Raw genomic sequence first — 119356 nt, forward strand, 5'->3', positions numbered from 1 at the left:
TAGGGATAAAATTAGCTCATGTTTTAAGTCGTTCAAATTCTGTAAAGCTGCTTTGCGACAATGTTTATTGTTAAAAGCGCTATACAAATAAACTTGACTTCGTGTGAGATACATTATAAATAACATAATGAATAATGGATGTGATCACCGAGCTTCGTTGTGACAGTCTGCTTGTTGATCTCGACATTTAGCGCTCTTTCTAACCAAGCCCATTGAAAACAGTTCTTTATCCCTGCACTTTTATCACTCTCCCTCGCTCGAGCCTCTTCTTTCTCACCTAGGACTCTTGCCATTATCGATATGCTAAAATATCCCGCCTGAATACGCGTCTTTACAAATGCGTATTGGGTGAACGGCGATTGCAAGATACGCGTGGAGAGCATGCGGACTTGTTTATACACTGCACGCGATGGGATTTCCCGAAAATTCTACCGCAAATAAGTTGAACATTGTCGCAAAAGTGAATGTTAATGACGACATGTCGAAACTAAGACTCGAGTGTGTTAACCCGGAGCCCACCAAGAATCAAGCCGTTTTAAGGTGACCACAGATCGTTAACCATACCCCCCCCAAAAAAAAAAAATCTCAACGGATTTACATCGATCTCAAAAACGATCATTTTGATCTGAAAAAGTTGGAAATCCGCCGATTGGCGGAAAATTCTCATCCCTGCTATAGAGGTTTTTCACCCACGTGACCAAGTCATGTGAGGCTGCGATTTTGGACGTCACGGCTCGAATCGGTTTGAATGCAAGGAAGGCGACAAACGAAAAACATAACAGAAAAAGGAGCGAGATGCAGAAAACACCTTCACTATCCAGCGACGTAGGGCATTTACAGGGCGAGCAGAGGGAGAGGTATTTGCAAAAATTGAGGTTAGCAGGCTTAGAGAACGACGTTTACCTGCTTCCACCAGGATTGTTCACTGACGTACGGAAGTACACGAAGCCCTCGTCTTTACCTGACTTCGGCCCACATGATCTGTATACCTATGTCGTTAAAAACCCATCGCCATACACAGGTATTGATCTGAAAGCGTATAAGAGTTTGGATGCCTACAAATATTTTGTGTCAGGCTGGGTAACATGCCTACATCAGCGGGTCGTCCCTGGAGCCGGTGGTCGCCATCTTATTACAGCTAAGGTTTGTTCACATTTTCATTTACTTTCGGTCCTCAGGATAAACAAAATGTTATTAAATGTCATTGAAATAACTTCTTAGTCTGTTGAGACATGGCCCGTTATAAATTTGCTGTTACCAGGCAATGACCAAGAACTGTATTATTAGGGTCGGTGTAGTTGTAGCAGTGTACTAGCAGCTAGCTGTTAGCACTAGCTAATGTCAACAACATAGTAGCTAGTATGTTACTGTAGCAATGTTTACGTTCAGTCATTTGGATGACTGTTAAAACCTTTCAGTCTCAAGTTTTTCCTTTACTGTATTTACTAGTTTACGGAGCTAGCTAGCTCAGTAAACTAGTAAATCCAGTAAAGGAAAAACTTGAGACTGAAAGGTTTTAACAGTCATCCAAATGACTGAACGTAAACATTGCTACAGTAACATACCAGCTACTATGTTGTTGACATTAGCTAGCTTGACCTTCAAAATGGCGGACACTGGGGCGTCACGTGACCCTGTGACGTCAGGTGATAAACCCCTATAGCTGTATTATAATATGATCTAGTTGCTAAAACTAAAGTCAAGCTTAGTTGAGGGAATGTGAGAGACAGCAACAGAGGATAAAGAGAGAAAAACAGGAACTGAGATGGTGTGTGTGAGAGATGTGAGATCTCAAGTACTAACAGAGAACAATACAGGAGGAGGCTGAGGAGGATCTCTCCTGCAGAGAGCATATTGTGCGTGAGACAAACAGAGAGCCGAGTAACAAGGTCAATGGTTTCTTTATTTCCCACTGAAGCAGCTCTCGAAAATATACACACCCTCTCAGACTTCAACACACACCACAGAACGATAGAAAGAAAACAGAACTGATAAACGAAAAGAGAATAAGTGGACTAGTCTTCCTCCTCTTCCTCCTCTTCATCACTGATGACATATTTCTTGGCTTTCTTGGTGGACGACTCGTCATCGTCCTCTGCCTTCCTCTTCCCCGAGTTCTCTCCTTCCTGAGACACACGCCAGGAGATGATTAGTGCAGGTGTATGTGTGAGAAAGAGAGGAGAGAATGTTGCACATAAAGTGGTGCTTGAAAGTTTGTGAACCCTTTAGAATTTTCTATATTTCTGCATAAATATGACCTAAAACATCGTCAGATTTTCACACAAGTCCTAAAAGTAGATAAAGAGAACCCAGTTAAACAAATGAGACAAAAATATTATACTTGGTCATTTATTTATTGAGGAAAATGATCCAATATTACATATCTGTGAGTGGCAAAAGTATGTGAACCTCTAGGATTAGCAGTTAATTTGAAGGTGAAATTAGAGTCAGGGGTTTTCAATCAATGGGATGACAATCAGGTGTGAGTGGGCACCCTGTTTTATTTAAAGAACAGGGATCTATCAAAGTCTGATCTTCACAACACGTGTTTGTGGAAGTATATCATGGCACAAACAAAGGAGATTTCTGAGGACCTCAGAAAAAGCGTTGTTGATGCTCATCAGGCTGGAAAAGGTTACAAAACCATCTCTAAAGAGTTTGGACTCCACCAATCCACAGTCAGACAGATTGTGTACAAATGGAGGAAATTCAAGACCATTGTTACCCTCCCCAGGAGTGGTCGACCAACAAAGATCACTCCAAGAGCAAGGCGTGGAATAGTCGGTGAGGTCACAAAGGACCCCAGGGTAACTTCTAAGCAACTGAAGGCCTCTCTCACATTGGCTAATGTTAATGTTCATGAGTCCACCATCAGAACACTTTACAACAATGGTGTGCATGGCAGGGTTGCAAGGAGAAAGCCACTGCTCTCCAAAAAGAACATTGCTGCTCGACTGCAGTTTGCTAAAGATCATGTGGACAAGCCAGAAGGCTACTGGAAAAATGTTTTGTGGACGGATGAGACCAAAATAGAACTTTTTGGTTTAAATGAGAAGCGTTATGTTTGGAGAAAGGAAAACACTGCATTCCAGCATAAGAACCTTATCCCATCTGTGAAACATGGTGGTGGTAGTATCATGGTTTGGGCCTGTTTTGCTGCATCTGGGCCAGGACGGCTTGCCATCATTGATGGAACAATGAATTCTGAATTATACCAGCAAATTCTAAAGGAAAAATGTCAGGACATCTGTCCATGAACTGAATCTCAAGAGAAGGTGGGTCATGCAGCAAGACAACGACCCTAAGCACACAAGTCGTTCTACCAAAGAATGGTTAAAGAAGAATAAAGTGAATGTTTTGGAATGGCCAAGTCAAAGTCCTGACCTTAATCCAATGGAAATGTTGTGGAAGGACCTGAAGCGAGCAGTTCATGTGAGGAAACCCACCAACATCCCAGAGTTGAAGCTGTTCTGTACGGAGGAACGGGCTAAAATTCCTCCAAGCCGGTGTGCAGGACTGATCAACAGTTACCGCAAACGTTTAGTTGCAGTTATTGCTGCACAAGGGGGTCACACCAGATACTGAAAGCAAAGGTTCACATACTTTTGCCACTCACAGATATGTAATATTGGATCATTTTCCTCAATAAATAAATGACCGAGTATAATATTTTTGTCTCATTTGTTTAACTGGGTTCTCTTTATCTACTTTTAGGACTTGTGTGAAAATCTGATGATGTTTTAGGTCATATTTATGCAGAAATATAGAAAATTCTAAAGGGTTCACAAACTTTTAAGCACCACTGTAGACTAAAACTGTCCAACACTACCACCTGCTGTACAGATTCATACAAACAACCATGGAAAAACAGAGCACTTTTAAGAAGAAGAAGAAGAACTTTATTCAATCACACACTTGTGAAATTCCTCTCTGCATTTAACCCATCTGAAGCAGTGAACACACACGCGTGAGCAATGAGCACACACACACACACACACACCCCCAGAGCAGTGGGCAGCCATGCTAACAGCGCCCGGGGAGCAGTTGGGAGTTCGGTGCCTCGCTCAAGGGCACGTCAGCCCAAGGCCGTCCCATATTAACCTAACCGCATGTCTTTGGACTGTGGGGGAAACCGGAGCACCCGGAGGAAACCCACGCAGACACGGGGAGAACATGCAAACTCCACACAGAAAGGCCCTCGCTGGCCGCTGGGCTCAAACCCAGAACCTTCTTGCTGTGAGGTGACCATGCTAACCACTACACCACCGTGCCGCCCACATGCGGCACCACTGTAGACAACGGTGGTCATTTAATGGTGGTTATTAACACAGATGGACACACATCTGGACACGGACACACACTCTGGCAGACGTTCGCTCTCTCACACACACGGGTTCGCACACACACACCCCTCACCTCATCACTGTCGAGTTTCTTGGCCTTCATGAGGCGCTGTGCTTTATCCTCATCAGAACCTTCATCACTGTCGGACGAGTAGATCCTCGCTCTCTCCTCTAAACACACACATTAAGAAGAGCTTGTTGTATTGTCCCACACCGTGTGTGTTAACACGTATTAAGCAGTACACTATTAAACCACACCACGCTAACGCTGTTACTGCATGATGTGTGTGCGCGCGTGCGTGAGAGAGAGAGAGACCTCGCAGTCCTCCTCCTTTGTATTTGCTCTTTATTGCAGCGAGGCTGATGGCTTCATCCCCCTCCTCCTCATCGTCATAACGATCAGGCTCCAGGTACCCGGCACTCAGACCTCGCTGGTGCTGCTTCTCTCTCATCCTTCTCTGCTGGGACTCGCGCCGGATCGACGCCCGCAGACGCTCCTCCTCTTTCTACACACACACACAAAACGCTGGAGAAATTTAATTACTGATTCTACAAACTTTAACAAAATATTTTAGCTCTGTTAGTTTTAATGACACTGAATACAAGCTGATACACATAAAAAAAAAAAATAAATAAATAATAATAATAATAATAATTTGTTGTTTATCAGCTGATGTTTCAAAATGGCTGTTCCTCTATCTCAAATGAATTGAATGAATTTATTTTTATTTCAAACATGTATAAAAAAATGTAACTATTTGTACATACAAAAGAAAGAAAACAAGAAATAAAAAAAAGAATAAATAAAATAACAAAGAGCTAAGACATTACGAAACACCGCACACTGTTCGAAAAAGGAGTGGGAAGAAGTACAATAATTTAATTTCCCACCCCTTTTTAACTACCCCGAAATCCAAACTACATTAATACACCTATAAAAATATATACCATATATACACTTCATGAATATCTATATAAATATATAATTACAAAAATTAATATCTACTACATACCTATCCCTGTAAATATAAATATATAAACTATCCCCATAAATAAATATATACCATATACTAAGTTAGTTCTAATATAACAATCAACCCTATTCTATTTATAGATTTATCCCTCATCATCCTCCGTTAACATACTTCCTCTTCCATGTACTTGTTTAAAAATATTTTTGTACCTTTTTTTAAACAGATTTATATTTTCACTTTGTTTTATTTCTGTCTCCAGTCTGTTCCATAAAGTCACCCCACAGCTCGATACGCACATGCTTTTCATATTTGTTCGAACCTTTGGTTTTTTAAAATGTAGGTCTCCCCTTAGATTATAGCCCCCCTCTCTCTCACTAAACACTCCTTGTGTATTTTTTGGCAATAGATTATTTCTCGCTTTGTACATTATTTGTGCTGTTCTGAATTTGACCAGATCACATACACTCCTCACCATCACTCACTAAAGTGTTTGTATAAGAGTAACGTCTCAGAGCGAGCGCTAATGTTCTCTGATGAAGGACGCAGAAATGACCAATCAGCTCACACTAAACTACTCCCTTTCTAATGCGTCCCCCTGTTGGCTCCGCCCCTTTCCGCTATGGACAGCAGAAGCGTCCACTCCATTTCTCTTTAGTGTCTTAACCAGGGCTTTGAACCAGAATTTTTTTCCTATTGGTTCGTTCCGAACAGAAACGGAATTTTAACGTTTCCGGTTTTGGGTTCCACCATTAAATAGACGTTCCCGAACCGGTTAGAACAAAAAAATTTTGTTCCCGGAACGGTTAATTACGTTCCCTGTCAGCTGTTTAACAAATGGCTATAAAATTATGTCTCTGTCTCATCCAGCTTAAGCCAAATGTAGGCTAATTCTATTACAACCTTCATTAAATAAGACAAGAAATAATTCAAAACAATTATTATTTCAAATGTTGGCGATTTGGATTCCCAGTACGTCTTCCCATCTACACAAACAGAAAAAGTGGCAAAAATGAAAGATAATTCGTTTAGTGTGTTACCAAAGGCTAGTCAGGCCCTATAGAGGGCTACCGCATGACGTCACCGCGCCGCGAGATTTTGTTAGGCGCCATATTGGAAGACCAAGTACACATCTATGCAAGTACATACATACATAAAACAAACTACACCTGAAATGTAGCCAGGGCCGGTTCTGCCCTAATCTGGACCCAGGTGCAACATCGCGCAACCCCCCCCCCAAAACAAAACACCAGTCTAAATCAGGACAACCATCACATAACTATAACTATAAACATTTTATATCAACTATTTTAACTAAATGGGCTATAATAAATAAGGCTGCAGGCAGCCACGGCGGGCTGCCTCAGAAAAGTAACCATTTGTCCTACCTTAAAACTCGTTTTGCATTTTCTGCCTCCTTTTTTGTATTTTCAACCCTCCGTTTATTTTCTTTCCTTTTCTGAAAACCCGATTTGTGTCCAGACATTTTGTTCTGCTACCAACGAACTAACTCGTCAGGTCTCGTCTCTCGAGCCCGCGATGATTCCCGTGGGAGGGGCAACAATTGATACATTTTTACAAACAGCCAATAGGGAGGTTGCATCGTTCAGGCTCTTCTTTGCTCAGACACTCAGTAATGGAGATGTGATAGTAGTCCACCTTCCCGCTCTCTCTGTTCAGTCAGCGAACGTCACACAGGAAGTGAACCCCAGCGGGTCATAGAAACTTGCGCAGGAGAAGAATGGCTTTTTTATTTGTAGGCTACGGAAACTTTGAGGAACGAAATAAAAACCGGTATTAACCGGTTACCATTATTTTTAATAAGCGTTTCTGTTCCGGAACATAAAAAATAATAAAGTTTCTGGTTTCGTTTCTGTTCCATGTGAAATAGAAAAAGTTCCCGGTTTTCATTTCTTGAACCGGTTCAAAGCCCTGGTCTTAACAGTGCAGTACATCTCACGAGCCTCACTCTGCGTGTGTGTGTGTGTGTCTCTAAAAAAGAGAGACCTTTATCATCTCATTCCTCTGTGACTCCGGATCTCGGCCAGCCATCGGTAAAATTCTGATCTTCTGTGTTTTGGAGCATCGATCAGCCAGAGAGAGAGTCATCTTCCTGTGGGTGGCGCTGTCTGTCGAGTGGGGTCTGCACACACACACACACACACACAGTACAGCTACCTGTATTAACCAGTTTGTTGAAATGTTTGTGTTGTAATTGAGTTCTGGACTCTGGTCAGAAGGTGTTGATTAGTTTTCTCCACCCCCCGTGAGGAGATGATGTTGATTTCAGGTTGACAGAAGCAGTGTCGGTTCTCTGTCGCTCCCTACCTGAAGGTGAGTTTGGTTTTGAACACAGCCTGGCCCTGCAGTCCCGTCCCCTGCCTGATGAACAGGTGATTGTGGTCTCCTTGTAGAGGAGCTTTATACACATCAAACACCTCATTACCCAGGTGCAGGGACATGCTACACACACACACACACACACACACACACACACACACACACACACACAGGAGGAGGCAATTAAAGACTGTTAACTTCAGCACCAACTCTAATCTACACTTATCACGTTATTAATGTCAAATATAAATAATATAAATAAACACAAACTGCAGTAATAAATCATCACTAAGACTCGGATGATGTAAATGGACCTCACTGGTGATGAGAAAAGTCCAGCGCGATGGCATCAACACGTACGCAGATGACACAAACCGTTACAGCGATGACATGAATAGTTACAGTACCGGTTACAGTAATGATGTGATCAGTTACAGTGATGAACGGTTGTAGTACCGGTTAGTGATGACGTGAACGGTTACAGTAGCAGATACAGTGACGACGTGGACGGTTCTAGTACTGGTTACAGTGAAAACGTGGACGGTTCTAGTACCCGTTACAGTGACGAGGTAATCAGTTACATTGATGACTTGAATGGTTACAGTACCGGTTACAGTGATGACGTGAGTGGTTCCAGTACCTGTTACAGAGACGACGTGAATGGTTACAGTACCGGTTACATAGACGACGTGAATGGTTACAGTACCGGTTACAGACATGACGTGAATGGTTACAGTACCGGTTACAGAAATGATGTGAATGGTTACAGAAACGACGTGAATGGTTACAGTACCAGTTACAGTGATGAAGCGGATGGTTACAGTGATGACGTGAGTGGTTCCAGTACCAGTAATGACGTGGACGGTTCCAGTACCAGTTAGGGATGATGTGACTGGTTACAGAGATGACGTGATCGGTTACAGTGATGACGTGGACAGTTACAGTACCGGTTAGTGATGCGATGAACAGTTCCAGTACCAGTTACAGAGACGACGTGAATGGTTACAGTACCGGTTACAGAGACGACGTGAATGGTTACAGTACCGGTTACAGTGATGAAGCGGATGGTTACAGTGATGACGTGAATAGTTACAGTACCGGTTACAGAGACGACGTGAATGGTTACAGTACCAGTTACAGAGACGACATGAATGGTTACAGTACCGGTTACAGAGACGACGTGAATGGTTACAGTACCAGTTACAGAGACGACATGAATGGTTACAGTACCGGTTACAACGACGACGTGAATGGTTACAGTACCGGTTACAGAGACGACGTGAATGGTTACAGTACCAGTTACAGAGACGACATGAATGGTTACAGTACCGGTTACAACAACGACGTGAATGGTTACAGTACCGGTTACAGAGACGACGTGAATGGTTACAGTACCGGTTACAGTGATGAAGCGGATGGTTACAGTGACGACGTGAATGGTTACAGTACCGGTTACAGACACGACGTGAATGGTTACAGTACCAGTTACAGAAACGACGTGAATGGTTACAGTACCGGTTACAGAGACGACGTGAATGGTTACAGTACCGGTTACAGTGATGAAGCGGATGGTTACAGTGACGACGTGAATGGTTACAGTACCGGTTACAGACACGACGTGAATGGTTACAGTACCAGTTACAGAAACGACGTGAATGGTTACAGTACCGGTTACAGAGACGACGTGAATGGTTACAGTACCGGTTACAGTGATGAAGCGGATGGTTACAGTGACGACGTGAATGGTTACAGTACCGGTTACAGAGACGACGTGAATGGTTACAGTACCAGTTACAGAGACGACGTGAATGGTTACAGTACCGGTTACAGAGACGACGTGAATGGTTACAGTACCGGTTACAGAGACGACGTGAATGGTTACAGTACCCGTTACAGAGACGACGTGAATGATTACAGTACCGGTTACAGAAATGACGTGAATGGTTACAGTACCGGTTACAGAGACGACGTGAATGGTTACAGTACCGGTTACAGAAATGACGTGAATGGTTACAGTACCGGTTACAGAGACGACGTGAATGGTTACAGTACCGGTTACAGAGACGACGTGAATGGTTACAGTACCGGTTACAGAGACGACGTGAATGGTTACAGTACCGGTTACAGAGACGGCGTGAATGGTTACAGTACCGGTTACAGAGACGGCGTGAATGGTTACAGTACCGGTTACAGAAATGATGTGAATGGTTACAGTGATGACGTGAATAGTTACAGTACCGGTTACAGAGACGACGTGAATGGTTACAGTACCAGTTACAGAGACGACGTGAATAGTTACAGTACCGGTTACAGAGACGACGTGAATGGTTACAGTACCGGTTACAGTGATGAAGCGGATGGTTACAGTGATGACGTGAATAGTTACAGTACCGGTTACAGAGACGACGTGAATGGTTACAGTACCAGTTACAGAGACGACGTGAATGGTTACAGTACCGGTTACAGAGACGACGTGAATGGTTACAGTACCGGTTACAGAGACGACGTGAATGGTTACAGTACCGGTTACAGAGACGACGTGAATGGTTACAGTACCGGTTACAGAGACGACGTGAATGGTTACAGTACCGGTTACAGTGATGAAGCGGATGGTTACAGTGACGACGTGAATGGTTACAGTACCGGTTACAGACACGACGTGAATGGTTACAGTACCAGTTACAGAGACGACGTGAATGGTTACAGTACCGGTTACAGAGACGACGTGAATGGTTACAGTACCGGTTACAGAAACGACGTGAATGGTTACAGTACCAGTTACAGTGATGAAGCGGATGGTTCCAGTACCAGTTAGGGATGATGTGACTGGTTACAGAGATGACGTGATCGGTTACAGTGATGACGTGGACAGTTACAGTACCGGTTAGTGATGCGATGAACGGTTCCAGTACCGGTTACAGGAACGACGTGAATGGTTACAGTACCGGTTACAGAAACGACGTGAATGGTTACAGTACCGGTTACAGACACGACGTGAATGGTTACAGTACCAGTTACAGAGACGACGTGAATGGTTACAGTACCGGTTACAGAGACGACGTGAATGGTTACAGTACCGGTTACAGAGACGACGTGAATGGTTACAGTACCAGTTACAGTGATGAAGCGGATGGTTCCAGTACCAGTTAGGGATGATGTGACTGGTTACAGAGATGACGTGATCGGTTACAGTGATGACGTGGACAGTTACAGTACCGGTTAGTGATGCGATGAACGGTTCCAGTACCGGTTACAGGAACGACGTGAATGGTTACAGTACCGGTTACAGAGACGACGTGAATGGTTACAGTACCGGTTACAGAGACGACGTGAATGGTTACAGTACCGGTTACAGAGACGACGTGAATGGTTACAGTACCGCTTACAGAGACGACGTGAATGGTTACAGTACCGGTTACAGAGACGACGTGAATGGTTACAGTACCGGTTACAGAGACGACGTGAATGGTTACAGTACCGGTTACAGAGACGACGTGAATGGTTACAGTACCGCTTACAGAGACGACGTGAATGGTTACAGTACCGGTTACAGAGACGACGTGAATGGTTACAGTACCGGTTACAGAGACGACGTGAATGGTTACAGTACCGGTTACAGAGACGACGTGAATGGTTACAGTACCGGTTACAGAGACGACGTGAATGGTTACAGTACCGGTTACAGAGACGACGTGAATGGTTACAGTACCGGTTACAGAGACGACGTGAATGGTTACAGTACCGGTTACAGAGACGACGTGAATGGTTACAGTACCGCTTACAGAGACGACGTGAATGGTTACAGTACCGCTTACAGAGACGACGTGAATGGTTACAGTACCGGTTACAGAGACGACGTGAATGGTTACAGTACCGGTTACAGAGACGACGTGAATGGTTACAGTACCGCTTACAGAGACGACGTGAATGGTTACAGTACCGGTTACAGTGATGACGCAATCGGTTACAGTCACGACGTAGACGGCTGCAGTACTGTTACAGCGACGATGTGGACGGTTACTCAGGATTTGTCGGGTTATTGGTATAAACAGAACCACTGCATGTGGATCACTGAACAGAACCCAAACCTCGTACCTGCCATCAGACCATTTAACGATACGTGCGTTACTTTCACGGATGTCGTTGCCCTCGTCGTCACGGCGACTGCGCCACCTGATAGTGTTCTCCACCTTCAGCTTCAGCCTGGTCCTGCCTTCTTCATCCAACATCTCCTCATCCTCAAACTCATCCTCATAATACTGAGGATCAAACGGCCTGGGGGGAGGGGAGAGAAACATTTATTTAAATGATATTTATCGATCCATTTTGATGCAAAGGGTTAATCTCTCTCTCTCTCTCTCTCACACACCTCGGCTCCACACTGAGGAAGTTGGGCAGTTTGACGAAATAAAGGTCGCTTCCCAAATCCGTACTGACTTTAGGGATCTCCACCTCTATCCGGGTCTCCGGAAGCGGCTCCTCCTCCTGCTGCTCTCCGTCCATACCCTCCTCGTTATCCTGCACCATCATCACCGCAATCATCATCACCACCACAAACGATGCTGTCATCACTTTCAGCTACAGTGTGTGAAGGTGCGTCTCACCAGTGGTTGCCCAGGTGTGGGTGGTTTCTCATTCTCGCTGTCTGATGAGATGTCATCTGCTTCACCGAACAGATCGTCTGCTGCACTTTTCTTACCTGAATGTACAAAGGCCATAAATTTTGGCACCTCAACACCATGTACATCAGCAGAGTGTTTTCCCCTCGTCCTTCTTTCAGGATGTTATAACTGCACATCAGCAACGACTATACTGATTGGTCTAAAGTTTGGGAAATAAATCTGTACCACTGAAAAAATCATCTTCACCAATCAGGAGCGATCACGTGTTTAACGAGGTGATGACGTGATCAGAGTGTGGACTTCTAGGTTACACGGTTGATCAAGGAAGCTAATAAACAGAGGTTTATATTCAAGTGCAGTGTTAGAAACGTGTCAGGAACGAGGATGAGAGTGTGACTGATGATAAAAAGGTTGCCATGACAACACAGAGGAGGGCTGCAGCATTAATATGGAATCAATTTTGTGACAAAATGTTCATACAATACTTTTGAAATATCAAACAAAAACGACAAATCCAAATACAAAAAAAAAAAAGTCAATTTTTTTAGACTGGCAAACAAATTATTTGTGTAATCGTGCAAAATATCAGTCTATTACTCTTCAGAAACCTTTTATTTTTGTTCCGCGTCTTTCTCAGTTTTGTTTGACGTAATTTATTTTGGTTGCGAGTCCAGCTTTCTCGTTTGCGCTCCCTGACTTTTTGCTCGCAGTTTTGGCACAAACTTCCCGTGTGGGCGGGCTGTCCAGGAATGCATTCCCATTGGGTAACTTGTGTTTGACTGACAGCTACGCTCAGCCATTCCCTACTCGGATTCTGGCGGACTGTTTGACGAGTGACCGATCCATTGACGGTAAACAAGGACCAAGTGGACTTCAGTGGTGACTATGATATTGAATTAATTCAACAAAGTGTAAATTCAATATCATAGTCGCCACTGAAGTCCACTTGGTCCTTGTTTACCGTCAATGGATCAGTCACTCGTCAAACAGTTCGCCAGAATCCGAGTAGGGAATGGCTGAGCGTAGCTGTCAGTCAAACACAAGTTAGCCAATGGGAATGCGTTCCTGGACAGCCCACCCACACGTGAAGTTTGTGCCAAAATTGCAGTCAGGGAGCGCAAACGGGAAAGCTGGAATCGCAACCAAAATAAATTGCGTCAAACAAAACTGAGAAAGACGCGGAACAAAAATAAAAGGTTTCTGAAGAGTAATAGACTGATATTTTGCACGATTACATGAATAATTTGTTTGCCAGTCTAAAAAAATTTACTTTTTTTTTTTTGTATTTTGATTTGTCGTTTTTGTTTGATATTTCAAAAGTATTGTATGAACATTGTGGCACAAAATTGATTCCATACATTAACAGTAGCAATAATAAGAAAAAAAGAACGTGTGTGTGTGTGTGTGTGTGTAAGTCCTCACCCCTTTGTGTCCCCACATCACTGTCCGAGTCAGAATCAGACGCTACTTTCTTCTTTTTCCGTCCCACAAAGTCGTCCTCACTGTCACTGCCTTTAGCCGAAGCTGAACAACAGACAGAAGGAAAAAAAGAAAGAAAAATGACAGATGAACACAAAGAAAGGACAGAAACAGCAGGAAAAAGAGAGAAAGAAAGAACAGACAGATAAAAGACAAACAATTGGAACATTTTCTACTGGATAATTTGTAAATATCAGAAAAATGACTCGCATTTAGATATTAAACAAAACACTAATTTTTTCTGCACTCACAGTTTACAAACATGAAATCTTGGCTCCACCCACCAGACTTATGTTCCCTCCCCTCATCATCGGAGTGATCTCGCTCCTCGTCCGAGTTACGCTGCTTCTCCTCGTCCTCGGATAGGTCAGATCGTGGGCTGCCGCCTTTCCCCTCACCCCCCCACTTCTCATCTCCCGAGTGACCGTCTCTCATCGAGCCCTCCCCGTCTGAGCGGTCTGACATTGGTGTGACGCTCCCTCTTCCAGAATGGTGACTTCCTGCTCCAGATGTGGGAGTCCCTGCTCCAGAGATGGGGCTCCCTGCTCCAGAGATGGGGCTTCCGACCCCAGAAATAGGGCTCCCTGCCCCAGAAGTGGGACTCCCTGCTCTGGAGGCGGGGCTTCCTGCATCAGACCTGTGACTGGACAATATTGAACACAGCACAGCTGTTAATACGCGGTCATGATCAAGTTCTAACTTGTATGTAATGTTCAGGATTCACACCTGTGAGCATCATCATCATCTTCCTCCTCATGATGCCCCTCTGAGCCACTGTGTTGCTCCGCCTCTGAGTGCTCACTAGCGTCTGATTGGTTGTCATTTCCCGAGTGTTCTGATTGGTTGTCGCTGCCTCGCTCATCTTCACTGTCATCTCCAAACAGCTCCTTGTTGCTTGGCTTTCCACCATCGTGACCATCATCATCATCATCATCTTCATCGTCATCCTGATCCCTGTCACTCCCGCTGCCAGAGACATTACTGACCGAGCGCGGCCTCTCCTGCTCCGAGTCGGACCCAGAACCCGAGCCAGAACCGGAATCTGTGAAAGAAAGACAGACACAGAGAGAGAGAGAGAGAGAGAGAGAGAGAGAGAGAGAATCAGCATGATGGCAGGGTGGTGAGATGGAGCGGAGTTACTGTTACCAACCTGGAGTTGATTATTTTCCTGTAACAGCACACCCTGAGTGTTTATCCCTCTGACACCACAGCAGTTTACCAACTATTACACCTTTTACTGATTAAAGAACACCACACCGGACTTTTTATCCATTTATAATTTAATTTAATGTTAAAAAAGTTAGATATAAGTTAGACTGTCACTTGCATGTGGAACATAAAAAAAAGCCGTAAAGGATCTAAATGTTAAAATCCTCTCACTAATCATCACAACTAACCCGCTGCATTAATCACTAAACCCACTACACCCAGGAAACCGGCCACAGCGCGGATAAACCCACTACACCCAGTAAACCGGCCACAGCGCGGATAAACCCACTACACCCAGTAAACCCAGTAAACCGGCCACAGCGCGGATAAACCCACTACACCCAGTAAACCCAGTAAACCGGCCACAGCGCGGATAAACCCACTACACCCAGTAAACCCAGTCACAGCGCGGATAAACCCACTACACCCAGTAAACCCAGTCACAGCGCGGATAAACCCACTACACCCAGTAAACCGGCCCCAGCGCGGATGACCGTCCCGAATGAAAGCCCCCCAGAGGGAATAAAGCGTCACCTCTCTGCTCGTTGTCGCTGTCTCCATCGCTGCCGAACAGCTCGTCCATGTCCGCCATCTTTTAGAAGCGTAAATAAAAAACACTGCTTCCGGGTTCACCTCACGCGCTTCACAACTAAAAGTCCTGTACCGTTTCCGGGTGACTCCACCAGCACCGACATTCTTTCAGAAAAACATCACGAATTATATTTAATAAAAATACTCTGCTGTTTATTTTAAATAAGTAATTACTAAATAAATTATTAATAATAGTAAAATTCGTTTTTAAATACTTTAAATAATAAAAGAGACGCCGTTAACGTTCTGCAGAAGGAACAGTTTACTGAAGTGAATTTAGAGGATAGGGGATGTGACATCTACACCACTACACAATTACTCACAAATACACACAATTATACAGCATTATACATAATTATACACAACTATACGCAATTATACACCATTATACATAACTATACACAATTATACGTAACTATACACAACTACACACAATTATACGTAACTATTCACATCCACACACAATTATACGTAACTATACACAACTACACACCATTATACATAACTATACACAATTATACACAACTATACACAATTATACACAACTATACACAATTATACATAACTATGCATAATTATACACAACTATATACAATTATACACAACTATGCATAATTATACCTAACTATACGCAACTATACACAACTACACACAATTATACATAACTATACACATCTACACACAATTATACGCAACTATACACAACTACACACAATTATACATAACTATTCACATCTACACACAATTATACATAACTATACACATCAACACACAATTATACATAACTATTCACATCTACACACAATTATACATAACTATACACAACTACACACAATTATACATAACTTTTCACATCTACACACAATTATACGTAACTATACACACCTACACACAATTATACGTAACTTTTCACAATACACACAATTATACATAACTATACACAACTACACACAATTATACGTAACTATTCACATCCACACACAATTATACATAACTATTCACATCTACACACAATTATACATAACTATTCACATCTACACACAATTATACATAACTATACACAACTACACACAATTATACGTAACTATTCACATCCACACACAATTATACATAACTATTCACATCTACACACAATTATACATAACTATTCACATCTACACACAATTATACGTAACTATACACAACTACACACAATTATACGTAACTATTTATATCTACACACAATTATACATAACTATACACATCTACACACAATTATATGTAACTACACACAATTATACGTAACTATACACATCCACACACAATTATACGTAACTATACACAACTACACACAATTATACATAACTATTCACATCTACACACAATTATACATAACTATACACAACTACACACAATTATACGTAACTATTTATATCCACACACAATTATACATAACTATTCACATCTACACACAATTATACATAACTATACACAACTACACACAATTATACGTAACTATTCACATCCACACACAATTATACATAACTATTCACATCTACACACAATTATACATAACTATACACATCAACACACAATTATACATAACTATTCACATCTACACACAATTATACATAACTATACACAACTACACACAATTATACATAACTTTTCACATCTACACACAATTATACGTAACTATACACACCTACACACAATTATACGTAACTTTTCACAATACACACAATTATATGGAACTATACACATCTACACACAATTATACGTAACTATACACATCTACACACAATTATACATAACTATTCACATCTACACACAATTATACATAACTATACACAACTACACACAATTATACGTAACTATTCACATCCACACACAATTATACATAACTATTCACATCTACACACAATTATACATAACTATTCACATCTACACACAATTATACGTAACTATACACAACTACACACAATTATACGTAACTATTTATATCTACACACAATTATACATAACTATACACATCTACACACAATTATATGTAACTACACACAATTATACGTAACTATACACATCCACACACAATTATACGTAACTATACACAACTACACACAATTATACATAACTATTCACATCTACACACAATTATACATAACTATACACAACTACACACAATTATACGTAACTATTTATATCCACACACAATTATACATAACTATACACATCTACACACAATTATATGTAACTACACACAATTATACATAACTATACACATCCACACACAATTATACGTAACTATACACAACTACACACAATTATACATAACTATTCACATCTACACACAATTATACATAACTATACACAACTACACAGAATTATACGTAACTATTCACATCCACACACAATTATACATAACTATTCACATCTACACACAATTATACATAACTATTCACATCTACACACAATTATACGTAACTATACACAACTACACACAATTATACGTAACTATTTATATCTACACACAATTATACATAACTATACACATCTACACACAATTATATGTAACTACACACAATTATACGTAACTATACACATCCACACACAATTATACGTAACTATACACAACTACACACAATTATACATAACTATTCACATCTACACACAATTATACATAACTATACACAATTATACATAACTATACACAACTACACACAATTATACATAACTATTCACATCCACACACAATTATACATAACTATTCACATCTACACACAATTATACATAACTATTCACATCTACACACAATTATACGTAACTATACACAACTACACACAATTATACGCAACTATACACAACTACACACAATTATACGTAACTATTCACATCTACACACAATTATACATAACTATACACATCTACACACAATTATACTTAACTATTCACATCTACACACAATTATACGTAACTATACACAACTACACACAATTATACGTAACTTTTCACATCTACACACAATTATACGTAACTATACACAACTACACACAATTATACATAACTTTTCACATCTACACACAATTATACGTAACTATACACATCTACACACAATTATACATAACTATACACATCTACACACAATTATATGTAACTACACACAATTATACATAACTATACACATCCACACACAATTATACGTAACTATTTATATCTACACACAATTATACATAACTATACACATCTACACACAATTATATGTAACTACACACAATTATACGTAACTATACACATCCACACACAATTATACGTAACTATACACAACTACACACAATTATACATAACTATTCACATCTACACACAATTATACATAACTATACACAATTATACATAACTATACACAACTACACACAATTATACGTAACTTTTCACATCTACACACAATTATACATAACTATACACAACTACACACAATTATACATAACTTTTCACATCTACACACAATTATACGTAACTATACACATCTACACACAATTATACATAACTATACACATCTACACACAATTATATGTAACTACACACAATTATACATAACTATACACATCCACACACAATTATACGTAACTATACACAACTACACACAATTATACGTAACTATTCACATCTACACACAATTATATGTAACTATTCACATCTACACACAATTATACATAACTATTCACATCTACACAATTATATGTAACTATAAACATCTACACACAATTATACGTAACTATTCACATCTACACACAATTATACGCAACTATTCACAACTATGCACAATTATACGTAACTATTCACATCTACACACAATTATACGCAACTATTCACATCTACATACAATTATACATAACTATTCACATCTACACACAATTATACGTAACTATTCACATCTACACACAATTATACGTAACTATATACACAACTACACACAATTATATGTAACTATTCACATCTACACACAATTATACGTAACTATACACAACTACACACAATTATACATAACTTTTCACATCTACACACAATTATACATAACTATACACATCTACACACAATTATACATAACTATACACATCTACACACAATTATATGTAACTACACACAATTATACGTAACTATACACATCCACACACAATTATACGTAACTATACACAACTACACACAATTATACATAACTATTCACATCTACACACAATTATATGTAACTATTCACATCTACACACAATTATACATAACTATTCACATCTACACAATTAAATGTAACTATAAACATCTACACACAATTATACGTAACTATTCACATCTACACACAATTATACGCAACTATTCACAACTACGCACAATTATACGTAACTATTCACATCTACACACAATTATATGCAACTATTCACATCTACACACAATTATACATAACTATTCACATCTACACACAATTATATGTAACTATTCACATCTACACACAATTATACGTAACTATATACACAACTACACACAATTATATGTAACTATTCACATCTACACACAATTATATGTAACTATTCACATCTACACACAATTACACATAACTATTCACATCTACATGCAATTATATGAAACTATACACATCTACACACAATTATATGTAACTATTCACATCTACACACAATTATACGTAACTATACACAACTACACACAATTATACGTCACTATTCACATCTACACACAATTATACATAACTATACACAATTATAACTAACTATACACAACTACACACAATTATACATAACTATTCACATCTATACACAATTATACGTAACTATACATAACTGTACACAATTATACACAACTACACACAATTATACATAACTATGCATAATTATACATAACTATACACAATTACACACAACTTTGCATAATTATACCTAACTATACGCAACTCAACTACACACAATTATACATAACTATACACATCTACACACAATTATACGTAACTATACACATCTACACACAATTATACACAACTATGCACAACTACACACAATTATATGTAACTATACACATCTACACACAATTATATGTAACTATACACATCTACACACAATTATACGTAACTATACACAACTACACACAATTATACCTAACTATACACAACTACACACAATTATACGCAACTATACACATCTACACACAATTATACGTAACTATTCATATCTACACACAATTATACGTAACTATACACATCTACACACAATTATACATAACTATACACAAATACACACAATTATACGTAACTATTCACATCTACACAATTAAACATAACTATACACATCTACACACAATTATACATAACTATACACAACTATACTACACACAATTATACATAACTATACCTATCTACACACATCTACACACATCTACACACAATTATACACAATTATCGTCATCGGCTATCCATCGCTAGTGATGATGACTGCTTCATTAGGATGCGCAGAAAGGCCACGAGGCCTGCACCAGAGCTGCTCTCCTAATGAAGCGCCTTGCACAGTAAGGTAAGACAAGTGATGTCATGTCCCCATCATGTTGTCTCTCTGGACCTCCAGACCTGATGCCAAGTGATACACAAAAATGCCACAGACCTGATGGTATGGATGTTGCCCAACAGTGACAAATGACTTGCCAAGTGATGTCATCTGTTGGCCATTTGAGTGGCGCTTCCGCAGGCCATCTGGTGGTGCACCATTGACCCTGTTGGGTTCATCTGCCACACTGCACTGAAATGCTCCCTGCTGCCAGCACCTTATTGGTGATGTACTATTTAACCCATAGCTGGAACCCAGGCAGGTGCTACAACTCTGGGTCAGAGCGGACCAGGGAGCAATGGTGATTAAGGGGTAACTCCACTTTCCCCAATACCCAAGTCCTCCCGGACCTGAGACTCACCACCAGTTGTACTTTAAAGTCATACCCAGGACTAGGAATGACAGTATAATGCAATATGAATAGAAATAAAGAATAGAATAGAATATGACAAATTACAACCCCGATTCCAAAAAAAGTTGGGACAAAGTACAAATTGTAAATAAAAACGGAATGCAATGATGTGGAAGTTTCAAAATTCCATATTTTATTCAGAATAGAACATAGATGACATATCAAATGTTTAAACTGAGAAAATGTATCATTTAAAGAGAAAAATGAGGTGATTTTAAATTTCATGACAACAACACATCTCAAAAAAGTTGGGACAAGGCCATGTTTACCACTGTGAGACATCCCCTTTTCTCTTTACAACAGTCTGTAAACGTCTGGGGACTGAGGAGACAAGTTGCTCAAGTTTAGGGATAGGAATGTTAACCCATTCTTGTCTAATGTAGGATTCTAGTTGCTCAACTGTCTTAGGTCTTTTTTGTTGTATCTTCCATTTTATGATGCGCCAAATGTTTTCTATGGGTGAAAGATCTGGACTGCAGGCTGGCCAGTTCAGTACCCGGACCCTTCTTCTACGCAGCCATGATGCTGTAATTGATGCAGTATGTGGTTTGGCATTGTCATGTTGGAAAATGCAAGGTCTTCCCTGAAAGAGACGTCGTCTGGATGGGAGCATATGTTGCTCTAGAACCTGGATATACCTTTCAGCATTGATGGTGTCTTTCCAGATGTGTAAGCTGCCCATGCCACACACACTAATGCAACCCCATACCATCAGAGATGCAGGCTTCTGAACTGAGCGCCGATAACAACTTGGGTCGTCCTTCTCCTCTTTAGTCCGAATGACACGGCGTCCCTGATTTCCATAAAGAACTTCAAATTTTGATTCGTCTGACCACAGAACAGTTTTCCACTTTTCCACAGTCCATTTTAAATGAGCCTTGGCCCAGAGAAGACGTCTGCGCTTCTGGATCATGTTTAGATACGGCTTCTTCTTTGAACTATAGAGTTTTAGCTGGCAACGGCGGATGGCACGGTGAATTGTGTTCACAGATAATGTTCTCTGGAAATATTCCTGAGCCCATTTTGTGATTTCCAATACAGAAGCATGCCTGTATGTGATGCAGTGCCGTCTAAGGGCCCGAAGATCACGGGCACCCAGTATGGTTTTCCGGCCTTGACCCTTAGACACAGAGATTCTTCCAGATTCTCTGAATCTTTTGATGATATTATGCACTGTAGATGATGATATGTTCAAACCCTTTGCAATTTTACACTGTCGAACTCCTTTCTGATATTGCTCCACTATTTGTCGGCGCAGAATTAGGGGGATTGGTGATCCTCTTCCCATCTTTACTTCTGAGAGCCGCTGCCACTTCAAGACGCTCTTTTTATACCCAGTCATGTTAATGACCTATTGCCAATTGACCTAATGAGTTGCAATTTGGTCCTCCAGCTGTTCCTTTCTTGTACCTTTAACTTTTCCAGCCTCTTATTGCCCCTGTCCCAACTTTTTTGAGATGTGTTGCTGTCATGAAATTTCAAAATGTCTCACTTTCGACATTTGATATGTTGTCTATGTTCTATTGTGAATGCAATATCAGTTTTTGAGATTTGTAAATTATTGCATTCCATTTTTATTTACAATTTGTACTTTGTCCCAACTTTTTTGGAATCGGGGTTGTAATATATATTAAGATATGGAGACGAAAGATCCGCTGTGGCGAACCCTAATCGGGAGCAGCCAAAATAGGAAGAAGTATATATTAAGATAGAGCATAGAGAAATAGAATTTATGTTCACAAAACAGAACATGACAAAAAATATTGTTTTTTTTTATACACAATTATACATAACTACACACAGCTATACACAATTACATACAACTATATACAATTATACACAATTACACACAACTACACACAATTATACACAACTATACACACAATTACACACAACTATACACAATTATACATAAGTATACACAATTACACAATTATATACAACTACACATAATTATATGTAACTATACACAACTATTGAGGTATTTCACTCACGTGACCAAGTCATGTGACGCTGCCATTTTGGACGGCACGGCTCGAATCAGTTTGAATGCGAGGAAGGCGACAAACGAAAAACATAAAAGAAAAAGGAGCGAGATGCAGAAAACACCTTCACTATCCAGCGACGTAGGGCATTTACAGGGCGAGCAGAGGGAGAGGTATTTGTAAAAATTGAGGTTAGCAGGCTTAGAGAACGACGTTTACCTGCTTCCACCAGGATTGTTCACTGATGTACGGAAGTACACGAAGCCCTCGTCTTTACCTGACTTCGGCCCACATGATCTGTATACCTATGTCGTTAAAAACCCATCGCCATACACAGGTATTGATCTGAAAGCGTATACGAGTTTGGATGCCTACAAATATTTTGTGTCAGGCTGGGTAACATGCCTACATCAGCGGGTCGTCCCTGGAGCCGGTGGTCGCCATCTGATTGCAGCTAAGGTTTGTTCACATTTTCATTTACTTTCGGTCCTCAGGATAAACAAAATGTTATTAAATGTCATTGAAATAACTTCTTAGTCGGTTGAGACATGGCCCGTTATAAATTTGCTGTTACCAGGCAATGACCAAGAACTGTATTATTAGGGTCGGTGTAGTTGTAGCAGTGTATTAGCAACTAGCTGTTAGCACTAGCTAATGTCAACAACATCGTAGCTGGTATGTTACTGTAGCAATGTTTACGTTCAGTCATTTGGATGACTGTTAAAACCTTTCAGTCTCAAGTTTTTCCTTTACTGGATTTACTAGTTTACTGAGCCATCGCGCGCTCTCCGGCCAAGCCGGGAGCCATCGCGCGCTCTCCGGCCAGGCCGGGAGCCATCGCGCGCTCTCCGGCCAGGCCGGGAGCCATCGCGCGCTCGCCGGCTAGGCCGGGAGCCATCGCGCGCTCGCCGGCCAGGCCGGGAGCCATCGCGCGCTCTCCGGCCAGGCCGGGAGCCATCGCGCGCTCTCCGGCCAGGCCGGGAGCCATCGCGCGCTCTCTGGCCAGGCTGGGAGCCATCGCGCGCTAGCTCAGTAAACTAGTAAATCCAGTAAAGGAAAAACTTGAGACTGAAAGGTTTTAACAGTCATCCAAATGACTGAATGTAAATATTGCTACAGTAACATACTAGCTACTGTTGTTGACATTAGCTAGCTTGCCGTCCAAAATGGTGGACACCGGGGCTTCACGTGACCCTGTGACGTCAGGTGAAATACCTCAATACACAATTACACACAACTATGGACCCTTTTCACGTGACGTCACGACAAACGCGGCCGCCATTTTGGACGTGTACTACCAGTAGTTTACCACAGCCAGCATTGAGGAACGGCAGCAAAGAAAGTGTTTATTTTCAGCAAGACTTCCATCATGCCACTATATTGTTGTGCACCTGGATGTAGTAACCATCAACAAACAAGGCAAGGGTTATCATTTTATCGGATCCCGACGGAGAAGATGGATAGCCGCCAGTAACAGATTGGCAGCCCTCGGCATACCAGCGCTTGTGTAGTGACCACTTTGTTGGAGGTAAGACGAATAAAATTAGCCAGAAAAGGCATTACATTGCTGTTAACATTCTGTGGCGGCGAGTGTGTAACCAAATAGGCTAAAATAACCCATTGTAACCTCTTTGTTCTTCTGTAGTAGCTATTAGCTAACGACATTAGCTAGCGTTGTGTTCCTTTGCTGTTGGTAGACTGTAGGACAGATCAGAGGCAGTGTCCTACAAACAGCGCTTAATTTGAGGGGGAGCAAGCCGGAGCGCGCTCCGGAACCTCGGGCGTTGGCTCCGGCAGCTATTTACACTGGATCCGGTGATCCGACACCTCTCTTGACTATGTAAAAAAAAAAATGATTGTCTTTAGGCTTGCCATCCTTCCACTTGCGAGTGGTAAATGATCTGCGCTGGGATCACACACACAGCGGCTCAGTCCCGAATCGTGGCTCGTGCACTTCACTCGCGCGCTGTGTGAGCTGCGCAGGGCCGGAGTGCGCACCCTCCAGAGGGCACTCGCTGTTCAGGGCGGAGTGATTTGGAGCGCAGGATGCCTGCAGAGCCGAGCGTATCCGTGTATTGGTGTTGCTGTGTGCAGACGAATCGTGTATTGGTGTTGCTGTGTGCAGACGAATCGTGTGTTGCTGTGTGCACACTAATCGCTTTTAAAACCGTTAATCTGATGATCCGCTGATACGGTCTAATGTAAACATGGGCTAAGTGCTCAAAACAAGAGGAACATGTATTTGTCTCTTAAATCCAGGCCGTTCCCTGTAATCTGTAACACTGGGTTGGAGAAAGTAATGGCAACTAGCGAGTGCACAAACCATAGAAGGGAAACTGTACACAGCGCCAGGGCAGTGTGATGGTATGTCTACTTTTAGATTGTGTTAGCTTATCAATGAACACACTCGTCACTCGACGAGTTTCACGTCTTTACGACGGATACTTAAATGTGTGTTAGGTATTATTGTTGCAGTCTAAGCAGTCATTGTAGCAGCTAGATGAGCGAGAACCGAAAGGGTCTGTGCCATAAACCATTATTTCTGTACGGCGTTGCTAATGTGTCGTTACTGTTGTTATTTCTCCCTCTGCTCGCCCTGTAAATGCCCTACGTCGCTGGATAGCGAAGGTGTTTTCTGCATCTCGCTCCTTTTTCTTTTATGTTCTCCGTTTGTCGCCTTCCTCGCATTCAAACCAATTCGAGCCGAAGTCTGCTACATGTCCAAAATGGTGGTCGCGTTTACGAAGGTCACGTGACTGAAAAGGGTCTATACACCATTATACATAACTGTACACAACTGGGGGCGTCGTGGCTCAGGTGGATAAGGCGCCATACCATAAATCCGGGGACCCGGGTTTGATTCCGGCCCGAGGTCATTTCCCGATCCCTCCCCGTCTCTCTCTCCTGCTCATTTCCTGTCTCTACACTGTCCTATCCAATAAAGGTGAAAAAAGCCCAAAAAAAATCTTTAAAAAAAAAAAACTGTACACAACTACACACACCTGCTGCTTGGCCACTTGCCCATCGCCAGAGGACTTGAATTTGAATCTGAAGTCATGACTTGCGCGTGACTTGCATTAGCGTGAGGGAGAGTTGAGCAGCTGTCAGCCTCACTCTCTCGTCTCAATCTAACTGGGTCCAGGGGCGAGATGGAATCAGGATGGCCAGAGCTGGGTCAGGATGCAGTGGCTGGCCAACAATGTTCTAGGCTATGTGTTGCACTGTGCCTTGATCGCGCTCCACAAACGCTTTGCTGGTTCCGCCTTCCTGCCCGTTGAACCACCAGGTGGTGTCTCCTCCGCACAGTCTGCTGAGTCCAGTCTTCGGCCGTAACCCTGAGAAGGAGAGAAGGAGACGCCTTACTACTCCATTGCATGGCAGTCAAGGATGGCACATGCCCACTGCCCTAATACAGATTCGACACTACATTCTGTAATACATTCTACAGCATGTTCTATAACACATTCTACACACATCTATACACAACTATACACAACTACACACAATTGCACACAACTACACACATGTATACACAGCTACACACAACTACACACAATTATACACAACTACACACAGCTACACACAATTATACATAACTACACACAACTATACACAACTACACACAGTTATACACAGCTACACACAACTACACAATTATACACAACTACACACAGCTACACACAATTATACACAACTACACACAGCTACACACAATTATACATAGCTACACACAACTATACACAACTACACACAGTTATACACAGCTACACACAACTACACAATTATACACAACTACACACAGCTACACACAATTATACACAACTACACACAGCTACACACAATTATACACAACTACACACAGCTACACACAATTATACACAACTACACACAGCTACACAATTATACACAACTACACACAGCTACACACAATTATACATAGCTACACACAACTATAAACAACTACACACAGTTATACACAGCTACACACAACTACACAGTTATACACAACTACACACAGCTACACACAACTACACAATTATACACAGCTACACACAACTAGACACAATTATACACAACTACACACAGCTACACACAATTGTACATAGCTACACACAACTATACACTACACACAGTTATACACAGCTACACAGAACTACACAATTATACACAACTACACACAGCTACACACAGCTACACAATTATACACAGCTACACACAACTACACAATTATACACAGCTACACACAACTAGACACAATTATATAAATTCATTAAATGATTAAACATCACTCATTATTTTTTTCTTTCTTTCTGTGATTCTAGGAAACGGAGAGAGCAGAGAGTTCACCTGACACCTGATTTAATATTTCAAACTATTTATTTCTGGGTTATTTTTTCAATGGCAGAAATTGATTGATTGATATATACTTTATTATCCCAAAGGGAAATTTGTCTTGGACTCATGCACTGCATACAATGCTCAACAATAAAAAAAACTTACAAGACAGACAACTCAATATAAATAACACATAACAAACAAACAGACAACCCCCCCCCAAAAAAAAAAATAAATAAAGATCGCGCCCTTCCCATAAACACCATGGCACCATTGCATAGTGACTACAGCCTCAGGCAGCATCAATCCAACAATCAAAATCTCACAAGACAGACAACTCAGCATAAATAACACATAACAGACTGACAGACTGACCCCCCCCCCCAGAATGCACACTTCCCATAAACACCATGGCACCATTCATTACACAGTGACCACAGCCTCAGGCCGCATCATTTAAAAGTTTGATGGAAGTAGGCACAAATGACTTTCTAAAGCGGTTCAGTTTACAGTGTGGAACTCTAAATCGTCTACCTGAGGGCAAAAGTTAATCTCATCTCATTATCTCTAGCCGCTTTATCCTGTTCTACAGGGTCGCAGGCGAGCTGGAGCCTATCCCAGCTGACTACGGGCGAAAGGCGGGGTACACCCTGGACAAGTCGCCAGGTCATCACAGGGCTGACACATAGACACAGACAACCATTCACACTCACATTCACACCTATGCTCAATTTAGAGTCACCAGTTAACCTAACCTGCATGTCTTTGGACTGTGGGGGAAACCGGAGCACCCGGAGGAAACCCACGCGGACACGGAGAGAACATGCAAACTCCGCACAGAAAGGCCCTCGCCGGCCACGGGGCTCGAACCCAGGACCTTCTTGCTGTGAGGCGACAGCGCTAACCACTACACCACTGTGCCGCCCGGCAAAAGTTCATACTCTGCATATAGAATATGTGATGGGTCAGTCAATATCCTCTGAGCTTGCCTAAGAACAGATTGCTCATATAAAGTTTGAAGGGACTGGTAATCCTTCCTACCCATAACCTTCATGGCAGTTTGAATCAGATGGTTGAGCTTGTTTTTCAGTTGCACAGTGAGGTTGCCAAACCATACTGATATCCCATATCTAACCAAACTCTCCAATACCGCCTGATAGAATACAAACATAATCCTCTGATCCACACCAAACACTCTGAGTCTACGTAAGTCTCTGCTGTATTCGACAACAGAGACTCTCAACATGTACCTTCCAACTAAAAGTATTATCCAGGTGAATTCCTAGGTACCACGGGCGATTGCTCTAAGACAATGAGGGAGGCTCAGCCTCCTCTAAAAATGACGAACATCGTGTAGGATGAATTGCGCTAGGCTTATGTTATAGCCGACCTTATAACATTGCTATTTCAGATCCAGAATCATAGAAATATATGTGCTCAACCCAAATACAGTGCGAAATCATTCCCTTATAACTTTCCCCAGTTCGCCTAATGTGTGCGTGAGTTTTTCCCCCTCGTGACAGCGCGATGCAGCCCAGCCTCAGTGGACTTCAATGGCATTTGGGAGCTCTGCGCTTTTCAATATCAAAATGCAAGACAATTATTGGACAAATACTGTGAAAACGCCCGCCCACGGACTCCGAGCCTCACAGTGGGAGGGACATGGCAAAGCTTTCCGCGAGGAGACTGGTGATTGGTGAAAGCGGCCGGATATTTTCTTTGATTGACAGCTCGTTTCAAATATAGACAGGCAGCGGTGAATCTCAGTTCAGTCCCATGCAGATTCGCAAGTGCTGTGGTGTATTGTAAGAGATCAGCTTACATTTCGATTTCATTCATTACATATGGTTTCTACCAGCTTTTTTAGTTTGTATATATTTTCATTGTAAATAAAGTGTAAATATAGTGTTGTCAAGTTTGCTATCTTAGTTCCAGAAATTTCGTTTATTTGAGTGACTGAACTTGAGCTTGAGGGGGCTAGTCAGCTAGCAAGAAAGCTGCGCACGGATGCCAAGCATTGCTGATTTAATTTTGGCGAAGCCATTTGCCAGTCTTCCTTTCAAGGAAAAAATTTAAATTAAAGAGCAGGGTAGACCAACGCCTCAAATTGACTTGGTGAAAAAGGTAGGGAATAATACTCGTTCCTTTCAGCTCTCCTGGTACGAGAAAGTGAATTGGCTAACAGCAAGTGACCCACATCAACAACAGTAAATAGGCTACTTTAGTAACATGTCATGGATGGAACAAAAATATAGAATCTATTTAAAATGTTTATACTGAGTATATTATATTGGAATATATGTTTTTCTGGATATGAATTAAACACAGCTACAATTTGGAAAACATTTTTAAACAAAAACACAGATGAGAACATTTCACACTACAGACCTGGATTAAAAGTGAAGGGTTATCAAAATTGTCAATAAAACATTTCTCAGTCAAAATAAGTAAAATATAGGGAAAGTGTCATTGAATGAAATGTGTGGCACCCAGCTCTATGTTTGGCTCCCCAAGGTCAGGGTTTGTGCCTATTCCAGAACACTCTGCTGTTACTGCTGAGGTTCCTGACAAAGAGCTGCTTTCAGTAATGATCAATTTTTAAACAACATGCCACAATTTTAAAATATAAAATGTTAAAATATACCCCCCCCCCCCCCCCAACACCGCCATCATGTATATTGGACAGTAGGCTAATGGGCCAAAAGAACCTGTTATTTCACAGTTTGTGACCCTGCCAACAATCAGCCAGATCAGAGGCAAGAGTATGGGCAAAATTTATGTGTTTTTTCTTTTTTCTTTTAAAATCTGGAAATATCGTAACCGACCAGCCTCCCCTGTTTGAAAGACGGTAGCCGCCACTGACTGGAAGTGTATACCAGAAGAAAGAAAGAAAGAAAGAAAGAAAGAAAGAAAGAAAGAAAGAAAGAAAGAAAGAAAGAAATGAAAAGAAAAGAAAACATATCCACACTTTATTTCTTTTTCCCGGACTGAAATATTTTATAAATGTAACAGTATTAAATTACAGAACATTCAGAGCATCAGTCAAGTGAAAGTCAAAATCAAACTTTATTGTCATTCAGACCGTACAACAAGCAGCGCACGGCTGAAAGACATCATGTTTCTCCACACTCCAATGTGCTGGTATGTACAGTAAACACTAAACATGTTACAGTAAATGCACGCAAGACAACAATAGGTAAACATACTAGAGAGCTAGACAGACTTGCATATTGCACTATAAACACAGACATAGACCTGTGACAGTGACAGTAGGGCCACAAACAAACATCACACAGAGAACATATAGCACAGAAAAAATGGATGAGAACCATAACACTGGTGGGTGATAATAAAGTGCATAGTGATGGCATTGAATTATTGCACAGGATAACAAGATATTGCACGGACGGGTGGGGTCTTTGATTATATTGATGGCTCTGTTGCTGCAGTGTGACTGGTACAGATCTTGTATGGGTGTTTGGGATGTTCTGGTGATCTTCTCTGCTGTCTTCACCACTCTTTGGAAGGCCTTCCAGTCGGAGACAGAGCAGATGTTGTACAGTGCCTTGCAAAAGTATTCATACCCCTTGAACTTTTTCACATTTTTCCACCTTACAACCACAAACTTAAAAAGTTTTTTTATTGAGATTTTATGTGATATCCCAACACAGAGTAGCACAGAATTGTGAAGTGAAACAAAAATGATAAATGGTCTTCAAAATTTTAAACAAATAAAGATCTGAAAAATGTGGTGTGCATTAGTATTCAGCCCCCTGTCCTCTGATACCTCTAAATACAATCCAGTGCAATCAATTGCCTTCAGAAGTCATCTAATTAGTTAATAGAGTCCTACTGTGTGTAATTTACTCTCAGCATAAATACACTTGCTCTGTGAAGGCCTCAGTGGTTTGGTAGAGAACACTGAAGAGCAAACAGCATCTGAAAAATCTGAAAAATGTGGTGTGCATTAGTATTCAGCCCCCTGTCCTCTGATACCTCTAAATACAATCCAGTGCAATCAATTGCCTTCAGAAGTCATCTAATTAGTTAATAGAGTCCTACTGTGTGTAATTTACTCTCAGCATAAATACACTTGCTCTGTGAAGGCCTCAGTGGTTTGGTAGAGAACACTGAAGAGCAAACAGCATCATGAAGACCAAAGAACTCACCAGATAGGTCAGGGATAAAGTTCTGGAGAAGTTTAAAGCAGGGTTAGGTTATAAAAAAATATCCCAAGCTCTGAACATCTCAAGAAGCACTGTTCAATCCATCATTCAAAAATGGAAAAAGTATGGCACAACTGCAAACCTACCAAGACATGGCCGTCCACCTAAACTGACAGAGCGAGCAAGGAGAGCACTGGTCAGAGAAACAGCCAAGAGGCCCATGATCACTCTGGAGGAGCTGAAGAAATCCACAGCTCAGGTGGGAGAATCTGTGCACAGGACAACTATAAGTCGTACACTCCACAAATCTGGCCTTTTTGGAAGAGTGGCAAGAAGAAAGCCATTGTTGAAAGACAGACATAAGAAGTCCCGTTTGCAGTTTGCCAGAAGCCATGTAGGGGACACAGCAAACATGTGGAAGAAGGTGCTTTGGTCAGATGAGACCAAAGTTGAACTTTTTGTTCTAAATGCAAAGCGCTATGTGTGGCGGAAAACTAACACTGCTCATCACCCTGCACACACCATCCCCACTGTGAAACATGGTGGTGGCAGCATCATGCTATGGGGATGCTTTTCTTCAGCAGGGACAGGGAAGCTGGTCAGAGTTGATGGGAAGATGGATGGAGCTAAATACAGGGCAATCCTGGAAGAAAACCTGTTGGAGGCTGCAAAAGAATTGAGACTGGGAAGGAGATTCACCTTCCAGCAAGACAATGACCCTAAACATACAGCCAGAGCTACAATGGAATGGTTTAGATCAAAGAATATTGATGTGTTAAAATGGCCCAGTCAAAGTCCAGACCTAAATCCCAGTGAGCATCTGTGGCAAGACTTGAAAATTGCTGTTCACAGACGCTTTCCATCCAATCCGGCTGAGCTTGAGCTATTTTGCAAAGAAGAATGGAAAAAAATGTTAGTGTCTAGGTATGCAAAGCTGATAGAGACATACCACAAAAGACTTGCAACTGTAATTGCAGCAAAAGGTGGTTCTACAAAGTATTGACGCAGGGGGGCTGAATACTAATGCACATCACCTCATCTCATCTCATTATCTCTAGCCGCTTTATCCTTCTACAGGATCGCAGGCAAGCTGGAGCCTATCAGCACATCACATTTTTCAGATTTTTATTTGTTTAAAATTTTGAAGACCATTTATCATTTTCGTTTCACTTCACGATTATGTGCTACTCTGTGTTGGTCTATCACATAAAATCTCAATAAAAAACTTTTAAGTTCGTGGTTGTAAGGTGGAAAAATGTGAAAAAGTTCAAGGGGTATGAATACTTTTGCAAGGCACTGTACCAGACTGAGAGGCTGCTGGTAAGGATACTCTCAATGGTGCCTCTGTAAAAAGTTGTGAGGACGGGGGGTGGAAGGTCTGCTCTCCTCATTCATCGCAGGAAGTGTAGGAGCTGCTGTGCCTTCTTGACAAGGGAGGTGGTGTTAGCAGTCCATGTCAGGTCGTCCGTGATGTGCACCCCCAGGAATTTGGTGCTTTTCACAGATCCCATGGTGCTGCCATGGATGGTGAGTGGGGTGAATGCTTCCTTCTGAAGTCAACTGTGATCTCTTTTGTTTTGTTGACGTTCAGTTGTAGATTGTTGTTATCACACCAGGCAATGAGTTGGTTTACCTCCTCTCTGTAGTCTGAGTCGTTGTCGTTGCTGATGAGGCCCACCACTGTTGTGTCATCTGCAAACTTGATGATGTGGTTCGAGTTGTACTTGGCACAGCAGTCATGGGTCATCAGGGTGAACAACAGAGGGCTCAGAACACAGCCCTGGGGGACTCCAGTGTTTATGATGAGGGGTGTTCAGAGGAGATTTTTCCGACTCGTACTGTCTGGGGTCTGTCTGTGAGGAAGTCCAGTAACCAATTGCACAGTGTGGTGTTGATACCAAGTGGGCCAAGTTTCCTTACCAGGTGTTGGGGAATGACTGTGTTGAATGCAGAGCTGAAGTCGATGAAGAGCATCTGCAGATAGCTGCCCATATGGAAAGGATGTAGTAAAATCATACATAACTTTTACACATTTTACATGAATTCTAAAAGATTTTACATGGCAGTGAAAACAGATATACATTTTTTGGTAAATATGTGTAACATGAAACATATAAAACTTTGAATTCTAAAAGATTTTACATGACAGTGAAAACATATACATTTTTTTGGTAAATATGTGTAACATGAAACATATAAAACTTTGCAAACTGCTAAATCTGTATATGACACCAGTCCCTCATAGGATATCTCACAAATGTCAGATAAAGTTCATCCTTACCAAATAAACATAGGGGAACAAATGAAATGACGCAGTTCTACTTAAACTGATTTCTATGAATTGGCCTATCACTGTCTCTCTGTGTGTGTGTGTGTGTGTGTGTGTGTGTGTGTGTGTGTGTGTGTGTGTGTGTGTGTGTAACTAGGAGTAAGTTAAGAGGAGAGAGCTTGCATAGGTGTATATATACCACCAGGGCCGTAACCAGGATTTTTCAAATACCGGGGTCAAACATTGCGATACATCTTATTTGCCAAAAAAAATGTCCTAATATGGTGACTTTTCATACATTTTGGAAACGAGTCAAAATCACAAGTCCAAGATGAACATGTAGGTGAACATGTTTATTTTAACAATTTCAAAACTGCACGATCACAAAAGTATTTTGTGTGTGTGCGCGTGAGTGAGTGAGTGAGTGAGTGAGTGTGTGTGAGAGTGAGTGAGTGAGAGTTTGAGTGAGTGATGGAGTGTGAGTGAGTGAGAGTGAGTGAGAGAGAGAGTGAGAGAGAGAGAGTGTGAGTGAGTGATGGAGTGTGAGTGAGAGTGAGTGAGAGAGAGAGTTTGAGTGAGTGATGGAGTGTGAGTGAGTGAGAGTGAGTGAGAGAGAGAGTTTGAGTGAGTGATGGAGTGTGAGTGAGTGAGAGTGAGTGAGAGAGAGAGTGTGAATGAGTGATGGAGTGTGAGTGAGTGAGAGTGAGTGAGAGAGAGAGTTTGAGTGAGTGATGGAGTGTGAGTGAGTGAGAGTGAGTGAGAGAGAGAGTGTGAGTGAGTGATGGAGTGTGAGTGAGTGAGAGTGAGTGAGAGAGAGAGTTTGAGTGAGTGATGGAGTGTGAGTGAGTGAGAGTGAGTGAGAGAGAGAGTGTGAGTGAGTGATGGAGTGTGAGTGAGTGATGGAGTGTGAGTGAGAGAGAGAGTGTGAGTGAGTGATGGAGTGTGAGTGAGTGAGAGAGAGAGTGTGAGTGAGTGATGGAGTGTGAGTGAGTGAGAGTGAGTGAGAGAGAGAGTTTGAGTGAGTGATGGAGTGTGAGTGAGTGAGAGTGAGTGAGTGATGGAGTGTGAGTGAGTGATGGAGTGTGAGTGAGTGAGAGAGAGAGTGTGAGTGAGTGATGGAGTGTGAGTGAGTGAGAGTGAGTGAGAGAGAGAGTGTGAGTGAGTGATGGAGTGTGAGTGAGTGAGAGTGAGTGAGAGAGAGAGTTTGAGTGAGTGATGGAGTGTGAGTGAGTGAGTGAGAGTGAGTGAGAGAGTGTGAGTGAGTGATGGAGTGTGAGTGAGAGAGAGAGTTTGAGTGAGTGATGGAGTGTGAGTGAGTGAGAGTGAGTGAGAGAGAGAGTTTGAGTGAGTGATGGAGTGTGAGTGAGTGAGAGTGAGTGAGAGAGAGAGTGTGAGTGAGTGATGGAGTGTGAGTGAGAGAGAGAGTGTGAGTGAGTGATGGAGTGTGAGTGAGTGAGAGAGAGAGTGTGAGTGAGTGATGGAGTGTGAGTGAGTGAGAGTGAGTGAGAGAGAGAGTTTGAGTGAGTGATGGAGTGTGAGTGAGTGAGAGTGAGTGAGAGAGAGAGTTTGAGTGAGTGATGGAGTGTGAGTGAGAGAGAGAGTTTGAGTGAGTGATGGAGTGTGAGTGAGTGAGAGTGAGTGAGAGAGAGAGTTTGAGTGAGTGATGGAGTGTGAGTGAGAGAGAGAGTTTGAGTGAGTGATGGAGTGTGAGTGAGTGAGAGTGAGTGAGAGAGAGAGTGTGAGTGAGTGATGGAGTGTGAGTGAGAGAGAGAGTTTGAGTGAGTGATGGAGTGTGAGTGAGTGAGAGTGAGTGAGAGAGAGAGTTTGAGTGAGTGATGGAGTGTGAGTGAGTGAGAGTGAGTGAGAGAGAGAGTGTGAGTGAGTGATGGAGTGTGAGTGAGAGAGAGAGTGTGAGTGAGTGATGGAGTGTGAGTGAGTGAGAGAGAGAGTGTGAGTGAGTGATGGAGTGTGAGTGAGTGAGAGTGAGTGAGAGAGAGAGTTTGAGTGAGTGATGGAGTGTGAGTGAGTGAGAGTGAGTGAGTGATGGAGTGTGAGTGAGTGAGTGATGGAGTGTGAGTGAGTGAGAGAGTGTGAGTGAGTGATGGAGTGTGAGTGAGTGAGAGTGAGTGAGAGAGAGAGTGTGAGTGAGTGATGGAGTGTGAGTGAGAGTGAGTGAGAGAGAGAGTTTGAGTGAGTGATGGAGTGTGAGTGAGTGAGAGAGAGAGTGTGAGTAAGTGATGGAGTGTGAGTGAGTGAGAGTGAGTGAGAGAGAGTGTGAGTGAGTGATGGAGTGTGAGTGAGAGTGAGAGTTTGAGTGAGTGATGGAGTGTGAGTGAGTGAGAGTGAGTGAGAGAGTGTGAGTGAGTGATGGAGTGTGAGTGAGTGAGAGAGTGTGAGTGAGTGATGGAGTGTGAGTGAGTGAGAGAGAGAGTTTGAGTGAGTGATGGAGTGTGAGTGAGTGAGAGTGAGTGAGAGAGAGTGTGTGAATGAGTGATGGAGTGTGAGTGAGTGAGAGTGAGTGAGAGAGAGAGTTTGAGTGAGTGATGGAGTGTGAGTGAGTGAGAGTGAGTGAGAGAGAGAGTGTGAGTGAGTGATGGAGTGTGAGTGAGTGAGAGTGAGTGAGAGAGAGAGTTTGAGTGAGTGATGGAGTGTGAGTGAGTGAGAGTGAGTGAGAGAGAGAGTGTGAGTGAGTGATGGAGTGTGAGTGAGTGATGGAGTGTGAGTGAGAGAGAGAGTGTGAGTGAGTGATGGAGTGTGAGTGAGTGAGAGAGAGAGTGTGAGTGAGTGATGGAGTGTGAGTGAGTGAGAGTGAGTGAGTGAGAGAGTTTGAGTGAGTGATGGAGTGTGAGTGAGTGAGAGTGAGTGAGTGATGGAGTGTGAGTGAGTGATGGAGTGTGAGTGAGTGAGAGAGAGAGTGTGAGTGAGTGATGGAGTGTGAGTGAGTGAGAGTGAGTGAGAGAGAGTGTGAGTGAGTGATGGAGTGTGAGTGAGTGAGAGTGAGTGAGAGAGAGAGTTTGAGTGAGTGATGGAGTGTGAGTGAGTGAGAGTGAGTGAGAGAGTGTGAGTGAGTGATGGAGTGTGAGTGAGAGTGAGAGTTTGAGTGAGTGATGGAGTGTGAGTGAGTGAGAGTGAGTGAGAGAGAGTGTTTGAGTGAGTGATGGAGTGTGAGTGAGTGAGAGTGAGTGAGAGAGAGAGTGTGAGTGAGTGATGGAGTGTGAGTGAGAGAGAGAGTGTGAGTGAGTGATGGAGTGTGAGTGAGTGAGAGAGAGAGTGTGAGTGAGTGATGGAGTGTGAGTGAGTGAGAGTGAGTGAGAGAGAGAGTTTGAGTGAGTGATGGAGTGTGAGTGAGTGAGAGAGTGAGAGAGTGAGTTTGAGTGAGTGATGGAGTGTGAGTGAGAGAGAGAGTTTGAGTGAGTGATGGAGTGTGAGTGAGTGAGAGTGAGTGAGAGAGAGTGTTGAGTGAGTGATGGAGTGTGAGTGAGAGAGAGAGTTTGAGTGAGTGATGGAGTGTGAGTGAGTGTGAGTGAGTGAGAGAGAGTGTGAGTGAGTGATGGAGTGTGAGTGTGAGAGAGAGTTTGAGTGAGTGATGGAGTGTGAGTGGTGAGTGTGAGTGAGAGAGAGAGTGTTGAGTGAGTGATGGAGTGTGAGTGAGTGAGAGTGAGTGAGAGAGAGAGTGTGAGTGAGTGATGGAGTGTGAGTGAGAGTGAGAGTGTGAGTGAGTGATGGAGTGTGAGTGAGTGAGAGAGTGAGTGTGAGTGAGTGATGGAGTGTGAGTGAGTGAGAGTGAGTGAGAGGAGAGTGTGAGTGAGTGATGGAGTGTGAGTGAGTGAGAGTGAGTGAGTGATGGAGTGTGAGTGAGTGATGGAGTGTGAGTGAGTGAGAGTGTGAGTGAGTGATGGAGTGTGAGTGAGTGAGAGTGAGTGAGAGAGAGTGTGAGTGAGTGATGGAGTGTGAGTGAGAGTGAGTGAGAGAGAGAGTTTGAGTGAGTGATGGAGTGTGAGTGAGTGAGAGGAGAGAGTGTGAGTAAGTGATGGAGTGTGAGTGAGTGAGAGTGAGTGAGAGAGAGTGTGAGTGAGTGATGGAGTGTGAGTGAGAGTGAGAGTTTGAGTGAGTGATGGAGTGTGAGTGAGTGAGAGTGAGTGAGAGAGTGTGAGTGAGTGATGGAGTGTGAGTGAGTGAGAGAGAGAGTGTGAGTGAGTGATGGAGTGTGAGTGAGTGAGAGAGAGAGGTTGAGTGAGTGATGGAGTGTGAGTGAGTGAGAGTGAGTGGAGAGAGTTTGAGTGAGTGATGGAGTGTGAGTGAGTGAGAGTGAGTGAGAGAGAGAGTGTGAGTGAGTGATGGAGTGTGAGTGAGTGAGAGAGAGAGTGTGAGTGAGTGATGGAGTGTGAGTGAGTGAGAGTGAGTGAGAGAGTGTGAGTGAGTGATGGAGTGTGAGTGAGTGAGTGAGAGAGAGAGTGTGAGTGAGTGATGGAGTGTGAGTGAGTGAGAGTGAGTGAGAGAGAGAGTGTGAGTGAGTGATGGAGTGTGAGTGAGTGAGAGTGAGTGAGAGAGAGAGTGTGAGTGTGTGATGGAGTGTGAGTGAGAGAGAGTGTGTGAGTGAGTGATGGAGTGTGAGTGAGTGAGAGAGAGAGTGTGAGTGTGTGATGGAGTGTGGTGAGTGAGAGTGAGTGAGAGAGAGTGTTGAGTGAGTGATGGAGTGTGAGTGAGGTGAGAGTGAGTGAGTGATGGAGTGTGAGTGAGTGATGGAGTGTGAGTGAGTGAGAGAGTGTGAGTGAGTGATGGAGTGTGGTGAGTGTGAGTGAGAGAGAGTGTGTGAGTGTGTGATGGAGTGTGAGTGAGAGTGAGTGAGAGAGTGAGTTTGAGTGAGTGATGGAGTGTGAGTGAGTGAGAGAGTGTGAGTAGTGATGGAGTGTGAGTGAGTGAGAGTGAGTGGAGAGGTGTGAGTGAGTGATGGAGTGTGAGTGAGAGTGAGAGTTTGAGTGAGTGATGGAGTGTGAGTGAGTGAGAGTGAGTGAGAGAGTGTGAGTGAGTGATGGAGTGTGAGTGAGTGAGAGAGAGAGTGTGAGTGAGTGATGGAGTGTGAGTGAGTGAGAGAGAGAGTTTGAGTGAGTGATGGAGTGTGAGTGAGTGAGGTGAGTGAGAGAGAGAGTTTGAGTGAGTGATGGAGTGTGAGTGAGTGAGAGTGAGTGAGAGAGGTGTGAGTGAGTGATGGAGTGTGAGTGAGTGAGAGAGAGAGTGTGAGTGAGTGATGGAGTGTGAGTGAGTGAGAGTGAGTGAGAGAGAGAGTGTGAGTGAGTGATGGAGTGTGAGTGAGTGAGAGAGAGAGTGTGAGTGAGTGATGGAGTGTGAGTGAGTGAGAGTGAGTGAGAGAGTGAGTGTGAGTGAGTGATGGAGTGTGAGTGAGTGAGAGTGAGTGAGAGGAGAGTGTGAGTGAGTGATGGAGTGTGAGTGAGTGAGAGTGAGTGAGAGAGAGAGTGTGAGTGAGTGATGGAGTGTGAGTGAGTGAGAGTGAGTGAGAGAGAGAGTTTGAGTGAGTGATGGAGTGTGAGTGAGTGAGAGAGAGAGTGTGAGTGAGTGATGGAGTGTGAGTGAGTGAGAGAGAGAGTGTGAGTGAGTGATGGAGTGTGAGTGAGTGAGAGTGAGTGAGAGAGAGAGTGTGAGTGAGTGATGGAGTGTGAGTGAGTGAGAGAGAGAGTGTGAGTGAGTGATGGAGTGTGAGTGAGTGAGAGTGAGTGAGAGAGAGAGTGTGAGTGAGTGATGGAGTGTGAGTGAGTGAGAGTGAGTGAGAGAGAGAGTTTGAGTGAGTGATGGAGTGAGGAGTGAGTGAGAGAGAGAGTGTGAGTGAGTGTGAGTGAGTGAGTGATGGAGTGTGAGTGAGTGAGTGAGTGAGTGAGTGAGTATGAGTGAGTGAGTGAGTGAGAGTGAGTGAGAGAGAGAGTGTGAGTGAGTGATGGAGTGTGAGTGAGTGAGAGTGAGTGAGAGAGAGTGTTTGAGTGAGTGATGGAGTGTGAGTGAGTGAGTGAGTGAGTGAGTGAGTGAGTGAGTGAGAGAGAGAGTGTGAGTGAGTGAGTGAGTGAGTGAGAGTGAGTGATGGAGTGTGAGTGAGAGAGAGAGTGTGAGTGAGTGTGAGTGAGTGAGTGATGGAGTGTGAGTGAGTGAGTGAGTGAGTGAGTGAGTGAGTGAGTGAGTGATGGAGTGTGAGTGAGTGAGTGAGTGAGTGAGTGAGTGAGTGAGTGAGTGAGTGATGGAGTGTGAGTGAGTGAGTGAGTGAGTGAGTGAGTGAGTGAGTGAGTGAGTGAGTGATGGAGTGTGAGTGAGTGAGTGAGTGAGTGAGTGAGTGAGTGAGTGAGTGAGTGAGAGAGTATGAGTGAGTGAGTGAGTGAGTGAGTGAGTGAGTGAGTGAGTGAGTGAGAGAGAGAGTGTGAGTGAGTGATGGAGTGTGGGTGAGTGAGAGTGAGTGAGAGAGAGAGTTTGAGTGAGTGATGGAGTGTGAGTGAGTGAGTGAGTGAGTGAGTGAGTGAGTGAGTGAGTGAGAGAGAGAGTGTGAGTGAGTGATGGAGTGTGAGTGAGTGAGAGTGACAACGCAATCTAGCCGAGCCTGAATGGACTTCAGTTGCTTTTTAAAAAATATCTGCCCTTTTCAATAGCAAAATACTAGACGGTTATTGGACAAAACCGACTAAAACGCTCCATTCGGAGACTGAGCCTCACTGGAGATGGGAGTCAATAAGAGGGGCGGGACAAGACTTCCCGAGAGGAGGCTCATCTCCAGCTGCTGATTGGAGGAGGAGCTGTGAACGCGGCTGCGCTGCTCATGATTGGCAGAAAGCAGTCAGAGGCGGTACATCATGTTGTAAATAAAATGTGAACATAATAAGTTTGCTACCCGTTTTCATTTCCGTTCGAAAATACAACCAATGATCAAAACAATAGTGTCTTGTGTTCACGTTAGCCTATAGTCTGGTAAGTTAGCAAAATAGCTCAAGTCTCATCAGCACCAATAACTTCATAAACAACAGGTCACGACTGCCCAGCCTTTTCTGATCTGAAACGCACCAAATCAAATCAAAACGAGAGAGAATAAAGGAGTTTGTGCCGCCTGGAAAACGAAAATCCTATCTAGCGGCCAAGTTTACATTAGCCCATGTTTACATTAGACCGTATCAGCGGATCATCAGATTAACGTTTTTAAAACGATTCGCGTGCACACAGCAACACCAATACATGGATACGCTCGGCTCCGCAGGCATCCTGCGCTCCAAATCACTCCGCCCTGAACAGCGAGTGCCCTCTGGAGGGTGCGCACTCCGGCCCTGCGCAGCTCACAGAGCGCGCGAGTGAAGTGCACAAGCTGTGATTCGGGACTGAGCCGCTGTGTGTGTGATCCCAGCGCATATCACTTGCAAGTGGAAGGATGGCAAGCCTAAAGACAATCATAACTACACAATGGGCAGTATTTGCATCAGTATTTTCATACTTTTATACTCTTTAATGAAAGGTGATACAAGGCGGAAGTCCGCGCCGTTTTTCAGCAGTCGCGTCACATGACCAACGCCAGCGAATCAGGAAGGTGGATGTCACAGTGACGTTGTCCAATGAGACGCCAGCTAGAGCTCAGCACAGCGTATCCGCGTATTCTCAATGTTTACACAGCACCGGAGCTGACACGATCTGGATTGAATACGTGGACGCTGGCGGATTCCCGTTTCCCGGCGTTTCCAGGCGTTTTAATGTAAACGGACAGTGCATCCGCGAAGAAAACGAGACAGATACGGTCTAATGTAAACGTAGCCTTAAGACCGTATCTGTCTCATTTTCTTCACGGATGCACTGTCCGTTTACATTAAACCGCCTGGAAACGCCGGGAAACGGGAATCCGCCAGCGTCCACGTATTCAATCCAGATCGTGTCAGCTCCGGTGCTGTGTAAACATTGAGATACGTGGATACGCTGTGCTGAGCTCTAGCTGGCGACGTCATTGGACAACGTCACTGTGACATCCACCTTCCTGATTCGCTGGCGTTGGTCATGTGACGCGACTGCTGAAAAACGGCACGGACTTCCGCCTTGTATCACCTTTCATTAAAGAGTATAAAAGTATGAAAATACTGCAAATACTGATGCAAATACTGCCCATTGTGTAGTTATGATTGTCTTTAGGCTTGCCATCCTTCCACTTGCAAGTGGTAAGTTATATGCGCTGAGATCACACACACAGCGGCTCAGTCCCGAATCACTGCTCGTGCGCTTCACTCGCGCGCTGTGTGAGCTGCGCAGGGCCGGAGTGCGCACCCTCCAGAGGGCACTCGCTGTTCAGGGCGGAGTGATTTGGAGCGCAGGATGCCTGCGGAGCTGAGCGTATCCGTGTATTGGCGTTGCTGTGTGCACGCAAATCGTGTATTGGTGTTGCTGTGTGCACGCTAATCGTTTTAAAAACGTTAATCTGATGATCCGCTCATACGGTCTAATGTAAACATGGGCTAAGTGGCTTCGACTGTTGTTGCTTGAAATGCTAATTAAAATTGCACTGTTAATGATCATAAGCATTCCGGCACATAACTGTCAGTGACTGGCAAAATTAACTCCCCTTCTTCCCTCTTTCTTTTTCTCTCACTTGTTGACTTTCCAGAGCTGAGTTTGGTTTGTTTTAGTGTAGTAGACTTCTTCATCTTATGTCAATTTTCTGATTCCACGACTAATTGACAAACTGACTGGCTGCGGAGTCGGACCTTGATGAGAACACTTCTCAGCTCTTGTGTATCCCGCGGTGCTTAGCTGACTATCGCGAGGCTGCCTAATATGAAATGTTTCCAATGTCGGATATTTCAGCTTCGTTTAAAAATGATTATGTGGACTTTATTTTTAGACAAACAAATGAGAACAGGGGGATGCAAGCTGAATTTAGAATTTTCCACCGATCAAAGTCAGAACGATTTTCATCATATATTAATTTCACATTTCTGAGTGAAAAAAAAAATACCGTGGGAAAAAAATGCTGAGGACATGACCTCGGTGTCCTCAATGGTAGTTACGGCCCTGTATACCACCAACTTAAAGAAAGCCGCCATACACATTTTTGGTTTTCCAAAAAAAAAAAACAAGTGAGGTGATGTCACTTTATTGAAGTGATGTGAAACTTTATGCACATTTTCCCTTAATGCATGTACTACTGTATCATCTCAATTACAACTCAATTACACAATTAACAAGTCATTAATTTCATCATTTACAGCAATGAGTTTTTATTAATATGATTTATATCAGTATTTGCCAGACATATTCTTCTGTTTAGGTTTCTGTGTACTGGCCGGATGTCTACTATTAAACAGAAGAATATGTCTGACAAACACTATTAGAAATTATATTTTGCAGTGATTTTTGAGTCATTTTATGGCTGTCCACCACTGACCACAAAGGTAAGTTTCATGTCTTTGTGAACGAAAGTTTAATGCCATTTTAGGAGTGATTGTTCGAGTGCCCACTGGAATCGATGTAAGAGCTCGGCTCAGCAGCAAATGTTCAAATTTTGTTCAGAACCACCTTATTTCATCCCAGACTACCTAAAAACAGGGCTTTATGTAAAAAATAGTGAACTTACACTTTAAATGTGGAGGGAGGGCATGGTTTATGTTGCTTAGTATGGCAGAATTTTGGATATTTTTTATGTTTATGTATGTTTTTTATGTTTAAAGGGTTTTTCTAAGCATTTATTTTTTATTTTGTTCATTATTACCGTAATCCAACCCAAGTCTGCTCCTTTTCTTTTTTATATATTGTTCTGTTGAATAAACTGGTTATTTCATGGAAAAATTCTGTGTTTTTCTTACATTAACAATATTTGGTTGAAATATAAAAAACATAGATAAACCTTCAACAATTCATTGCAAAAAAGTGTGTTTTACTTACATTGAGGGAAATTGATTTTCATATAAAAAACCTAGACTAACCTATAAAAGTTTTATAAATAATCAGGTTTTTTTTTAATATTAATAGAAAGTTGACATATAAAAAAGTTAGAAAGCCAATATATAACACCTTTATGATACATCTACAATTCAAACCAAAACATATTTATTTGTATTAATTTTAATATAAAAGACATATATATTTGAATCTAAAAAATAGAATTAAGAACTATAAACATTATATGAAGCATACAAAGAAAATATTTTGTCATACACATTTTCTGTTAATGCCATGCACAATTTGTGCTTTAATTATACTAGTTTTACCTCATAATAGTAGGTTAACATATAAAAAACATAGAAAGCCAACATATTATACCTTTATGATGCATTCACAATTCAGACAACAACCTGTATATTTCTATGACTTCTAATATAAAAGACATACATTTGACACTAAAAGACCTATAAACATTATATGAAAAGAAAGTAATTTGCCATACACGTTATCTGTTAATGCAATACAAAATTTTTACTTAATTTACACTCGTTTCAGCAAATAACTATGTATGAGGAAACACCAAAAGGGGTATTATCAGGAGTAAATCATACATGGTATACAAGGATTTTCTTTTAAGACAGTGGTAAATTCATATACGTTCTGTCCATGTAAAACATGTAAAAGTTGTTTAGGATTTTACTATATCCTTTTCATATGGGTGTTCTTGTTCTCCAGATGATCCAGGGTAACATGAAGTACAGTCACTATGGCATCATCAGTGGAGTGATTGGAGCAGTATGCAAACTGGAGTGGATCAAGTGCAGCAGGGAGTCTAGATGTTATGTGTTCTTTAACCAGCCTTTCAAAACACTTCATCTTGATGGGGGTGAGTGCTATAGGTCTGTAGTCATTGAGTGTTGATGCTGGTGATTTCTTTGGCAGTGGTATGATGGTGGCGGCACGGTGGTGTAGTGGTTAGCGCTGTCGCCTCACGGCAAGAAGGTCCGGGTTCGAGCCCCGTGGCCGGCGAGGGCCTTTCTGTGCGGAGTTTGCATGTTCTCCCCGTGTCCGCGTGGGTTTCCTCCGGGTGCTCCGGTTTCCCCCACAGTCCAAAGACATGCAGGTTAGGTTAACTGGTGACTCTAAATTGACCGTAGGTGTGAATGTGAGTGTGAATGGTTGTCTGTGTCTATGTGTCAGCCCTGTGATGACCTGGCGACTTGTCCAGGGTGTACCCCGCCTTTCGCCCGTAGTCAGCTGGGATAGGCTCCAGCTTGCCTGCGACCCTGTAGAACAGGATAAAGCGGCTAGAGATGATGAGATGAGATGAGATGAGATGGTATGATGGTGGTGGCTTTGAAGCACTGAGGTATGATGGCTTGGCTCAGGGAGGTGTTATAGATGTCTGTGAGGATGCGTGTCAGTTGGTCGGCACAATCCCTGAACACACGCCCTGGTATGTTGTCAGAACCTGCAGCTTTCCATGGAGTCAGCAACAGTACTAGTCATTATTCATAATTACTGTTAGCAGCAGTGTTTATATTTGTTTGTTTGTTTGTTTGTTTGTTGAGTGCTGCCTTTTGACTCCCGGGCCACACCTGATTGTTGTGATCCCAGTCAGCATGCAGTTCTGCTATTTCACCACAGAGTGGCGCCAGACTCCTGTTCTTCACTTCTACATCACAAACACACTGAAGCTCTGAGTTGAACTTGATGAAATGAAATGTTGTTTATTAAAGTAGAGATTTATGGTGAATAAATGTGAAGGGTGTAAAGATGTGAGCCTGTCTCTACATTTAAACGCAATAATAATTATGATTAATACTGAAGTCAGACAAATCAGGTTGCCAGTTATTCCAGTTTCACTCATGGGGACGGATCTGTGTTTCCTTGTCGTCAGATTTTGCATGAGAATTTGCATGACAAATATCTTCATTCCTTGGATGGATACATAGAAAGAGCTGAGGTTCGACCTGTTTCACTCCTGAGGCTTTGTATAAGGTCACAAAATCCTGAGTGCGAGCAGCGAATAAACAAAATGAACACCTCCGCCTCTCTCTTCATTTCACAGCCACAGTATTTGTGTCCTCCTTATCACACCACTGGTTCAATTTGACTCCGGGAGTGAGCCGTGGACTTCACTCATTCACAGCTGCTCTGGTTAAAGATGTAGTCGACTAATGAAGGTGTGTTCAGGCAAATTCAGGTTTTCAGGTAAATTCAGGTGAGTTCAGGTGCAGCCGTGACCTAAACGTTAGAGAAGCAGCCGTGGGCCCAAAGGGTCGCTGGTTTGATTCCCTGGACCAGCAGGAAAATCCATGTCTGAAGTGCCCTTGAGCAAGGCAACTCACCCCCATGTGCTCCCCAGGTGCTGGGAGTGTATGTGTGTGCTCGTTGTACATCACTCTAAAATCCTTTACAGTGCCCTCTACTATTATTGGCCTCAGTGTCACCTCATATTTGTTCGCCAGTTAATCAGGAAGTCATGGATTACAGCTTGAAAGTTCCTACACACTCCACTCAACTCAAAAATGTACAATTTAAATGTTTCAGTTCCATTGTGTTTACTATCATTTCCAGGGGTGCCAATAATATTGGCACGTGTTTTTTGTTGAAAATAATTCTTTCTTGATGACGGATTTGTTTTTCCTCTGAATTAAAGGTTTCTCATTTTTTCAGTGTGAGATGAAGAGACTTCACCAAAAGGTGGATTTTTTTTCAAACCCTTTTTACTAATCTTTACAAGGGGTGCCAATACTTGTGGAGGGCACTGTGGATGCAAATGTTATACTTTAGAGTCTATGGAAAATATCAAAATGCATATTTAAAGGAATACAAGAATGTGATGTAATGATGTAATAATAGATATCAACTCCATGATGCAACAAACCAGTGACGTCCACATTTTCAACACGTTTTACCAAAAACAAACAGAATTTGATGCGTCAGGGAGAAATATCTGGAAAGTCAGGTTTATTCATCACTGTCAAGAGAAGCGTACGCTGAAGAACTTATTCATATCTGGTCCAATAAAATACATACAATAAGAATATAATACAGTGAATGATCATTTGTTTATACACTCACTGGCCACTTTAACAGGAACTTGTTGTTGATTCTCAGATCCCTGTTCGTGGCTGCAGGAGTGGAACCCAATATGGTCTTCTGCTGTTGCATGCTGAGATGCTTTTCTGCTCACCACGGTTGTAAAGAGTGATTATATGAGTTACTATATCCTTCCTGGCCAAAAAGCTCAAACCAATTTGTGATCTCTGCCCCTCTGCCTCAACAAGGCGTTTGTTTCCACCCACAGAACTGTCGCTCACTCACTCACTCTATGATGTTTTTTGTTTTTTCGCACCATTCTGTGTGAAATCGAGAGACTGTTGTTTGTATGTGAAAACCCCAGGAAGGAGATCAGCAGTTTCTGAAATATTCAAACCAAAAAGACTCATCTGGCTCAAACCAACGCCCATGCCCCAGTGAAAGTCACAGAGATCACTGATTAGAGAACTGCATAAAACAGCTGCAGGTGGATGGGTATGGGTATTCCTAATAAAGTGGCCGGTGAGTGTATATGGTTTTTTTTTCATGTTTAAATCAGGAGGGTGATTATTTTAAAGGTCCCACCTTTTATGATCAAATTTTGTATTGATTATAAAGTACTACTATTGACCTTTAAAGCACTGAATGGTCTCGCACCACAGTACCTGAGTGAACTTCTGGTCCTCTCTGACCCGCCATGCCTACTTAGATGAAAAGGTGCAGGCTATCTGCTGGTACCTCGTATAGTGAAGGCTACATCAGGGGGCGGAGACTTTTTTTTTTTTACAAAGCCCCACAGTTATGGAACAGCCTTTCAAGTAATGTTCGGGAATCAGACACAGTCTCAGTGTTTAAGTCTCAGCTGGAAACATATCTGTTTAGTCAAGCCTTGTGTTAATGGTGTTTATGAGGTAAAGGAGTAGATCTGGAGGATCCTCAGACAGAGTGTTTTGGTAAACTGGGATGTATGGATGCTGTCAGTCCCCACTCGCTTGCTCACTCGAGTTTGTTGACGGTGTAGTGGCTGCTGCTTTATGTCCCGGGGCTCCCTCATGCTTGTGTTACCTTCTGGCTCTCCCCTTTTAGTTATGCTGTCATAGTTAGTTGCCGGAGTCCCTGCTTGTACTCAGCACAAACTGTATACTGTTCCTACTTATTCAGGTGACACTGGGCATACCTAACAACCTGTGTTTTCTCTCTCTCTCTCTGAGTTACATGTCAATCCTGAGATCGAGATGCTGAACCTCTTCTGCTCCTCGGGCCTGCCTGATCCATCCTGGTGCCCTGTGTCTGGTTGGAGTCTCATCGCATTGCTCCTGTGGAGGATGGCCTCATATGGACAGTTGAAAGTCACACCTGGAGGATGCTCTGGACTCTTACAGTAATGCTTTTATGGGTGAGGACTGCAGTTGACTTGCTAACTTTAGGACTGCAGTTGTCATGAACAGTTTTGCACTCAAGTTTCCATCAATGAAGAGTTTATAACATCAACGAAACTGACTTCATGTTAAAACTTTTCCGGTTGAGAATACGTCGTGTGCATTCTGGCTGCCGCTTCTCACCGGAGCTTTTTTATTTTATTTTCTCTCCTTTTTTTATTCTAATTTTTTTTCTTTTTTCTGTCTTTGATGTTTGTTTGAGTGTTTTAGTCTGCCGGTGGTGGTGTAGCTCCAGACCCAGTTTTGGGCGTTGGTTCCCTCCAGGCCTTGGTTCGCTGTGGGTGATGCCTGTGCTCCCAGCTGTGGACTGCAGTGAGCTTGTTGCTCATTTTAACATCATGGTTGTCCAGTGCTCTGCGCTTTAATGCTTGGCGTGATGTTCCGAGCGATGTTGCTCGGTGGCGTCGTGGTGGCTGTGCAGGCGGTTTGGGATGTACCAGCGCTCTGCATGGCGGTGCTTCTGTGCTCGCTTTGTGGATCCATGGCGTGGTGTTTGAGCGATGTTGCTGGCAGCGTCACGGCGGCTGTGCTGGAGATGTGGGACTTGCTTTCATGCGCCTTTTGGTGGGACTGTGGCTGCTACACCACTGGAATGATATCCTGACCCCTATTTGGTGGACCTTTTTTTTCTGCCTATTATTGTAAAGCGACCTTGGGTTTTGAGAAAGGCGCTATATAAATTGAACATATTATTGTTATTATTAAAACTGTTAATGTTATAGTCATGCTGTCTGTTGGTGCCCAAATGAGGATGGGTTCCCTTTTGAGTCTGGTTCCTCTCGAGGTTTCTTCCTCATGTCGTCTGAGGGAGTTTTTCCTTGCCAGCATCGCCTCAGGCTTAATCATTGGGGATAGATTAGGGATAAAATTAGCTCATGTTTAAAGTCATTAAATTTCTGTAAAGCATACATGTCAACCTATACAGATTGTCCGGAAATTATACGGATTTTAGCTCATTTCAAGGGCGTACGGGTGTATAAACAAAGTCTTACGGATTTTCGGTATTTTCTGACCTTAATTTATTTTGTGTATCTTACTTGAACATCTTCAGCTGATCGTCGCAAAAACATACAAAAGCTCGATTTATAGACAAAGAACAGCGTGTATGCAGGGGCAGATAACCCAGACTATGTGAAACCGGGTGTTTATTCCTCAAGCCTTGTGCAGTATCGCGACTGCGAGACTTCGCTCGTTCCGGTCATGCGCACGATCTGCATTTAAACGCGCCAAACGGTCATTGTTCGAACGATTTTCTCATTGTGCAGAGCGACATTGTTTACACCTGAGAGATTTTGAAGAGCGTCTGCTGAGTGAAAGAATGGAAACACCGAGAAAGAAAATGAGATACGGCGGGCGGTATCTTCCTGAATGGAAGGAGACATTTAATGGTGTCATTGTTCAGGCGAAAAATGAGGAGTACGCGCACTGCACAGTTTGTGTGCGAGATATAAAAGTTGCGGCGTCTGGAGTTTACGACGTGAGGGAACACATGAGGTCCAAACTACATCAGCGAGATTTGCACCGGAAACAGAATCAGCCGCAAATGACGATGTTTGCAAAGCCTAAGACCGATGATCAACCAACAAGTGTAATAAGAGCAGAAGTTATGATCTGTAATTTTATTGCTCAGCACAATTTGCCGCTAGCCGTTGCGGACCACCTGACAGACCTGTTGCCGCGAATTTGCACGGACAGTACGACTGCAAAATCTATCAGCTGTAGGCGCACCAAAACAACGCAAATAATCAAAAAGAGCTTGGCCCCTGAAGCTACACTACCGATCATCCAGCACTGCCGGACGTCGCCATTTTCCTTGATGATCGACGAATCCAATGACAAAAAGACGGACAAGCGACTGGCCATTTTGGTGCGGATCTTCGACATAAACAGAGGGGCGAAGTCAAGAATCATAGACATGCCCGTGTGCAATATCGGCACGGGCGAGGCGATTTTCGACATGCTGGACGAAGTTCTCAGGCAAGTTATATTTACTTATTTATTAAGTTTGGTGCGATTCGAAGGCTATAAGGATTTTATGTTGATTTTATGGATTTCTTCCTCTGATATTACAGGTGGACGCCCAAAGGGGTTGACATGTATGGTAAAGCTGCTTTGCGACAATGCTTATTGTTAAAAGCACTATACAAATAAACTTGACTTAAAATAAACCTTCTTCAGTTTCTCTTAGAGATATTAAACATCCAAACAGACCATGATAAAGGAACCTATCTTTCAGAGTAATTAAATTATTTACTTTTTACATCTTTAAGTTTTTTTTCTTTTTTTGCATTTTGATGTAATTTCTTGTTCTTCTGAATAAGTTTTACCTCAGCCGATTGGTGGAATAGCTTTCTTATGAGCCTTCCTATTGGTTATTCAACCTGTCAATCAATCCATATACGTTTCGGCTTCTTGCTCTGTGGCCCCGCCCTGTTGCGAGCTGAGGAAACGTACTCGCTACTAATACGCCTGCGTGGACACAGTGCGCATGCGCAGTGCGGTTCGGGCAGGGGGGACGCGGATCGGGCTGTGACTGAATTTTTTGGAGTTCGCTAACAGGAAGGGGAAAAAAAAGGAGGAGAGAGGCGCTGCTGGGGAAACCGAGCTCTGAGTTTAAGGTGAGAAACGCAACTTTATCACGGATTTTCTGTCAGTTTAGTGATCAGTGTGTGGAAAAAGGGCTTTAAACGCGCCGTGTGTGTGTTATTAGGGATTAGCAGGTTAGCATGGGGCGGGAATGGGTCATCTGTGAAGAACAGCACTCAGTCTGGGAGTCTCTCAGTGCACCTCAGGGGCTTATTTCTCTTTTAATAATATTGAGTAGCAGGAATGGTGAATTGGCGTGTAGCTGGAGATGGGAGCAAAAGCTAACAGCTGTGGTCTGACTTTGCATAACTGAGGTGCACAGGTCATTAGCCTTAAACTTATATTTTATTTAAAATAAAGCTTATTCACGGCAAATTTCATACTAGTTAAAACGGACCCAAGTCATATTGAATACTTTTGGGTGAGTATAGTTAGCTTAAACCTGACTCTATGAATCAACTTGGCGGTTAAATCCCAAATCTTCTCCTAGTTCCCTAGGTGTAGGGTGTGGAGCAGTGGGGGCGGAGCTCGGCGTAGTGCGCTGTGTGGTCACTCTGTCAGTCATTCAGGATGTGACCGTTATTTTCAGTTTAAAGTTCCAGCCTCGCGCTCTGTTATGACATGCTCGCTCTCGCGCGCGCGCTGGAATCACACACAGATGAGTGGTGGGTTTCCACGCGCATGCGCAGTCCCGCATAACACACACACACGCCTATCATACTGGGGTGTGAGAGAGAGAGAGAGAGAGAATACACTGTGTGTGCGCGCACTCTTTCAAAGGGTGTGGTCTTGCTGCTTGTGTTGTTCACTGTTTATTCTGTAGCTGGAGGAAACTGCTGATTTCTGAGATTGTGTGTAATGCTTTCAGGGTGTGTCCTCTCTCTCTCTCTCTCTCTCTCTCTCTCTCTCTGTGTGTCCTAAGTGATGTTAATCAGGTTTTCATGGGACTGTAGCCTGTCTTTAATAAGTGAGTCGTGATCTCTCTCTCTCTCCTGCCTGAGGTCTTACTTAACTAATGGTTATCAGTTTGATGTCTCTCTGCCTACTAAAGTAAACTTTGGTGTTCCACAAGGCTCTGTTCTAGGCCCACTGATATTTCCATGATATACACCAAGTCTAGGAACAACAGTACCAGCTTCTACTGTCATCCGGCCATCCTTAAAAAAAAAAAAATCCGTTTCCTGTCCACCGGGTGAGCAAAAAATTTTTGGGAGGGAGGGATATGTCGTGGACAGTGATGGGAATAACGGCGTTAGAAATAAACGGTGTTACTTTTTTTAGTAACGAGTAATCTAATTACTTTTTACATCGTTATAACGCCGTTCCCGTTACTTACAATAAAATACTATGCGTTACTTTATTAAAGCTGTTCTCATCTGGCACGCTGCTCATTCAGCCTTTCTTTCCTCTGCTTTAGTGTGGGGCGGGGAGACACGAGACAACGGCACAGTAAGCCAATCAGAGTAGATTTGGACAACATACGTAGGTAGGCCACGCCTACTGCACTACTGCGCACTCTTTCAATCGGAAGAGCCAGCGATGGCGAGCGGTCAGCCCAGCACTGCGCTTTCACACTGGAAATACAGCCAGGACTTTTCATTACTTGAAATAAAAGGCAAAAGTGTTTACGTGCAATGCACATTGTGTCGAGGAACAAAGCGTTTGTCCTCGTCAGTGGCCAGTAATTAGTAACATAATTTTAATAACTACAAAAATATATTACATTTGATAGATGTCTTATCTCACATTGTCCCACAAAAATATTAATATAGTGTAGATAACGTTACTAATTGGTTCTGTTAAGTGTCCATTTCATTCATTAAACACATTTAACATTCACTTTTATTATGATTACACTAATTGAATTTGATTTTTTTTGAGGGGGAACAAAATGTAACGGAATAACTACTTTCCCTGGTAATTAGTTACTTTTATGACAAAGTAACTCCGTTACTAACTCAGTTACTTTTTGGGAAAAGTAACTAGTAACTATAATTACTTTTTGAAAGTAAAGTGCCCAACACTGGTCGTGGATGGATAAGAAATCGCAATGCTGTTTGCTTTTTCTTTCAGTACTTTTTTTTTATTACAAAAGCAGACACATTTAATAAAATGACAGTTTAATCAACTGAAACTTGTACAAAAACGCGGACTTTTTGTAGTTCTAAATCGACCATTAGGCCTAGTTCGGATGAAATTACACTATTAAAAGGATCACTGAATGATTTGTTTTTCTGAATCTTTACTATTTTGTTGTTCGCTAGAATACCATTTTGTGATTTCGCACTTAAAGGGGAACAGAGGGCAATATATAGAGTAAATATAACAATAAAACACACATTAACGAACCTTATTCAAGACTTCCAAAAGTTTTTTGTTCTAAGGTTGGAAAGTTATAGTGTTTTGAAAGTAGCTCGAGCAAACTATTTCCGCAGTTTGAACAGCCCACCGTGATATTAATTTTATCCAATCAGAATGCACGTTCATTTTCTCTGCGTAACACTCATGACGTATGTATGTGCCCAGTTGTGTTGGCTCATTGAGGTTGGGAATAGCACGTGTGAAATACCTGTTTCTGCCTCTTGTGACGATTTCGCAAGTCCACGGGTGGCGCGTATCTCATTGCAGCAAATAAATTCTGCTGGACTCGTGAGCAACTCCACGTTACATTTTCCGCACGAGCACCACGCCGTGTCACCTGCACGCAGACGCTCTGCCCCACGCTCACCATGCCCATGGTCAGCATCAGTCTCATCCGAGCTTTCTTCTCTTATTTCATCACCGGAGTCGAGAGTACCTCTCCTAGCTATTTTAAGTTCGTTTCTTAAGACAAGGATTTTAAGATGTTACCTTGTTGACAGTTTTGGTGAGAATCTTCCGCCTTCTTCAAAACAGTCACCAGATGTGTCCTGGGGGAGCGACCTGACAGCAGGAGGCGTGAACTACCTGTCAAATTGGGCGGGACGTTCACGCCTCCGTAGCGTAACATCAGCTGATAAGGCACGTCACCACTCGACATCTGGTGACTGTTTTGAAGAAGGCGGAAGATTCTCGCCAAAACTGTCAACAAGGTAACATCTTAAAAAATCCTTGTCTTAAGAAACGAACTTAAAATAGCTTTAATAGTTAGACATAATGAACTTCCACTACATAGTACCTCTCCTAGGTTCAAGCTGGTGCCCTTCTAAGCCATAGCCTGCTTGCAGTGTGTCTTGCGGGATCTCTTCGTATGATTCGACAGAGCTGTCGCTTTCACTTGATGCGCCCGACGCCATGATTACACGCTTCTCTCCTCTATTTTGGAGAGTTCCGCTAGTGCAGTGGGTAGCGCTGACGTCACGGTGTTTTAAAAATGGCGACTCTTGTGCGGTTTAGCGTATAAAGTATTATATTTACAATTACCAAGATATTTCGTTGTTTTCTAGTATATAAATTTGATAGAATACTTAAGAATACGTTACTTTGTCACATCAGCAACTGTATATATTATATTTGGTACCCTTTTAAGTAAATGTTTGAAAACTCCGGATCTCCTTCCTTCATGGTGGCTGCCATTTTTTTTTTTTTTTTTTTGTGCTGCACGGCGCATGCGCAGAGCTGATTTGATTCTATATTCTGCGCAGGATGCGTAAATGTCAAGTTCGATTTTAGATTTACGAACTAGGGATGGCGAAAACTAAAAAAAATCTTGACCGACCACCGAGCCTCATTAGCCGGTTAAAGTCTGTTAACCTATGAGTTTAAACAGGGATGCAAACGGCGCGCCTTTTAGCGGATGCCGCCTTTTTCACGGGTGAATCATGCGGATCCAATTTTTTTTTTTTTTTTTGGGGAGGCGTTGGAGTGTCTGAATAATTTCATCAGAGTAAATTCTGTATGCTCAAAGGAAAGCAATCAGATCTGCGCGATTCAGCCGTGAAAAATTCGGCATCTGCGCCTTTAGTTTGTGTGGAGAGATATGATCTGCAGTAACATGCATTGTTGGCTACAGACCGAAACATACTTTCAGAATGCACTGGCCAAGGCACCTCCATGTGCCTTCTAATAATAATTAAAAAAAAACCCAGAATAGTAATTTGTAAGCTAAAAAGCCTGTGTCTACACTTTTTTTTTTTTTCTTTCGCCGAGTGGCAGCTGTGTTCAACTGGGGCGGGACATGACTGAATGGGTGTTTCTGATTTGTTAGCTGTCTTTAACTGGGGTGGGAGGGCGGGACCGGCTGGTGGACCGGAAACAGAACATTTTTTTAATAATGGCCTCCTGATGAGACGCTGCATCTCTTAAGCCAGTATCTCACTGGGCTGCGACGGCCCACGACTAGTTGGAGACGCAATTGCGATAAAATGTATGCGAATTAGCGACAATTTTCACTTGGAATCACACTGAATTGATATTCGCATATTTTACTGCAATTGTTGCGTCTCCAACTAGTCGCAGGCTGTCACAGCCCGGCTTTCCCTCGGCAAGCAGGGAAGTAGAGGAAGCCTCACGGAAACTGACTTGAGAAGGGTTCGTGACGGCTTTGCGACACCAGCGACGCATTTGAGAGAAACTTTGTCGCGCGAATTTTTTGAACATGTTCAAAATTTCAGCGACGAAGGAGCGACACTTTGCGACTCATGCGAGGAAATTGAGAAGCCCCGCGAATGTTTCAAGGCACTTTTGAAACTCTCTCGTGAATGACATTTGCAATTTGTCGCAAGCTGTTGCAGCCCAGTGAGATACTGGCTTTATACGCTCATGAGCTGTATCTCAAAGGCTCCCAGAGTGGTATTTATTCAACACTGCCTGAAATACACTCACCGGTCACTTTAATAGGAACTTGGTGTTGATTTCTAAGATTCCTGTTCTTGGCTGCAGGATTGGAACCCAGTGTGTTGTTTTTTTTTTTTTCTCTCTCCCTGCTGAGATGCTTTTCTGCTCACCATGGTTGTAAATTTACAGGAGTTACTATGAGTTCCTTCCTGCGGTGCGCCCCCCCCCCCCCCAAAAAAAAAAAAAGCTTGAATCTGTCTATTTTTCTGATCTCTGATAGAGCCCTGCACTCCCGTGGGAGTCCCGCAGGACCCGACGCAAAGCAGTGCGGTGCGCGACAGATTTTGAAAGCTCATTGCGGGCGGGAGGGGGAGGTGATAAGCTGCAGTCCCGCTAATTAAAAACGTGTTTAAAATAAAATTTATAAATTAATTTATATCTATCGTATATAATTTGTGCTGGATATTTTATTTGGCATTAATAAAAACATTTTAAGATGCCTAAATTTGCGGACGTGGTCTAATCTCGCGTACGTTTCCGATTCCTTTCCGCTCTTCCGTGTTTGAGATCTCCGATCATGGCAGAAGAGCAGAGCTCCTCTAGTGAAGCTCACAGTGCTTCAGAAGGAAGTGCTGCTTTAAAAAGAGGTACATTTACCATTAAAAAGTCAAGAGTATTAGTCCTAAGTATTAAAAAGTATTAACTAGTATTAAAAAGGACTGTGTATCGCACAGATTGTTCAATTTAAAGCAAGAAATAGACAGTGTATAATCTGAGGAGCTGGTTGTGGTTGCGTGACACTTCATATGAGAGGAGAATGAAATCGCGGTTGGAATCATAACGCCACAGACTCGGAAGTGGGAGTGCGAGTGCGCAAAGCGAGAGCTGTCAATCAAAGTGAGAGCTGTCAATCATGAGCGCATGCAGCGCTCAACTTGGAATGTGTCAGCAGAATGTCAGAGTCTAAACAATAAACTTACAATAAATGAAGGATCGGTCAGTGGAGAGCTCAGCTAAGCTCAGCATGTTTAATTCCCCAAGCCAATGACAAGAACTTTCGTGAGAAATAACGCGAACGTCTGCATCATGCGGGATATGCGGGATTTGCGGGCGGGAGTGGGACTGAAAATCATAATTCTTTGCGGGAGCGGGACTGCACAATGCGGGAGCGGGACTGAAAATTCTGTCCCGCGCAGACCTCTAATCTCTGACCTCGGTCATCAGCAATGTGTTTGTTTCCACCCACGGAACTGTCACTCAGGGTTTGTTTTTTGTTTTCTGCGCCATTCTGTGTAGACTCTAGAGACTGGTGTGTGTGAAAACCCCAGGAGGAGATCAGCCGTTTCTGAAACACTCAAACCAGTCCATCTGGCTCAAACCAACACCCATACCACAGTGACGGAAAGGCACATACAAATTGAGGTTTTTTTTTTTTTTTTTTTTTTTTAATTTCCCATTCTGATGTTTCAGCATTGCATGTTAACTGAAGCTCTTGGTTTGTATCTGCGTGATTTGATGTCGAGGGATTGGTTGATTTTAGAGAACCGTGTAAAACAGCTGTAAGTGGATGTAGGGATGTTCCTAATAAAGTGGCCTGTGAGTGTAAGTGAACAGTTTATCTAAAATAATGGGTTTAGATGAACGCAGAGTAGCTCGACTGATGCTCGGTGCTCGTTTTCTGCGTATGTACATGCGTGTATAACACAGAGCTGTGAGTTTTAGCGACACGTATGTTGAGACGTTCTCAATTTTACACACATCAGGTTTAATGCTCGAAAGAAGCGACAAATCCGAGTGGTCGTTTTGAGCAGTTCATCGGCTCAGTCCTACACCGCATGAGATCCGACGGTTTTCTTTAAGTTTCTGCCTGTGATTAATTTGATGCAAAAAAATCCTTCTGACTGTGGTTTTATTTTCTGGTGTGTGTGAGAGCCTCGTTTGTACTTGACTCGGTTTTGAAAGTCACGTAAAGCATTTATTCGTCGCAAAATATCCATTTAGTAGAAAGTTGTCGCTACAGGAAATTGTTCCGGAGTATCATGCTTCCAGAGTCACGTTTTCTTGTCACTTGAGTTTTTGCTTTCAGACGTGAAACGGGATCCGTGTAAAAGTAGGACACGTCCCGAATGACTTCCTATCCGCTGTAGTGCTCCGATGGAGCGTGTTCAGCTGCAGGGGGGAAAAAACGACTTGTCCTGTTCGACTCAAAGGTTTTCTTTCTTTCTCTGAGAGTGAAGTGTTGGGTGTGTGGATGGAAGGAAGAAAGAATGTTACAATACATCATTATACCTGATTATTGTCCGTTGAAAACACATTCACTCCATGCTGGGTGATTCATCCTCAGAGCAGGAAGTCATAAATGTCATCTTGCTTAATAAAAGTTGAGTGTGTGTCTGGTGTGTGTCAGACACAGCTGGGCCAGGTCTTTGGGCTTAGTTTATGATGCAAGTTATGACGAAAGTGTGTTTGATGCTCAGCTGTGTGTGTGTGTGGAGGCTTTCGTCTAAACAGGGGCGCTGCGCCCTCTTACTCTCGGCGTGCGCCCCCTTACCGAAATGCCGATTGAACCCCAAGTCACACGTAGGCCATGCACTTGTATGCTACTGCGCAACATGCAGTCTTTCTCAAAACGATCTTTTGTCTGTGAAAACATCCCAGCAACACCGCGTGACAATGTGTCTGATCATCAAATACGTTATAATTACTCCAAAAATATTCCAATAGTAGTAGATACACCGCCAGACGGTGCAAAAACAATCCGAGTTGGCGTTTTCCAGACTGAGGCGCCATGTTGTTTAGTTGTTTACTTGTCGCGGCTGCCCTCGCGAGATTTGACATGGGTTACATACAAGGTCAGCTGACTTATAGAGCGAGATTTCTCGAGACTGAATGACCTTTCACCCACCGGCGCGGGAGCTTTTGACGGAAGTAGTTCGCGAGTTGTTTTTGTTGACACTTGGGCATTTAAAGATGTCATCCCGCGGCCGAAACGGAATAAATCCAAAGACTGTCCGGGGCAGAAGATGATTACTTCTTTCTTTTTCAATGTTGACAGACAATTTGTTACAATTTCCCTCTCAGATAGCCTCAGAATGTCCCATTGTAGCCTCAGTTTTTCAAAGGCTTCACACGGCGGGGGGAGGGGGGGACAGACAACCGGCACCATCCCCCCCCCCCCGCTTTGCTCCCTCGCCATGGTGAGCGCCCTCGTACTAAATTTTTCTAGAAAAAACCCTGTGTGTGTTGGGGATGGATAGTATGTTATTGGTTCAGCAGTGTGTTGTGATGTCGTTTACACTGTGATTGCGGTGTGTTTAACTTTCGGTCCATGACTGTGACCTGAAGGACAAGTGGAAAGAACAACATGCCAGTTTCCCTGCAGTGAAAAACCGTGTGTGAAACACGCACACGCCAAATAAGTTTTCAGTCTAGAGTCAGACGGTGTCTGAGTCCTGAACACTCCTTCGAAGGCTGGTCCATAACTGTTTGGGTTTATAATACCCCTTTTCCACCAAATCAGTTCCAGGGCTGGTTCGGGGCTGGTGCTGGTTCACAACTCGTTCAACTTGCGAGCCAGCTGAGAACCAGTTTCCATAGCTCGCGGTGCTAAGGGGAGTCACGTCAGTTACGTCGCTGCGTTTGCATAAACCTTGGCGCGAATATCAAAGCAACAACAACACTAAGAAGAAGCAACAGCAATAATGGATGACTTCGCGTTTGTACAGCTGCTGCTTCTCGGCGCTTAAAAATGGTGACCTTTCGCGGTCTTGCAATTATTGTTGGGCTTAACAACTCCACCCCCCCGCTGATGTAAGCGGTTCTTTCCTCTGGCCCAGCAGAGAGTTGGTGCTAGCCTGGAACCGTTTTTTCTGGCCCCAGAGCCAGTTCTTTGTCAGTGGAAACAGAAAACCCGGTTCCAAACTAAGCACTGGCCCCGAACCAGCCCTGGGACTGCTTTGGTGGAAAAGGGGCAGCAGTGACAGCTCTGCCCTCTGCCGTCATCATTATTCTAGGTACCAGTAAATATCCTGCACCTTTTGCTCAAAGGAGGTGTGTTGGATCATAAAAGACCAAAAGTTTGCTCGGGTACTGTGGTGCCAAACCATTCAGTGCTTTTAAGTTGTGTCAGTGTGAAATTTGATTGGGAGCTGATGCAGTGTGGATGAGAGAGAGGTGGTGTGGTCGTATCTCCTGGTTCTAGTAAGGACTCTCACTTCTGCGTTCTTGACTAACTGGAGTGCCGACTGGAACAGCTACGGTACATCTCTGTTTATCCTTGGAGAAACAGAAACTGGTTTTTCTGCATCATGTAGTGGTGATGTATTTATATTTGGCAATGTTTTGAGGTGAAAGAAGGCTATCCTAGTCATAGTGTCTGGAGTTAATCACATCATGGCCTTTCACATGATGAAACAGAGAGGCCCTCCAGAGATAATCAGCATCCAGTGTCTAACGTCCTTTGCGCGTTCCTGAACTTTGTCCCTCACTTGGCTTTGCTCGAACATGTAGCTGTGTCTCATCAGGATAACAGTAGAAGCTGGTGCTGTTGTTCCTAGAGGTAGTGTTTTATTATGAATATATCAGTGGGCCAAGAACAGAGCCTTGAGGAACACCAAAGTTTACTTTAGTAGGTATAGAGACATCAGCGTTTACATCTGCAAACTGATAACCATCAGTTAAGTAAGTCCTCAGGCAGGGGAGGGAGAGAGCGAGAGAGGTTTGTTTTAACTCCAACTTTTTTTAGTCTATCAAGGAGAACAGCATGATCAGTGCAACCCTGCTCACAGGACACGAGTCCGTCACACTGTAGCTCTGTCGAAAGAGGAGGAAGTGAGTGCTCTCCCCACGAGGAGTTGAATCTAAATCTCGCTGTTTCCCACCAGATTGTGAACTCCTCTATAATATGCAGTGTCTCTCGTACCCCTTCTCCACCAACAGGGAACGGGTTCTGGTTCGCATTTGGAGCAAAAATAAACCAGTTCAGAACCTGAGAACTTGGTTTCCAACCGGAGCTAGTTTTTCCAGTACAAACCCTGATGTCATCAGTGGGCGTCATTAATTTGGAGAGGAAGCGGAGTACAGTGATGGAAAAGGAAACGTTCAGGAAAAAAAATGGACCGGAAACAAATCTCATCTCATTATCTGTAGCCGCTTTATCCTGTTCTACAGGGTTGCAGGCAAGCTGGATCCTATCCCAGCTGACTACGGGCGAAAGGCGGGGTACACCCTGGACAAGTCGCCAGGTCATCACAGGGCTGACACATAGACACAGACAACCATTCACACTCACATTCACACCTACGCTCAATTTAGTCACCAGTTAACCTAACCTGCATGTCTTTGGACTGTGGGGGAAACCGGAGCACCCGGAGGAAACCCACGCGGACACGGGGAGAACATGCAAACTCCACACAGAAAGGCCCTCGCCGGCCACGGGGCTCGAACCCGGACCTTCTTGCTGTGAGGCGACAGCGCTAACCACTACACCACTGTGCCGCCCCCGGAAACAAATCTGCAATTTAAAAAAAAAAAAAAAGTCAGAGGTAATCGGTGAGCTCCGCCTTCTCGTACTACTGTTTACTCCTGTTGTGAACTGTGCCACGCCCTCTGTTCATGATGCATCCTTGATTTAATTTGGTTCTGATCAAAGCTGGGGAAAATATGGGCCAGTTTGCAAGCAGGTACCAAGGTTGGAGGAATCCTGAATGGAAGCAGTTCAAGAACCCAAACCCTGTTGGTGGAAAAGAGGTATCAGAGTTCCATGTATATAGAGCACGCGCCCTCTCTCTCTGGGTGTAGAGATCAGAGCGGAGTGTTGATCGTTATAAACGAGTCTCATGAATACATCGTTATTACTGTGATGGTTCTGTAAAGTCATGATTCCTCGTGTAACCTTTACTCCACCGCCCGCTCCATTAGCCTCGTCGCTGCAGTACAGCACTCGCACCATGTCATTCAGGACACACTGAAAGACTGCGCTAGGCTCGGTTTGTTTTTGCTTAAAGATCATTTCGGTCCTGTGTGAGAGAACTCGGCTCCAAGCTGCAACATTTCAGGAGATTTGCAGCGTGTGTAGAAACACAGCAGGGTTTTATTACGCCGCCAGTCGCTGTTGTATTTGAGATTGAAGCAGAGACGTATAAAATGAGTCCATGCTGCACCAGGAGACACTAAATTCTCCTCCTGAGAGTTTTTCCGTTCATTTTCCCCCTCGTTACTTCCTGTTCTGTCAAACTGGCGAGGCAGATTTGTGAGATTTTTCCTTTGTGTTGGATCATGCGGTCTGAAAACTCCTCTTGGTTTTATTACTGTGTAAGAGAGATCCCAAGTTCATCTCCCTGATCAATCTCATTTAGTACCACTTCAGAGTTTTGTTGTTTTCATCTCACTTGTATAGTGAGAGCATTACCTTTTTATGGAGTCTTGTGGGCGTGGCTAAATATAAATGTGCCCTGAATAAGCTACAGCTGATTATCAGTATACTCTTTTGTTTGGATGTAGTCCCCCCCCCCCCCCCCCAATCAGTTTTCCCAACTGCTACTAAATACCCGCCCACTACTTTTGTTTCAGTGCCACACCCATCGAGTGTAGAAAAGCTGAAGGGCGTGGCTCCATCACCTCCTGTTTCGTTCTAGAAATGAAGCCAAACTTCCTCCGCCATGTTGTTTGATTTAGAGCCAGAGTCTGTGTAGTAGAGACGAGAGCTGAAGTCGGGTCGGGTTGGGTACACCCACTCCTTTGGTAGCCCCGCCCCTTCTTCCAATATACAGCGGTAGAAATTCTCTACAATCTATCCAGAGTTTCAGTTGGAGATTTTTCATTCATACAGATGTGTTGAAGGACATTGATCACGTGAAGTGGAAATTCTGGCGCTGATGTGACGAACGTTACTCGTCACCACCACCGGTGGGTTAATACCGTGTTATCCGGGACACATGGTTATTCCGAACGCACTAACCTACTCATAAAATCCATCCTGATGGTGCTGTGTGTTCACTGATCACTTTTGTGTAAATTTTAGTGTATAGCTAAATAGCTAGCATGATTAGATTAAAGGTGCTGACTGCAGTCATTTTAAAAAAAAAATTCCTCTGTCACAACAAGAACATCATGTGGACCAGATATGATCATTCTGATGTCCTGATCGTTACTTCCCTCCATTTTGGGATTGTTTTCCTGCATAAGTAAATGGTACGGTCCGATGGAAACAAGCAGCTTTAGCTAATTAGCATAACTATATGGAACTGCGCTACACCAAGATGGCGATGCCACCAAGAAAGCATTGTGACTTTGCACCGACCTCGGAGAGTTTTGAGTCGCAGGGATTGGTGTAATTTGTTGATATTCATGAATAATAAGTTCGATTTATATAGCGCCTTTCTCAAAACCCAAGGTCGCGTTACAATTATGGGGGGGGGGGGAGTCCACCAAATAGAGGTCAGGATGTCATTCCAGTGGTGTAGCAGCCACAGTCCCAACAAAAGGTGCATGAAAACAAGTCCGACACTGCCAGCACAGCCGCCACGACGCCACCGAGCAACACCACTTGGAACATCAAGCCAAGCACGAAAGCACTGCTGCATAAAGCGCTGGACAACCACGATGCTAAAATGAGCAATGAGCTCACTGCAGTCCATAGCGAGGAGCACCGACAGCGACCCAAGGCCTGGAGGGAACCAACGCCCAAAACTGGGTCCGGAGCTACACCACAACCATATAGATCCGTCAAACAAACAAAAGACGAATACTTGTATGTTTTCTCTGTTCCTGCTTTTGTGTTCTCGTTTCTTTCTCTGTAAGATCAAAACATTAGGTGTGTAACTCCATACTCGCTACCATGCAGTCGAGCCCATGCACTCTAAGGCTAAGGTAGCTAAGCGCTAGCTAGAATGATTTAGTTATCTGTCCAGAAAAATGACACGTCTTCTCTCTAACCTGTCCGATCTTGCCGTTGCACTCATCAGGCAGGCTTGGCTTTTCTTTTCCACTGGAGGGAGAGCAGAGTCCACCGTGTTTGTTTGCCCATGCCGACTTGTTTTGGTTAAAACAGACCTGGGCATTTTCCGGGCCGCATCCGGCCCTTTGGTTCATTCTGACCGGCCCGCGTAAGGTTAATTTAGAAATTACAAAATAAACGTATTTTCTAATTTTACCTCATGCATGGACTAAATGTGCATTGCTTTTATTTTGAAGTTGTGTTCAACAAAAACGCAATGCGCGCAACATGAACATGACATGAAATCCCACGAAACCTAATCCCGCGATAACTACTTCCGTAATTTGTCCAGACCAACCACAAACTTGTACGTCATCCTTCAAACGGTCCAGCCAATCACAGTGTGACGTCACCAGCAGGCGCCCGAGCCGATCTGTAGATCTGATACCTACACCGAATCAACGTTGTTGCGAGCAGGTCACAAGAAGACTTTAGCCCCCAAAATGTCCGCAAAAAGAAGAAAGGTAGATGCTGAATGCAGGGCTTTCAACAAAACATGGACTGCTAAGTATTTATTTACTGAAGTCAGAGATGAAGCCGTGTGTTTAGTTTGCGGAGAGCAGATCGCAGTGTTCAAAGACAATTTGAGTCGGCGTTACCAAATGAAAAACACCAAATGAGGTGATTAGACTACAAATGTGGGCATCATTATTATAATATGATGTATCTTGCTTGATATTTGGAGTAGAAAGACAATATTGTGATGTCTTTATTGTGTTTTGGGGTGAATGTGACTGAAAAAAAAATGGTACAAACGTTCACATTTTGTTAACCATTGTTTTGGGAAATTTGATTGAATAAATGCCTTTTTTTTTTGTCAGGCAACCTCTTCTTTTTTTTTTTTTTTTTTTTTTCCATTCTCTTACCAGTCTTAGCAGCTTGTAAAAACAATGATATTTACTGCTTTATATAAAGAAATACAATTAATATTATGCAGAATTTAGTTCAGCCTTTTGGTCCGGCCCTCCACAAAATTTTCTGTTTCTCATGTGGCCCCATGGAAAAAATAATTGCCCACCCCTGGGTTAAAAGTAGCTCAGAGACGCCCCACGGTGGTCATGTTTCTATGCCTCCACCACCGTAAGGTGCAGGAGGCATTATGTTTTCGGGCTGTCCGCCTGTCCCGCGACCTTGTGAACGCGACATCTCAAAGGCTAATGAAAGGAATTTCACCAAACTTTCACCATTTGTGCGCTTTGGGACAAACATGAACTGATTAGATTTTGAGATCAAAAGGTCACAGGTCAAGGTCACTGTGAGATCAAATGTCTGTCCGAAAACCTTGTGAATGAAAGGAATTTCACCAAACTTTCACCATTTGTGCGCTTTGGGGACAAACATGAACTGATATTAGATTTTCAGATCATAAGGTCAAGGTCACTGTGAGGTCAAATGTCCATCCCGAAACCTTGTGGACGCGATATCTCAAAGGCTAATGAAAGGAATTTCACCAAACTTTCACCATTTGTGCGCTTTGGGACAAACATGAACTGATTAGATTTTGAGATCAAAAGGTCTAAGGTCAAGGTCACTGTGAGCAGCGCTCGAAACTAACGGTGTCCCGGGGACCATAAAAAATGTCATCGGGACACAAAATTATCATATCTGGGACAATCCCGGGACAATGGAAAAAAAATATATCTAGAAAAAAAGTTCTACATTAAGGCTACGTTCACACTGCAGGCTGAAGTGACTCAAATCCGATCTTTTCGCCCATATGTGACCTGTATCCGATCTTTTATTGACAATATGAACGACACAGATCCGATTTTTTTCAAATCCGACCCAGGCCGTTTGGATATGTGGTCCTAATTCCGATTCCTATCCGCTCTTTTCATATGCGACTTCAGTCTGAACCGCCAGGTCGCATTCATCCGACTTACACGTCATCAACAAGCCACAAACGTCACTATTCTGCGCTGAAGTAGGCGGCGGGTCTCTCAAAAAAGTTACAACAACATGGTGCATAATCACGGGCGCAGATAGAGGGTGGGACGAGTCATATTTAAATTCACTTCGTTCGGTCCCCCCCACTTATAGGGAGGAAAAAACGTCTATGCTGTCTTTCTTTGCATAAGGCAAACCTCACAGAAAAATCAAAAGACTAATTACCATTCGGTTTATTGAGGTGCACGGCAGTGTATACATAGTTTCAACAATTCACATAAAACAAAACAAAGACTGATATTCGGTTGGTTGAGCTGTGCAGACTGCACAGGTTGCGAGCTCGAGCTTGGTTGCTATGGTTACTAACAAGTTTGACAGGCATATCGGGGTTGGGGTTGGTTTGCTGGCAGCTTTGTCCCCCCCCCCTCCAGTTTTTTGTCCCTCCCAGTTCAAAAAACGTATCTGCACCCCTGCGCATGACATCAATGTGAGGGACGCTTCGGGCTGTGAAGGTTCTGAATCTTCTCAATGGAAGGACGCAGAGGTTAGGGAGCTGATTTCCATTTGGGGGGATGCAGCTATTCAAGCTAGATTGGATGGGTCATACCGCAACCGGGCGGCTTTACTTCCGTAAACACTGGCCATGCTCACTGCGTGTGACGTCGTCGTATCCTGCAATGCGCATGCGGAACACTTTTAGGTCGCTTTTCGTTCATACTGAGGATCACATACAAGTCGCATATATTTGTTAATGTGAACGACCTCACAAAAAAATTGGATTTCACAAAAAAATCGGAATTGAGCATTAAGCCTTGCAGTGTGAACGTAGCGTTTCTCGTTCAGAAAGTTTAGTCAGTCAGCAGCACAACTAGGCTCGGACCTGGCACTATGTTGATGTTGCTAACATTTGCACCCACGTTTCGGCAGCGAAAGTTCATAAAATGGATAACGGAAAGTTCATAAAATGGATAACGGTAATGGTGAAAATTATAAGTTGGCCTTATAAATGCCAACAGATATTCAAGGTATAAGTAGATGAAATGAACATAAAAGGGGTCTTATTTTCAACTAAAGTGTTCTGCAGATGTAGGGAGTTGAAACATTTTCTGAATGAGCTAGTTGGCCCCTTTAAATAAACGGGTATCTATTCATACAGTGAGATCGCCAAAGTTTAATAAACTGAAAATGCAATAACTGTAATTTTGAAGTAGATGATGTATTGGACATGTGTCACTTGTGTCTTGTGACTTATTGTAAAAATGATATAAAGGGTTCAAAATCGCATAGTTACAAATATAATAGTAACTTCATATGATAATATTAACCACTGGTTATTTCAGAGAGGAAAAAAATGGGGACACTATTGCTTCCATTCGGGACAATACAACACAGAATTCGGGACCACTGGGGGACACAAAGAAAAAAAAGTTAATTTCGAGCCCTGACTGCGAGGTCAAATGTCTGTCCGAAAACCTTGTGAACACAGTGTCTCCAAGGCTGATACAAGTAATTTCACCAGGTCAAGATTACTGTGACGTCAAATGTCCATCCCCAAATCACAACTTAAGGCGTGTAGTCTACCGGGCGGAGGCATCCCCATCGACCCCGTTGGCGTCGAGTTCTGTTTAGTTTAAAATATTGTTGTTCGCTTGCTTTGGTGATCTCTGGAATTGTAAAACGTGGGAAGCTTTTTATCTCGGCAAAACACTGTGTAGCAGCAGCGCAACATCTCAAAACTCCAACAGCAATAGAAATGGAACATTTTACCCAGAATTCAACTTTGCAGTCGGAACCTTTTAACGTGAACCCTCTTGACGTTTGAAGTGCTTTTAAATAGCGCTAACGGTTTATTGGTGCCCGTGTCTATAAAGTGGCTTCACTGTTTAGAGCTGTTACGCCGTCCGTGTTTTCGATGGTTGCGGGGTGAGCGAGTTATTTTAGGTGCTGTGATTCCTGTTAAACCTGTAGGAGATCACATTCCAGAGCTCGACCTGCTCATCTAATCAGCCAAACAAAACACACACTGTCTGTCTTGTAACACACAATCTGTACGTTCTAGTTAACTCCTGACCTCGTGCTCTAGTTCAGGTTCGTCACCTCGTGTCTGTCGTTATCTCATAGGAGGAGTCATATGGAAGCAGTAATAAGGAGAGAACCGTAATAAGGAGAGAACCGTAATAAGGAGAGAACCGTAATAAGGAGAGAACCGTATGGAAGAGGAAGCGCATGTGTGAGAGTTTGAGTCTTTCTCTCTGTGTGTGAGAGGGAGTTTAGAGAGAAATCAGGCACGAAACATTTCCTTCTCGGGTGCTGAAGGTCACATGAGGGAACATGACGATCCGTCAAATGTTTTTTACATGAAATCACGGTTTCCAGTTTTTTATACTCAACTCTCACAGGAGAAACGGCACAAATTGTGAACATGCTCTCGTGTGTGTGTGTGTGTGTGTGTAAACATGCTGCATGGGTTGTTGTGTGTGTGGTTTCTTTTTTTTTTAAAAGTTTCAGTAATTCCTGGAAAACCTGTTCATGCTGTACCTGAGTGTGTGACGTGTTATCTGCTGATTGTCGTCTGATTTCCTCCATCTTCATTCAGGTCGTTTACAGTGACCTCGATTTGTTTTATAGAGCAGAGTTTTTCAGTCTCTATCTCTCACACACATTAAGTCATTATGTTCCACTATCGGCTTTATAAAACTGTGGCGTTACAGTAAAATAATCCGTGATGGTGGTGTGATAAAGCGGAGTTACTGAGATCAACTTTGGGGTGATTATTTTCCTATAACAGCATGTCCCTGTGTGTGTTCCTCTTCAGCTGCATATATCCTGTTCATCTTGTGAAGACTGAGGAGCCAGTTTAGCTGTATTAGAGGATTAAATCCATTCTGTCATGAAAACGGAGCGTACGTTTCTCTCATTCTGGTCCTCATGCCGTGTCGCACCACACTACAGGGTCCCTGTTTACAGTTCCACATATACCCCTTTCCCACCAAATCAGTTCCAGGGCTGGTTCAGGGCCGGTGCTGGTTCACAACTCGTTCAACTTGCGAGCCAGCTGAGAACCAGCTTGCTTTTCCATCGCTCGCGGTGTTAAGGGAAGACACGTCAGTTATCGAAGCAAAAACAACGCGGAAGAAGCAGCAACAACAATAATAATAATGGCTGACTTCGCATTTGTACAGCTGCTGCTTCTCGTCGCTTAAAAATGGCGATCTTTCGTGGTCTTGTTATTGTTGTTGGTCTTAACAACTCCGCCCCCCCGCTGACATAAGCGGTTCTTTCCTCTGGCCCAGCAGAGAGTTGGTGCTAGCCTGGAACCGGTTTTTCTGGCCCCAGAGCCAGTTCTTTGTCAGTGGAAACAGAAAACCCGGTTCCAAACTAAGCACTGGCCCCGAACCAGCCCTGGAACTGCTTTGGTGGAAAAGGGGCAACAGATGTGTAGCGTAAATCCTCTGAGGTGACCACAGGACGTGGACGGCGGCCATTTTTAATTGCATTAAATGTTGTGGAATAAATTGGTTCCTGCTCTTGTGCGTTATAGCAGCTATAAATGATCAAAAACGTACTTAAAGGAGATCAGCAGAACCTTTTATTTTTAAATAAATTTGAGTGGATAGTATCTCCATCCTTGACTCTTGTATGCTGCATAAATGGGAATCACATCACATTATCTCTAGCCGCTTTATCCTTCTACAGGGTCGCAGGCAAGCTGGAGCCTATCCCAGCTGACTACGGGCGAAAGGCGGGGTACACCCTGGACAAGTCGCCAGGTCATCACAGGGCTGACACATAGACACAGACAACCATTCACACTCACATTCACACCTACGGTCAATTTAGAGTCACCAGTTAACCTAACCTGCATGTCTTTGGACTGTGGGGGAAACCGGAGCACCCGGAGGAAACCCACGCGGACACGGGGAGAACATGCAAACTCCGCACAGAAAGGCCCTCGCCGACCCCGGGGCTCGAACCCAGGACCTTCTTGCTGTGAGGCGACAGCGCTAACCACTACACCACCGTGCCGCCTAAATGGGAATATTTTATATATATATATATATATATATATATATATATATATATATATATATATATATATATATATATATATATATATAAAAAAATAAATAATTTGAGAGTTAAAACTGACCACAAAGTTGTGATTGGAGCCGCTCCGCTGAGCCAGCCAGCCCGGAGTGCGTGACGTCACAGTGGTAACCGGTTTTAAAGCCGAGGCCTTTTACAGCTATAGGCCAAAGTCATATAAATAAAACTTTATGGTGAAAGTAAGGAATAGCGTTACCGACTTGCTCAACTAAGACTGATTTGACTTCACTGATTGTGGGTTGACTCTCATTAAAACAGGATATTTGTTATAACTTGTGCAGCAGACACGTACATGCATGCATTTTCACTGATAAAACGTAAAAGGCTCATTAAATAATCAGATGAACTGAGACGATCACATTCTGAAGCAAATTAAATAATCTTATACCGCTAACTTAAACACACAATACAAGTTACATGCATTAATCTAAATGCAGGGAAACAACGCGTTTTATATCCAAACGAGCGTCGGAGCTTACCCGTCTGCGTTCTCGCTTCTTGAAGGCCGATTGTTTCAAAAACAATCTGACTTTCAGTTGTTCATTCAGTTCCCTGTTCATGGCAGCGATTTTGTGAAAATTTGCAGGAATCTGTTTGGATTCTCGCAAAACCGTTTTGCGAGAATCCTGAGAATCCAATAAAATAATTTCAACAACTTTGTGTTTGTTGTGACTGTGTACGAGTTTTAATTCTTTTCACAGGCAGTCAGTTGGCCTCCAATTCAGCCCTCAAACCACAAATACAGTACCAGTTACAGTAATTAAAATACACATTTATACACACTATCAAACTCTATCACTTTATTTCACTCCTTAATCATCAAGTCAATAGGGGTGTTCACACGGCACATATTTGCATCGATGCTGCGCCGATGTATTTTGTTGCGATATATCTTACACCGGTGTAAATTTTGTGGAGCATTCACACGTCACAAACCTGCTTACTAGAGAGAAGCGTGTTAGCACCGGTGCAGCCCCACTTGCGTTCACACGGCAGTTTTTGCGACCATGCTATACGATAGTAATAATGCGGAAATGAAATATGCGCATGCATGAAAATGTACTTCCTTTTCCCGGTTGTCATGGCATCACCAAGCGCCAGGAAAACAACGTGGATGAAGACACCAGTGTTGCCAGATACTGCTGACGTTTTCCATCCCAAAATATGTTCAAATCCGCCAAAATGCACTTAAAACCGCCCAATCTGGTAACACTGGAAGACGCGAAGTTCTGTTGTTGATATTCGCCATTTTGGAAGCGCAAAATACCAGGATGCGAATTATGCAATGCCCGTATGTAATCAACTCTCCTCACGCGTAGCGAGTCTACCCCTGTAGCGTTCAGACGTCCCATTTTATATCGGTGCTGCCCCGCAAACTAGCATTTACTCGGGAGTAAATTTCTTAAACCACCTCCCGAGCAGGGTTAGATTTGCACCGGTTTAAGCAGCTTTCAGGGGCTACACCGCTATAACTTTGTACCGTGTGAACGCTCTACCGGGGCAGCCCCGGTGCTACACCGGAGTAAAAGTTGCCGTGTGAACACCCTTAAAAACTGAAGAATGGAGCCGAGGATATCATCTTCAAAAGCCTGCCGCAAATACAGTAACCGTTACAGTAAACATTACAATACAGAGTTATTCACAGGAACAAACTCATCACTCTATTTCAATCCTTAATCATCAAAAACTGACCAACAGGGAACATCTGAATGTCAGAAACCTAACTGCACCAATGTGTCAGGGTCATCAAACTATCATTTAGTTTACTCTGAATCATCACTACTAGCAACCACACTAGAGTCAGGCTCAGGATGCACAACGGCATATAAGTCAGTACTGGCAGAAATGGAGCTTGCACTGTCTGAGTGACCTTCTGGGGTCAAGCCATGGAGGATCTTGTTTATCTGCTGTTTAGTGAGTGTGCCGAGGTTGTCAGTGGAGTTTGCTCGCTCAGATCCTGCAAGGAAAGAGCTACATGCCCTGTCAACCAGTGATGCCCTGTATGCTGGATCTGCAAGTTCCTTCTTCCTCGTGCTGTAGCGTAGACAGTCGGCAATCAGGTCAACCCCTAAGCTGGCACGCCAGTCAGTGACGGTACGTCGGACAGCAGAGAATCCTCTCTCCACTGTGGCGGTGGAGAATGGTACACAGAACAGTAGTTCTACCAGCCGTAGAATGTTCCTATACTTGTGTGTACACCTTGTGCCAGAACTCTGCCGGTGTACATCCCATTTCCCCTGTTTGTACCATGGGACTGTACTACAGCTTCAGTAATTTGAATTCCTCTAAGATAATGATTTTACTCTCCAGGCCTGCATGTTGGAGTGGGGCCATGAAGTGGTCAACGAGAGCAGTTACATCTTCGGAACAGAACTTGGCGAGTTCCTTCAAGTCCTTCGGCCAAGTATGCCCCTTTTCCACCAAAGCAGTTCCAGGGCTGGTTCGGGACCAGTGCTTAGTTTGGAACCGGGTTTTCTGTTTCCACTGACAAAGAACTGGCTCTGGGGCCAGAAAAACCGGTTCCAGGCTAGCACCAACTCTCTGCTGGGCCAGAGGAAAGAACCGCTTACGTCAGCGGGGGGGGCGGAGTTGTTAAGACCAACAACAATAACAAGACTGCGAAAGATCGCCATTTTTAAGCGACGAGAAGCAGCAGCTGTACAAACGCGAGGTCATTTATTATTGTTGTTGCTGCTGCTGCTGCTTCTTCCGTGTTTTTGCTTTGATATTCATGCCAAGGTTTATGTAAACGTAGTGCCGTAACTGATGTATACGGCGACGTAATGACGTGGCTCCGCTTAGCACCGTGAGCAATGGAAAAGCAAACTGGTTCTCAGCTGGCTCGCAAGTTGAATGAGTTGTGCACCAGCACCGGCCCTGAACCAGCCCTGGAACTGATTTGGTGGAAAAGGGGTAGTAGTGATGCCGAGGAACTTCACCTTTGACAACACAGCAGTATTTGCCTCAAATTCTGCAAATCTCTCATCTAAGGCTTCACCAATGCTCATCACTGCTGCGTGACTTATTTGTTGCACATCATCCTTGATGTTTTCTGTGACGTTCATGACGATAGGCTCTTGGAAGTCTTGAATGCCAAATTTGCCAGTACTTTGCTTCAGGGACGTCTTGACGAGGAACCTTCACTGCCAACAGAATTTTCTTGGTGGTGTTCACTGATGGAGCAGCGGACCCCGAGCCGCGAGTGTTGGCTTGCACGTGAACCACTTCATCAGGCCTCACATCTTGGCTTTTGGCATGTCTGGTCAAAAGGTCTGCCTCAGACACGCCAGGCTCCTCAGCTAGAAGTTCCTGTAAATAATGTATGAAAGCACCGAGTCAATATCATGTATAATTAATTCAATAATTATGTACAACATGCATTCTATCTAACTGTGTATTATCTCGTATTTATTTGCGAAGCTATTTGCATCATTTACTATTCACTGTGTCGGTCACTAAGTGAATCAGTGATGATAAAAAAAAAAAAAAAAATCACCTTCTGCACTTTTAGAGTCTGCAAAGAGCGACTTGCATCAGCAGTGGAGCGTGCATCGTCTGCCTGGAAGATTTTTGATGTGGTCAGCAGCTGAGTGAGGTCCTCATAGATACGGCACTTGGCAAGGAACTTGAAGTCCAATAGCTTTGTCAGCCAGGCAGCAGCTTTGCTGGCAACGTCTTTCTCGCCCTTCTGTTGTTTGGCATTGCTGAAATGTAACACACACACTACCCAGTTGTAGTGCAGAGCATTGAGGGCTCTCTGTCTGTCCAACAAAGTCGACTTTGGCTGCACCAACACACCAAGTTTCAGTTCGTTCGCGAGCTTGAGTACCAGACACCACTGTTTCTGACTGTTCTTGAAGTGGTAGAACAAATCCTTGAGATCATCCACATCACTGAACTGTTTTTCTAGTGCGTCTTGTGCTGCCAGCTCAAGCCTGTGTGCAAAGCAATACACGGACAGTAGCCACTGCGATTTCATGTTTTTCTTGTAGGGTTCCATGAGTCCTTTCTTTTTGCCAAAGTTCACATCGGCACCAGTTCCAACTATCTTGTTTTGGAACCCATCGCACAAAGCCTCAACCAGAGAAGCTGTTTGGACATCATCGACAGGTTTGGTGTATAGTTCGTTTCCTTGCATGTCGCTGTCTTTCAAGACGAGTAGCCTCTTCAGAACTGCATGCGACAGATTGTCTGTTATGCCTCGGTCACAACCGGCCGTACGTGCTCCTACGGCTGGTCTACGTGCAAAGAGATGCATGGAGAGCGCGCGTGTGACGTGCTGATTTTCGAGCCGTAGACCGGCCACAAAGGTTCTTTGTCATGTCAAACAAACTCTCTACGGGCGCTTACGTTTTTTTCAGGTTGCAAGACAAACTTGCAGCCAACGTGCATCTTTCTCCACGAACAAAAAAAAACGCAGCAATTTGGGAAATGCCAAAAATTGCACGGCCAAAAAATCGTATGTCCGGTTGTGACCTAGGCTTTACAGAGGCATAAGGAGCCATGCTTATGAAAGCAAAAAATTCAGTCTTCGGAATTGGCTCTGGAACTGTTCTTATGTATAGAAGTTCTGCTTCATGTGTCGGTCGTCGTTTAGCTGCACTGCCGTCGATCAACCAGCTGAAGAAATTTGCTTTGGCGACACTTTCACGTACATCATCTTTCATCTGATCAGCAACTATGTAGTTGAACGCTTTTGCAGATTTATGGTTGTTGAAGGCTGAGGTAAGTGGAGCACCCATCTCAGTGTAAGTTTCAAGTAGACCTGGGAATTGTGAGTAAAGCTTTTTGGTTCTCCCTATGTAGACACTGGCAACAAGAAGTGGTCTCAGTGCTCTCTTCGCCATATCTCTGGCAATGTTTTCTGCTTCTTGCTTACTGGCTGTCCAGTCGATATTTCCAAACATTTGTTATGCGCCTCACTGGCGAGATGTCGCACCAAGTTCGGTTTCAGTATACATGTCATCCCATTTTTCCCATAACTCATAATATCATTCACGACCTTGCCTCTATATCTGAAAAAGTAAATTCAGTATTCTCTGTAATTGCACGTCTTGATTTTATTTATTTCAAATTCTGATGTTCATTTTAATTTAAGTGTAATTTTATTAACGTAAAAAAAGATCAAATTTCTTTGATTTGAATTTGTCATAGTGCAGGCTGCATGTCTTACACCTCGCCTTGACCGCAAAATCGTCTTCAAAGTCATAATTGTCTAGTAGGTCATCGCCCCACGCCTGTAAACCACGCCGCGATATTCTTTTTCGTTTTTTCAACGGATTTCGAGGTGTTTGGCTGACTATCACATGAGCTGGAGTACGCCATCTTGTTATTCTTGACAACAAAAGCTACCTGGCGAGTACTTGGCGGACTAGATGCAAGCGACACAAAGCGAGTGAAACACACTTTGCACATGCACAGAACGTTTGTTTATCAAAACCAAAACCGTTTGTGGAATTTGTGTTGAAGTGATAATTTTATCGTAAAATATCAAAGTAATGATATTTCTTGAATGTTTTGCGCGAATCCATTGAGATTCGCCTGGGGAACAATTTACGCGAATTGATTCGCGGATTTGCGCCAGAATTCTAGCACTGAATATCCAGTGGAGAAATAAGACGGCTGCTACACATTCTCCATACTGTGTAGTCCGCCATTACTGATCGGCTCAGGCAATTACTAAAACCTGGGACGGGACGAAACGTCACCGGTTTTAGCAACAACCGCAGAGCGGTCACTGTCCAAGCAATAATGTGTCCCGTTCCATCCCAGATTTTACCAACAACCCTCGGCTCACTCTGAGAGAACTGGTGCAACTGAACTTTGCTTTTTTTAAAAAATTATAAATAAATACTTGTCTTGGGCGGCACGGTGGTGTAGTGGTTAGCGCTGTCGCCTCACAGCAAGAAGGTCCTGGGTTCGAGCCCTGTGGCCGGCGAGGGCCTTTCTGTGTGGAGTTTGCATGTTCTCCCCGTGTCCGCGTGGGTTTCCTCCGGGTGCTCCGGTTTCCCCCACAGTCCAAAGACATGCAGGTTAGGTTAACTGGTGACTCTAAATTGACCGTGGGTGTGAATGGTTGTCTGTGTCTATGTGTCAGCCCTGTGATGACCTGGCGACTTGTCCAGGGTGTACCCCGCCTTTCACCCGTAGTCAGCTGGGATAGGCTCCAGCTTGCCTGCGACCCTGTAGAACAGGATAAAGCGGCTACAGATAATGAGATGAGACTTGTCGTCTTTATTTTTTTATTTATTTTTTATTTTTTTTTTAAATTGTTGGTGCTGCACCCTCTTTCAATCCGGGCTTATAGCCAACGCTCCTCAACAGATCAGAGGTCTCGTACGAGTCTTCAGTAAAATGTGCAGAGGAGAGACCACTTCATAGCCGCCCAATGTGCCCGTGAACTTCTCGCAAAACGCGTCCAAATCTTTGCAGTTTGAACATTCTTGGGCCATGAATGCAACGTAAATCCACCTTCTGTCGTTGCTGCACCGGCCAGCAACACATCTATGTAGCACAGCGATAAATTAGCTCAAAATGGAGGATCGGAGTTGCCATCAGCTCTGTGTTTTAGTATAGCGGAAATGGCGATGAGACCGATGGACTTCCTGCTGTGACGTTATGGACGTCAAGGTCATTCACTCAGACCGCTACCTATATAAATCACTTTAATTGTAAAATTTACTACATTAAACTTATTGTTAACGCTTAAAACTATTCCTGTGCCATTCTTGAGGTCTCAAGGCATTTATAAACGAAAGTGAGGCCATGGATCTGTGTATCTGCTTTAAGATGAGAACATTCTGGAGTTAACGCATCAACAGTGTGCCGTATTATTACCATCGCTTTCACTCCTGTTGAAGCTCTTCCTCAGAACTTATGAAGATCATAAGTGTGCGTGACAAAATGGAACTTTACTACTGAACACTGGTGATTTTTAACTAATTTAATTCTCGATCACGATGACTTCAGAGCACGCTGCTGAGTTATCTGACAAAACGACACCAAGTCCTTCTTTTTCTCGCAGATCATGAGCGGCACGGTGGGGTAGTGGTTAGCGCTGTCGCCTCACAGCAAGAAGGTTCTGGGTTCAAGCCCAGTGGACTTTGTGTGGAGTTTGCATGTTCTCTTCGGGTGCTCCGGTTTCCCCCACGGTCCAAAGACATGCAGGTTAGGCTAACATGGGGCGGCCTTGAGCTGAAGTGCCCTTGCGCAAGGTACCGGACCCCTAACTGCTCCCTGGGCTCTGTAGCGTCTCTTCCCACTGCAGAGATTAAATTTTACTATGTGCTTAAAGTGCATATCACGGGTAAATTCAGGAGCAAGATCACTGTAATTCTCCTGTTTTATATTCAACTTTGGTCAAATATCTGTCACTCTCTGCAGTTTTTTTTAACTTGCACAATACCAGAACAATTCAGGTGGGGTTTACATTAGACCGTATCAGCGGATCATCAGATTAACGTTTTTAAAACGATTAACATGCACACAGCAACACCAATACACGATTCGCCTGCACACAGCAACGCCAATACGCGGATACGCTCGGCACCCCAGGCATCCTGCGCTCCAAATCACTCCGCCCTGAACAGCGAGTGCCCTCTGGAGGGTGCGCACTCCGGCCCTGCGCAGCTCACAGAGCGCGCGAGTGAAGCGCACGAGCAGTGATTCGGGACTGAGCCGCTGTGTGTGTGATCCCAGTGCATATCACTTACCACTTGCAAGTGGAAGGATGGCAAGCCTAAAGACAATCATAACTACACAATGGGCAGTATTTGCATCAGTATTTGCAGTATTTTCATACTTTTATACTCTTTAATGAAAGGTGATACAAGGCGGAAGTCCGCGCCGTTTTTCAGCAGTCGCGTCACATGACCAACGCCAGCGAATCAGGAAGGTGGATGTCACAGTGACGTTGTCCAATGATGACGCCAACTAGAGCTCAGCACAGCGTATCCGCGTATTCTCAATGTTTACACAGCACCGGACCAGACACGATCTGGATTGAATACGTGGACGCTGGCGGATTCCCGTTTCCCGGCGTTTCCAGGCGTTTTAATGTAAACGGACAGTGCATCCGCGAAGAAAACGAGACAGATACGGTCTAATGTAAACTTAGCCTCAGTTGAAATCAAGCCATTTGAGGTGAATTGGTCCGCCTCTGAAAAAAATTGGCATTTGGATTTCCCGGCAAACATTGATTTTCGTGACGTCGTGTGCGGGACGCCTTCTTCTGAATCCTACGTCAGCGCTGGTTTGTTTGAGAAAACGACCTGCAAATTTCAAGTTATCGCGTAATTATTAAAATGGTTAACAGATGTATCGTAGGAGGTAGGAATGTTAACCGATGACCATTTGACCGATGGTTGACCGAATCAACGTCAACCGGTTAATTTTTTTGGTTGTCTGTTAAAAAAAAAAAAAATCAATCGTTTTGAAGCTGCCGATTTTGGAGCGGAGAACCTGGAATTCTGTGTTGTAAACGCTTGGGGCATGCCATGCAGTGTAAGGACGACAGCTGACAAATCAGAAACACCCATTCAGTCATGTCCCACCCTCCCGCCCCAGTTGAAGACAGCTGCCACTCGGCGAAAGAAAAGTCTGTGTTGGACAGGGCTTGAAATTAACTTTTTTTCTTTGTGTCCCCCAGTGGTCCCGAATTCTGTGTTGTATTGTCCCGAATGGAAGCAATAGTGTCCCCATTTTTTTCCTCTCTGAAATAACCAGTGGTTAATATTATCATATGAAGTCTCATCTCATCTCATTATCTCTAGCCGCTTTATCCTGCCCTACAGGGTCGCAGGCAAGCTGGAGCCTATCCCAGCTGACCACGGGCGAAAGGCGGGGTACACCCTGGACAAGTCGCCAGGTCATCACAGGGCTGACACATAGACACAGACAACCATTCACACTCACATTCACACCTACGGTCAATTTAGAGTCACCAGTTAACCTAACCTGCATGTCTTTGGACTGTGGGGGAAACCGGAGCACCCGGAGGAAACCCACGCGGACACGGGGAGAACATGCAAACTCCACACAGAAAGGCCCTCGCCGGCCACGGGGCTCAAACCCAGGACCTTCTTGCTGTGAGGCGACAGCGCTAACCACTACACCACCGTGCCGCCCATCATATGAAGTTACTATTATATTTGTAACTATGCGATTTTGAACCCCTTATATTTTTACAATAAGTCACAAGACACAAGTGACACATGTCCTATACATCATCTACTTCAAAATTAGTTATTGCATTTTCAGTTTATTAAACTTTGGCGATCTCACTGTATGAATAGATACCCGTTTATTTAAAGGGGCCAACTAGCTCATTCAGAAAATGTTTCAACTCCCTACATCTGCAGTACACTTTAGTTGAAAATAAGACCCCTTTTATGTTCATTTCATCTACTTATACCTTGAATATCTGTTGGTACTTATAAGGCCAACTTATAATTTTCACCATTACCGTTATCCATTTTTATGAACTTTCCGTTATCCATTTTTATGAACTTTCCATTATCCATTTTATGAACTTTCGCTGCCGGGTGCAAATGTTAGCAACATCAGCATAGTGCCAGGTCCGAGCCTAGTTGTGCTGCTGACTGACTAAACTTTCTGAACTAGAAAGACACCAAGAAAACTCACTTATTCTGTTGAACGGTATCTTCCGTCAATATCATCCACATCATTCCTGTTGTATTTTATAACGTGTCTAACAGTGTTAGACACGTTATATAGCGTTGCCTGCAGACCAGGCGAGGACACTTTGGATCCTGAAGGTCCCGGAGACGTTATGTCTGGGCTTTCAGTTTCTTCCCCGCGGTCGGTCCGCTTCAACCACTTAAGCATTTTTGTTCTGGCAAGAGTCGGCGCAGCGTGTGCGCTAGCAATTCCATTCCAAGTCCATATAATGCGGACTCCGGCCGAAGATTCTAGAACAGAATGCGCTGCTCTGTAGCCTACGGATGCAGGTGCATCGAAAGTGTAGCTACTATGTATTTTTCGCTGTTAACGTTTTAAAATTAAAATTGACAAATTAGGTGAATGTCTACGTATGTGTTACGGCTTTGTAAATAATATTAATGTAGAACTTTTTTCTAGATCTGTTTTTTTCCATTGTCCCGGGATTGTCCCAGATATGATAATTTTGTGTCCCGATGACATTTTTTATGGTCCCCGGGACATCGGGACACCGTTAGTTTCGAGCGCTGGTGTTGGATTACATTTTACTACGTAACATCAAGGAAATTCTTGACTATCAAAGAAACAAGAACACGGCGCATGAATGAAGTCGATGGTTGATTAGTCTGGTGAATATTAATGTCAACATAATAATAATAATAATAATACACAAGATCTGAACTAAAACCTGGTTACTCACTGATGTTACTTAGCATCAGACAGTTGCTATATTAGCTTAGCGGTTAATCAGCTCAGCTCCAGCTATCCCATTCCCAATGGCTGTGCACAATTAGCAGCCATGGAACCGTAATATCAGTAGCTGGAAAACAATTGCAGTATGAGGTCTCTGTGGCTCACTTCGAAGAAAAGTGCCGAGTCCGTAGCCGTATGCAATATCAACACACAGCCGACTGCAGTTAACTGTAAACACCAGGGGCCGTATCGCTAAAACGTCCTAGCTTCAGTGAAAAGTTAAGATGGGACAAGTGTATGATAGGATTGTTTTCGATAGGCTACTCAATGCAAGCAGCGGTAGTGACTGAGCTAAAGCTCGCCGCTTAGAAAATGACGGCAGTTTATTGAGAACATGTTCACACTGATGTTTTTAATGCCAAGTTGCAACTTAACAAAAGTGCGTGCCCCTCGCTGACAGACCCGGGTGGAGAAGGACAAGGAGGGAGGGGTCGAGGGGGGATTTCACGCTTCTCACAATGTCTCTAAGCTGGAGCCATTTGTCCTCCGCTCCAATACAAACCCCTCGACATCAGTGCCGCGTTTGACTGAGGCCCACTTTACACAGGGACGGTCTGAAACAAAAACGCAAAAGTCCGTTTTCGTTCTTGCTTTTTTCCGCATCTACACGACCGTTTTCAAGGAGGAAATCTGCGTCTATACGGTGACGCATAAATGTGTGGAATTCAATTGGATGTGCATGCCAGGCGGCTAGGTGGCGCTGTGAAAGACCTCCGCTATGTCTGCACGCATGCGCAACGTCTTCCATCTTGTCTGATCTGCACATCTGCGCCGCGGAAACTTTGACTACTCTGGCTATGGTAAGTAAGAAAGTAAGTAAAAAAGTAAGAGCATACTATACCCGCCTCTGTTCATTAACGGTATATGTGCAGATTCGGTATAGATGTTCGAAGGACTCCTGGACGTTTATTAAAGCTGCCAGAGCAGCTTGAAGGTCCGTTGGATCGATGTAATCAGATGTGCTCTTACTTTTTTACTTCTTCCCGGGCTGGCATGTACAGTATATGACATGTATGACGTAAACGCGTACCCGACGTGAGCAGATCCGGGCAGAGTTTTGCGTATTGGGTAGTTTAGACGGATATGCAACGGGGGCTGTTTTTAACTTATCCACTCTGGAAGGCGTTTTCAATTTTTTCCGTTTTTCGGCGTCGGAAACGCCGTCCCCGTGTAGACGAAAGGCACTTCCGATAAAATATATTTAGTCGTTTTTACCCGACAGCGTCCTCGTGTAAACGGGCCCTAAATGTTTCGCGCTGTAGAAAAGGTAATGTGAGTGGAGGGCAGCGACTGGGACTGAATGTGTGGATGCTCGCGGTTAGATTTAGAATAGATTCTAATAATTCCAATTCTAGAATTTTAAACTCGTAGGTTAACCGGCTAATGAGGCTCGGTGGTCGGTCAAGATTTTTTTTTTTTTTAAGTTTTTGCCATCACTAGTAGGAGGGTGTACAGTAGCAACACCAATCGTGATGGGATTAGTACTCATCGTTTTCCAAAAGACCGGACAATGAGAGAGAAATGGGAGCGCTTGGCGTACACAGGCTGTGCACTGAAGCCGTGCAAAGCTCTCGCAGCCTGCTGGCGCTTCCGCAGGTGACGTCACGAATCTGGCTCCAGACTCCCTTGGGATTTTTCCAGACGCGTTTTATTTTCTGCTGTAGACAGATGGCCTTGTGCAAAATTACCCTTCTGGATGAGTGTGTAAAGGGACATACTTTCATATTAAAAACAAAAAGTGGTGCAGAATATGCACTTTAAAGGCTTCTTTTCTGAATGAAAGCGACAGTTAATCGATATAATTCTGTTTTAACTCTCCCATATGAACTGATCCTGGGAAGCCCCGCCCCCTGCTTCACGTCTCTCATTAGTAACCGGTCACCTCCACCTGATTTTCTTGCTTTTTGTCACGACAAAATGAAAAACGTTCGAGTTTAACATGAAATAAAATCAAGCGGTGTGTTGACTTGGTTAACGTTGGAAGTGTGTGTAGCTAATGTTTAGATAAATATATTTATTAGGAAAGAGTTTTGCCAGAAACGTTCAGTCTGGTTTAGTTATGATGCAGACATTAGAAAAGCTTACTCATATTTGGTATATGGAAGATCTTTTTGTACAATGCAACAAAAATTTTGCATAAACTCCCTCCCGGTGTCTCCATTTTACTGGAAAACAGAAGCACAGCAGCTGATGGTTCCTATAAACCTGTGTTTCTCCAGATCCTGACCTGCACTGGACTGTGGTCTGTCTCGCTGTACCTGAAGGTGCTTCATCATGGCTCTGTCGTTCAAGAAAGATCTGGAAAAGTACAAGGAGCTCGACGAGGATGAGATCCTCAACAAGCTCTCTGAGGAGGAGCTGAAGCAGCTGGAGAGCGCGCTGGAGGAGATGGACCCTGAGGTGATGACTCTGAGAACGCCCTCGTACGTTTCTGTAGAGGCGGAGTCAGGAATGTCAGGGTTAGGGGCGTGTCTGTAATCGTTCACAAGTTTTATACCCGGATATTAAACACGACTCGTACGGCGCTGGAGAGGAAAGGAGGCAGGAGGACGGGATTTCCTCTCAGGGTTTATGCTTCTAAAACTTTTTCTTAAATATTGATACTAAATGCAGAAGAGATCAGTTAATGAAGATTTCACTCCTAGTTAACGTGATTGCTAATGTAATTATTAATTTAAGGGTTAGAACTAATTAAACTTTCTTGTAACGTCTACAAAAATTTTAAATGAGTTTTTATTTATTTGCAATTTCAGTATTAAATTAACAATCAGCAGCGTATGGAGTTCCCTAATTTCATTTATATTCATTTACGTGATTTGAGTTTTGAAATTTGTGTATATGCAATACATAACATTTATTACTGTATTTACTATTGGAATATTAATGTAGCTTATTATTTCATTAATATTCCGGATGGCCTGCTGTAGTGTGCAGTTTAGCTCCTGATTAGTGGGAAGGTTTTAGCTTCAGTACAGGAAGTGATGGTTCTAGAATGGAACAGAGCTACACCCGGCGTTTCCCGGAGCTCTTGAACGCTGCACGGCTTGCTATTGATTATCCTTTACTGGCTTTCCTGAAAGCGCCGCAGTTATAACGGGATCTAAACCTTCAGAGACGGAGTTCATGACGTCTTCTCAGTCGTTTACACCAGATGCTGAGTGTTTACCCAGAATGCACTGCATAAAAATAAAACATCCTAACTCTGACTTCACCTTCCTCCCTTTCTGTATTTCTATTTCTTTCCGGAATTTTTTTTTTTTTTAAAACCCAGAATGCTTTGCTCCCAGCCGGCCTGAGGCAGAAGGACCAGACGACGAAGGTGGCGACGGGGCCGTTCAACCGAGAGAAGCTGCTGCACTACCTGGAGAAACAGGCGCTGGAGTATAAAGACCGCGACGACTACGTGCCCTTCACTGGGGAGAAGAAAGGTCAGAGGTCACGATGAATGTCATGAAAAACAGGAGTGTTGTGATGAGTATTGTGAAGCGTCTTGAAGGATGATGTGATGTTTTAGTGGTCTCGCTCGGCCCGTGTGCTGGGATCAGACCGCAGGCTGTCGGGTACAGGAGAGTAGAGTCCTGATGCGCTCGGGGTGCTGTGGGGCGTCTCGGACGCTACATCGCTGTTCAACAGTGACGTCACGCTAAAAGGCCTGTCCTCCCCCCCCATCCCCCAACAGTCGTATTCGAGTCCGCTGCTGGAAATCAGTCACACCACAGAACTCTGGCAAAATCTGATCCCGGGTTTATGCAAAGTAAAGAAAAACTACTCAACTTGTCAACACGCGCACGCAGAGAGAGAGAGAGAGTGCTGAAAGAGGAGAGGAGATTCAATAATGAATGAGGCTTTTCATGATGAAATGTGAATGCTGAAACCTTGTGTGTGAGGGAGAGACACGGGGAGATGGACAGATGGGGGGAGAGAGACGACGAGGGGGCAGATGCAGAGAGGGATGAAACGGGGAGAGAGAGGGGCAGATGCATAAAGAGAAAATGGGGGGAGAGCAAGAGTGAGGCAGATGCAGAGAGGGAGAGAGTGAAACAGACACATGCATAGCCTGGGCCGGCCCATCCTAAGCGTGACGCAACACGAGGGCCTGTTGCGAGCTTAGTCTGGCCAGGCAGGCTATCTACAGCATTTCCAAGCTCCCGAAAAATCGGGAACCAATCAACTTTGAGCATCTCCAACGGCCCTGGGTAGAGGCGTGTTCAAGGCACTGACGTAGTAGAACTGCGACCAGAAGCCATAGATTGTTTACAGAATCTATGCCGGAAGCGCTTCATTCACTAGAAACATTACGAACATGGAGCAGCGGCAAGCCTTTGACACAGCGGTAGATGCTGTATTGAAAGCGTTCAACGGGAAGTTCTCATTGAAAACGGAGCAAAGAGCTGCCCTGGAGGTATTTATCTTCCTGTTACTCAAGCAGTTTCCGTCGCGTCGCATACGTCAGAGGAAAGAGTGATGTGATTGGTTTAAGCTTCGTCACAGCCTTTTCTGGCTTCGACCAGTAGCAAACTGAGGCATTTCAGGGAGGCGGGTCAACCACGGGCTCTGGGAAACGGTTTGGCTTAATGTCTTGGCCAGACCAAATGCTCGGAGAGCTTTGAAGTCGCATTAGCCAGACTAACACATGCATGGATGCAAACGGTGCGCCTTTTGGCGGATGCCGCCTTTTTCATGGCTGTCTGGGGGACTTGTGTGAATCGTGCAGATCCGATGAGTTGGTTTTTTTTTGGGGGGGGGGGCGTTGGAGTGTCTGATTAGAATTTCATCAAAGTAAGTTCTGTATTAAAATTACTAAATCAGCAAATGCCGTTACAGTCCATGAAACATAGGAAGTACAAGTATGAGAAGAAAACAGTAAATCAGAAAGCTGCGCACGTAAAGCCAATTGGCTGCGCGCCATTATCTGCTGCTGGCTGCACGTCACTGCACGCGCGAGGATTTCATCAGTCCAACGCAAGTTACGCAGCCAACTGGCTTTACGTGCGCAGCTTTCTGACTTACTGTTTTCTTCTCATGCTTCCTATGTTTCATGGACTGTAACAGCATTTGCTGATTTAGTAATTTTAATACAGAATTTACTTTGAAATTATAATCAGGCACTCCAACGCCCCCCCCAAAAAAAAAAAACCTCATCGGATCTGCACGATTCACACAAGTCCCCCAGACAGCCGTGAAAAAGGCGGCATCCGCCAAAAGGCGTGCCGTTTGCATTCATGACATGGAGGGGGAGACGGACAGACAGACAGACGGACACCGAGGGGGAGAAATAGATGTAATGGTGTGTGTTGTGTAAAGCTCCAGCTCTACATGTCTGTCTTTGTGTTTCACATCAGCTCTCTCTGGGAAAATCCTGGAATTTTTCCAAAACTTGAATACCAGCAACATGAGTTAATGTTTGCACTCCGTAAACCAACACACACACACACACACACACACACACACACACACGGAGCATAAAGCCTTTCCCTTCAGTGATGTCATTTTTCATCCTGTTCCAAATCTTACAAGGGAAAAACAAAAGTCACAGAACCTGTAGTGTGATCCGTGCTCCCTGTCCGATACAGTACTCCGGGTAGTACAGGGATATCGGTTTCCATGGCGATACCACCAGGGCAGTTGGTGACTGTGGGTGGGTTTGAGGGGATAGCGGCTAGAGATAACGAGATAAGAAATAAACAGGAAGCAATTAGCAGTCCATCTCTGCTCGTTACTCAGTGATGCATTAAGGAGCAGGAGCGCGCGCGCACACTCCGTCCTGTATTTTTCTGATTGACAGTAAACACGCTGCTGATTCACACTAAACTCCTCTTTCATTCACGTTCAATCTCACCAGAGGATTATGGGTATTTTCCTGAGGTTTAGAATTCATCAAAAGTCCTGTAAACTGGAATTCCAGCTTCGTGAAGCGTCTCCAGGAGGATCAGGTCATGTGACCTTCAGCCATGAGAGATTCCGGCGTCCGGATCAGTGATTTTGTTTTCCGTCACTCACTCACTCACTCACTCACTCGTGGGTCAGTTGGAGGTCTTGAACTTCACCTCTGTGGATTTATCCGCTCCATGAGAGGCAGGAAGTGGCGGAATTCCTCTGGGACCGGACTGAAAGAGGAAGTAAAAGGGAGACTTGAGAGAGCCGTGCCAAGTCTTTTTCGTTCTTTCTTTCTGCTCCACAGAATGCACTCCAGTGACTCACCTGTTTCCATAGCAACACCACTGGGGTGCTGAGGAATTGTGGGATATCACCATGGACTTGTTTATTCTCTTAGTGCCAGAAAAACATTTAGATGCAGATTTTTGTTGTGCTGAAACAAAAGCGCTCAGAACTTTCCACTTCGTACCGCGTGAGGCGTTCCTCCTCCTCCTCCTCCTCCTCCTCCTCACCACCATGTGGCGGTTAGTGAGGCTTCAGGATGATCTCACAACCCGTACCTGATGTGACTCACTGCTCTCCTGCTACTGGAGCCGGAGTTTTGTTTGTGGGCGGGGCTAATGCGTTCTCAAGCATTTGATTGGGTGCAAGCCGGAATGTCAAAATATATGAAGATGAACTGTAAAATTAAATAGGAATAAACTCACCGGAACAGGTTCATCATTGTTTTGATGTACATTTAGGTCGTATTAGCGTCATGTTGATTTCATGGCGACTTAAACGACGTCTGCCTCGTTATGAAGGAACAGAGACGTCACAATAACGCCAAACCGCTTTTTCTTTTCATAGAGGGACTGAAAATCCGCGATCGCGGAAAACGGACGGAAATCGCGGAATTATGCGTCTGAAACAGAATTTGTCAGAAATGGAATCTACACATTCTAAGTTTGGGGAGGCTGGGACCTCCCCTGCCCGAGCTACGGGCGTCCAAAGTCGGGCTGGAGCCCGGGATAGAAACGAAACCTAAGCGGAGCCCCGCGGCGCGCCTCGTGGTGAATTATGTCCCGAGGCGCGGGGCTGGCGCGCCGTGCCCGTGCTGGTTCTTTGGGGAGAGGGCAGAGGTCTCTGGCTGTCAAGTTTGGGGAAGCTTCTTTAAATATAAACTACATTTCGAGCACAAGAGGCTGGTGCTAGCAACATTCAAACAGCCACAATAAAGCTATGCAGAAGCCTCCCACCACCAGATACCTGAAACAAGAGCTTTATTTCAAGTACATTTTAACATATAATCTTAAATCTAGTTTTCAGTGCCAAAAAAAGCATTTGCGAAAGCATAAGAGTTATTAATTGTAGCAAAATCAAAGATATAAACATCAAATAAAATATTTTATTGAAACATAACAAAGTGGGCTAAATGTCAGTTTTTAAATTTTATTAGTTTTTTTCTAAATTAAATATCAAATTATCTGAAACGGAATTGAAACGGAATTCACTATCCTCCGAAACGGAATTTGCTGTTTTTTGAAACGGAAAATCAGAGGCTCTATTTTCAGATTCTGAAACCGTGAGGAACAGCAGACTCTGATACTCATCCCATAGTTTTCTTTAAAAAATACGAAGCTTTAAAATGTTTTTCATAGCTCAGTTTCATGCAATCAGTTACGTTATAGTAAATTTTAACGATAAAGTATAAATATAATGAAATCAGTTCAAACTAGGGATGTACCGAATCCTGATTTTTTTTTTTTTTTTTTTTTTTTTTTTTTTAAGGTTCCGTCAAATACCGAATCCACTGCTTAAGATTCGGCCGAAATCGAATACCGAATCCTACTCCGAGCATCAACTAGTACAGGGCTTTTCAAAGTGTGGGGCGCGCCCCCCCTGGGGGGCGCCAGAGTTCTTCAGGGGGGGCGCAACGTGAGAGACAAAATGGATCGATTTTTAGTACCCAAAGCTACAGGGAGTGAGGAGACGGCCAAGCAAAAAAACAGAGCCTCCAGGATGTTGCGATTTGCAATTTCAGCGCAAATTCAACCAATCCCCACGAATTCAGGGCGGTGCTGCAATTATATCCAGTCACCGCAACTTTCCCGCAAATTTGACCAATCGTTGGCGTCTTCTTGAGGTGACATCGACAAACTACCTTCCGCCTTACTTCCGGATGTCTATGTTCAAGAGAAGCAGCATGCGCGCAGTGTTGCCAGATTGACGGTTTCAAGTGCATTTTGGCGGGTTTTGAACATATTTTGGGATGGAAAACGTCAGCAGTATCTGGCAACATTGCATGATGTGCGAGTCAGTGTTTATGTCGGCTTAAATTCTGTTACTGAAAGTGTGTTATGTTTACAGTGAAGGACTGTGTGCACTTTATTTATTTATTTTTTACTTAATACAAGAAATTAATGGATGCCAACATTTTTGCCGAAATGGTATTTTATTTTCCATTGTTTCGGCAGCTTCAGCATCATACTGTGAGATTCTGTTCAAATTTGGTTTGTTTTTTTTTTTTTTTCCTTCTATGAAGCCTGAGCCATTTATTTTATTAGTTTATTGTTTAATTTAGTCTTCAGGAGAGACTTCCTGCACACAGTACTAGTATTAATAGTTTTTTTTCTTACATGAAAGCTGAGGCATTTATATTATATTTGAAGGTAACTTCATGTTGTGCTGTGAGGTTCTCTGCACTTTAACTTTTGAACCAACAGGTGCATTTGGATAAGTAAAGCCTATTTTTCTGCATTTTTGTAGTCCTGGTAATCTTTTATATGGGTAAAGTTGTTTATAGGACCATTTCTCAGTGTTTTTTTTAATCAATAGTTTTTCAGTAATAACTTAATATTTAACATATCACTCAATTTTAATCACAAAGAGAAAATCGCAACAATTTCTCGCAACTTTCACTTCCTCCCGCAATGTAATCGCAACAAAAACCTAAACACCGCAACTTTCATCGCAATTTTTTTGGAAACCCCCGCAACAGCAGACATTTTAGCCCGCAACAATCACAAAAAAGGCCCGCGGAATCCTGGGGGACTGGAAAAAGAAGGCAGTATGACCACGATTATTTAAAGTTTGGATTTTCATGGACTGGATCTGAAGATGCTCCACTGCCACAGTGTGTTGTCTGCCAAGAGATGCTCGCTAACGATGCTATGGGATGTTTAAAATGTGTTAAACAAGATGTTTTAAAAAGCACAGATGTTTAAAATGTGAAAAAGAAAAAAATAATGTGTAAACCAACCATTATTTTTTTTAAATACGAATGGAACATTAAGTATAGCAACAACAAAAATTGTAAGGGGGGGGCGCTGTTGTTTATTTGCTCTCCGAGGGGGGGCTGACTCTCCCACACTTTGAAAACCCCTGAGCTAGTACATTATAATGCAGTGAAAAACATTGCACGTTTTCTTAATAGTAAGATAGAGAGACTTTTATCCAGAAGGAATATTTTATTTTAAACTGTAAAAACATAGGCAGTAACTTCTGCCACTATTTTGTATTTGAATAGTCGCACTTGGAGAACACCACTGAAATTTTCAGCTTAAAGTCCTTCAGTGTCCAGGCTGTAGTATACTGTCCATTATAAAGAACAAAGAGCAAAAAGTGACATTATTGCTAAAAGAATAAGGCCTGTCAGTAACAGTGAGCCGTTGCTAAAGTGCTCTTTGTTGAACAAAAAATAAAAAGTAAAAAAAAAAGAATCTCTGCAGATAGAATGCAGCAAAACATGGCACATTTACATTTTAACTCTTGCATACATGTAAGCCGACTTAATTTTCAAACAAAAAGGTGATATTTAATGCTGAATCTGTTTTCCTCAGAAAAAAAAAAAAAACTTGCTGGGGATCTTGATCATGTTTAATGCTTCCACTCATGGAACATAAATTATAGGCTATTTCACTTCAAGTTCAAGCACTTACAACTGTCGGCTTAATTAGATGCATTAAACAAAGTGTAGCACACACAACTCGAACAGGTCTCCACGTAGGCTATTTTATTAATAACCTGGTTCTATAGCTAGCGTTGGTAATGGTGGTCTGAGTACCACTTTTTATCTGTGACTGTGCGGTTGCGGTACCTGAAGCCTCACTGACGTTAGACTCGGCCGTGCACAACTCGTACTCCGTCAGATGCTTTGAGCGAAGATGTTTTAACAGCGGAGATGTTGTGTACTGTTTATCATCTTTCCCACCACGAGACAACTCTGTACTGCAAAGTGTGCATGTTGCACGACTTGAATCTCCCTCTTTCACTTGAAAGTACGGCCACACAACACACTTTCGGCTCACTGCTTCCATTTTCGATTTCAACTGCAAGTGCAATGGAGGCTATCTTCTCCTAAACATTGATGACGTAATCGCATGCATGTGCGCCACACGTAGGATTCGGTTCAGTCGGCGCTCTAAGGTTCGGCTGAAACCGAACCCCTTTAAAAAGGCCGAGATTCGGCCGAATCCGAAACCGAATCTTGGATTTGGTGCAACCCGAGTTCAAACAGAGGGAAAAACACTCGCATCTCTTTTTATGTAAATATTTCTAATTCCAAAAATGCACATTTTTCTCCCCCAAAAACCCCTAATCCAGTCTTCGCTGTCCTGTAACCGTTTTCTGATCTTTGATCCACCGTTTTGTCCTGATATCAGCCTGGTACTGAGACTGGGTACCGAACCTGCAACCACCTCTAAAACTTTTATAAACCATTAACGTGCTCCTTGTTGTTATGGTAACAAGCGCATATCCAACTCAAGGTTGACTGAGAGTTCGGAGTCCTTCTGGTGAATTCCGTGCACTCTTTGGGACGTTTTCAGTCGGGAGTGATGTGAGGAGAGAAAAGAATCGAGATGTTTTTCATTTGTAATGATGTAAAGATCACATGGCTTTAATCACGTGGGGTGAAAACGATCAGCATGTATCGGTGTAAGAGCCTGATTAGCCGGGTGTAGTGGGTGGGGTTTTAACATTTTAACCATTGAGCTGTTATTATTTGTTCATTTATTACGTGTTTAGCACGACTTCATCACACGTCCATCCAGTGGAGGGATCTGATTGGCTGGAAACGATGAGGAGTCAGTAAAGGTGTTTGGATGGATGAAGTCATGATGTGGTTGTGGTTAATTGCATTAAGCTAATTGGACAGAGTGAAAGGAGTTCTGGCTGTGCACTTGGACTGTTTGCTGTGACACACTTCCTGTTGCGGTGCATGTGTGTTACCGCTCGGTCAGTGAAGTGTGAAGGGTGAAGTGCGAGCCTGGCTAATGATGAAACCTCAGTACATGCTAGCTTTATTAGCTCGTTTGGAAGTGTTTTGTCTTTCCTGATGTGGATCAGCATGACTCGATCTCTCTATAAGAGCATGGTTTACCCAGAATGCACTGCTGAACAGAAACAAAATGGCGGCTAACGCAGTACTTGTCCAAAGACATGCAGTGAGGTTAACGTGGGGCGGCCTTGAGCTGAAGTGCCCTTAAGCAAGGTACCGAACCCCTGACTGCTCCCCGGGCGCTGTGCACTGCAAAAAATGGCCTTTCAAAAATAAGAAATAAAAGATTAAAACAAAGCATATTTGCTTGAATCAGGTGAAAAAAATCTGCCAATGGAACTCGTCAAATTCGACTTGGTAAGATTTCTTAAAGTAAGATGAAAACTCTAACCTGTTTTTAGCTGAAATAATTCCAAAATAAGATTGGCGAACTTATTATGCGAGATCTGATTAACTCAAAATAATCAAAATAGTTCTTATAACAAGATCGTACTTCTTACATTTAGCCATTCAAGTCATTTTTATTGATTTCATTTTAAGGGTATTTCACTAGTCCGGTTAACACCAGACCATATCACAAGTGAAATATGGTCTGGAATCCGCCTATTGAATTTCTCGTAGGGGAGGTGTGGTTTACGATTGTCAGCGGCCGTTTATTGGACGTTGCGAATGTCTATCATTTGGCGTATACGTAGCCCATGGCCAATCATGGCAGTTGTACCCGGTGACGTAGTTAGAGCGACGAAGAGGCGAAGAAAGACTGAAACGCTGTTCTTTTTTTAAAACCAAACTTTCGCTCTAAACTGTTCAGAACAGTGTCTAAAGCTTGATCGAAAGTTTGGTTCGTATCGCTCGCCGCCATGTTAAATGTGATCCGTAAACAGTCCCAAATAAACTACAAGCTTCCGTTTGTCGAGTAATACGCGTCACCGTCTTTCCACCCCTCCCCACTCTCTGATTGGCTCCCTAACTCAGGCGAGCCTTTAGACCATAGTTTCCATGCTGTCTTTTCAGATCGGAACGATTGTGCAAAGCAGCATGGGATTTCCCAGGCTAGTGTTTCACTTCAATTCATGACAAAGTCTTAGCAGTAAAAACTGAATTTAAGATAAATATACTAATATTAGGATTGTTAAATTCTACAACTAAGCATTGCTAGCTTAAAAGATTCTCCTTTTGTGACGTGTAATTAGTAAAATACTCTAGATATGAGACCAGAGACTATCTTGAATCAAGTTGACGACACGTGTAGCATTGCAACAAGTTAATTTTTTTTTCCCATTTCAACATTCAAACATTAAAACATCTCTTAAGATTCCACTTCCCCAGGACCTCAGGCACCAAAAAAGTCTACGCATTTTGACTTGCAGTGCTTACACAACGCCAAAGCAACAGTGCATTTTGGGGGCACTAGATTCAAAGATTTCAGTAAAGTTCATTTATTCCCAAAACAAGTGCATATACATTTTTTTTTTTTTTTTTTTTTTTTTTTTTTTTTCTTGAAACAAGATGAACCGCATTTGGCAAATGTCCAAAATGTACGTACTTGTTTAAAAAAACCCCTTGTTTTATTTTCAAAGGTGCTCCAAATAAGACTTTCAAGACATTTTGTCTATACAAGATTTTCAAGATGGACTGTCTAAAAACTAGCCTTTCTAGCTAAATGAGGTTTTGCTTGTTGGGCAATTATGTCTTATAATAGACCCCTTTGCATGTTTGTAAACCAACCGACCGTTGCCAGGATGCACGCGCAGCCTGGACTCAAACAATGGCGCTGCCCATAGACCGGCATTATGAGCTGTCAGATTATGCCAAACAATTGTCGTTACAAGATCGAGAATGCTACATAAATAAGTTAACTCTAACAATTGGACATCGCCTACCGGATCCGCATTTAATTAAAGAGTGGACGGACGATGTTAGTAAGTTCCCGGGTATACAATGGCCAGATATATACTCGTACCTTACTGACAAGACTTCAGTGTACACCCACGAAAAACTTCGTGCCTACACGTCTTTAGACGCATATGATTGTATTATGTGCGGGCATGTACAGAACGTGTTTTACACTGAAATTGATAAACTTCTGTGCTCTGAAGTCAACCCCCAGCCGCTTCGGCAAGAGTGGTGGTGTACCTTGTGTCTGATTAGCCAAAGAAAAACTGATGTGATTTATCAGTTCGGGCATTGAACCTGACCAACTGAACTGAACTGAACTTTGATAGAAAATTAGGATATTTTCTTCACTAAACATAGCCAACCACTACACCACCGTGCCGCCTTTATCAGTTTATAATTACATTTAATGTTGAACTTTCTAATACTAGACTAGACTATAAAGAATAAAAAAAGATTTAATAAATAGCCTGATCTTACCTGTGATGAAGTGGGCGCTGCAAACCCGCGCATTTTTGATGGTGCTTTCATCCCAGTCTACACGTTTGATGGCTTGTAGTCATAGACGTCGGCGGGTTTTTTTTTTTTTTTTTTTTGGAATGGGTGAGATCCTGCTGGAATTCTGAACATTTTAACCCCATCACTGCTACGATTCTGACACCCGACAACACAACAACTAGGCACTTCTTCCAAATATTTCTTCTCGTCTCTACCGTCGCTGAGTCTTTTTTGGGTCCAGGCTGCGCGCGCCATTTCCTCTTGCAAGGCAAGTTTATTTATATAGCACATTTCATACACAGTGGCAGTTCAATGTGCTTGACAGAAGTAAAAGCAGAACAGTAAACAATAGAAAATAAAATTGCATAAAATAATTGGGGAAGAAAAATAATAAGAAACAATAGTAGAAATAAAATAATAAAATGAAATAAAAGTTCAAAAAAGGAATCAGCCTCGAGATTAATTATGGGTTTAACTCATAAAGCGCGCTCTTCCCGTGGCTCTTCCACGAGGATCACCAAAAATCGTCCCGCAGACACAATCTACGAGGATCACCAAATAAAATCGTCCCGCAGGCACAATCTACGAGGATCACCAAATAAAATCGTCCCGCAGGCACAATCTACGAGGATCACCAAATAAAATCGTCCCGCAGGCACAATCTACGAGGATCACCAAATAAAATCGTCCCGCAGGCACAATCTACGAGGATCACCAAATAAAATCGTCCCGCAGGCACAATCTACGAGGATCACCAAATAAAATCGTCCCGCAGGCACAATCTACGAGGATCACCAAATAAAATCGTCCCGCAGGCACAATCTACGAGGATCACCAAATAAAATCGTCCCGCAGGCACAATCTACGAGGATCACCAAATAAAATCGTCCCGCAGGCACAATCTACGAGGATCACCAAATAAAATCGTCCCGCAGACACAATCTACGAGGATCACCAAATAAAATCGTCCCGCAGGCACAATCTACGAGGATCACCAAATAAAATCGTCCCGCAGGCACAATCTACGAGGATCACCAAATAAAATCGTCCCGCAGGCACAATCTACGAGGATCACCAAATAAAATCGTCCCGCAGGCACAATCTACGAGGATCACCAAATAAAATCGTCCCGCAGACACAATCTACGAGGATCACCAAATAAAATCGTCCCGCAGACACAATCTACGAGGATCACCAAATAAAATCGTCCCGCAGACACAATCTACGAGGATCACCAAATAAAATCGTCCCGCAGACACAATCTACGAGGATCACCAAATAAAATCGTCCCGCAGACACAATCTACGAGGATCACCAAATAAAATCGTCCTGCAGACACAATCTACGAGGATCACCAAATAAAATCGTCCCGCAGACAAAATATACGAGGATCACAGTAACGAAGAATTAAAGTAAAAGTAAAATCATTAAAATCCAAGATTAAAAAGAAATTATGTTAAAGGAAATTAATTACTTAGGTAAAAATTAATCAAGTGAAAGCATCTGAAAACAGCTTTGTCTTGAGCCTGGATTTAAAACTAACAGCAGTCGGAGCATTTTTGATCTCATCTGGAAGTCGGTTCCAAAGCTTAGCAGCATAGCAACTAAAGGCTGCTTCACCACACTTCATTCTGACAGCTGGTATTACTAGCAAGTTTTTCTCCTGTGATCTTAGAGACCTAGTTGGTGCATATAATTGAAACATATCCAGTAGGTAGCTGGGTCCCATCCCATTTAATGTTTTATATAGAAGTAATGCTTTAAAGTCAATTCTATAGCTCATTGCGTATGAATGACGTTTACTGCGAAGGGGTCTATAAGGGTGGCTAGATGTTTTGACTTGAAAATAGACAAACTTCCTAAGATTTTTATTTTTTGCAGTGTAGGATGGCTGCCCACTGGTGGGGGGGGCGTTCACTGCTTCAGATGGGTTAAATGCAGAGGATGAATCTCACTGTGCTTGAAGTGTGCATGTGACCAAAGGCTTCTTAGCATTTTATTGCTCCGTCTTTTCCATCAGAGTTCAGCTCTCTTTCTCACGGTCTGAACAGAAACGCTCGCATTGTGTGTATGGTCAAAACGGGAAGTGTGCGCTGGGGGCTGAGATCAAGCAAGGTCGCCCAAGGTCACCCCAGAAGGAGAGCCGTGCCCGAGAAACCCCCACAGCGGGTCAGCGTGGCATCGGCCCGAGCTCTGAAACAGCAGGACCATTGTGCAGCGTGAAACTTTTTGACCTTGCAAGAACTCGTGCTTAACCGCTACAGTGACCCAGAACTGGATGTGTTCACACCGTAGCCATGGAAACCACAGGAACCAGGCGGCAGCTCGACAGCGGTCTTTATTTCACCTGCATTACTGAGGGAATAAATCTCACCCAGAGCTCCGGCGAGGCGAGGTCGTTACCCGACGCTGGCTCGGACCGGGAGGAGAGCGCTGTGGGGGTTTTGGGTGTTGGCCTTGTGACCTGGGTTGAATATTGCAGGCTGAATGGCATCAATTATCTACAAGAGCACGCAAGTTAATGCCGATACCTCGCAGCGATAGGATTACGTGTGTGTGTGTGTGTGTGTTGTGCTCTGTAATGCAGTGCAGCTCTTGTGCTGTTTTATACGACTGGAAACATGATGTCATAGAAAATATCTCGTGCACACACACTCCCTCATTGTGCATTTCCTGTTACTGTCGCTAATGACCAGCGTGTGTGCGAGAGAGAGAGTTTGTATGACATTGTTCCAGTTGTGTGTCTGTGTGAGAGAAACGTCTAATTGGTGTCCTCGCAGCATCTGGATGAGGTTGGGCTGATACAGCTGTTGGAGCCATTAGCCTGAGGAGTGGTGTTTTGCTGCCAGCCTTGTTCATGTGATGAGTTTGTTTTTGCCCACCTGGGGGGGGGACGACACATGGAGCTGTTTTCCACATGTCCCTCTGATGCCCCTTTTCCACCAAAGCAGTTCCAGGGCTGGTTCGGGGCCAGTGCTTAGTTTGGAACCGGGTTTTCTGTTTCCACTGACAAAGAACTGGCTCTGGGGCCAGAAAAACCGGTTCCAGGCTAGCACCAACTCTCTGCTGGGCCAGAGGAAAGAACCGCTTACGTCAGTGGGGGCGTGGAGTTGTTAAGACCAACAATCGCAAGACCGCGGAAGATCGCCATTTTTAAGCGACGAGAAGCAGCAGCTGTACAAACACGAAGTCAGCCATTATTATTATTATTATTGTTGTTGTTGCTGCTTCTTCTTCTCCGTGTTGTTGTTGCTTCGATATTCGCGCCAAGGTTTATGCAAACGCGGCGACGTAACTGACGTATACAGCGACGTAATGACGTGGCTTCCCTTAGCACCGCGAGCTATGGAAAAGCAGACTGAGTACTTGACCGCAGTGTGAAATGAACAGCGTCCTCTTTACCCCTGATGACGTCAGTGAGCGTTTAGTTTTACGCCACTGAAGTCCTAACGGCTCCGAATCACCACGTCAGCATCGTGTACAGATCTCACCGTGCCAGCTGTTGGAATAATAACAGGACGCGTTTTGTTGCTGAGAATGAAGCGGTGCAGATTAAGTTCTCCCGTGCTGTGGAGAAGGTTCTGCTGATGTGTCTCCAGAGTGTGTTGAGCAGAAATCCGTGTCAAACTGTTTTTCTCCCATGATGCTCTAGGAAAGGTGTGGGTCCCTAAACAGAAGCCGCTGGAGGCCAGTAAGGAGGACGTGACGACCCTTGACCCGGAACTGGAAGAGGCTTTGTCTGGTGTTACTGACACCGAGCTGTCTGACCTCGCAGGTGAGAGACGGACTGCGGCGGCGGGGCGCTGATAGTTATTATATGTAATGTATAGTGTAGTGTTATTAGCATTATTAGTCGTGTTTCTCATTGGTGTGATCAAATTTAATAATTGTATCAGTATTTATTGTTAATAGTAGTAAGATTATCATAGTACTAGTTTTATTTTTTAGTTTTGAGTGTATATTCTCTACGAGTGTTTCTGTAATATTTAACTATATTGGTAGTAAGCTGTATCTTTTGTTGCTAGTGTTAACCTTGGCATGTTCACGGCTGGCGTGTTAGCATGCTAGCTCTTAACATGTACCCCTGTCCACACTAGGGATTTTGTACCGATACGAAACTACTTTCGTACCGCAACACCTGTCCACACTAGCAACTATACCGGTACTGTAGCGTAGGTATAACTGTATGGGTTTCGTACCGGTACTGTATCGGTACTGTAGCGCTTCGCTGTAGTGTGGACAGATGAAGCGGTTCTGTATCGATACAAATATAATGCGCATGCGCAACGAACCATTCCTATGTCTTCCAGCAATACGCACGTGCTTTCCAGCTGTAAATAAAACGTCAAAATGGCTCAAAACAACCGTGGAGCTACATGGAGCAAAGAAGGGGGGGGGGGGGGGGAAGGAGGGAGGGAAGAAAGGAGGAAGAGGGGACAAGAGAAAGTGAGGGGAAGAGGGAGAAAGTGAGGGGAAGAGGGGAGAAAGTGAGGGGAAGAGGAGGGGGGAAAGTGAGGGGAAGAGGAGGGGAGAAAGTGAGGGGAAGAGGAGGGGAGAAAGTGAGGGGGGAAGAGGGGGGGGAGAAAGTGAGGGGGGGAAGAGGGGGGGGAGGAAAGTGAGGGAGGGGGAGAAAGTGAGGGGGGAAGAGGGAGAAAGTGAGGGGGGAAGAGGGAGAAAGTGGGGAGAAAGTGAGGGGAAGAGGGGGGGAGAAAGTGAGGGGAAGAGGGGGGGAGAAAGTGAGGGGAGGGGGGAGAAAGTGAGGGGAGGGGAGAAGAAAGTGAGGGGGAGGGGGGGGAGAAAGTGAGGGGAGGGGGGAGAAAGTGAGGGGAGGGGGAGAAAGTGAGGGGAAGAGGAGAAAGTGAGGGGAGGAGGAGAAAGTGGGGGGAGGGGGAGAAAGTGGGGGAGGGGGAGAAAGTGAGGGGGGGGAAGAGGGGGGGAGAAAGTGAGGGGGGGAAGAGGGGGGGGGGGAGAAGTGAGGGGGGGAAGAGGGGGGAGAAAGTGAGGGGGGGGGAAGAGGGGGGGAGAAAGTGAGGGGGGAAGGGGGGGAAGAAAGGGAGATTCGTTTTTTGTTTTTCTTTCTCAACTGCCTCGTGCGTTTTATACGATTCGATTGAATAAATGACCACCAGAAATACAGACTGTACACTGACAACAAAAAGCACACACGCTGTTTCATCCGCCATATTCTCGGAAGGAAGTTACTCGGTAACCACGGAAACATTTCGCACACGCACATTTCAACTACCGTGAAAGAAAACGCAAACATTTCTCGCTCGTGTGGACAGAATGCACTAAACTGTAACCGGTATACTCTGTATCGATACAGTTATACCACTATCGTACCGGTGTAAGTGTGAACACAGCAATGGTTTCCATTAGCATATTGTAACATTAAAATGTTAGCATGTTAACGTTAGCTTATTAGCTGTTAGCCAGGGTATTAGCGTGTTGCTTCAGCATGTTTGGAATACTCATAATTAACATGTTAGCTGTTAGCATGGTTCCGTTGGCATATTGACATGTTAGCTGTTAACATATTAGCCTTAGCATGTTTGTAGGTTAACAGGTAGCGTGTTAGCGGTTACCATGTTAGCTGTTAGCATTTTAGCTTTGGGATGTTAGCATGATAGCTCTTCTGCTCCAGCTCAGCAAGCACACTTTGTATTTTCTCTGTGGAAACGCAGTCTAGTTGTAGTTGTTGGTTGTATTTACTGGTAGTGGTGGTTTTAAAAAGCAGTAGTGTTTATTGTTGATATTTTTCTCACTCTTCAGAATACACAAGAGCCTCAGCTGATCCTGTTTTTAAAAGTTGCCCAATGTTTGCTTAGTAACACTGATGTAATTTCCTGTTCCCTCTCTTATTGTCTCAGCTTCGTGTGTGTGTGTGTGTGTTGCTTGTTGAGTGTGGGTTAGTTTGTACAGTGAAGTGTTGATGTACTGATTAAATTAGCAGTTTATGATACGACCCAACTGTTTGATCACGGGCTGCAATCTCATGTTGTGCTAAAAGCAGAGCGGTTCCAGCTGGCCCTGCCTGTTAGTCCATCACGGTTAGTGGCCGTGCCCCTCAGCAGCACTCGCTCAGGCGTCTGATTCTCAGACCAAACGCTCTTTTAAGTGGTTTCCCAGACTTTTATTTAGCGTCCTGCTTTCTCTGCTCTTTCTCTTTCTCACCACTGACTGGGATGGGGTTATTTCCAGTTGGATAATGTTACGGTTTTTTTTTCCCCTCCTGTAGCTATCCTCGGAGTCCACACCCTAGTGACGAGCACGCAGAGCTACGACGGCACATCCAGCAGAGGCGGCTACAACAGTACGTGTTTGGCTTTGTGGGGGTTAAACACTGAAATAAATAAGCGGTGATGTTAGTTGGTGGTGTTGGAAGGGCTGAACCTGAACCTGGGAAAGGAGCCATCGTACAGCAAGGCCATGACTTCTGTTACAGCTGTACAGTAAACTGATGATAAACAGCTGCCCATCCGTAACGTGGTGCTAGAGGTCCGGGGGTTGGGGCAGGGTACCAGACCCTGTGCTGAAGAGTTTCAGGTTAACGACCCGTTGAATTATTTCCGTCTTTTCAGATGTAATTAAAGGAGAAAAAGTGAAGCCGGTTTTTGATGAGCCCCCCAACCCCACTAACGTAGAGGAAACTCTGCAGAGGATAAAGAGCAACGACCCCACACTCACTGAGGTCAACCTCAACAACATAAAGGTGACTACAACCTCCGTGATTAATCGAGAGCCTCACGTTAACAGACACTTTTTTTTTTTTTTTTTTAAATATATATATATATATATATATATATATATATATATATGAGTGATTCCACGCTTATGGGTACCGAAATGGGGACATGAACTTTATTTTTAAAAATTCACCTAAAACCATTTCTTTTTTTTACCATCAGGTCACAAAACATGTAATCTTTAATGAATGATATGTTAAAAGATATAACTTTAATTTTCTGAGATGTAATAAAAACATATTTATATGCCAAAGTCAGAACGTAACAGAAGTGTTGTGGACATATATATTCTCAATTTTAACAATGTAGAATTACTTTTTGAAACATAGGAAGGTGATGTTTTAGCAAATATAATTAATAAACATGTGTAGTAGAATAAACATACACATTCTTTCAATAAGATTAACATGGTATAGAGCTAGATTGTAATTAATTTGTAACAGACGCGAGATGGACAATCGTAACAGAAGTAATGGAACAGACATCATTTTGGAACTCATAGGCTTGACTTTGGCATATAAATGTTTTTATTACATCTCAGAAAATTAAAGTTATCTTTTAACATATCGTTCATTAAAGATTACATGTTTTGTGACCTGATAAAAAAAGAAATGGTTTTAGGTGAATAAGTTCATGTCCCCATTTCAGTACCCATAAGCGTGGAATCACTCATATTTAAAAAAAAAAAGTCACTATTTTAAGGCACTTTGATCTTTTAAACACTGGCTCATTTGATCTTTTAAACACTGGCTCAGGCTCGGATTCACTTCAGTGTTAAAGAAAGTACTGAGCTGAACCACGGATCAGCAATTTTTAGTCTTTTTTTTTTTTAAAAAGCATGTTTTAGTATTTATTCAAGTGTTTTAACTGAAGTTGGACATTAGGTCCCGACTCAGTATCATCACAAAACACGCTGGTTTATTTTTCCACCTCGTTCGTTTTGCTCTTCTAGAACGTTCCGATTCCCACGCTGAGAGACTTCGCCAAAGCCATGGAGAAAAACACGCACGTGAAGAAGTTCAGTCTTGCGGCAACACGCAGCAACGACCCCATCGCCGTGGTGAGAGACGAACACACACAAACACGCACAGTGTTTATTACATGGAGGCTGTCGCGAAGATTTTTCCAGCTTTTCCTCAAAGGTTGATAAATAAACACCAAGTCTGCTGACATCTGCACTGTGTGTGTTTGTTTTCTTCACTTTAAGCACTTGTGTGTTTGTTTATACCGTGTGTGTGTGTGTTAGGCGTTTGCAGACATGCTGAGAGAGAATAAGACGCTGAGGAGTTTGAACCTGGAGTCGAATTTCATCACCGGTTCTGGAGTCCCAGGCGCTCGTGGAGGCTCTGAGAGACAACGACACACTCTCCGAGATCAAGATCGATAATCAGGTACACACGCATGCGCGCACACAGTGTAATCATTCCTGAAGTTATTTTTTAGTGAAATCAGGACTTTTTTTCTGTAAAGAGCAAAAATACAACAGATAACGTGTTGGTGCTGTGAACAGAAAACTGTTCCTAACCTCAGACTCCGAGGCTCAGGGTTTGAGGGGAACGAGTGTGTTCTGTGTTCAGCACGGACACTTAAAACACGTCCCTCGTGTAGTAATTTCATTTTTCGAGGTTTTATTCCCCCCCCCCCCCCCCCCCCCCCCCCCGTTTATTTTTGTAAATTTGTATGTTTCACTTTCCAGAGTTTTCCTTCCCCGTTTATCCGTGTCTCCCCGTGCACAGGAGTAATTTAGCTTCTCTTACTGTGGGTATTTTATTTATTTGTTTGTTTTAAGCTTTGTGTTTTATATATTCTTGGTCTTGCTTTTTGTACTTTAATTCATTTCTTTCTTTGTCCTTTCTTTCTGGGCTTTTTTAATATAAGGTTTTAAGACAGTAACGTTTATAATTTGTGTAAAATTGGGGGTTTTTGTTTGTTTTTTTTTTCTTTTCATGCTGAAGGTTACTTTAGAGTGGAGGGTAAAATTATTCTGTGGTTCAACCTCATTTAGTGAAGGAACACGGTTTCAGGATCCATACTGAGGGGAGTGTGTGTGTGTGTGTGCGCGCACAGAGGCAGCAACTGGGCACGACAGTGGAGATGGAGATCGCGAAGATGTTGGAGGTGAACACCAGTATAGTGAAATTCGGATATCACTTCACTCAGCAGGGACCTCGAGCTCGAGCAGCAGCCGCCATCACCAAGAACAACGACCTGGGTAAAACACACACACACACACCAAGAACAATGACCTGGGTAAAACAAACACACACACACACACACACCAAGAACAATGACCTGGGTAAAACACACACACACACACACACCACACCAAGAACAATGACCTGGGTAAAACACACACACACACACACACACACACACACACACACACAACACACACCAAGAACAATGACCTGGGTAAAACACACACACACACACACACACACCAAGAACAATGACCTGGGTAAAACACACACACACACACACACACCAAGAACAATGACCTGGGTAAAACACACACACACCAAGAACAATGACCTGGGTAAAACAACACACACACACACACACACAAGAACAATGACCTGGGTAAAACACACACACACCAAGAACAATGACCTGGGTAAAACACACCAAGAACAATGACCTGGGTAAAAACAAACACACACACACACACCAAGAACAATGACCTGGGTAAAACACACACACACACACACCAAGAACAATGACCTGGGTAAAACACACACACACACACACACCAAGAACAATGACCTGGGGTAAAACACACACACACACACACCAAGAACAATGACCTGGGTAAAACCACACACACACACACACACCAAGAACAATGACCTGGGTAAAACACACACACACACACACCAAGAACAATGACCTGGGTAAAACAAACACACACACACACACCCAAGAACAATGACCTGGGTAAAACACAACACACACACACACCAAGAACAATGACCTGGGTAAAACACACACACACACACACCAAGAACAATGACCTGGGTAAAACACACACACACACACACACACACACCAAGAACAATGACCTGGGTAAAACACACACACACCCAAGAACAATGACCTGGGTAAAACACACACACACACACACACCAAGAACAATGACCTGGGTAAAACACACCAAGAACAATGACCTGGGTTAAAACACACACACACACACACATCACACACACACACACCAAGAACAATGACCTGGGTAAAAAAAAACACAACACACACACACACACACACACCAAAGAACAATGACCTGGGTAAAACACACACACACACACACACACACACACCAAGAACAATGACCTGGGTAAAACAGAAAAACACACACACACACACACACACACACACACACACCAAGAACAATGACCTGGGTAAAACACACACCAAGAACAATGACCTGGGTAAAACACACACCACACACACACACACACACACACACAAACACCACCAAGAACAATGACCTGGGTAAAACACACACACACACCAAGAACAATGACCTGGGTAAAACACACACACACACACGACACACACACACACACACACCAAGAACAATGACCTGGGTAAAAACACACACACACCAAGAACAATGACCTGGGTAAAACACACACACACACCAAGAACAATGACCTGGGTAAAACACACCAAGAACAATGACCTGGGTAAAACACACACACACACCACACACACACACACACACCAAGAACAATGACCTGGTAAAACACACACACACAACACACACACACACACCAAGAACAATGACCTGGGTAAAACACACACCACACACACACACACTAACACACAACACACACACACACCAAGAACAATGACCTGGGTAAAACACACACACACACACACACACACACACACACACACACCAAGAACAATGACCTGGGTAAAACACACACACACACACACACACACACACACACACCAAGAACAATGACCTGGGTAAAACACACACACACACACACACCAAGAACAATGACCTGGGTAAAACACACACACACCAAGAACAATGACCTGGTAAAACACACACACACACACCAAGAACATGACCTGGGTAAAACACACCAAGACAATGACCGTGGGTAAAACACACACACACACACACACACAAACACACACACACCAAGTACACAATGACCTGGGTAAAACACACACACACACACACACACACACACCAAGAACAATGACCTGGGTAAAACACACACACACACACACACACACACACACCAAGAACAATGACCTGGGTAAAACACACACACACACACACACACACACACACCAAGAACAATGACCTGGGTAAAACACACACACACCAAGAACAATGACCTGGGTAAAACACACACACACACACACACACACCAAGAACAATGACCTGGGTAAAACACACCAAGAACAATGACCTGGGTAAAACACACACACACACACACACACACACACACACACACACACACACACACACCAAGAACAATGACCTGGGTAAAACACACACACACACACACACACACCAAGAACAATGACCTGGGTAAAACACACACACACACACACACCAAGAACAATGACCTGGGTAAAACACACACACACCAAGAACAATGACCTGGGTAAAACACACACACACACACACACACCAAGAACAATGACCTGGGTAAAACACACACACACCAAGAACAATGACCTGGGTAAAACACACCAAGAACAATGACCTGGGTAAAACACACACACACACACACACACACACACACACACACACACACACACACACACACCAAGAACAATGACCTGGGTAAAACACACACACACACACCAAGAACAATGACCTGGGTAAAACACACACACACACACACACACACCAAGAACAATGACCTGGGTAAAACACACACACACCAAGAACAATGACCTGGGTAAAACACACACACACACCAAGAACAATGACCTGGGTAAAACACACCAAGAACAATGACCTGGGTAAAACACACACACACACACACACACACACACACACACCAAGAACAATGACCTGGGTAAAACACACACACACACACACACACACACACACACAAGAACAATGACCTGGGTAAAACACACACACACACCAAGAACAATGACCTGGGTAAAACACACACACACCAAGAACAATGACCTGGGTAAAACACACACACACCAAGAACAATGACCTGGGTAAAACACACACACACCAAGAACAATGACCTGGGTAAAACACACCAAGAACAATGACCTGGGTAAAACACACACACACACACACACACACACACACCAAGAACAATGACCTGGGTAAAAAAAAAACACACACACACACACACACACACACACACACACACACACCAAGAACAATGACCTGGGTAAAACACACACACACACACACACACACACACCAAGAACAATGACCTGGGTAAAAAAAAACACACACACACACACACACACCAAGAACAATGACCTGGGTAAAACACACACACACACCAAGAACAATGACCTGGGTAAAACACACACACACACACACACACACCAAGAACAATGACCTGGGTAAAACACACACACACACACACACACACACACACACCAAGAACAATGACCTGGGTAAAACACACACACACACCAAGAACAATGACCTGGGTAAAAAACACACACACACCAAGAACAATGACCTGGGTAAAACACACACACACACACACACACACACACACACACACCAAGAACAATGACCTGGGTAAAACACACACACACACACACACACACACCAAGAACAATGACCTGGGTAAAACACACACACACACACACACCAAGAACAATGACCTGGGTAAAACACACACACACCAAGAACAATGACCTGGGTAAAACACACACACACACACACACACCAAGAACAATGACCTGGGTAAAACACACACACACCAAGAACAATGACCTGGGTAAAACACACCAAGAACAATGACCTGGGTAAAACACACACACACACACACACACACCAAGAACAATGACCTGGGTAAAACACACACACACACACCAAGAACAATGACCTGGGTAAAACACACACACACACACACACACACCAAGAACAATGACCTGGGTAAAACACACACACACCAAGAACAATGACCTGGGTAAAACACACACACACACCAAGAACAATGACCTGGGTAAAACACACCAAGAACAATGACCTGGGTAAAACACACACACACACACACACACACACACACACACACACACACCAAGAACAATGACCTGGGTAAAACACACACACACACACACACACACACACACACCAAGAACAATGACCTGGGTAAAACACACACACACACCAAGAACAATGACCTGGGTAAAACACACACACACCAAGAACAATGACCTGGGTAAAACACACACACACACACACCAAGAACAATGACCTGGGTAAAACACACCAAGAACAATGACCTGGGTAAAACACACACACACACACACACACACACACACACACACACACCAAGAACAATGACCTGGGTAAAAAAAAAACACACACACACACACACACACACACACACACACACACCAAGAACAATGACCTGGGTAAAACACACACACACACACACACACACACACACACACACCAAGAACAATGACCTGGGTAAAAAAAAAACACACACACACACACACACACACACCAAGAACAATGACCTGGGTAAAACACACACACACACACACACACACCAAGAACAATGACCTGGGTAAAACACACACACACACCAAGAACAATGACCTGGGTAAAACACACACACACACACACACACACACACACACCAAGAACAATGACCTGGGTAAAACACACACACACACCAAGAACAATGACCTGGGTAAAACACACACACACACCAAGAACAATGACCTGGGTAAAACACACACACACACACACACACACACCAAGAACAATGACCTGGGTAAAACACACACACACACACACACACACACACCAAGAACAATGACCTGGGTAAAACACACACACACACCAAGAACAATGACCTGGGTAAAAAACACACACACACCAAGAACAATGACCTGGGTAAAACACACACACACACACACCAAGAACAATGACCTGGGTAAAACACACACACACACACACCAAGAACAATGACCTGGGTAAAACACACACACACACACACCAAGAACAATGACCTGGGTAAAACACACACACACACACACCAAGAACAATGACCTGGGTAAAACACACACACACACACCAAGAACAATGACCTGGGTAAAACACACACACCAAGAACAACGACCTGGGTCTCTCTCTCTCTCTCTCTCTCTCTCACACACACACACACACACACACACACACACACACACACACACACCAAGAACAACGACCTGGGTCACACACACACACCAAGAACAACGACCTGGGTCACACACACCAAGAACAACGACCTGGGTCTCTCTCGCACACACACACACACACACACACACACCAAGAACAACCACCTGGGTCTCACACACACACCAAGAACAACGACCTGGGTCTCACACACACACAGAGAACAATGACCTGGGTCTCACACATACACACCGAGAGAACAACGACCTGGGTAAAACACGTGACTGTGTAACACCACGGGAGTGTACTGAATGGAGCAGGATAATTATAGTCTGGGTGGTTAACACTGTTTGGGGTGTGCGTGTGTGTGTCCATGATAATGGCCCATTTCCTGTGCTGGGATTAACTCAGAAATTCACCAAGCCCAAAGGACTTTTATAGAACATTATGACCCCACACACACGCGCGTGCGTGCACACCTTTCCATTTCTTTCTCACAGCTCATCTTTTTTCTTCTCTTTTACTGGCTTTTTCTTTGTCTGTGTTAGATGAGTTGTTCTCTCGTCATCCCTCTCCTCCTCCGTCCTGCTCCTGTGTGTGGGGTCACTGCCATGTCTTTGACATTTAAAGCTGGAACTCCTGTGAAAGTTGCCTGAACTGGTGTGTGTGATGGTGATGAGGTCATCATTCTTTCTCTGCATTGTGTGTGTTGACCTTTGGGGCATGCCCATGACAGATGTGGACTCCACAGCAGGTGTTTATAATCAGCCTTAACAACCTGAGATTAGATTACAGCTGGAATGTGATGCACTGTGTGCTGCTGCTGCTATAGGAAATTAATCAACACCTTCTGACGAATCCGTTCAGGCTGATTGAAGTGTGTGTTAACCTGCGGATGAGGTGTGTGTGTGTGTGTGTTCAGCAGTGTCTGTGTGAAGTGTTTCTGACTCACCTGCATGCTGCAGTGTGTGTGTGTGTAACCACCCTGATCTCTCCTCCTGACTTTTAAAGTGTAACTCAAGTGCCGGTACGAGGTGCGTTTCCACCGGAGGAACTCGGACAAAGTTTAGTTCTAGGAATGTAACTGTTGCGTTCCAGTAAGTTATCGTGACGGTTATAAAAATTCCCTAATGTTCTGGGGGTTTTTAGCCGCCATTTTGCTTTTTACTTCACTGTACTGCAGTGCTCAGAGGCGAGGCAGGACTCTAAAGGTTCCTGATTAATGTTCACAGCCATGATGGAACGTCAGTTCAAGTCTAGATTGAACACCTTGTTTTGTATCTGTTGAAATAACTTTAAACGCTTTTAAAACTTGATAAGTGACTGAACTCTCGTCATTCTACAGCTGATTAGAACACGGTCTAATTTATTTCTTAAAATGAAACTTAGTCTAAATACAGAGGTGGTTACAGGAAATCGTGCGTGCTGGTCGGTTGAGAAATTCTGACTATTTCTCGATAATCGCCTCGAGCGACTCAGCAAAATGGCGTCCAATCACTTCGTCACTGTAAGTGAGGAGGAATTACAGATGAAAGAAAACACTGTTCCGAAAAGCACTAAAGATGCTCCGAAGTTTGGTCTAAAGCTGTTCGAAGGGAAGGTGGAGTTGAGATTTATTTTATTTGTCTCAGTGTAGATAAGTGAGAAGTCTGCGCCGCAAAGTTATTACATATTTGAAGTTTTTAAATACTTTTTTAAAAATAATCACGTGTGTATTTATACTAAAACAATTATCTGCCTCTGGCTCAGTGAATAATAACCTCAACCCTGACTTTATCTTGCTTATTATTCACCAATATTCCCAATAATTAATGTTTATATTTTAAGTCGTCCTGACTCTCAGATGCCACCTAGTGGACACTTTGCTGCTCTAAAACTCATCATAAATTGAAGCACAGTCAACATTAGCTTCCTCACTGTCTTTAGGGTTTCCTCAAGTGTTGCCATGGAAACGCCGAGCAGGAACCTTTACAGGAACTGTTCAGACCTGCTTTCATACTCGACACTTCTTTTTTTTTTTCCTCAGTCTCCTGTCCAATCGGGTTGCAGCTGAGTCAGTAGAAGGAGGTTTATGATGAAACGCAGAGAAGCTGAATTTGACTAAACCGATGTGAGCTCTGTAGTTAATAAAAGGGGGAAAAAATGGATGGGTTGAAGTGGATTGTTTTGTTTGTGTGCAGTCGTAAGATTAAACGCTCTGACGGCATCATCGGCGCAGGGCGAGTGTGAGAGCAGCGTCATTTTCTGTTTCAGGAAAGTTCCGGGACTCTTTCCAGAGCCTTCCAGTGAAGTAATCATGTTAATGAGTGTCCCAGTGTTTGATCAGTGGAGTGTTTTAATGTCATCAATCACATTTTAATCTGACCTTTTATTTATTTTTTCTTCTCTCTCTCTCTCTCTCTCTCTCTCTCTCTCTCTCTCAGTGCGACGGAGGCGTGTCGAGCAAGACGTGTAGTGCAGCTCCATCTCTCCTTCCCTCCATATCTCTCTCTCTCTCTGTGTGTTCAGCGTTGATCCTGGTCAAGGGACAGAACTGGAACCCTGTCAGCGTTGCTGTTCTCCACTCTTTTTTTTTTTTCTTTCTTGTTCGTTATTGGTATGAAATCAGCTTCAGTGTATATATATATATTTTTTGTAAACACAGGAATCGGTGATGAGTGAATGGAGTCTGATCTGATGCTTGATAACTGATCCCATACGCACATCCTCACACAACCCGAGCCGTGTGTGTGTAAAAGACCCTGTGTTTACGCCAGCCCATGAAGAGTTTATGCAAATGAGCTCTGATCTTATCCACATAATTGGCTCCTGGAAATTTGCATGAAGGGAAAAACCTAAAACCCCAAACTTGACTTCTGCCAGAGATCCCATTGCAGACAGGGAAAAGAACAGCTGGATAGGCCACGCCCACAGGGTTATGTTAGAGGGGTGTGTCTCACTCAGTATCAAATTAATGCATCCATAATTGAGCTAAAATAAGGACCTCCATCTGCTGTGTGTGGGTGGGTGGGGTTATCAGGGGGGTTTGTCCTCTGGGAACTGATTGCTTAACATCCTGTAGGCAGACACGCCCATGATGAAACTGCATTCAGCTGTGTGTGTGTGTGTGTGTGTGTGTGGGAGATCATATTTGTCCAGCTGTTCTGAAGGTTCTATGTCTGTCTGCATGAGCTGTAGTGTATACACACACACACTAACTCATGAATATTCATGTTTCTAACCTGTGTGTAACGAAACACTGCAGCATGTCCTGTGTAGCTCAAGATGCAGTTATATAGTATAGCGTGTGTGTGCGTGCGTGCTATAATATACATTACACTGTATATATGATGTAATAGTGTTAAATGAGCCTCATCTTTAAACATGCTGTGCCTCGTTTGGGCAAAGCGTAGTGTTTCTTCACACTCATTTTGTGAGCACTTCCTTTTTCATGGGCGTCAGTCTAAAAATGAGCAGTTACCATGACAACATGCAAAGGGATTACACTTAACAGCACTAAAATACATTCTCTCTCTCTCACTCACACACACACACACACACACACACACACGTGCACTGAGTGAGTTCATTCCTGTTGAGTTGCTCTGGTTTAGTGGACCATTACCCTGCTCACCTGAAGCAGCTGAACTGAGGGTGAAGCTTTACACAGAGGGCGAACAGAACATCCGGAAACATGGATCACGGAAAATTTGGACACGAATGTTTTTCGTGAGAGATTCATTGTGTCCGGTTAAATGGACTTGAACATCAGCATGTTGTGTATTCAGGCAGCAGATGCATGTTAAAGCTTGGACCAATTATTATAATTATTATTATTATTGTCGTCTTTTTCTCTCCTACTCGTCAGGAAATCAGTGTGGTGTCGTGTGTCTGTCTTGTGTAGGCTTTTTTTTTTTTAATTTACCTGTGAACAGTTTAATTCTGGGTTTCTGTACATGTCTAAAGGTGTGTGTGTGTGTGCGTGCGTGCGCATGTGCTCAGCCTGTGAACCGTTATCTTTGTGATTATTCTGAATATCCATCTCATTAAGGCTGTTTGAGTGAAGAGCAGCTGATTACTGTACTGTTGTAACGACACCACGCTGTGCCGCTGTATACTCCTCAATAAACATGTTTTTACATTATAGCATAAACGTGGTGTGTGTGTGTTTAGTGGGAAGGACTTGGACTCTGAGGTCATGGTACATCTTTCTGATACAGTGAAATTTTAATGATGTATTTTATTTCCAAAATTGTTTAACATGCAGCAATTTTTATCCCCTCCCTGTGACTGGTTTCTAAATTGTCACCTCATCTCATCATCTCTAGCCGCTTTATCCTTCTACAGGGTCGCAGGCGAGCTGGAGCCTATCCCAGCTGACTACGGGCGAAAGGCGGGGTTCACCCTGGACAAGTCGCCAGGTCATCACAGGGCTGACACATAGACACAGACAACCATTCACACTCACATTCACACCTACGCTCAATTTAGAGTCACCAGTTAACCTAACCTGCATGTCTTTGGACTGTGGGGGAAACCGGAGCACCCGGAGGAAACCCACGGGGCTCGAACCCGGACCTTCTTGCTGTGAGGCGACAGCGCTAACCACTACACCACCGTGCCGCCTAAATTGTCACCTTTTTTATTTTAAATATTTTATCGACTTTTTTTTTTTGGTCTTTGTATCACTGTTCCCACCCTGAAGCTGATTCTTTTCCTCTAACAGCACATCTCTCAAAGTGTTCTTCCTCTTCTACAGCGATTTACGGATTACAATTTTATTAAAGAATCTCACATCCTACTTTTTATCCGTTTAGTTTCGTGAAACAGTTCCTGTTCTCACTTTTTTTTTTTTTTATGCTATAGCAGCTATAAACGGTCATTCCGTCACAGACGTCTCTTTACTCTCAATCTTTGTTAATAAGGAAGAACATGCAGCTTGTCATGTTACCATAGAAACCGTAAAGAAGTGTAAATTCCTCTGTCCTGAAGATATTGGAGAACTTAAAGTTCCAGCTTCACCTCTGACTGTTACACAGTGCTGACACTGGAGACTCCTTACAGGACCCTTACACACACACTTTCTTTTTACAGAAAACTTCACCAGGTCAGTGTCCACATGTGTGGGTTTTATGAAAAGCATTTTGTGTTAATGAGGAAAAGATTTGTTTATAGAAGGGAGAAAAACTCCGCCATGGCTGCTGATTAATCACAGGCCACACCCTGTTCACTACAGAGTGCACTTTGTATGGAGTAAGAGGTCGTACTGCACACAGGGCTGCTCTATATGCTCTATACGTACAGCAGGACAAGAAGGGGTGTGTGTTATAAGAAGTGTACAGGAATACTAGAGAGCTTCAGGTTCTGTCTCTCTCTAATTAGATCCAGTTTTTGGAGATTGTTTAGACGTTATGTCATTGAAACTACATCATCCTGAGCTTAGTGAGGGCCAGAGCTTATCTCATGTTCTCTCTCTCTCTCACACTTAATACAGCTCTGGGGGAAATGAGTCACTGTGAAGACTGGGGTTTAAAGAAACAGTGCCTTTAATACATCTCTATAGTTCTTGTCTGTCTCTCTCTCTCTCTCTCTCTATCTATATATATATATATATATATATATATATATATATATATATATATTTCCACACTCTCGGTGATTAAGATGCTGAAGTGTTCTCTGGTGTGATGTCATTAAACAAACTTCTTGTACCTTTAGTGTTTTTACTCTGGAAGGTGAAATGTGGTGTAACTTGAATTAATTTTATTTACTTTTATAGAATAATGTAGGGCGGCACAGTGGTGTAGTGGTTAGCGCTGTCGCCTCACAGCAAGAAGGTCCTGGGTTCGAGCCCCATGGCCGGCGAGGGCCTTTCTGTGCAGAGTTTGCATGTTCTCCCCGTGTCCGCGTGGGTTTCCTCCGGGTGCTCCGGTTTCCCCCACAGTCCAAAGACATGCAGGTTAGGTTAACTGGTGACTCTAAATTGAGCGTAGGTGTGAATGTGAGTGTGAATGGTTGTCTGTGTCTATGTGTCAGCCCTGTGATGACCTGGCGACTTGTCCAGGGTGAACCCCGCCTTTCGCCCGTAGTCAGCTGGGATAGGCTCCAGCTTGCCTGCGACCCTGTAGAAGGATAAAGCGGCTACAGATAATGAGATGAGATGAGAATAATGTAGATGAAGTTAAGCTGCACTGCGTTTCCTCAGCACTGAGGTGTAAAGTAAAACAGCAGCGCCCTCTGCTGGGTGACTAATACACGTCATATTCACATTCAGCCAGCAGGGGGCGACAAACACAATAATTACTCGCAGGTTCAGGTCTGAAACCACTTACAGAAAAAACTGGACAGAAGAAATAATAATAATCCATCCATCATCTGTAGCCGCTTATCCTGTTCTACAGGGTCGCAGGCAAGCTGGAGCCTATCCCAGCTGACTACGGGTGAAAGGCGGGGTACACCCTGGACAAGTCGCCAGGTCATCACAGGGCTGACACACAGACACAGACAACCATTCACACTCACATTCACACCTACGGTCAATTTAGAGTCACCAGTTAACCTAACCTGCATGTCTTTGGACTGTGGGGGAAACCGGAGCACCCGGAGGAAACCCACGCGGACACGGGGAGAACATGCAAACTCCACACAGAAAGACCCTCGCCGGCCACGGGGCTCAAACCTGGACCTTCTTGCTGTGAGGCAACAGTGCTAACTGCTATACTACCGTGCCGCCCAGAAATAATAATAAAAACACAAGGGCGGCACGGTGGTGTAGTGGTTAGTGCTGTCGCCTCACACCAAGACGGATTACTTTTGTATTCTATCAGGCGGTATTGGAGAGTTTGGTTAGATATGGGATATCAGTATGGTTTGGCAACCTCACTGTGCAACTGAAAAACAAGCTCAACCATCTGATTCAAACTGCCATGAAGGTTATGGGTAGGAAGGATTACCAGTCCCTTCAAACTTTATATGAGCAATCTGTTCTTAGGCAAGCTCAGAGGATATTGACTGACCCATCACATATTCTATATGCAGAGTATGAACTTTTGCGGCGGCACGGTGGTGTAGTGGTTAGCGCTGTCGCCTCACTGCAAGAAGGTCCGGGTTCGAGCCCCGGGGCCGGTGAGGGCCTTTCTGTGCGGAGTTTGCATGTTCTCCCCGTGTCCGCGTGGGTTTCCTCCGGGTGCTCCGGTTTCCCCCACAGTCCAAAGACATGCAGGTTAGGTTAACTGGTGACTCTAAATTGACCGTAGGTGTGAATGTGAGTGTGAATGGTTCTCTGTGTCTATGTGTCAGCCCTGTGATGACCTGGCGACTTGTCCAGGGTGTACCCTGCCTTTCGCCCATAGTCAGCTGGGATAGGCTCCAGCTTGCCTGTGACCCTGTAGAACAGGATAAAGCGGTGACAGATAATGAGATGAGAATAAAAACACAGAGTCAGATTTCCTGGTGTGCAAAAGTTTATGCACCCTTATAACCAAAATAGAAAAAGTTGCAGTCTGTGATCAAGTTTGGAAAGCTCTAACTTTACATGTCTCTAAAAACTTTCTTCAAGAATACACAGTGCATTTATCACATCATTTACAGACAAAAAAAACATTCATTGCACATTTTACAGTTATAACTTTACATTGAGGAATAAAACACTTTATTGATTCCAAGAGGAAATTAAACACGTCAGTTTCTGCGTCATCACCTGAGCTGAGAGGATGAGAGAGAGAGAGAGAGAGAGAGTGCAGCACCCAATGTGACAAGGTTTATGACGTGATCAGCTGCTGGAACAAAAGAGTTGACTCATGACTTCACCACCATAACAACTACTTCAACCTCTCTCTCTCTGATTCGCACGCTTCACACACTTCCTGAGGTGACTTTCAGGTTTATGAATTAGATTACAGTCATAATATCTTTCCATAGACTCGAACTTTTTAGGGTTAAAAACTTCATCATTCACACACACTGATCAGCCGTAACATTAAACCCACTGACAGGTGAAGAAGTGAATAACATTGATGATCTCATTACCATGGCAGCTGTTAAGGGGTGGGATAAACTGTATCAGGCAGCGAGAGAAGAGAACAGTCAGTTCTTGAAGAATTGACGTGTTGGAAGCAGGAAAAATGGGCGAGTGTAAGGATCTGAGAGACTTTGACAGATTGTGATGGCGAGATGACTGGGTCTGACTGAGCATCTCCAAAACAGCACATTTTGTGGGGTGTTCCTGGGAGGCAGTGGTTCGAACCAAACAAAAGTGGTCCAAGGTTCCAAAGAAAAACTGGTGGACCAGCGACAGGGTCATGGGTGTCGAAGGCTCATTGATTCACGTGGGGCACAAAGGCCAGAGCATGTGGTCCAATCCAGAAGAACAGAAGATCTACTGTAGCAGTTCAACACTGTGATTCCAGCTGTGTTTTAAAGGGGACATGTCTTGGAGGGAAAACTGTATTTAGGGCCCGAGCACCGTTCGGTGCGAAGACCCTGCTGTTTTTCGAAGGATTATTATTATTATTATTTTTCTGTCGCACTTGGCTTTTTTGGAGGCATTTCCCATGCATGAAAACTCATGAAATTTGATACACACATCAGTCACTGTAACCGCTTCTCAGCCACAGACGTTTGGCCCCGGGCGTGGCCCAGGGACTTCATAGCGCCCCCTAATGTCATGGAGTCCTTGGATTGGCATATAGTTTCAGCTACGCATACCAAATTCGGTACGTATGTAGTTCATCCCAAGACGAACAACTTTCATATATACATTGCATTAGCCACGCCCAACAGGAAGTGAGGCTTATATGCGTTTGGACACATGGTCATTTTTAACGTACTCCTCCTAGATGGTTCATCAGATTCATGTCAGACTTGGCAAACACGATGCCAAGATATTGCTAATGTTGAACTGCAAAGGGATTTTTGATATGCTGTAATATGTTGAAATGGCAATATTATGAATTTTAATACTCGTCACATAAGGCTGGGCATACACTGTGCGATTTTTGGCCCGATTTTGACACGATTTTCAGTCGTGCGACTATTTTGGAGATCGGGCCAAGTTTTGGCTCAATCGTGTAGTATACATGGGGTAACGACAAGCGATTAACACCTCACGACCTCCTCCCGATCGATCGGATGAAAATCAAACCTGTTTGAAATCCTGAGCATCGCATCCGAGCATTGCATCCGAGCATCGGATCGTATAGTGTGAGAACAGGAATCGTAAGCTGCGTGCTGTTTACCCCTGTGATTCACTTGTACAGTGTGAGCAGCAGCTGAATACTACGACTGAAAAAAATCGCACAGTGTATGCCCAGCTTAAACAGGAAATGTGTCATGAAGTCATAATACATTTAATGATTTGGCTGAAACCTTTCAGGTTATTAGAGAATGTGATTATTATGACATCTAGATGCCCAATATGCCTGTCTGTTATAGCGCCACCAACTGGCCAAAGAAAGATTAGGGTTTTGAATATGTGTGTTTTGACACATGATGAATTTTAACATGCTCCTCCTAGACGGTTCATGAGATTCATGTGAAATTCGTTATACGTGATGCCAAGATGTCGCTGATATTAAATTGCAAAGGGATTTTTGATATCTTGTAATATGTTGAAATGGCCTTATGATTTTAATATCTTGCCACATAAACAGGAAACGTCAGAAAGCCACAGTGCATTGACTGTATGGTCGGACACTTCTTACTTCAATAGATATTATGATTATTATGATAACCTGACGCCCAAAGGGCCTGCCTGTTATAGCGCCACCACCTGGCCAAGCAGGAAATGTGCCAGAAATTGGCAATGCCTTAACTGATTGATCTGACACTTTACAAAATATTGTGTATTATGATTGTGATGATATTCACATGTGTAATTCCAGATGCCTAGCACAGCACCACCATCTGGCCAAGCAGGAAATGGGGAAAAAATGTTCAATTCATTGAAACTTTACAAAATATTGGATATCATGATTCTGATGATATTGACACGTCTAAATCACATGCCTAGCACAGTATCACCATCTGGCCAAGCAGGAAATCTGCCAAAAATTTTCAATGCTTTGACGGATTGATCTATGACATGTCTGACATAGCGCCACCAACACACTCACACTCATATACATGCAGCACACACACACAGTTGCAATCATATGCATACACACATACACTCAAGTATGCACTCACATGCACACACAACATCTATGAGCACACTCTCTCTCTTTCACACACACACTTTCTCTCTCTCTCTCTCCCTCTGACAAACAGACAGACACACACACATGCGCGCACTAATAGTGACCTGCCATCATTGTGCATTTTGCTGCAGACATATGAATGTACATGCAAAGTTTTCATATGTCTGCAGCAAAATGCACAATGATGGCAGGTCACTATTATTGTGTGTGTGTGTGTGTGTGTGTACATGCAGAGTTCTCACACACACACACTGCAGACACAGGAAAGCTAAGATGGCTTAAGATTACAGCGTGAGATAGAGATAAGGAGGAGATGCACATCACCTTTGACCATTTGATGAATATATGACATGTGACTGCTTGTTGGGTGACGGAATGTCCACATCACCTTTGACCATTTGATGAATATATGACATGTGACTGCTTGTTGGGTGACGGAATGTCCACATCACCTTTGACCATTTGATGAATATATGACGTGACTGTTTTGTTGGGTGGCGGAATGTCCTGGGTTGCAGAACCACACGTGCGAGGGCCCATCAAGGCCGCTAGTGGCTTTAATTTCTTGTTGTTTCTGAAATAAGATGTCAGTGTGACTTGGGAACGTTCTGGACCTTTCAAAGTGCACTGTTACCTTCCCAGTCTGTAAAGACCACAGAGAGAAATCAGACGATGAGAACAAACCAGTTACAAAAGTTCAGGATTCTTATGTAGACTCTCCTGTCATTCCTTATGGAACACTCTCAGAAAATAAAGCACATTATTGTACCTTTAGGGCTACAGTGGCTTGTCACTGTAGAGGCAGGACCCTCTAAGGTACTTATTTGTACCCTTTATATACCGCTTAGGAACATATATGTAACTTTTTGGCCCTAAAAAGATACACATTGAGGTCCAGTAATGAGCGCCATGGAGTACATTAGTGTAAATTGTACCATGGAGGACAGAAATGTTCTCCTACTGTTCCCCTATTTCTGACAGTGTACTACCCCCGATTAACATATGACCACCCATCGCAATCTGAACCAAGAAGGTGGAACCATCTGCTGAGTTATTCAGGAAATGATCCCTGGAAAGAACAAGTGTAGATGTTGAGGAGAAAGTGACGT

At 43.5% G+C, this 119356-nt stretch overlaps 2 protein-coding genes across 3 annotated transcripts; one reads left to right on the forward strand and one right to left on the reverse strand.

Annotated features, from left to right (window-relative positions):
• Positions 1-1882: 1882 nt before the first annotated feature.
• Positions 1883-15580, reverse strand: leo1 (LEO1 homolog, Paf1/RNA polymerase II complex component). 2 transcript variants are annotated; one of them, XM_060924230.1, is made up of 12 exons: positions 15499-15580; positions 14482-14797; positions 14040-14398; positions 13699-13800; positions 12259-12353; positions 12024-12172; positions 11750-11929; positions 7643-7777; positions 7322-7457; positions 4660-4849; positions 4417-4514; positions 1883-2126 (listed from the first exon to the last, which is right to left on the reverse strand). In XM_060924230.1, exons 1-12 carry the CDS (start codon positions 15554-15556, stop codon positions 2016-2018), a joined length of 1929 nt encoding a protein of 642 aa, XP_060780213.1. In that variant the 5' UTR covers positions 15557-15580; the 3' UTR covers positions 1883-2015. The 2 variants fall into 2 exon arrangements, with proteins under 2 accessions (XP_060780213.1, XP_060780211.1); XM_060924228.1 differs by having other exon boundaries at positions 14007-14398.
• A 35594-nt stretch (positions 15581-51174) lies between these two features.
• tmod2 (tropomodulin 2) lies at positions 51175-112204 on the forward strand. The gene is given in 11 exon segments (XM_060924231.1): positions 51175-51306; positions 82670-82850; positions 83722-83878; positions 97634-97756; positions 100220-100294; positions 100563-100693; positions 101680-101787; positions 101974-102054; positions 102056-102118; positions 102795-102939; positions 110496-112204. Coding segments are annotated over 10 exon segments (1041 nt in total). The 5' UTR covers positions 51175-51306; positions 82670-82724; the 3' UTR covers positions 110528-112204.
• Positions 112205-119356: the final 7152 nt, after the last annotated feature.

Source organism: Neoarius graeffei, chromosome 6 (assembly GCF_027579695.1).
Source record: "Neoarius graeffei isolate fNeoGra1 chromosome 6, fNeoGra1.pri, whole genome shotgun sequence".
Taxonomy (NCBI): Eukaryota; Metazoa; Chordata; class Actinopteri; order Siluriformes; family Ariidae; genus Neoarius; species Neoarius graeffei.

Coding starts and splice junctions, on each gene's coding strand:
- leo1 (XM_060924228.1), bottom strand. CDS start 15,556: ATGGCGGACATGGACGAGCTGTTCGGCAGCGATGGAGACAGCGACAAC. Junction 12,173..12,258: donor CCACACCTGGGCAACCACTG/GTGAGACGCACC, acceptor ATGATGGTGCAG/GATAACGAGGAGGGTATGGA. Junction 4,515..4,659: donor CAAAGGAGGAGGACTGCGAG/GTCTCTCTCTCT, acceptor GTGTGTGTTTAG/AGGAGAGAGCGAGGATCTAC.